Consider the following 131,426-nt stretch of genomic DNA (forward strand, 5'->3'; position numbering starts at 1 on the left):
TATATATATATATATATATATATATATCTAGACCAAAAATAAAAAAGTAAAATAAACCAAAAATTAAAAAATAAAAAATAAAAAGTAATCTGTATGCCACGTATATCCGTACATGGATGATGGGCCACAAGATTTAGGGCAAATCATTTCAGCCTCCCCAATCTCTCCGCCTCTGTCTCCATTCTCGTTCTCAACTCTGAACTTGCCTTTTCTCCTCTGAACTTGCCCCCCCTCTCTCTCTCTCTTCGCACTATAGCCGCTGTCTATCAAGAATCAAAAGTTCAAAACCCATATATTTCAGTTTATCTATCAAGAATCAAAGTTCAAAACCCATATCGGCATATCATTTCAGATTGTTCGAAAAATGAAAACCCATATCTTTCAGTTTCCATCGCCCGCTGTTTTAGTTTGGTTCGCCGTTCGCAAGCTTCAGCCGCTGGCCGCCGCCGTTCGCAAGCTTAAAGTGATAAAAAGAGGGTAAAATTGGCATCACAAATATTACATCAGTCATTGGCTTCCCTTTCCGCCCATTTTTGGGAGGATAAGCATATCACTGTACAAAGCAGACCATAACCCTCCAAACCCTTCCCTCTCCTTTCATTTTCTTCCACCCATTTTACCCAAACACAATTTTTTAATCACCCTCCATCATCTTCCCTTCCCTTTCCTCCCATTTCCACTCTACCAAACTGAGCCTAAGAGTTAAAATATTCACAATGCATGGTCCAACCTTCCAATCTCCCTCCCTCCCTCTTACTCGTACCCAAAATTGAAATTGCAATTCACCAATCTACTTTATTGTCTTTTCTCCTTTTTCCATCTTTTCATCGTGCAATAACATTGTTATTTATAAAATTTCAGTAAAATATTCAAATATGTATGCATTCAAGGAATTCAAATTATAGTTACTTAAAAACTTTAGAGCATGTTTAGTTTAGTTTTCAGAAAATAGTTTAGAATAAAAAATTGTACAAAAATCTATTTAGTTGACAATTTAAAAAAATTATTATTTTTTTATTATTTTTTTAAATGCTTGTTTGTAAAGAAAGTTTTCTCTTTTTTTTAAAATATATATATATATATATATTTTTCATTTTTTTAGTTATTGGGAACTGATTTATGAATAACTAAACAATTTTGTGATTTTTATTAGATGAATAATGATTTTTAACATGGGTTAAGTGCAAAAACAACCATCTATTATCGATATAGTGCATATCAGTCTCTATGTGGTAAAAAATTCCTCTATATTATCTATCTGGTGCGAATAGGCCCATGTGTGGTGTAAAATGACGATAATACCCTCACTCCAGTTTAATAAATTAATGATTATAAATACAGGTGATGTAAAATGATCTTTTTGTCCAAATTTGTATAAAATGGGATTTGTTTGGCAGAAGAATTAAATAAACCTCAAATTATATAAAATAGGAATAACCTAAACCTGAATATAATTAAATTTAAAACCAAACATGTCCTTTCATATTTTAAAATATAAATAAATTTGTCATATATATATATATATATATGTGCACACCATATATCATTAGGCAAATCTATAGGCCCAAAAAACTTGTATTTGTATTTTTTTTTAAGGGTGTGTTTGGATAAATAGGGGAGAAAAGAAAAGAAAGGATAGTATTAATTATGAGAGAAAAGAAAAAAAAGGAAAGGATAGTAATAATTTTTATTCGTGTTTGGATAGATAGGGGAGAAAAGAAAAGAAATGATAACTATTCTTGTTCGGATAAGATAGAGGAGAGAAAATAAAAGAAAGGATAATGACGAAATTACTGTTATACCCTTTCATAACCACTTCATACATTATTCATTTCTAAAATCCTATTTCTTTTTGATAGTTCAATGTCATGGGTAAAAACAAAAGTAAAAAATAAAAATAATGGGTAAAAACAAAATTAGATAAGACTCGTTCAACCTAAACAACCGGGAAGTAGAAATTATATTGTTTGCCTGAAGCCCACAGAAAAAGTAATACATTAAATGATAAAATCACAATTATAAAATTTGGTACTGCCATCTTAAAATTATATGCTATTGACGGGATCATGTACATATCTGTGTACATATTGCATAATCTTTTTTCTGTTAGATTCAATTTCCACCCATAAAAAAATGCTGATGGGACTCTGTGAGATGATCACCAATAAAATATTGTATCTTTTTGTGAATTTATTGCTAGGTCAAACTTCAATCGGCTGAATTACAGTGGTTTCTTAACTGCTATTCTAGAGAGAGTAGGGACATAAATGGAATTACTTTTAAGTATGTTGATTTATAAAAGATATTTTTGGTAACCCATAATTTATAACTTACTATCCTTCCCCCCTCCCCGTCTCTCCCTATCTTCTCAAATTGGGAGAGAAAGCCCACAAGTGATAGGGAGAGATAGCTATCCCTCCCTCCCTTTCTTTCCCTATCCCTCCCTATCTCTCCACTTAACCTACCCAAACACACTCTTACACTTTCCTCTCTTTTCTTTTCTCTCCCTATCCCTCCAAATTAACCCTACCAAACATACCCAAACCGCTCTGCAACTCAACCAATTAAATAAAACAAATAAATAATTACAATTAACCAATTAAATAAAACAAATAAATAATCACAATTAAACAATTAATTTAAATAAGTACAATACACACAATTAGTTAACTAAGTCAAATAAGCACATAAGTCACTTAATTAAATAAAAATACAATAGAAATTAAAATGAAATTCCCATTTTATCCTTTTGAAAACTAGGGGTATTACATTTTTTCCCCCTAACAAAAGGAATTCCGTCCTCGGAATTCACGAAACTCTGAATTAATATATTTTCAAAATTCATTCCCGTTTTCGTGTGGCACAACCTTGTTATACGAGCTCCACAAAATTCCAACACATCTAACAATAACTATGTCTCTATGTTTAAGAAATACCATAACTGTACAACTCCTAAGTTGTATCTATCAACGATCCAAACCCACCAAAAAATTAGTGAAGGGTAACGATCCCTATTTTTCCAAGTTTCATAGAACAGACGCATAAAATTCCTATGCATCCAGCGCCAGCTAAGTGGTAACGCTAAGCAATAGGCTACTGCCTAAATCGATAACCAAAATCCTTGAAAAGTCAGTACCATACGTAAAACTGACCTTCCTCCAAAACACAGTGCTTCCTATACGGAAGTCTTCCCAAATAACCATTTCCTGATATAAAACTCCTATGTACGAGTTCAACTATCTACAGTATCCAAAATCCCAACCTTTATCGCATTAACCTCCTTGGGCCAACAGTAGCACAGAAAATAACTGAAAAGCTGAATAACTCTTTCAATTACCCATGCCAACTTAGGATATACATTCTAAGCATATCTGCCATGATCAAATATTATATCGCGATCATATTTCCTGTCTAGAGATGTGGAGCATAGTTGTTGCTCCAACATCTTCAAAGACTCCGTTGATATAGCAGTGTTTAATTCCTATAAGAGATAACCACATACTATAATTTCGTTATCAGTGTAATGTAGAATTGACATAACCCGCCAACACAAACACCGCTAACAGTGATGTCCACCATCGAACTTGCTTATCCACAACTCTTACTCCATATGGAATTAAAACTCCAACCAATGTCGGTACTTTCTACCAACCATCCCCTCCTGATTAGTCATACTTCCCTGTTGATATAGGATATGGCTAAAACCTCCAATGATATCCAAGCCTCAAATTTCCACCTTGTTAACAGGTGATACACTTGGAGACAGTAATATACATGTCTTTATCCGTACCAGCTCACCAAGACGAACCTGGTAAGTCGTGTTGTAACTCCTATCTATTTGACTGCACCGTAAAATTTATGAATTTTACATCTCAGTCACTCCAACCTTCCTAGAATCAAAGAGACAACTACCAATCATCCTTCAGTACCCTAAACTCATCTGAGTAAGATGCTACCTCTTGTGGGGTCAGCCTAAATATTCCAAGTTAACTGCCTTCATTTCCCTATCAATAGCAAGTGTTATTATTTCCATGTGCTAAAATGCAACGGATTGAGCAATAACCACCGCAGGTTCAATTACCATAGCGGTGGATACAATCATCCTCCTCTCTATTACCTCCACCAGGCAAAACTTAATGCAAAGTGTGAATCACCATATCTATCCATCTAAGCCGTCTCGTGATCCGTGTTATTCGTAGGAATTGATATTTTACTAGTTCCAAATAGACAAAACGAAGCTGATTTAATTTGATCAGTCAAACAAAATCCCAACCAGAATCCTGACCTTTGTGTAGAATCAGCAATCTCTCATCTAGATCCGTGGAAACTACCCTGTCAGTCCCACTCTAGCATAAGAAGTGGCTGCAAGGATCTAATGATTTCTGACGGTCCAACTAGATTATCCATCAGATATCAGACTTTGAGACAAAATCATTATGTCCCTCCTCCTACCTACCTCTAAACATCTACTTCCCTTTGTGAAGCATCATGTTTCCTCCAGTATCAATAAAGAACTAAGAGCGGTGAACCTCAGTCCTTACATCCTCCTTCCATTTTATCTAACGAAAGTATCATTAGTCTGGTAGCACCAGCTTCCATATTTAGATGTTCAGTCTCACCTTCAAGTCTGTGCCATCATACTTCTCCAACTCAAGTAAGTGTCGATTAGACTTCCTGTCTAACTTCAAAAGAATATGGAATATTTCCATCCTCCAAATAGTCAACAATTCCCAGCAACAACTATTTGTTGCTAACTGGGACCTAAAAAAAAAAAAAAATCCCATATTATTTGTGCAAATGAAGAGACTTGCTTCCTCCTCGATATGCAATTCCAGCAACGCCTCCTGATGACACCCCCTCATGAAAGAAAATTATTGATTAAGGATAAACTGATGAATAGTTAATCTGTATACAATCCTCAGTCGGTGGCGTTCCAATAAGTACCTAAATCATTACAAGATCCTCCTGCTGACTTGGGAATACCTTTTAAAATTCCCGAGAAGCTATTCAGCAAAGTCAGTTCCTTTGATAAATCAGCGTGGCTTTAAAGTATATCAAATGAATCTAGATTATTTGACTCATACCGCAGGGTTAATTATCTCATCCTAAACACATACTATAACCACGCATGTCTAGGTTCCTTAGGTTGGCTAAAGTTAGGTATACTTACCAAATCCTATGACCACATGCCCCAAAAATCCTAGCGTAATGAACGCTATTCCTCCAAATCGGTAGTTGACTGATCACTCACTTATGTCCCCAACTAAACCGTATTCCCGATCCTGAACAATTAACAAAAAGGAAACACATAATGCACACGCAATAAAACACAATAAAATCTACGTAAAATATCGTTCCTCCTTGCAAAAAAAATCTCTTTTAGAAATCAACTTTACCTGATTGATTCACAATCTCCTTTTCCAGTTTCGGAGGTAATCAACCAATCTCAAAACATAAGCTCAAACCATAACTTAAAACAGAATCCATTTGCCTCAGCAAATTCCAAAGGCCTAACCTTTATCCTCCTTATACGCGGAATGCAAACCGTATAATGTAGCTTAATAAAACCACCTAGACCATCACAACCTAATCCCCATACTCCCCGGAACGTAATATAAAATTATTGCTTCATTCTGAGAAGAACTCCATCCGATCCTAATCCCCTGAAGTGTGTGTGTGTATATATATATATATATATATTTTTTTTTTTTCCTACCTCTTTTAAAGGTAAAACGAAAGGTTAATTATATGTAGGTCGATCCATACCAACTCTACAAGTATCGTTCACTATACTATTAGCGAATGAGATCACTCTCGCGTGATCCTTGATTTCTAAGATTCAATACCCTATTTCTTGGGTATGTTGAAAACTCCACCATTGGAATTCTCTTTGGACTCCTAATCCTCGTTTGTCTCCTTTATGAGAACAACTGCAATCGTGTTGGTCCCTTCATGCGGTGACCAAAAACACACTCCTAAATCATTCATTGGCTTATACTTCTAATAGTAGCGCCAACCGAAACTAAACCCTCGATCCCAAATTCTGCTTTTGATAAAGAACTCGATAACGTACTCCTTTACTCATTCGGGTCTGAATCGCTGTCGCCTTAGACCCCATCCTCCTCCTAGTGTTAACCATTCCATAATTATGGAATATAATTGACATCAGCTACTCCTCATAACGAACCGTAAAAGAGTAGAACGAATCCTAATATGGCTATAAGTTTTTAAGAGACGCAACGCGGAAGACTTTTAACGAAAGACACTCCTAAGGACACTAGAACCTGGAGTGCTCTGATACCAACTGTGATACCCCTCGATTCTAGAGCCACCGATGATCAAGTCCGAGCACAGATCCGAGGGATACCAGACAATCAATATATAAACAAGCAGAAATAAAAACTGAATTAAGAATAAAATAATAATGCGCTCAAAGAAATCTAAAAATAAAAATCTTCAAACTTTAAATAATAAATTAATATTTTTTAAATCTTTCAAATCCGTACAACTCGGGAATCCATCTAGTGGACCCCTAATAATTCTAACTGATAAATAAATTTACAAAATAAAAACCAAAACTAAAATAACAAAGAAAATCCTATATAGTCGGAAGAGTGAGTGTCTGTATCTGAATCAACACGATCAAACTCTAAGCCCGGTACTATCGAACACCTGAAAAAAAATAAGAGTGGGTCAGGCCCACATGCAAGTTTCATCCTACTACAATCCGTACATAAACTCGATACGCAGATACATCCTAGATAGTTCGGCAATATCTAAAATAGTCCATATAGATATAGATACACACTACGGGATATTCACTAACCTATAGTCATTATACCTAGACCTACTAGGGAACGTCATTAGGTTGAGTTATCCATCCACGCAATATACGCACCTTGACCGTGATCAGGAGACTCAAGCTCGTATCACAGTACCATAAGTATATATATAAATTCCTTCCAACTGCAGAAAGATAAAACAAATATCAATTATGTCGTTCAACTGTTTTAGTTGACAAGACATACATCCATGTATGATTTAACTGTTTTAGTTAATCCATTCCTTATGTATGAAGATGTAGGGCTTAGCTTTTTGATCAATCCATCTCTGATATGCGACCGTCCCATACCGGTACATATAATGCATATGATCCACAGATGATGCACATTCAAATGAATATCAAATATATCCAGAAACCAGCTTAATAGAAAACAGATATTATTAAGATCCCATCATGCATCCAATATATGATTATAATCATAAATCCTCCAAATAAATTGTTAAAGTAATGATAAACAATTTATATTATCCACGTCCATACAATTGACAAAACATAAATTAAACAGTTCATCAATTAACATCCATAGTTTGGTCTAATGATTATCAGAATTATAAACTGAGTACATTATACGAGAAATCCCAAACCATACTCTCATACTAGTTCATTTACATTCCTAAAATGAAGACTAGCATTTAAAACCTTCTCAATCCTTGACGGCATGCAAATTAATCTTTAAATCTCATAACATCCCTTTAATTCCCAATTATAAATCTCGTGCCTGATATAATGACACTCAGAAGTCTAGACAGAGTACACTATATGAATTCCCAATAGTACTTTCATACTAATCCATTTAAATTGGTTAAAACACAACCAGCCAGTAAAACTTCCTCAACTCCTGACAATATGTAACTTAATATCTAAAGCACATGATGTCTATAACCATATCCTAAACCAATCTATCTGGCTCTCATTAAATTATATATATCATTTATATAACATCCCAGAAATAATTTAACACCAGTCCGTTTAAGTTGCTAAAACAAACTAGCGATTTACACCTTCCTCCTTCCTTCCTTAACAATATGCCTATTATTTGTTTATGTTTCATGAAGCCCCTTAGGATTAGCACCCTAGCATAAACCAACTATTTTTAGGCTTTAACCAGTTAATTTTAAACATTTAAAATCCCACAATATTTTCTAAAAATTCCATTTAAGCCCCTGGACTCAGAAAATTACCTGAAAATAATTTCTGGGCAATTACAAAAAGTAGAGCTGGCTCCAATTTTAGGTTGAGCCGGCTCCACTCACCTTGGAGCCACCTCAACACCTTGTAGAGCTGGCTCCACTTCAATGGAGCCGCCTCCATTGAAGGGTGGAACCGTCTTCACACACCCAACCTCCGTTTTCCTTCTCCGCTTCCTCTATTTGCCTTCTACGCTTCCAGCAAAGTTTCAGTCCTCTGTCCCACTTTTGTTAAAGATTTTTAAGGTTCAATTTAAGTCATAACAATGCTAGAAACATCTCCAATTCCAGTATGAATTACTTAACAAAAGCTTAAACCATGATCGCAACAGTTTATACTTCCTCTATTTGTCTTTTTCGCTTCCGGCGAAGTTCCATGTTTCTGTCCCAATTATTTTTAAACTTCTCAGGGTCCAATTGACATCCAAATAGTCCTACAAACTCTTCCCATCCCAATATGAATTAATTTACAAAAGTTTAAAAACATACTTAACACAATTTATACAAGAAACCGATTTCAGTTATTAATTGTAAAACAAATTACAGTCCGATATAACATGCATCAACCATCAGTTTTAAAAGTTGAATTTAATTCCTGGAGACTATAAAGGATGCACAGAACACAAGTTTACAGGAAGGAGATAGAATGAAACTTGCCTTTAAGTTTCGGGTTAAAACCTTTCAACGCCGTCTCTAAGTTCTCCGACGAACTGACAACTACCGGCAACCCTCTTACTGCTCCAGTTCCATCTCACAATCAACCTCTTCCTTCCTCCGTGGTACACCTTCAGTCTATAGCTGAAAGCCTAATTGGCTCTCCCAGTATCCCTCTGGGTTTTCCCCTTAAATCCTCTATGTTTTCTCTCTACTTCCAGTTACGGGGAAAAGGGTTCTAAAACCCTTGCAGACACAACCAATCATATACATATATCTATACAGCTAAACCCTAAGTTGGATTATACAGTATATATATAGGCTTCCACGAAACCCTAATTATAAACCCCAAATAAAAATACAAGTCGGCGACCACAATTACATAAACTAAAACCCTGATATCATTAATAACAAAGCATACTCTAACACACGCCATTTAAACTAATACATCTAATAAGTAAATTTAATCACAATTAAACAATTAACTAAAACCAATAAATAATTACAATTAACCAATTAAATAAAACAAATAAATAATTACAATTAACCAATTAAATAAAACAAATAAATAATCACAATTAACCAATTAATTTAAATAAGTACAATACACACAATTAGTCAACTAAGTCAAATAAGCACATAAGTCACTTAATTAAACAAAAATGCAATACAAATTAAAATGAAATTCCCATTTTATCCTTTTGAAAACTAGGGGTATTATATTCTCCTTCCTCGTCGAGCGGCCCAACACCTTTTTTTTCTCTCATATATATATATATTCTTTTGCTGCTCAGAGGAAAAAAAAAAAAAAAGATTCAAACCAAATTGATTGAAGAAAAACAAATTTACCCTTTTGTGGCGATGGTTTTTTAATTTTAATTTTTGATTTTTTTTTTTTTTTTTTTTTTTTTTTTTTGCGTTTTGATTGTGGTGATCGTCGGGGTGGAGATTGTGGCGGTGGTTTGGGGTGACGGGGTGAGGATAGTGGTGGTTGGTGGCTGTTCATAGATAGAGGAAAAGGGAGGCCAAAAATATTATCAATTTGAGAAATACATATGGTAACAAAGAAAGATTTTTATTTTTTATTTTTTTTCCCCACCTAAAGAGGGAGATGATTGATTAAAACAAAAAGCAAAACAAAGAGAAAGAGAGAGAAAAAAGAAAGAAATTGTTTTCCTGCACCGAACGATGGCGGTAACGGGAAGGGCAAATTGGGTTGGGAAGAATCGAGATTGGAAGTGGGTTTTGAACCCAGAAGTGCCATTAATCGAGCACCACCCGAATTAGGGTTTTGGTGGGGAAGATTAGGAATGGGATAAAGATGATGGTCCTATGGTGATGGTCTGATAAGTTTGTTGGCGATGGTGGGGAAAGTTTGAGGAGAAAAAGAAAAGAAGAGAGAGAAACGCGAAGAGAGAGAAAGGAGAAAAAGAAATAAAAAATATTTTTTTATTCCTAATCAAGCATGTTCAATCTGGACGGTCTGGATGTTTTTGCACGAATGGATGAGCGGCAAAATGGGAAATAAAAGGGTAAAGTGGGGTTTTTAGTTTTACTTTTTGTAAAAAGGTGGTTAGAGGGACTAGTTTTGCACTTTTTAAAAATTTTGTGGACTTACATGCACATTTTCAAAAAGTATGAACTAATTTTGCACAAAGTTTGTATTTCAGGGTTTTTTTTTGTACTTAACCCTTTTTAACATACTCCTAAATATTACATTTGAGATCGAAAAATTTAAGCCATTTATACTCATTTCACTTCTCGTCTAGATCTGATGTGGGACAGGTTCCCCCCCCCCCCCCCCCCCGAACTCATAACTTTATTCTTACGGTCGGGTCACCCTGTTTACCCGGGGTGGAGCACTTAAACACATTTGAGCCAGATACTTAGCACGACATCGAATCAAGGAGTACGTCTGACTTTGATACCAATTGCAACGGTGGGCTACCTAATCCATTTATACTCAATTTACTTTCCATCTCATTACACTTTTCATCCAGATTCGATGTGAAACAACTGAACAAGTTTCCATTGTAACGGTATATTACAAGCAATTGTATGGTATTGCATATAACTCCCAAAGGGTACATTTAGTTAGATGAAGGTAGTAGGAAAGGAAAATAAGTAGAAAAGATTTTAATATTTTTTGCGTTTGTTTATGATGAAAAGGAAAAATTTCAGGAAACTAGGATTCCCTGATCCGTTTGGTTAAATAGAATTATTTCCCGTAAGTTATTGATTTTCCACAAAATGTTTTCCGCATAAAACAATAGAAAATTTCAATTTATGGTGAAAGTTGACTTTATGTTTTAACTTCATATTATACCTCTTATCATTTGGTGATTTGTGTATATGACTTCTAATATATTTGTATATGGTAATAACTTAAAACACCAATTATGGAAATAAACTAGTCACGTAATTTTTCAAATATTTGTGGTACTATGCATTTTTGAAGTAAGCCTCTAAAATTAACTGCTAAAACTTTACTCATGTATAAATAATTTAAAAATTAATATAAATAATTATATAACAATTCTTAATAATTTAATAATTTATCATTATTTATTTATTTTGTTTTAAAAAATGAATATAAATATTTGGGTAAGGGGAGTAACACAAATTTATTTTATTTTTAATATTTAAAATCACATTGGTAATTTTGGTAAGTACAATAATTTTTTATTTCAGGCTTTCCAAACTAATAAAATAATTTTTTCTCACACATTTCTTGTAAAATTTTCCTCTTAACCAAATGTGTGCTAGAAACTTTATTTTCTTTTCCTTCACTTTCACTTTTACTTTTCATTTTAAATTTTCATCTAACCAAACGGACCTTTAAAAAATTAAAAAATTTTCTTTTTCTTTAACTTTTCCTTTCTTGCTACTTCCAACTATGACAACAACTTGGTTTCCTTTTTTAATTCAATTATAATTACAGTATAAACAACTAGTTAAAATATGGGTATAATAAGAATTTTAAATATAAACATATAACTTTCGTGAGAAACCAATTTTCTTGCGTTTTATGCTGGAATTGTTTTGAGAAAAAATTGACAATAATGGTTATTATAATTGAAACAAACTTGTAGGCTTAGTTTGGTTAGATGGAAATAGCAAAAAATGAAAAGAAAAGGAAATTTTTGTGTGAATTTTTTTTTTCAAAACCACTCAACTTTTCCACAATTTTTTCTTACAAAAAAACATAGGAAATTTGTTATATTGAGAAAACTATATGAAATTCCAATTATACCCCCTTTTCACTTTTCTAAAATAAATTGTGTTTATGCAATAGTATAATAATTACCCCCCTCCTCTACATATCACAAAATTTAATTATTTAGATTCTTGTATTACCTTTTTTTTTTTTTATAAAATAAAAATATATTAAATATAAATTTATTTAGACCAATTGTCATATTTAATTAGAAATTGACAATTTCAGTAAATTACAATATTTTCTATTAACTTTCATGCTATTCAAACTATGAAACGATATTTTTTCACAAATTTCATGAAAAAAATTTATGTCAACCAAATGAATCATAGAAAATTTATTTTCTTTTTCTTCACTTCACTTTGTATTAATTTTCATCCAACCAAATGGACCATGGTGGAACAATCACAATCCTATTTTATTTCATCAAAGTTGTTTCAACCCACAAATCCAGTATATAAATTGTAACTTCCAATAAAAACAAAAAATAAAGAATAAACTCTGATTATAATAACCCCCGTTCTTATCCAACAAAATATATTTTCTTTGATTATTCCGAACTCAGGGATTATTCTTTATTTTTTATTATCACAAGAAGTCAACAATGGCAATATTTGATGCATGCTCTTATCCAACGCAAACTTAATTATTAATTTAATATTTGAAATAATAAGGGTAGTTTGGAAAAGTACAATTATTTTAGTTTTTATTTTCTACTATAACTAACAAAATATATTTTCTCGTAATTTTTTTGAAATATTTTTAAAGCAATTCGAAAAAGAAAATGTGAAAACTCTCCGAATCTGATTTGGCTAACCACGTCATAATTAAAAAAAGAAATAGTCATCTATTTCATGGTATAAATGAAAAGAAAAAAAATGATGCTTTCTCTTTCCTGTCACAAATACGAAACTAAAAACTCTTTAAAATTGAATGGAGTGAGCAAAAAGAAAATAATTACAAACCGAAAATTACTTGTCTCCGTGTTTTATAAATTTAAATTTACAAAGTAAAAATTCATAAAACAATTCAAATACAGATTATTATATTTTGTATAAACCAAATATTTATTATTTTAAAATTTATATAACCAAATATTTATTATTTTAAAATTTATATTAAGTATATATTTTTTTTAATTTATAATTGTTGTATATATCTAATTTTGAAGAGTTTTTAATTTTTAATTTTTTTAAAAAAGAAAATATTATATATATATTTTTATATTTCTTTTTAATACTGACGTGACTTAGCTAAATTATATTCCTAGTGTTTTGATATTTTATCTTTCGCGTTGCATATCAGAATCGTATATATTCTCATATTCGCTGATACAACGCGTTAAGTTGAATTTGATTTACTACTATAAAATACACAGATCATCGAGTGAGTAGAGTAGTGTAAATGGCAAAACCTAGAGAAGCCACTGCGATGGCTTCTTCGCCGTCCTCTCTCTCCCCTCCTGAAATTCCAATGGAGCTCCACGAAATCAATCGATCGAAACTCATCAAGTATCTACGCGAACATCTCTGTCACTCGTCTCGTCCTCTCCAAGGTTTTGTACTTCTCCAGGTAACATTTCGCACTTCAAACTCTCTTCTTATTCATATTACTCTCTCATCTTTTAAGTCATTCTACAATCCATTTCCAGGGCGGCGAGGAACAAAATCGCTATTGCACCGATCATGCCGAACTCTTCAGGTAATCTATCTCACACACATATATTTGTATGTCTGCATGTAGAAGACCTATACAGGTATAGATACGAACATAGTATGAGAGAATTGCTTTCCTTTTGTTGATGTTGCGAGACACTAGGGAATCAAATGTTTTATCCATTTCATTCTTTATCAATTGCTCTACACTGCTAGATTATTTGATCATGCTGGGAGGTTCAATCATTAAGAAGACATCAAAATATTATGGTGTTTGAAAACTTTCATTCATATTCGCAATGTAACTAACTAATATACTAGTTTAACATTGTGAATGGTACTTGGCGCTCTGTTTATATACCATGTGGTTTGGTGTTATCTCTCTGTCCAGGTCTTTCCCAAATGATAGAAGCATTTGGAATTGTTTGTTGACACGGACAAATTTAGGGTAGCCCTTAAAAGATGGTTCATGGTGTCTTTTCTTCATTGGGAACAAATTTTAAGAGAGATGCTCTTTTTTATCATTCAAATAAAATGCTTGCATTTATGATTATAACTCCCTTTTATTTTTTAATTTTTTAATTTTTTTTTTGATAAGTTTTTTATTTTATTTTTTCTGTCTTAATTGGCTTTAAGAGGGACATTTTTCATGAAACATTGCTGTATTTATGACGGATGCTTTCTATTGATCCTTGGCTATTTTTGGTTGGCATCTGCGACTTGTGATTAATATATTACTATTGGTGGCTAACTTGGTTTATAGGCAGGAGAGCTATTTCGCTTATTTGTTTGGAGTAAGAGAGCCCAGTTTTTATGGAGCCATTGTAAGTTTCCTTCATTACATCCTCATGGTTGTTTTTGATATGTAAAGACATGTTTGCCTTTAGGTGTTTTCAAATGTTATCCATTTTAAATTTTTGTGTCAAGCCTTAGCATAGCGAGTGCTAATATGTTATGCTGATGTTTTGTTTGATGACGAAGCAATATAACTATCGAAGTACATACTTCTCTTATATGTGTCAGCACATGGCAAAAATTTGATAGTGTTTCGAAAGAAACATGGTTAATAGTTATAATGATTCTTAAGCTACAAGTTACATATTATCGCCACAGAATATTGCATTTGTTTGTTGTAGATGTGGGGTTTTGTCTTGTTGTCAAATAGGATCTAGGCATTGCTAGCAACATGTTGATGTATGACAAGAGGGTCCAAGGTGGTTGGCCTAGTTGGAAGTCTAGGCAGGTTCGAAGAGAAAAGAAGAAGACAGCAACTAGTGAGACAGTTCCTCAAACTTCCTTGAAGAGAGAGAGAGAGAGGATGGTTCAATCCCCTTTGGGCTTGGTGCGTTTTATATAGTGGTGAAAATGGTCAATAACCATTGGATGTTGTCAGGGGCCCAAATTATATATATAATAGTTGTATATATAATTATATTAATGTGATCATAATGGTGCAATGGGACAAAAGATAGAGAGGGAATAGTAGTAAAAGAAAGGAATGGTCTGTGTGAAATACATAGGGTAACCTCGAGGAATTGAGCTCCTCAGTGTGCTCTTTGGTGTACCTGGTCAAGGAACACTCCTACGGAATGGGCGTTCCTCAACAATTCCTGAACTCCTAGCCAAACGCGTCTAGGGTTCCACGAAGTGACATTATGAGGTATGTGTGAGTTCCCTTAGTTCTGCCACTAACTTAGGTGGCTCGGTCAGGGCGTCACTTTCCGCGAAAATCTCCGCGTGGTTTGTCAGTAGAATAGATTCTCCATACATGTTAAGAGGACGGGGTTTGATAAAGTTCCATTGGATGTCTCGAGACCCATTATCATGTATAGAATTGCCACATAGGATCAATTGGATGCTAATATGTCATGAGTCTCATTGCCATGTGTTTACTGAAGACTAGGTGCCTTCACTTGTCTTATCTGTTACTACTTAATTGTACATGTTATTGTTTTGCACATAATTATACAAGAATATATATATTTTTTTTCCTTAAAAAAGATTTCAGTGTTCTTATTGTGTTTGTGTCTACTCCTTTTAGAATTTATCTTGTCAACGTGTCCTATGCCATGCTTTTGTCCCATTTTTTTTGTGCATACTTCACAGGTTGTAAATAGTTTCTTGAAAATTAATAAACTTGTTAGTTGAATCTAGTACTTACTTCAAGTTGTAGCAAATATAATCTATTATAAAACTTCTGTTATCTTTTTTCTTGAAGGATGTGGCGACAGGGGAATCTATTCTGTTTGCTCCCAGGCTATCTGCTGAATATGCTGTTTGGTTGGGAGAAATAAAGCCATTATCCTATTTTAAGGTGACCCTGCTTTGACAGTGAGTTTACTGTGTCAACATGCAATTCACATTAAATTAATAATTTGCTCCTGTCTGCATCCTCCTTTTGCAGGAAAGATATATGGTTAGCAAGGTTTTCTATACTGATGAAATTGTAAAAGTTTTGCATGATCAGTACCACAGCTCAGAAAAACCTTTATTGTTTCTCTTGCATGGGCTCAACACTGACAGCAATAATTTCTCAAAACCAGCAGAGTTTGAGGTTCTACATCTCTTACTTCCTCTCACTCATACCAATGTGTATGCATTTTTAGTGTTTCCACAGGGATATGATTGCTGCTTAACTCACTTACCAATAAAAAAAATATTACTGCTTAAGGCATTATTCAACTTTCAGGTTCATTACCTGTGCGGTACTACAATAGCTAGAGGTTTATAGACATGATTTTGGATGTTTTTATCATTACCTACTACTGTGTGTGATGACTCAAGAATGAATGAATGAATGAATATATATATATATAATATACAGGATTATATATATCCCTTTAAAGATGACATCGTGGCATTTTTGCATGCACCCACACAACTTATATGAGAAATCTACACTGACTCGGTCAATATATCCCTTTGTAAGTAGGAATATATTTATTTTAAATGTGATTTGATCTATATGATTGGTTTTGGATTAGAAATCTACAATAACTTCTGCATGGTGTGCTCTGTTAACTTGAATGGATGAAGCCTTGGGAAGCAGAACATGTGTAAAAGGCACATCTGTCTATCATGGGTACACATAAGAAATTCCCTTGCATGTGTTAGAAATGTCAAAAGCATGTATTATTATTATTATTATTTTTGAAAAAGGAATAAGGTATACAGATGGCTGATACACGAAGATACACCTGGTGGACAACTTGAGGAATTTTTGAAAAAGTTTGGAAGAAAGGAGGGGCACGGTATAAATTATGAGATTATTTTTAGAATTTTCCAAAGAACATGGGGGACAAAATTTGAAAAATATAAACTTTATTTATTTTTTCGTATTTGGAAAAGAAGAGATGATGGGTCTGTGAATGGTGAAACAAACTTAGAGATTGAAATGGGAAGAGAAAGAGAGAGAGAGAGGACAGGGAAGACTCAAAACTGTATGCTGAGCCCAATTCTTTTTTCTTTTTTCTTTGAGAACATCGTTTACTTTTTTATAAAAATTATTATTACAATTTACAGATTTTAAACCCTTTAGTATTTGGAAATACTAAATTTTAGAACTTCCGATTATGTTTGAAAGAATTCGAGTTTTATGAATTTGAAATTTTGTTATTAGTTAAAAATATTTTGGGCTTTTTAGATTATTTGAATCAATAGGAATTTTTGACTTCACAATTAAGATTATTTAAAAATCAGAATATTTAGGGTTTATGAAACGTAATTGGGTTATATAAAAATTCGAATAGTTTGGTTTTATGAAATCGTAATTGAGGCTTCTTGACTTAGGAATCTACTAATCTAGCCATGTATTTTATATCTATGATTGATCAATTTAAGTTTGCATTTGATCAGATTAAGTTTGGTTATCATAGGCTTTGTTAACTGGACTTGGGTACGTGTCGCGTACGGGTACGCATCCACACGTCAGATGTGCCAAATCACCAAACAGAAGGACACATTGACACTACTAAATATTATTATTATTTAATATTTTTATTTTATTTTGTAGAGTAAAATAATGTCTTTATGTAACATAATGTCTAATATAAGCATTTCATTCTTTTTGAAGCAATAATATAATAAAATTGAATTACTTGATGTGTTTTTTAAAGGTGCATGTCCAACCATAAGTGTCGGACACTCATCCCATACGCATTTCCGAGTATTGTGTTCGACATAGGTACTTCACCTATACTTTTGAAGAGTCCATGTAACATAGAGCAGATGAATTCTAGCAAAAAAAAACTGGGTTGTGCTTTGTGATGACTCGTGTTACTATTTTATCAAGTTGATTATCTAAATGATGATTAAATGGTAGGATTGATGTTATTTTTATGTTTCGTTCTTGCATTTTGATTTTATGACTCTTTGATGATGATTTCTTATCATTAATACGGTGTTACGTTAGTTGAATAATTCTTAAATGATAAGTGAACAGGCCTTTTTAATTACTGGACTTCGTGGCAAGTGGACAGACCATTTTTCATTCGTTTCTCTTTTTTCAGAATCCTGGATTATTGGGTAATGCCGTCTGCAATCACTTATCAGGTGGTTGAGAGTTAAAACGTAGAATGGTTTATGTTTTAGTTGTGAAGATGAAAGGTTTGTATAATGGCTTTAGGATGGAATTGGGTACTTGGGCTAGAATAGTTTTAACTGCTATAAGTTGCCACTTAATGATTATAAATTGCTGCATTCCTAGAACTAGTTTACTGAAATTTCTGGAAAGCTTTAAGAAATTGAAAGAAGACAAGAATTGGTAGAAGAAGGTTGCCAGAGAGAAAATAGAGAAAAAACCGCCAGTGTTAATCAATTAAACTCCATAAATCTACATCTGTTGACTCTACTCTTACTTTGGTACTGTAGACCTCGTCACTTCAAAGAGCTTCCTAGGGGATTGGAGACTTTCAGAAATTTAGGTTAACTGATATTGCAATCAAATAGGACTCAACTTCCACACATATAGATAGTTTTAAGTATATGTAACAGTACATTAGTGTTAGCCTCATAAGATTCTCTGATTCAAAGTAGGAACTGGGGAAAAAGAGCTCCTGGAACATAGAAATTCCAATAGAATAGAAACTTCTACAATAAAAATTTATAAGAAAGAATGACTCCAACAATTAGACTTCGATAAGACCAAAAAGTTTTCATGAGTGGCGTGGAGCTCAAAGCTTTAGTGTCTTTGTCACTCATTTGTCATTGAGTGACATGTGGCTAATATTTGTGACCAATGGCATCCCTTCCATAATCAACCAAACACACAACGCATTAGTGCAATTTGTTTTGATTTGGAACGATTCCATGAATTAATCCCTACAACAATTGATGCTGTTAAATAACTTGCGATTAGAGACACTTGTTCCATCATTGATTTTGCTGATTTTCTTGAGTTATTGAGCATTATCATTTTTTTTTTTTTTTTGTGTTTCCTTCTCTTTTATAATGTCAATACTTAATTTCAGATTGATATATAGATATAGATGCTTAGAGAAGCTTTCTGAATTTTGATGCAAATATATTTAAACTCCATGTTATCTTAATGAAAATATTAGAATAATCCATTTTTAATATTTGTTTAGGGGATTGAGAAGTTTGAGATGGATCTAAATACGTTGCATCCCCTTTTAACTGAATGCCGTGTTTTCAAGTCGGATCTGGAGCTTTCTCTGATCCAGTTTGCCAATGATATAAGTTCCGAAGCTCATGTTCAGGTGAGCATTCTCCTGCTATCTCACCTAAGTGTGCTTGCCATAAAATTTTATTTCTTTGCATTTTGTTCTTGGAAGGTTCCTTCATGATTGCTTGCTCAGGCCATTTAGTTTTCACACTATTGGTAGCTTATGTATCATTATTTGTCTTTTTATACTATGTGAATCTTATTCACAAGTTCACAACTATTGATATACATACATTATTGGTAGCTTGGTATTTATTGAATCTTATTTGTATTGTGTATCATTAGGTTATTTAGTTGAATCTTATTCACAGCTATTGGTAGCTTATATATCATTATTGAATCTTATTCACAACTATTGGTACCTTATATATCATTATTGAATCATATTTGTATTGTGTATCATTAGGTTATTTAGCCTTCACAACTATTGGTAGCTTGTATATCATTATTTGTCTATTTTTACAAAATTATTAGGGTATACATTGATGTACAAAATGTATGTGTATACATGTACATATGTGTGTGAGTGTGTCTGTAAAACCGCGTTCCAAATTTAGCTTTTGTGTTGGGTAGTTTGTTAAGCCTCCTTGATAGTTTTCTGAACAATCAGTTAAAAAGACTTCTTTTAAAGAACAAATTTTTAAAAAGTTCTCTGAATACAGTATTTTATTTTCTGAGCTCTTGGAAACTATTATCAGAAAACTGACCCAAACACACCCTAATTTCTAAAACTGAATTTTGGTTTTCTTGTTAAATTGTTTTTTATTTTCTTTTATGACATATTTTTGACTGAGTATCTTGAAAAATAATATCTTTTGTGTTCTCTCTCTCTCTCTTTCTCTCTCTCCCCTTTGTGAGTAATTATGTACTTGTCTGAGTGCAAGCCATGTAACTGATATATTTTTCTGATTCAACTGTCTTCTGAGTAGGTTATGAGAAAAACAAGAGTGGGCATGAAAGAATATCAGTTGGAAAGCACGTTCCTTCACCACACCTACATGTACGGTGGATGTAGGCATTGCTCATACACATGCATTTGTGCTACTGGTGAAAATAGGTGCGTTTTCTCTTTCTCTCTCTCATGAGACATTTGTAACTTTGTATCGTCATAGATTGTGGAGTAGCTGATCAACATCCTCAGTCCATGAAGAGGAGAATGATATATATTCTTATGCAGGTCAAGATGTATGAGGAAAACATAATAAAAATAGTCTGTAGTCTCTCACTAACTGATAAGTTAGGAAGCACCGACACTATTCTAGTAGTACTGTGGCCGTGTCGTACATGTTTCCAACACGGGCATGCATGGGACAAGGCTGGACAATGTTCGACATGACTAGGAGTGTCCTAAAATTGGAATAAATTTTTTCTTGTTTAGACACGGTTGAGACACAGCGTGGAAATAATTTTTGTTCATGCAGCAATACATTATATTATTCTCTTTTGACGCACCCCTACTGTGTCCGCGCCCTATTTTTATTAGATTCGTTGTATTTAGGTGTCCGTATCTGTAGCCATGCTTCATAGCTGATAAGTTGGACTGGAATTCAACTGGAGGTGAACTACTTAATTTTCTAAATTTATATGATTTCATAGTGTGAGATATAACACATAGGTCAACTTATGTAATTGAGGGAGATGAGCACATCTTTGTAGAAGTGAGAGATGCATGGTCTTGAGAAATTTTAAGTTTCTGCCCGAAGAATGCTTTCTGATCTCAAAGTTCATCAAAATGAAAGAACTATCTCTCTCTCTCTCTCTCTCTCTCTCTCCATCTCCCTCCCTAAACTGTTAGATGTTGCAGTTAATTTACAATTATTAAAAAATGAAGAAACAGTTGATCAACACATATAATTCATTGGTTTCATGAACCACTTTGTTTCTCCCTTGAGCCTTGATACTTCCATTTATTATTTATCTCCGAGTTTGTAACCATCTCTTATTTGGTGGGTTTTAATGGAAATTTTTGACTTGTAATATGGCTGTAGCTTCAGTGATTCTTAATTCCATTGCAAAAATTGACAGCTACAAGTTTTGGTGTTTCATTGAACAGTTCCGTTCTCCACTATGGGCATGCAGCGGCTCCAAATGACAGGGTATGGTAGATTTGATACTTTTATCCTCCAAGGTTTCTGCCCAATTTAGGTTGGATTTATGCATCAGAAATCTGTGGTTTTGTTAGATGGTGTCTGGACTTTATTGTGGCATTAATAGGTGACTTTCATGTTCTTGTTGAATATGTGTTGAAAAGGTAGTGAGAAAGTCTTCTTGTGTTTTTGGTAAAACTAGCTGGTTCATCTCTGTTTTTTTCTATGTTTGAGTGAGCTACGACGGTTTCAGGGACCATAAATTAGATTTGTTTACAAAATCACTATTTTTGGGCGGCAAAAGTTATGTTAATTCCAAATTCACTATTTCTGAGGCAATAAATAAATGATTTAAAAAAAAATTGGCGGGCCAATTAAAATTTTCAATAAGTTTCCTGGGCCATAAATTAGGTTTGTTTACAAAAATCATTTCTGGGGACACAAGTAAGAACTTTGGTGTGTTTACAAACTGTCTCTGGATGGGTGATTGGAGCCGTTGATTGCCTTGGCACTCCGCATAGGGTTCCAAACATCTACTTCACTTCTCTTCTTAGTCATATTATTGGAAAATAATGGCTTCATGCATAAATTATGCTACTCATCACTTGCATTACACAAAAGGGGAAGAAGGAAAAAGATGAGGAAGAAGCTTTTCAATGATGACTTGAGGAGTATATTTTGAAGTCCAGCATACATTACTTCATTTTTTTTGTGACGTATGTTATGGTTACTATTCTTAAATTTTAAGCTTTCAGAGGGGTCAAAATTTATTCCTAGCTAGTGAGATATTGTCTGCAACACCAAGATTATTGCTTGTCTGCAACATGCTGCCTTTGAGAAAATGGGAATTGTATAATCTAATCTGGATCTGGTTCTCACTATGTCTAATAGATTTCAGAGTGATCTTTCATATAATGTGAGAAAAGTTCTGTAGCATGCTCACTCTGTGTTATCTGTTTGCTCTACAGATTTTTCAAGATGGCGATATGGCATTATTAGATATGGGAGCTGAGTATCATTTTTATGGTTCTGACATAACTTGTTCCTTCCCCGTGAGTATTTGTAATTGTACTTTCGATTTCACAAACTTGCATATGAATACATGTTTATATGTATTATTGAAAATTCCCAATGTCTGTCAGTCCATCTAACATGAATTGTATGTTAATATTGTGCGCCGCTTGTGATGGGTCTTAGTACGCCTGATTCTAGTGCAAGAGAACTTACAAAGTAACTTTCAATCTTTAAATTTTGGGGGAAATTATATAAACCTCCCCTTTGGTTTGCCTACAACACATTCATCACCTCATGATGTGTGGAGATTGTACTGATATCCCTTGTGTTGTTTTCGGTGACATTTTCTCTCATCTGGGAGTCAATTGTCAGTGGATCTGATTGATTTTGCTCGTCTCACATGAAAGTCATTAAACTTCCTGTTTTCTGTTGTTGAAATCAATTGCAGGAGTTGAATGTCTATAATGACCTTGGTACTTGTCAATTGAAATGAATTACAAAAATAATATCACCATTGTGATTTAGACACATCAGCATTAGGAAGATTCAACACCACATTTTGTGGACCCCATTAATAAGTCTGTATATTTTAAAATCAAGGAAATTATATATTTAGTTATGATTGTATTCTCTCTACTCTTTCTGAATGACTCCTTGTCTAAAAACAAAGTTTATTACCTATAGTATTTACCAAAAGAGTTATAATCATATTAAACTGAAGTATTGATAAAAAACAATATTTTGAAATTGTTTTACCATAAACAAGTGAACATGAATTTTGATAACCCTTGACTTGCTCTTAGGATCCTCTCTGTTTTCACTTTCACTTATAATTCCCAACAATGGGGCACTGCAACTCACCATCTCCTGTAAGATTGTTATCTCACCTCCTGTTTTCTAAAACTCCAACGCTTCTCACTTCCTGCCACTAGTTTTATCCTACAAGGAGCCATTGTTGGAAGGACTTGCCTGAAATGGAAGGTGTCTGTGAATTGTTATGGTTTTTCTGGGGAGTGGCCCGAGTGGGTGCTATTATAGTGTGTGGCTGGGATTGAGTTCCATTAGAGCAGTCACTTTCTTTATAATATTGCCAAAGCTTATGCTTTGAAAATTGTTTCATGGCCGACCAGACTTTTTGTATTGGAATGATATAGGTGGTTAACAAAGAAGCACATAAAAAAGATGTGGTTGAAATTATAAAGTTGACAGAGGCAAGTTGCAGGAAAAAAACCAATTGCGTATGAGTTCCATTAGTGTGAATTTAAAGCTATATTCTTCAATCATAATTAGATTTTTTGTTTTTGTTTATGATTGTTATTTGCTAATATATGTTTGTTTCAGATACCATATACAAATGCACTTATATTGCAAATAATACGCAATCACGATATCTACTTCAAGTCTTCAACAATTTTTATGTTCATGATGGTTTTTGGTTGTAATATAAGTCATGCAACATTGCCTGTAATGGTTTTCTTTGAAAAAATGAACTTTTTGATTGGTTTATACCCTGATAGAGTCCTAATTTTTCTCCGTATGATATGTTTTTGTTACTCTTTGTCATAGCCCGGAAATTCATGCCAATTCATATCCGTTTGATTTGGAATCTCAGGAGATCATGGACTTCCATTGCATGCCAAACTTGAATAAATTGATTTAAGTTGACAAACACAGGATATTCTGAATATGAGGATCTTTGTGAAAATTAAAGTCTGGGAGTAGTTTAGACACAAACTTAACCTTCGGCATTATTTTACAAACTGGTTGTTCTTAGGCTTGAACTAAAGTGCTCATGCTTATTAGCCTGAGTTTACTGTGCATCAAATCGTGTCCCTAAAAGAGAAAAACTAGAATGAGTATTTTTAATGCAGGTTGTTGCATGAGATATTCTTTTTCGTACATGAATTCGTTACATGTGCTTGTCAAAAAAAAAAGAAAAAAAAAAGTTACACGCAACTTGTGGATTTTAACAGGAGTTCTAATCCCTTCAAAATGATAAGGAACTAAAGTTATTTGTGATTTATAATTTCAAATGATATTTGTATACAGTTTACTTTTATTTTGATATTTTTTTGGCTTTAAAAATGTATATTTTTCTTAAATACTTTTAATTGTGAGTGCAGGTAAATGGAAAATTTACAAGTGACCAATGTCTTGTATATAATGTAAGTTTTTCACTTCTAAAGGAAGTGATCACTTTTTTTTTTGTTGAGGTTTTGTTAATTTCTAGTGACTCAACCAGAACTATTAACAAATGTTATTCTTGCCTCTCTCTCTCTCTGTACTTTAGTGTGCTTGCCAATTTGGTCTCACACGTGCATATCTTTCCGGTCCTATTGACTCATAGGATGTCATTTATCCAGTCTTCGTTTTTCTTGTTTCATTTTGCAGGCTGTCCTTGATGCTCATAATGCTGTCGTATCTTCCATGAAACCTGGAGTAAGCTGGGTGGATATGCACAAGTAAGATTTGACAGTGAAAATTTTCCAATGGGGTTATTGCTAGTACACTTTTCTTTTTGTTTTGATGCTACTGAGTATTTTATTATGGAGTATTTTCAAAGATGCTGCATAGACCAATAGCTGTTATTTGAGTTGATAGTCCTTGATATAACAAGTTATACATTTAATGGAATTTTATATAAAAGCAATCTGTAATTGTTTTAGCCGCCCAAAAAATATACGAAAGGAGAAAGGACAAAGCAGCTGTCACGACCCACCCAACCTGTGTAGATATTGCCCGCCTTGCACACTTTGTGCTCTTGGTTTTTAAAATGCGTCTACACAGTTTGAGAGATGTTCACGGACTCCACACATTAAGTTTCATCAAACCTCTCCCCCGAGGTGATGTGGGAGGTGCTGTCACGCCCCGAACTCAAAAACCCGGGCTCATGACATGAGAGGAGAGAAAAAAATAAAATTTGATGAAAACTATTGTGATATTATTATATTATATTTTATTATTACTATTATAATTTTTTTTATATACATACGTGTACTTTAACGGATTGAACTAATGAAAACCTAGAAAGTATACATGTAGGCACGCATGCACTTAATTGTTTCCTGACCTGGTGGCTGGTACCCCCTTTTTTTTATTTTTATTTTTATTTTTTTTTTAAAAAAACAACAACAGAAGACATGCATCACTCCATGCACAGTGTACATAAGCTGGTGATGGAGAACAAGGCACGATCTAAGAGCTAGAACCACATATGACCCCATGGACTTAATTGTTTCCTGACTTGGTGCCCTTTTTAAAAATAAAAATAAAAATTAGAACATAAGATATGCACCACTCCATGCAAATATTGTATATAAGCTGGTGAGGAGAACAAGGCACGACCCAAGAGCTAGAACCACATATGACCCGCACTTACCATTCGAGAAGGGGAATAGAAAGATAGAATTCGGGATTGTAGTAAATTAGGGTTTTTATTTATGCTTATGGTTACTTCAGTAATGTTTTAATTTTAGGGATAAATTAGTACTTCATTGTTTTAGGGTTTGTTTATGTTTTTCCTACATAATAAAGCAACGATATACTCAACCAAGTTAGTTTTGGATTATTGAATAATATCGTGAGTTTGCGAACTCTCTTCCTTTGTGTTTTCTCCCTCTTTGTTCTTGCTTTTCTTGATCCCTCAGTCTCTCTAACCCACCTCATTCAATCTGTCTTCTAACCTCCTTCATCTATAGTTGGATTAGAATGAGAAGATGAAATCAGGCTAGACAAAGGAGGTGAGAAGACAGATTGAATGAGGTAGGTTAGAGAGATTGACGGATTGAGAAAAGCAAGAACCAAGAGGGAGAAAACACAGAGGAAGAGCAAACTCAAGTTATTGTTTTAATATCTAAAGCTGACTTGGTTGATTACATTGTAGTCTACATAGGCAAAACATAAACAAATCCTAAAAAAATGAAGTACTACAATACTCCTAAAATTAAAACATTACTAAAAGTAACCATAAGCATAAATAAAAACCCTAATTTACTAAAATCCCTAATTATATCTTTCTTTTCCCCTTTGGTAAGTGCGGATCATATGTGGTTCTAGCTCCTGGGTCGTGCCGTGTTTTAAGGATTAAGAGAGCAAGGAGAAGAGACACGAAGGGAGTTCGCAAACTCACAAATATAAATCAATATTCCAAAGCTAAATTCTTTGTTTACAAAGAAGCCTTTATATAGGCAAAACATTAAACAACCCCTAATATACAATACTAAAATAACCCTAAAAATACAACATTGCCAAAAATAACAAGGAACATAATAATTTAGCCCTAATTTACAAAAAATCCTAATGCTCTCTTTTCCTCTTCCCCATCAATTGAATCACATATGACCTGCACTTACGATTGGAGAGGGGGAAAAGAAAGATAGAATTAGGGATTTTAGTAAATTAGGGTATTTATTAATGCTTATGGTTACTTTTAGTAATGTTTCAATTTTTGGAGTATATTAGTACTTCATTTTTTATTTATGTTTTACGTATAGAAAGGCTACGATGTATTCAACCAAGTCCGCTTTGGATTATTGAATAATATTATGACTTTGCGAAGGAGGAATTGCTCCCAGGTGGTTCAAGAACCATATTGTCAACCATTTTGTTTTCTTACTGACCTGTTTTGGTTCTGCTCACTTGTGTCTTGTTGACAAGGAACAGTATAAGATGTCAACAATTATGTTTCGCACTTTCCCTTGTGTTATCTATTATTGAAAGAACGGTTCCCAAAGTTTTTCACTACCTTCAGGGATTGACCATTATGCTACTATAGAAGTCTCTAGACATAAAACATGTGCGAATTATGTGGTTATAATAAGTTTGAGTAGAAATCTTTTTCCACAGGTACTTCATATAATATTATTCATGTTACAAATGCAAGTTTCAAGATACTAATATATCATTTGACTTCATGTGGGTTAAAACCTTCGTGGGAGAGTGTCCCATGGGCATGTCATCAACTTATATATGCAATGCGCATGGAGGGATGCATGTCTTATGTACTGTTTTTTTTTTTTTTTTTCTAAAAATTTATATTAAAAAGGGTACCAAGTTAGGAATCATTTAAGGGCATGACGTGCCTACTTATATACTTTTTAGGTTTTAATTATTTCTATCCACTAAAGTACAAGCCTAAAAAAAATTATAATAGTAATAATAAAATAGAATATAATAATATCAGAGACGTTTTCTTCCAATTTAATGTTCTCTCTCTTCTCATGTCATGTGCCTAGGCTTTTGGGCTTGGGATTGTGATGTCCCACATTGCCTGCCATTTAGGAAAAAAAAGATGTCCCACATTGCCCGCCGGGGGGAGGTTTGATGGCACTTATATGTGCCGACATCTCCTAACTGTGTAGACATATATATATATATATATATATTGATAAGTAATAATTGAATAAAAAAAGGCGTTCAAGAGGGGAACGCATCCCTTATACAAAAGTGGAACCGGGGTTTTAAGGCCCCAAAGAATCCGAAAAAATGATTAAAACATCTTAAGAGGAACATGACTTCCTCTTCATGTAACTGAAAATAGAGCGAATGATGTAAAGTTTCAAAATCGCCGTAGACAACTCTTTCCCTTCGAACATTCTACTATTCCTCTCCTTCCATAAGTACCACCAAACATAATGTGGTACAACTCTCCAAAAATCGTGAACATCACTTCTCACGTGGCATCCTCTCCAAACATGAATCAAATCCTTAGGATAACGAGGCATAACCCAATGCATACCAAACAAGCCAAAGATAAGATTCCAACAGTCTCTCGCCACGGGACAATGCATGAGAATATGATCAATTGACTCACCATCTTGTTTGCACTGGCAACACCAGTTAACTAGTTGGAGCCATAGAGCGCCAGATGGTCTTCCATGGAAAATCAACGATATCAAAATTAGAAAGACATAAGAATAAGGATCGAACTTCAAAGCGACCATGGGAGGAGGGAATCCATGTCAGATCATCACTTCCTCTGCCAACTGCCTCCTGTCGATACTACAAGGATAAACAGCAAAACAATAAAGCCAATCATGGGGTATTAGGATTGAATTTAAACTGAATTTTGTTGGTTGTTGGCTTGACCATAAATATATGAAAGAATTCACATTAAGATTGACAAGATGAACCTACAAGAATAAATGGCAAAACGATAAAGCCAGCCACAGGGTATTAGAATTGAATTTAAACTGCATTTTGTTGGTAGTTGGCTTGACCATAAATAAATGAAAGAAATCACATTACGATCAACAAGATGAAGTTATATAATTTAACAAGAGTTCGGTACCATGAAAAAAATGGAGGTGGTTTCACACTTATATCGTTGCCTAGACTGTAGTATGATGTTTCCTTCATGTCCATTAAATGTGGGTTTTGGAACCTCAAGGGAATTATTCTGCACGTATCACGTCATTGACATTTATCCATAATTTCATTTCCGAATCACAATTATGTGATCCCATTAGAAAATTATTAGTATTTCTGACTGAACAAAGGGTCTTAGTGGCACATGGAATCGTATTTAGGTCTCAGAATTGCAATTTCAAATTCAATTCTTACAGGAACTAGAATTGAAAGAGGGTGTAATTTTTATTTTTTTATTTTTGGTGAAAACTATTAAAATATTAATAAAAGAAGAAAAGAAAACGTAAAAGAAAAGAACAAAGATGAACAAGGAGGAGGAGCGAAGAGGAGTGTGTGGACAGTCGAATTAAGAAAAATCTTATAAAGTACAAAAAACTGAAGACTGTTCAGGGCATTCATCGGTTGCTCATTAGCATGGCACTTTTCTTGCTTTCTCGTGATCTAAGAATATCTTTTCCTAATTTAACTAGTTGATAGTGGAATCAGGAATAGGTAAGAGAAAATTTGAAAAAGGAATAATGAGAGAGAGAGAGTTGCATGCCTTCTCACTGCTAGGGCTTTCTCCTAATTCTAGGCCCCATGGATTGCAACATCCAATCCATACCTTCAAACATTGAGGAAGGCCAGCTCACATTTATGGAATTGTGGTGCAGACTTTAATTTTTTTAGTTCAATTAATAATCATCTGAATTGGAATTTGAGGGCTTAATTCTAGTTGTGTCCCCTCATTCTTGTCCCAATTTCATGATCCAATTGTGCCTAAGGCATTTCACTGAATCAGAAAATAATAATATATTATTTATTTGTTTATTTATTTATTTTTTCCTAGTTGATACTCAACACACATCCCCACAAGTAATTGTTTGCACCCAAGAGGAATCGAACCTTAGACTTGATGCTTCCTGAGGCACCAGGGCCAAGTTCTTGCCCACCTGAGCTAACCCCTTGGGGTTAATAATAATATTTTATTAACTGGTAGATGCTATATTTATGATGTCAGTGGGTCACAAGAACTTTCTCAGGCTGCAGTTGTGCATCTTTTTTTAGTTTCCTCCTTTTATTTTATTTTTATTCTTTTCTTTTGGCACAACATCCTCATTCTGATTTTCTCGCTAATATATATCAGAAAGGCAGAGATAACTATTCTTGAGGCATTGAAGAAAGGGGGCCTCCTTGTTGGGTATTTTCTATTTTCTCAATATTTCTCTACTTGCAACTTTTTTCCCAAATAAGAGGGAATATTATTTTTATTTATTAATTTGTATTTTTGGCTCTAGTGATGTTGATGATATGATGGTGGAGAGATTAGGGGCTGTTTTCATGCCCCATGGTCTGGGTCACTTCTTGGGACTCGATACTCATGATCCTGGGGGCTTCTTAAAGGTCATTGTGATTAAATAATATCTTTCTGTTTTTTCTTGTGTTAGGGAGAATTATGCATGTCAATAACATTAGTATCTTCATATCAATGATGTGACTGGAAATTATAACGATATTCAGGGAGCGAAGAGACCCGGAGAACCTGGGTTAAAGGCTTTACGTACAAGTAGAGAACTCCAGGAGAGAATGGTTTGTAATAGATTTTTTTACTGAAAAACTTGTCTGTTTTATTTGTAAAATTGATCATGTTTTGTTATATTGGAACGAATATTATATTCCTGTGTTTTTTTTCTTATACACTAGTGAAAATACATGTGTTCCATCTCCTATTAATTAATATCCTGAAATTAACATTTAAAACTTTGTGGTTCCTGTTAGATTTTCAACTGCCTCATGCTTGCTGTTCACAATTTGATTGTTTACATCTTCTAAAATAAACTTGAAATGAAGATTTTTTTTTTGGGGGTGGGGCTATGATACTGCTCATATTTTGTAGTTTTTTGAATTGTGTATTGCTGTTTTTTTATTTTTAGGCATGGCAATATTAGGACATTTATATTGAATAAAGCACCTCTGTAGCCTTTTAAATGAATTCATTATTCCTATTATTCTTGAGACCACTCAACTATAGGACATATTTTCCTATAATATGGCCTTAAAATTTTCTGTTAGAAAGCGAATCAGTTGAGAATAATGGAATTTTGGGTTATGAATTGGTGGAATACTAGGCAATCTGAGTTTTTTTTGCTATGCATGTACTAACATAAACACCTCTGCAGACAAATTTTGCTGTGCTTGTTTGGGTGTGTTTAATGCTATTAGTGTGATTTTGGCTGGCAAATCTTTTACAGACAATATATCTATATAGCTTTATGGTCAAATTCTTAAGTAAACATAAAAAATTGATTCTATGAATTAATTTTCTTTTCATATTATTGTTCTTTTATGGACAAAGAAGTTCCATTTAGATATAAAGTAATTGTGTCCTCAATGAGTTATTGATAATGAATATAGTAATATACTGAATTGTAGTTCCATCTGATCCAATGCATAATACTTTGATGCCATCTCACTGATGTTTAAAATAAAAGAAATAAAAAAGAATATTGAGCTGTGCTTGCAGAATTAATCAGTCTTAGAAAGGTAAAAAGTAGCATGACTACCAGTCCTATATGTATATATTTGGAAATTTTCATTTGAAAAATATAAAAATGTCTCCATTAGAGTGTGTTGTATTAAGATTTTCCTGTCACTATTTTAACAAAAGTAAAATAGAGAATGTGGTAGATCTATCGCATACTTGCAAATTTGCAATTAAGGTTTAAGTTGGAAGACATAATGAAATTGATGGCTTTTATTGCAGGTGATAACAGTGGAGCCTGGATGCTACTTCATTGATGCTTTGCTGGTTCCGGCAATGGAAAGTTCAAACACTTCAAAGTTTTTTGTCCCTGAAGAGATTAATAGATTTAAAGGTTTTGGTGGAGTTCGAATCGAAAGTGATTTGGTACTTCTATACTAAACCTCTTTCCATCACCTAACCCTAGATTTCATTCCTTGACATTCATTTTTGCAAAATAATGATGTTCATGTCCATGATCTTGCAATACTATTTATTTGGTGCTTATATACTAAACCTCTTTCCATCACCTAACCCTAGATAAATCTTTTCATTCCTTCACATCCAGTTTTGCAAAATAATGATGGTTCATGTCCATGATCTCGCAATATCATGATATTTTAAGTTTGTTTTGTTATGTCCATTTTGAACTCTGAAATGCTTGGGAAAGCTCACTTAGAAATGTGCTTCTCCAGCTCCTCCTCCATCCAAAAACTCTAGCATGAAATCTATACATAACTTAAGAATAAGACCATGGATTTGGATAGAATTGATATTCTTGCAACCCGCGGTCACTGTTCTCATGCTATTATCTTCATTCAGTTTGTAATACACTGGCGTAATCATGTTCTTGTTCCTCGTTATTGTTTAATGCATATTTTTCTTTTATAACTTGCATTCTGTTTTCCTTTTTCAAAATTTTAGCGTGTTACTGCCAATGGCTGCGTGAACATGACCAAAGTTCCAAGAGAGACAAGTGAAATCGAGGCTGTTATGGCGGGGGGACCATGGTCCATCAAGAACCCTATTATTTGTTCAGAAAATGGCGGAAAGCGCTAGTTTGTCAATGTTAGTTGTGCCTCATAATGTGCATGAAAAAGATGTAAAATCAGAAAACTATTGCCTGGTGTCAGTTTTCGTTATAATGTACAATCAGAAAACTATTACCTGATGTACCTGCCAATAAATTTGTAGCTGTTGAGAAGAATCATAGTTTATAAATGCTAGTAACATTGCTGAAACCGTTGGAGTCCTTTCAGGCATTGTTCTAACCAGGGCCGTCTTGTAGTGATTTTGGATTGATTGGAGGATGGAAAGAAAAATAAAGGAAATGGAGGGGAAGTTTTTCTCATGTTTTCTATTTGTGCTTTGCTTTTAAACCTGCTCTATTTTCTCCTAAATCTCTAACCCAAATACCATGCCTCGATCATTATGATCATTTCTGTTATATTCTCCTATATGCATCGTTGCCGATAATTGGGAAACTATGCTCACTGCATATAGGCACCTATGATTCAGCTGCTACACCATCTTTTTGATTGTTTGTGGGCCGGACTGCATCGGACGAGTTGCTTCATCAATTAGAAAATCAATACTAGTTAAATGGGTTTGCAAATCTTGTTAGACGAGATGATGTTAGAACTAAGAGTCTCTTTTGTTATGATGCAATTCTGTTCAAATCCTTACCATTCAATGAAGGATCTATAGTTGTGATTCATATCTTAATCTATTTTTTGTCTTGAATTTCCCGTATTTTAAAACATTTTATTTTTATTTTTCAAATGAAATATTTTCTTCTTATTTAGGACACCGTGCAAGTGTGTATTTATTTAAGTGTATGCTTCACTTGAAAATTTTAAAATAGTAACAAAAATTTCAACTTTTAATTATACTTAATATTGTCGTAGTTTTTTTAATTATATTTTATTTATTTATTAAAAGATCCACGATCTGACGACATCTTTTTAATGATTAATTGAGAAATTTGAATCATGTCTGCGTGAGGCTGTGCAATTGAATTGACGAGGTTAACGTTGTGCAAATGAATTGAGGATGTAACATTATGTGTTATTAAATTGAGGATGCAAATACCATTCATAAAACATATTGATTACATTGAGTTGTTATATTAATTAAATGTTTTATGTCTTTAAATTAAATACCATTCAGCGAAAGCATTGAAGATCATCCCACACTATTTAATATTTATCCCAATAATTATAATTTTGTAATTCTTTCTCACGCTCCTCAAATTAGAAAAGTAAGGAAGGTAAGTAAATTAATTAGGAATATTGAAAACGATGTCGTTGTGCTAAGGAAGTCGTCGGTTCTGTACAGATTCCTTGTCTGTATTGTCTCTGCATTTAAAAAGAGTACTGTATAAAACACGCAGACAGAGAGAGGGTTGTGATTCGTAACGAAAAACCCTAATTAGAGCCACCCTACCCTAAAACCCTAAACTTTGTATATTGTATAAGCATAAATGGATCTGCAAGACAAAAGCAACTCTATCAGTACCAGCGATAACGACATGAACGACAACAGCTTCCGCCACCGTCGACCCACGAAGACCAGGTTCGATTACGAGGACGAAGACGAAACTCTCGACGAAACAGTAACGGAGAGCTCCAACCTCGACGACGATATCATGTGCGATCCTGACGACTCCATCATCGGCGCTGAGAGAACCAGCGCCGACTATTACTTCGATTCGTACTCTCACTTCGGTATTTCACTTTCTTACCTTTTTGTCTCCGTTGTTTGCAATATGTAGACTTAATCTTTTCATATGTATTTATATATATAGTTTTCACATTTTTTTGGGTCCAAGGTCTAATGTTGAATTCTTTTCTTAAAACGAAGAACTGAAAAAGTCAGCTCAACAAAGTAATGAACAATCAGAGATTGGAACTTCTGTTCTTCAAAATTGTGCTTCCTTCTCTCAGCAGTCAAAAGGAAACATTAATGTGTCCAAAGTTTTGTTTTCCTTTAAGTGGACTTTCCAAATAAATGAAATTTTAATAGAGTTTGCAAAAAATTATAATGTTGTTGCAATAGTTTGTTTTCTTGACATTGGGCGTTTCAAACTCCAAGAGTACAATGTTCTCTAGAGGTCTGAAAATTTTATTATTGATCAAAGAATGAATTTTGACTTTCTTCTTCCATGTTCATTTGGGTTGCCATTAATTTCTCCCCCTCTGCTTCTTTATTTGCAGGTATTCATGAAGTAAGTTTGCTGCATTTGGATATAAAGGACTTCGCTTTTTGGCTGTCCGGTGGTTATTTTTGGTGTTTATTCTTATTGTCTTATAATATTATGTTGTAGTAAATTCTTAAAAACGATGTTTGAATTAGTTTTAGTTTATTGCTCTTAATTGTGTCGTCAATCGGGTTTTGGCAGCTATTTACTATTGCTTATTAATTTATTTGTGGCATAAGTTCATACATTAGGCAGTGGCTTCTGGCTAGATTCATATGTTTTCAAATCAATTCAAGTGTTCTATTGCTCCCAGCAGCACTGCTTCCCATCCCCCCTCTCTCTTGATTCTTTGCCTTCTTCTTTGTAGTGAATGTGCTGTTCTCAACTTGTTTATTGGATTTGATGACTTCCATGTAATGCTTAAAATGTCTGTGGTGATTCTATAAAAAAAAAAATTGTGGTGCCTTTACATATATTTGTTATTTATTTTTTCTGAGATCCTTTTCGTCTTGTTCCATTCATTCTCATATATCTTCAAACAGGCTATTTGATGGCTTCTGTAGGTTTTCATCCTTCTCAATTGCTTTTTCTTTAGTGTTAAACACCTCAAGAATGTCAAAGCTGATTTACTTTATCACTAACTACATTATACTTGTTTAGCCCCTTGTTATGATTTACTCTCTCCAAAATTCCAATACATTATTCTTCTGGCTTCTCTTATATTTCAGGAAATGTTGAAGGATGTAGTGAGAACTAAGACTTACCAAAATGTGATCTATAAGAATTCCTTTCTATTCAAGGACAAAATAGTCCTTGATGTGGGTGCTGGGACTGGAATTTTGTCACTCTTTTGTGCGAAAGCTGGTGCAAAGCATGTTTATGCGGTATGCATTTCACTTTTGGTTCCCCCTTATTACTTTTCTGATAATTTTGTCGCGATTGTGTAGAAATTTCATGCAAAATTAGTCGTTTGTGGTGCTTACTTCTTGTGTCCTTTGTGATTCTAATCAGCTAGATTTTTTAATTTATTTAGTAGTGTATCAATATAACTAAAAGATAGTGAAGTTGGTTACTGCTCGGTGACAAATGTTTTTCATATAAACGAAATAGTAGCTAGCTTTCAAAATGAAGGTTGAACATATATCAACATATGAATAGTGAATCATATATTTTGAAAAGAGAAAATAAGCATGCATGAAATTGAGAGAATGAAATCTTGCCTCAAATTGGTGTCGAGGACAGTGATAGCAAAATCCCCCTTTTGTCCTCTTCTTTTTCTTATTATTTTTTCCCCTGTAGTGGTCTAATGGGTCTCTTTCTATTCCCTGCACACATGCACCTAAATGTTTCTTCTGTTCGCCTCTCTCTCTCTCTTGAAGTTTTTTTCCCCTCCCATGTTACAATCTCTTACTTCATGTATAAATTAATCTTTTCGTAGTCGTATTTGGCCCATAACACTTGCATTGCTTGGACACATGGGATGTTATATATGTCTGGTCTTGCTTGGGCTTGTGTGAGAACACAAGTAAATCCATGGGACACTTGCCTTTCAAATTTTAATGGAACTAGGATTTCTAGTTTAGTACAACAAGGTTACTTTTTATGTGTGTGTGTGTGTATATATATATGAGTACTTAGATGTTTTTTTCCCCCTCTATTTTTAAATATACAATTCAATTTTTAAGTAAATCGTACTCATATTCAATAATACATGGGACTGGTCAGTACAGTAAGAGTTCATCTTACAGTGCTAGATATCCTCAGATAAGCTGCTCTATTACCTTATGATTTCATATAATTCTGTGCCTTGATTTGGATATCTATCAGAAGAATTATCCAGACCAAATGCCATCTGAATGATCCCACAAGATAATATGAAGTTTTTACCCCTGATAGAAAGCTTGGTTGGCCATACCACTGCATGTAAAATTTGTTTTATGCATAATTATATAGCTTCAATTATTGGGTTCGTTTCTTGTTTTTGTCGATGTGTTCACTGTGCTGATAGGATTACATGCTGTATACGGTAGTCTTCTTTGTATTTTAGAAATTGAGAAACGTTCTTTGATGATTAATTTCTTTTTAATTCATTCATGTTTAGAGTTTCTTTTTTCTTTTCCGTCCCCCCACCCCCCGGTGTCCTTTCCCCCCTTTTTTTTAAAAAAAAATTCCATCAGTTTGGTGAGTTTACTTACTTGGTTGTTGCTCAAGAATATTCATGCTAGCATGTATGTCATTCAGAACCTGAATTAAGAATGCAGTTTGCTCTATATGCTGTTTCATGATAATGAATACGGCCTTGGCATACACAAATTAACTATGGAGTTCAGTAATCTCTTGTAGAAGCAGCTGATCTTAAACCTTTTCAATTTCAGGTTGAGTGCTCCCACATGGCAGACATGGCACAAGAAATTGTTAAACTAAACGGGTTTTCAAATGGTAATCCATTCCTAGCCATGAGTTCTGAAAATTTTTGTTTTTCCTTTTTGTTTTACTTCTATACTGAGTCATCCTCTCTGTGTCTGCTCTCTTACTTTAATTATTACAGTTATAACAGTTTTAAAGGGAAAAATTGAAGAAATTGAGCTTCCAGTTCCTCAAGTGGATATCATTATTTCAGAATGGATGGGATATTTTTTACTGTTTGAGAACATGTTAAATACGGTCCTATATGCTCGTGATAAGTGGCTTGTAAGTTGCACATTCCTTTTTAATTTTAATTCCATGCTTTACCTCAGATTACAAGAATAATGGCTCTGGTGCTAGGTTGACACTTTGGGAATTTGAAGCCCAGAATCCTGTCTGTTTGCTGCTCTGAGTCTCTAGCACGCCATACCTGGACTTTTTTTTCCCTCCCTCTCTAGCTTGTCTTGACAAAGTACCTCAATTTATTTGGTTCACCGGGAATTGTCTAAAATTCTAAGGTCTACAAAATTGGGGACAATATAAATTCTGATTCATCACCATCCACATTTCTTCTGTACTTATTGGTACGAGAATTCATATTTTATTGCAATTAAATTCCAAAGGATTTAACAGCTTTCTGAAATGAGAATATTCAATCTTAAATACTCCACTTTAGTTAGGTAGGTTAAAGATGTGTGGTTGGTTGAAATAAAAATAATTTACATTCCTTCATATGTTATATGGGATATTTGATTGTATCTAAATTGTTAGACCAATTGTGGTTGGAGACTTAAGTTCTTCTCACATAGTCCCTGGTCTCTTTTGCTAGTATGCCCAGACTCCTTGTACAGTTGTTGATATTGCATCATTGTGAGTTGGCCATCCTTACAATGCTCTGTATGATGGTTTGTGTTTGAAGTATTGGTACAACTTGGGCAAGCTGGTACTACTATGAAATTTATGGATCTCTTCAATATGTTTGTCTTTTTCAACTATCCCTTGTTGTAATTCAACTTTAAAACTAAAAAATCTAGATTTTTTGTGTGTTGTACCCATATTTGAAGTGCAATGTTATGCATACTCCCTTTCCTCCATAGGTACAACATTAAACCATATTTTCCCGGCCTATTATTTGAGGATTAGACAATTAGATCCCTAAAACATGTCTCTTTACCTCTATTCACGTTACATAGGCTGTTGCACCAATCATTGGCTCATTTTCGGGAGGTGATTTTAACTATGTTGCAATTTGGATTTCATATATTATTTGTGGGTGAAACATATAATCTTCTGTAGAAAGAATCTGTTTTTACTCTGCTATCCCGTGTTTAGTTAAACATGTTCTTGTTAACTTCTACTCCTTGATTGTTTGCAGGTTAACAATGGAGTTGTACTCCCAGACAAAGCATCTCTCTATTTGACAGCTATTGAGGATGCTGAGTACAAAGAAGACAAGATTGAATGTGAGCTTATTTACTTCCTGATATACTGTTGTTGATGAATATTATCTGCCTATGCATTTTGGATAATATGGGTGGGTGTATGCGAGCTCTTTAACTGGCATCATTCTCTTTTCGTGAGTCTGTTATTTTTATTTTTTATTGGCATTCTCATGGTTTTGCAGTTTGGAACAATGTATATGGCTTCGATATGAGCTGCATCAGGAAACAATCCATGATGGAACCTCTTGTTGACACTGTTGACCAGAATCAGATTGTTACAAATTGCCAGTTACTCAAGGTTAGAGAGAAGATTTCCTTCTAGTCTAGCCTTTAATTGTAATAATAATTTCTCTCTTTTTTGTTTTTGTTTTTTGTACGTGATGAATATGTTGTGCTTCTTTGCTGACATGCCTTGGTTTCCTTTCACAGACAATGGACATCTCAAAGATGGCTCCTGGGGACGCTTCATTCACGGCTCCTTTTAAGCTTGTGGCAGAACGTGATGATTACATCCATGCTCTTGTAGCATATTTTGACGTGTCATTCACCAAGTGTCATAAATTGGCAGGCTTCTCTACAGGTTCATTTCTTTGTACTAGAGTTTGATTTGATCATTGTAGTGCCTGGTGATTAGATGGTTAAAAGATTTTGAAAGTCTCATGTTTGAGGTTTGGTCCATTTGGAGCAGACATAAAATTTAATGATTTTCTCTTGCTTTGAATTGATAAGATGTTGTAAATTCTGCTCATCTAATACAAACCAATGTTAATCAGATGCTGCGACCGGTTGTATGGCGGTGGTGTTTTTTTTTCATTTATAATTTTTTCATATTTTACTGGACTGCCAATCCACCATTATTCAACTGGTTGGTCAGTATGGGTCACGTAGTTGACATGGGCTCATATTTATATATATAAAATCTTGACTTTGGAAATTAGCGTCAAACCCATTGACGATCAATGGGTGTATCTGGCATTGTGCCAGGGTTAGCTTGGGTTCTGAATGAGTCAGTCTGTGTGAGTCTGGGGAATGGACCAATACAATGAGGGGACTGTTAGTAAGTGTGTTCTGATCAATACAGGTTTTGGTATGAATGATAGATAATACAAGTAGCTTATTTTACTTATCAAAAAAAAAAAAAATGCTTGTGTTCAATATTCATTACGTTTCCGGTCATTCTAAATCATTATTTGTTTAGGGCCGAGATCACGGGCTACACACTGGAAGCAAACAGTTCTGTACCTGGAAGATATGCTCACCATCTGCTCTGGGGAGGCTATAATTGGGAGCATGACTGTGGCGCAGAACAAGAAGAATCCTCGTGACGTTGACATAATGCTTAAATACTCTTTGAATGGTCGGCGATGCCAGGTCTCAAGAACTCAATGTTACAGGATGCGATAGTTTGGTTGTGCTATTCGTCCATCACTGGAACATTTTGGCTATAACACAGTGTTTGAATTTGCCCTATGGCATCGGAAATTTGTTGCCCAGCCACAAACGGAAAAAGGTGCTGGCATTTGACAAGTGCAGCATTTCTATTCTATTCTATTGGTTTTATTTGTTAAATGTAGCTGGAAGTTTTTCAATGTAACGTTATTGTAATTTTAATTTATTTTTCTTTAAATATACTGAGTTATGTCAATGTAATGCGTTAACTGTTTCATAATTCAATTCATCAGTTGCCTTTGGTGTGTTGATTACTTGCTTTCCTGCTTGCTTTTGTCTCAACTTGACCATCACTTCATTTTCTACCATGTTTACTTAGGTCCGTTCAATGTGTGCGTGCTTGTGTGTGTGTGTGTATATATATATATATTTTCTTCCTTAAATTTGTTTAATGCATATTCAGTATCACATGGCAAATCACTACTAATTTTCTAAATATTTCTACCTTTTCTTATTTAACAGTATGTGTTATCTTATTTAAAGGAGAATTTATCTATAGAGATAATGATGGTTGTTGCCAATAAATTATAGTATTGATAAATTAGGGCAAGGAATAGGTTTGGACTAGAAAAAAGAGATAGTCAATTATAATAGAATAGGAAATAAAGGAGGGGATAGTGTTGATCTATTATTTTTTGTATTGGACAAATAAAGAGAGATGATAAAGAAACAGCTGGTAAAAATTATTGATTATAATTGTTACCAAATATTAGAGAGAGTGAAAAAAAAAAAAAAATTATTTTTATAATTGTTACCAAACATGAGAGAGAGAGAGTGAAAAATGATTTTATTTTTATAGAGAAGTATATTTGTGTGGAGTCACAACATTGCCATTAAACACAACTTGATATTGCAAGTATATTTCTAGTCGCAATGTTGCAACTAACTTGATATTTTTTTTCATTTATGAAATGATAAAGAGAAAACAATATTTAATTAAAAAATATATCTTTCTTTTCTACTTTTTCTGTTTTTTATAAAAAAAAAAAAAATTGTAAATTAAACATATTTTAATACTACTATATTACTAGATGCTATTAGGACTATAGGGAAAAGGCAACTAGCGGAAATCCAAGGTGTGACCCCTCCACATTGAACAAAGAAAATCAAAATGTGTTTTTATAGAATGTGGTATGATACTGTATTTGGTAGCAAAATTTGTTTGGTTTGGGTGTGCCAAGTGTCGGTCACTAACCATGGTTAAATTTTGACCAGAGTCAAAGGTTTACTGCTGTTTTACTACGGAAGATTCGCACACATAGCTTGTGTGAGAAATAGAATAGCGTCGGTGGAGGTAACTGCAGGTTATTTTACAGTTAGATACACAATACATCATACTATATATATATATATATATATAATAAATACATGAAGGAGGGAGGGAGAGAGAGTCGCTTCTTATATAAGCCAAAGCTCGGCCTATATTTCTCGAAGAAGAAAGAAATTTAGAAAGAAAAATAATCAGAGAGAGAGAGGAGAGAGAGAGAGAGGGGCCTTGGCCATGGCAGAGTTCAACGATTCCGTGACTGTTGATGTGGAAACAATCTATCTTGGCGGAAAGGTTGGGTACTGTTTTCATACGCATTTACACACACATATACACATATATTTACGTTCATATATTGATTTTCTTATATATATATACATGATTGATCATTCAAAATGTCATGCATTTCTTGTTCCTTTTTAAGAACGGATATTTCGTCAATACATTTCCGAATGGTTTGTCTGGTTGCGAGAAAATGTTGCTTAAGTGAAAATATACAAGTTTGATTCTTTTGGTGTTCTATTGCTTTGCATTCTTCTCAGTTTCTGAATCTGTTCTTACATAAGTTTTTGAATTAGGAAGTCTTGTAATAAAAGATCTTGCTGACTTCTGTATTTTTTATTTTATATATATACCCATTTAGAACCTCTAATTCTTTCCTTCTTAGAAGCTATTCTCATCTCCAATTTAAAGCAAGTTTTTTTATTTTTATTCATTTTTATTTTTTATTTTTTTATAAAAAAAATAAAATAAAATAAAATTTGTAATCTTACAAATTTTCCATGTTCGACAATCCTTTTCCGTTTAGATTTTCATTGGTATTTTTTTAATTCTCTCTCTAATTTCTCTATCTTGTTGAATATATGTTTTTTTCATTTACTTCTACAATTACTTCTGTGTGTTTGCAACACTGAAGAAATTAAGGTTGCTTTAAATGCTATGTGTTATGTTGTTTTGGTTTCTAAGATAATGAAAAAAACTGACCTGGCTTATGTCAAATTTTTAATTCCTTTCTTTCCCAGCTTTCCTTAGCAACACTCACAGAATCCATATATATGAATTAGCAAATAATATCTTTCATTAACTTTCCAAAAAAAAAAAATTATCTTTCATTCTTTTTTTCCTTTATATATATATATATATATATATATATATATATATTTGGTGGGGTAGGTAAATTCATTCTCTTTTGTTGTTGTCTTCTGATTCCTTATTGTTATTGGTGTAATTTCTCAATCATGAACTGACCTTTACCAATACTTTTTAATTTCGTGTTTCAATTTATTTATAATGAACACAGAGTGGCTGTTACTTTATTGTCCTGGCTTTATTTGTTGTAATCGTTATTTTAGTAGTGCATCTTTCATGGTCACCTTATTTATATCCGATTCCATACTACTCTTTTAAACTTTCTCTCTTTAAGAATTCAATGATTGAAATCTAGAAATCCTTCTTTGTTTGATCATCTTTTACAAATTTATTCTAAATTGATATAGCAAGTTGGCTCAAAAAAGGGTCAGTTCATACTGGTTAGGGTTTGGTTAATTGTGTTCGGGTTGTAATCTTGTCGACCCAAAATGTCATGCTAATTAAGCGTGTTTGTGTTTGACTTGCCAACTCATTTATAACTCGGTTAGACTTGTTTAACTACATGTGTGGTGTTCGTGTTAGAAATGCATAGTTTAACTAAACGGTTCAGGTTAATTTGTGTTCATGTTAAAACTGACCTATTTAACTAAACGTGTCGTGTTCATGTTAGAAATGACCCAAATAATATGAAAGTTTAACTAAACGTGTCGTGTCATGTCGTGTCAGGTCTTGACCCATTTATTAAACCGGTTATGCATATCATATTGTGTTGTGTTTGTATCAGGTTCCTTGACACGAGTAATAATTGTGTCTTCTCTGTGTGTTGATCCATATAACAAGGTATGATCAATATCATGACAAGACATGAATACGACACAGACATCACAAATTCTATCCCTACATATACAACCCTTTTTTTGTTATTTTATTTTGAGCATGGTGATTTCTTCATAATGTTCTTTATTTAATTGCTTTTTGCAGGAACATATTATACGAACTGGCTATGGTTCTGTGTCTGTAATTGTGTATGGAGACCAAAACAAGCCAGCACTGGTTACCTATCCTGATTTAGCTTTAAATCGTAAGTTAAACCTGTTCTTTACCATATAAAATGACTATTTTCTCATTGATGTTTCAATCTAATAAACATCATTGCTCGACTATGTAACCTTTTGAGCAGATATGTCTTGTTTCCAAGGATTGTTCTTTTGTCCTGAAGCAGCTTCTTTGTTGCTCCACAACTTCTGTATTTATCATATCAGTCCTCCCGGCCACGAGGTCTGTAAACCATTTTAATTTCTACATTTGTGTCATACATTTTTTGTTTTTGAACCGTATTATGCATCTTTCTACTGAATGCTATTATTCACATATGTTTTATTCTGGGACTTCCACAAGTGTTCTTGCAGTTGGGAGCTGCAGCAATTTGCCCTGATGACCCTGTGCCTTCTGTCGACGACCTAACAGATCAAATTTTTGAGGTTCTCAACTATTTTCGGTAATAAAAATACAATAGTTTTTATTTATCCCTGGCATCTTCTTCAATTGTTGATGTCTGATGCTTTTATGGATTGGTTTTAAGACCCAAAACAATATACTGTTGGCAAGAACAGGATATGAAAAGACATTTTTTAGTTATTGAATATGTTTTGTCACTCTTTTACTTTCTTTTTATATTAAAAAAAATTAAACGATGAGATTTGTCTATGTATCTGATGGCATGTTTTATGTCACTTGTTCAGGCTTGGTGCAGTGATGTGTATGGGGGTAACCGCGGGTGCTTACATCCTTACCCTTTTTGCTGTACGATTTTTTTTCTGTAATGTTGTCGCTTGATGCTTTAAAATTATATCAATCATTGTTTATTAATCAATGTTTGTGTTACAGATGAAGTATAGGGATAGGGTTCTTGGTTTGATACTGGTATCTCCTCTATGCAGAGCACCCTCTTGGACTGAGTGGTTGTATAATAAGGTGCCTTTTCATTCCTTTTGTCATTTCTATACAGAAAAAAAAAAAAAAAAAAAAAGGTTAATATTATTTATAATCTGTACGTAGGTGATGTCAAACTTGCTATATTTCTATGGCATGTGTGGTTTGCTGAAGGAGTGTTTGCTTCACCGGTACTTCAGCAAGGTGTGCTAGAACTAGCAACTTATTCTTTTTCCGATTTTGTCTCACAATTTTTTTATACATTGATTAGGTTTAGTGATGAGATTGCTATAAGTTGTGGCAGGAAGTTCGCGGTAGTGCAGAAGTCCCAGATTCAGATATAGTTCGAGCATGCAGAAGAGTTAGTTTTTGTTTACTCTTGTTCTTTTAACTGCAATCTCACTAGAATCTAGTTTTTATGTTTTCTTCTTCTTCCCCCCTACCCCCACTAAAAAGTTCAGGTAAGAGACATATGTTCTGATTTTTATGATGATGTTTGTTTCTTCAGTTGCTGGATGAACGGCAGAGCATAAATGTTCTACGGTTTCTTCAAGCAATCAATAGGTAAAGACCGAGTCAGAGAATGCTCCTTGTATCACTTTTTGTATGCATAGTGCATATTTCATAGATGAGTTCCTTGGTTTTGAAGAATGTGAAACAATCTACTTCTTGTAACTTTATTTTGCTAACTTACAGGAGACCTGACATTACTGAAGGATTGAAGAGATTAAAATGTCGGACACTTGTATTTGTTGGAGAGAACTCTCCTTTCCATTCTGAAGCTCTCCACATGACCTCAAATCTGAATAGACGATATAGTGCTTTAGTCGAGGTATGGATACCATAATTATGCAAGGATGTTTTATATTGTCCCGGAAGAAGAACTGCTAACATTGCTACACAGATTGCTTTATCTACACTTGTTTTTGAGATATTTTCCCATTTAATATGTTGAAAATGATTTTTCTTCACAATGTAAAGCGTTACCGTACATCACCAAGAGACACTATGCTAAAATATATGAATGCTTAGTGCGTACTGTATTCGGTATACGTGGATAAATGTGTAGCTTACGGGAGCATGGATTTCTGCAGGTGCAGGGTTGTGGATCAATGGTAACAGAAGAGCAACCACACGCAATGTTGATACCCATGGAGTACTTCCTTATGGGGTATGGATTGCAGAAGCCATGTAAGTTCAGTGGCAGCCCTAGGAGTCCCCTCAGCCCATCTTGTGTTTCCCCGGATCTACTCTCTCCAGAAAGCATGGGGTTGAAGCTAAAGCCCATAAGAACCCGAGTTTCGCCTCACATTTCAGTCCACAGTGATAATACTGGATACAGTATTTAAGTTTGTGATTCGATGAGTTCATACTCTTTTTCTTCTTCCTTTTTTTTTTTTTTTTTTTTGGAGATTGGTTAAGTAGGTTAGGTTTAGTTGTAAAAAAAGGGTTGGAATTTTTAAATGGATATAGGGAGGGAGACTTGAATTTATTCATTTGTTGTCAGTCATAAGTCATTGAGTTGTAGTTGTATATCTTAGAAGATACATATGATTTATGATGATGGTGACTTGTAATAATATAACAGAGGTGTTGACCCTGAATCATGTAATAAGATGGAGCTTCCCAAATTTAATATATCTCTTTACTGTCATTATATTTGATTATTCATTATATTTGATTATTTGTTACAGTTGTAGTCCATGAGAGGAACCCCAAATATTTGGGGTGGAACTTTTTCATATGGTGAAGCCAGCAGCATGTTTAATAGTTGTACATGATGAAGATACAGTGCATAGGAACACTGTAATTGAAGTTAATGGCATTATAAATTTTATATCTCCACTTTCAATGACAATTAAGCTACAACATTATCTGATAGGTAGATGAAGAAACCCTCCTAAAACAACAAACTACAAAATATACAAACAAATGCCTCAGCTGATAAAAGGAAACAAACCAATGCCTTAATATGTTTACACAAACATTCTGCTCTTTCTGGCACTTTTCCCGCTAGAAATAATAGCTAGGAGCGGCTCTCATACCCTTATGTTGCTGACACCTTTTCCTTCCATGAACTGGCATTCTCCTACAGACGGAACCATTCTGTAATGCAGCACCACATATATGTGATAAAAATTCTTGAGTGTCATAAGTTGAAATGAAACTGTTTGACGCGGAACTATTCACCTTCATGCCCTTATGCTGCCAACACCTTTTTGCCCCTTCAGCTGGTTGCCTTCTACAAAAGGATCCATTGACTAAGGTTGCACCGCAAGTAGCAGTCCTACACGAGACTGATTGGGGAGAGGCATTGTTATACTTGCAGTCATTGGAAGCACTGATTCCTGAACTTGTTGCGTACATGCCAATTTTATCTTCCACTTCCTTAGAGGAACCATTAACCTTCATGCCTTTATGTTGCCAACACCTTTTTCTATCTTCAACTGGTTGCCTTTTGCAAAAGGAACCATTGGCTAAGGGTGCTCCACAAGTGGAAGAGTCCCCATTGAGAGCATTTCTAGATGAGACTGATCCAGGAGAGATATTATCGTACTTCTGGTCATTATAAGCACTGATACCTGAACCATCATACACGCTGGATATACCTGTTGCTGATGATTTAGGCATGGAATCCTTAACCCTCATCCCTTTGTGTTCCTCACACCTCTTGCGTCCTGCAACAGGTTGTCTTGTGCAGAAAGTTCCATTTTCTAAGTCCACACCACAAATAGTACCATACTCCTTGTTGGCAACTGACTTCTCTAAGAAAACATCAGGCCGCCGTGTGCCCGTTTTATGTGTTTCAGGGGAGACCTGCTCATTTTCATTAGGACAAGTGCTGGATTCCAAAACCGGGCCACGTACATAATGCTGTTTCACTTCTGTAATCAGCTTTGACATGGAACCATTAATTTTCATACCTTTGTGCTCAGCACACCTTTTTCTTCCTTCAACTGGTGGCCTTCCACAAACAGATCCATGACCCAAGGCCACCCCACAAATATTAGCATGGTCATCATTAACATGAAATCTCATCGAAACTAGTTTAGGATGAGATCTGCCAAATTTGAAAATTTGAGGAAAGAGATCATTGTTCTCTGAATTAGTATATATTGTGGATCCATTCTCCAAAACAAGGGGCTCGCATGCTTTGATTCTAACACCCACTTGCTTTTGAAAGAAAGTTTGAAGCTTCCTAGTAATAGCAGGAAGCTGGATAGTGCCCAAACTACTTCGATTAAGCTTTTGGAGGATATCATCATGGCGACGTGCACCATTACTGCCTTTGTTCCATGCATAATCAAATTTGTCAAGCAGCTGAGTTTCTGTTTTCTCAGCATCCCTTTTATTGTTCATCTGTTCAACATTGGCGAAAAGGAATGAAAACAATAATCGAGGACTTCCAAAATATAAGCCAAAAATTATTTGCAAGCCAGCTTGCATGCATAAATACTGGGAAGCGCATAACCCCAGGACAGGCAAGCATCAGCAGTAAGTTTTACATCATATGTAGTAATACCCAAATGAATACAATGATCTCTTCAGCCAACTCATTACACCTGAATTTTTAGAAGACAGTAGGAACTACATATATATGATATGCCGAATTCATGAATAATATCTGTTTCCAATAGCATTACTGTGACTGCTCATTTGCCACTGTAATGAAAATTTTGTTTAAAATAAAACTAAAAAGAAAAAAATAAAATAAACAATTGAACCCTTAAAATTTTCAACATCAAAGGAGTTGGTTTACTTTCCCTTTAAAGGATTTTTGGGGGTGGGGAAGGGGGGTTTTTGTCCCTATGGTGACTTGAAGCTTCAACTTTTCACTTTGAAAGGTGAGAAAATACCAAAGCATTTGGTGGTGGTAACTATAGCATGTATGAAGAAAAGGCTGTCACAATTGTATGTCCCCAAATCAGTTTTCTCATATATAATGTTGTTTGTCTCTTAATCTTGAAAAGAAAATTTCTAATTTAGCAAAAGAATCAACATTCAGCAACAACTAATTAAGTCATATGCAATTGGACAGCAAGCCATTAGAAGTCTAAATGCAGAGAGCAATCACAAAGAATTAAGAAAGAGAATAGAATAAAAAACAGAACAGTGTTAATGTGGACATGAAATCATCACTGCGGCATTAAAAAAGAAAAAAATAAAAAGATAGAAGATAAAAAGCCTTAATCTGAACATGACATCATCAGTGTCCTTGGATCCTAGAAGATTCATCTGTCCTATTTCTAATATTTTATCTAGCTTTGTGAACTCATAGTTTACATGAATTAACTCTATTCTTAGATAAAATTTAAATCACCTACTAAAAGTGATAAATAAAACCGGAGCAGTCCAACAAATTAAAGCAATACAAAAATGGAAAATAAAATACTCACGGGGGCCCATCTATACACAATGGGGAAGCCTCTTGAGAATATTTCAGTGAACAACCCAGGCCCTTTCCGGACAGAATCTCTCAGCTCACCAGTTGAGCTGCCATTCTCCAAATGAGCACCTGCTTGGCCATAACACTGGAGTCTAGTCCTAACATTCTCAGCTTGTCCAACGTAAACGGTAATTATACGGTTTTGGTCAAGCTTGCTAATCGTACGCCCTGAGCGACTGTGTGATACAGCTATCCCGAGCTCATAGATTCCTGGACAAGAAGCACAATTTGGGAGGTTGTGAACCCTGTATCTCGCCGCTCCTTCCTTCCCCAGTTTATGGTCTTCCCAATCAGAAGGCCCAATGAGAATCTGAACAAAGCAACGCAAAAAAAGTGCCCCAATGAATCACATTGTACCATATGGAATGTATCAATTTATGATCCAAAAGTACTTCCCAATTGCAGATGTTAGTCTGTGTAAATGCTTTGCACACTCATTATAAACCAGTAAGTTAAGAGAGAAGGTGCACAGGCAATAAAGTGATGAAGTCAACTGCCAAGGGCCACAACTTCTTTCTAAAGGTAGTCCTAACATCTACAGACTAATTACAGCGTCAAATCTAATTACAAAACTACGTTCTCATATATATACAGAGTTGATCTCTTGCTCCCTGCCCTACAAGAAGCTTTATCCGCGACTTAATTTATGGCCCTCGGATTCATCTATTGGCTATATTCCAATACCACATAAATGTGTCTGTGTATGTGTGTGTATATACACACATCACCTATGTAAAATTGCATATGTAAGATGCTAAGTTAAAAAGGTATAAACCCCCAAATTGCATTTTCAAGTGGTGCATTGCTCCTAAAGTAGTATGCAACAAAGAAATAATCTTCCTGGATAAGACCAGTTTGCAAAATTTTTATTGAATCCAACTCAAGAACTTGTCTTACTCAGTTAGGTTACCCAACACCTTCCCTTTTACTCAGAGAAAAATTTCAGTTCAATTTCCATAAATTACAAAAAGTACACTTAATCAATCATTCCAACAATTTCCAAATCAACCGATTCAAAGGTTCAGATCATTCTCAGACAATAGGGCAAGAAAAAACAGCAACCATATTCAACTTAAAAGATAGAAAAGAAGGCATACCTTCCAATCGGAGAAAGCAGAGTCGTGTTTGGTGCGCTTATACTTTTCCCTCTTCAATCTGGTGGAGACGACGACAGTCGCCATTGCTGCGACTCCCCTGATAGAAAACGACCGTTACTTGCGCCGTTTATATCTGGCCCTCGTTAACTTTTTTGAAAAGACTAATTTACCCTGGTTTCGGTAGCTTGACTCCGAGTATGGCCCTACTAAAGTAAAATTATTGATGTTGGGGTGGTGAGTGCGTGGACTCCAACTCATCACTGTTTTGTTTTGGTTGTTTTTTTTTTTTTTTTTTTTTTTTTTCAAGTAGGAAAGTTTTTTTTTTTTGGATTGTAAAGCAAACCCACACACTTTTTTACCTACATAGGGGTTCGAATCCCTCCCCTCTTCTTTGAAGATGGGGAGGAAAGTTAGTGGGTGCAAAGGCTGGACCTTTTTAAAATGACAACAGGTAACAACTCAATTGTTCAGTTACGAAGGTGTTTGCTTTAAACCTGTAGGTTGAGTCACAGTTTTAAATGTAAGAATCTATTTTTTATTTTTTATTTTTTTAAAAAAATTACTTTTCTTAACAAGCTAACTTTTTGATAAAATTTTCTTTAAAAAGAACACAGGAATTTTCTCTCTCTTTTTTTTTAAAAGAAAGTTTTATAATTTATAATAATACCCTTTTTATATAAAAATTATTTTTTCCTTTTATTCACTTCCTGTATTTTTACTTTCTACTATTACTTTTCATTTGCTAAAAACAATTGTTTTTACTTTTTAGTTAGCAATTTACTCTCAGAATTGTAAAGAATGAGATAGTACTACACATAATAACAACTTTAAGTATAATTTAAATAAAGGATACAACACATTACAACGAAGACCTGAAACTCTTATAACAACAACGTAAATACTTATGAAACCATAATGTAGATAAATACTCACACAACATATTTATTTTAATAACACAAAACTTTTAAATCGAGAATATAATACATTCTCGATTTAATATTGCATTCTTAATTTAATTGCACTAAAATAATACTAGACCTAAATGTGTAATAGAAGATGGCAAGGAATCTATCTGATCATTAAAGAAAAAGGGCAGGGCGGCAAAAGCTTATATATTTTGTCAATGTGATGTTAAAGTGACCTCTAAAGCTTTATTCATTACCCATCAATTTTATGTACTTCAACTTGGCCATTGCATGCAAAAAAAGCTTGTATGTTCTTATCATATCTTTATCCCAAAATTTAATTCCCAAATGAATTTTTTATTTTATTTTATATCAAATGATTATGGAGTAAATTGACTAAACTGAACATAGATATAAATGCTCTGAATTAGGACAAACACAAAAGTTTGCCATGAAATGAGTGACACAAAGACTAGACTCCAAAGTAATTCCATGATTTAGATTCCCACCTATCAGATTATACCAATGTTGCACACATAGCTACAAAGTTGAGGAAGGCCCACTTGTAATCTCGGCCCCATCTATTGGGCTTTTACATGCACTAACTTCAATAATGAATATTTATGGCCCTAAAAAGCACAAATACGATGCAAAATATGGACACATATATGAAATATGAATCTGATATGATTCAAAATATCGGTACAAAAAATGAATCTGATACGATAATATGATAATTTTTTAAAAAAAAAACAAAAAAAAAGAAAAAGAAATACGACAATAAAAAATAATTAGGCAAATTTTATTGACACCCTGTGTTTGGATTAAAAACAGTCATCTACAACTTAAGAATTTTTGGGACATAAATGAACAAAGACACCTCAATCATAATAAAAGTACATACTTAACCTTTGACTTTTGAATTGACCCACGTGAATTATTAAATTACCTTTATAACCTCCTATTTATTGATCAACATGGCCCACAAGAAGAAAAAAATAAATATGATTTTATTGTGACATGTTTTTTTTTATTTTGTGAAAGAAAAATGTGACATGTTGTATAAGTAATGTTTCAGTAAACACTAAGAAATAAAAAGATTAATTTGTTGTGATTACTTGAAGGTGATATTTAATATATTACTACGAAATAATAAAAAAAAAATATTTAAAAAACATATTTCTTACTTTTTGATGTGGAAAGTAAGAGTTTTGTATTCCCCCATTAAAAATTATTGGCTTCGCCCCTGTTTGTATGCATATGGCATTGGCAGCTACAGTGGTTGAGTTTTTTTTTTTCGCTTAGGGTCATTTTGGTCAAATAAAAGGACTTATAAATATTACTATTATACTTTAATGATTTAAATGGGTCAATTCAGAGGTCAAATGTCAATTACATACTCTTATCATGGTTGAGGTAGTGTTGTTTAAGTTTGCAAAGTTAGAGTCAATTGGATTACACTTTTTCTAAGTTGCATTTACCTATCTTTATTGCAAACGGTATGAATGCAAAAAATATTATGAATCTAAATACAGTCAGTAATATAACATAAAAACTCATTTCACAATACATAAAACAAGCATCACTAATTATCACATAATAAAATTTAAATTTTTTCTTAACAATTATATTATGTTATTATTATTAAAAAAGTTGCATTTTAATATTCAAATTTGTTAAAATGTATCATAAAACGTATGAGAAATATCGAATATATCTAAAAAAAATATATAAGAAGTATCTAACACATATTCACAAATATCGTAAAATATTGATCATGTATTGATTGTGGATACCAGCGTAACCAATACATGATCGGCTGTTTATCAAACGAGGACACCCTTATTTAGAGTTGCTTTTAATATTATGGTTGAAATTAAGTTTTGAAGCTTCTCACTAATGGTGGGTGTACCATGCCCAAATGGCACTTGAAATGTTGCAGAGGACGAAAAGAAAAGTAGTTTATTGAAGATGGGCAATATTCTATTCTCAGAACTAGACAATTGAATGAACACAACAATTATTATGAAAATATATGTATGACATTGACTCATGGTGGTGGCCTTGACCAGACAGACTGCCATTATTAAGTGCATGTTGCAGTTATTAAATGCAACAATCAATTAATCATTAACATTAAATATAAGATCAAACAGCATTAAATAAATAATAAAAATTCAAATTAAATTTATGTTGTGTACATGAAGTAAATTCTTCCTTGTGACTTGTGACAACTTAAGACTGAAATTGACCGCACCAACAAGAGATCGAACATTGACATTATTGCACAGAAATAAAATGAAAATTGGTGAAAATTGATTATCGAACAATTTGATTTTTTTATTTTTTTAAAAAATAATATTATATTTTGAGTGATTGAAAAACAAAGAGAGCCACCATACTTATGAATTTTGAGACGCAATGCGTTCAAAATCATATACCTATGAATTTTGAGACGCAATGCGTTCAAAATCATACTTCTAAAAATCGAAAAATTAAAATGTAAAGTGATCTGAAAAAAGAATTGCCTAGTTTGATGAAAATAATATTAAACTTTGATTGATTTAGATGCAATACTTAAAAACCAAAATCATATAATTTGAAAACAGAAAAAACAAAGTGGAGAGTGAGAGAAGAGAGAATGGGATTGACATTGCTACGAGGGAAAGAATTGCGTCCACCATTAAAAAAAAAAAAAAAAAAAAAACCGCACAAAATGGAGCCATATTTCAAGGAAAATAAAAGGTGGGGGTTGAGGGCAATAGGTCCACGTTTCCCCATTATGAATATGATAAACAGATTATATAATAGATTATATATATATATAAAGAGTGAAATTGACCACACCAACAATTCAGAAATAAAATGAGTCCTTTTTTTTGTTTTTTTTTTTTTTTTTGCAGTCCTTGGTTGGTTGGTCATGGCAGTGAAAAAGACTGGATAAAATGTGGCGGGGTCATGCGTAACACAAATGTTTTCCTGAACATTTTGGGATTTGATTCCTATTTATTTGGAGTTTAAGTCTTAATTATTAATTTTTTATTAAATAATGTAGGAGAGTGGCCCACTTGACTAGTAAAAGTTCTTAAACAACTGTAGTTATTTTAATAAATTTTTGTAAATTATACTCGAAAAATAATACTTAGGTCCTTACTATCTCATTACTTATGTAAATTGATAATAAATAAACATATTATTTTTAATTATAAATTTAAATAAAATTAAAGAATAGTATAAAAAAAATTCCCGAATAGAACTCGTACCTTTTATGGGATTTTGAGTTACAAAAGAATGAATCAAATTACTTACAAATGAATGAATCAAATTACTTACGCCAAAAAAGAATGAGTCTAATTTGAAATAAACTTTGACCAATTTATTTGCATTCCCTTTGTTACACAAGTAAAAGATTATACATTGAATGAATTAACTTTAAAAATTTCCTAGAATAAGGTAATAAACATAATAATGAATATAAAAGAATAAATAAAATAAAAGAATTAGAAATAATATAATGTGTATTTCACAAGTCTAGTTGAGCTAAATTGAATTTGAGCTCATATTTCTTAATTTAAACACGTTCATCTACAGATAAATAAATTTGAAGTCTGAATAATTTTAAATTGAAGTTGGCCTAATTTTATTTTTTTATTTTTTGTCTCATTCAAAACTGTAGAAGAATTCACCACAATTTAATACGGTATACATTACTCATTAGATACTTTAATTAAATCATATTGGATATGAGGAAGATAGATTCACCTTTGTTAGTTAGTGGGATTAAAACAAAGTTGTTAATTAACTTTGCAAGAGTTAGTCAATCAAGTGGCCAGCATTTGTGTGAGTTTATTTTATATATATATATATATTAATATACCCCAAAGTTTAGAAGCTAAAAAATACTCCGTAGTTGTCACTCCAATGACAAGAATACCCCCGTAATTGAAAAAAATGACTATGTTAAATTTCAAAACAAATTGTTTTGTCCAAGTAAAATCCAAAAATAGATATTTTGGAAATTGAATTCGTGTATGTACTTTTTCGTAAAAAGCGCTTTGTGGGATCCAGCAACTGTCGGTACTCAAAACCGTATGTCCCCCTCAAGCTTATTGCTTTGGCTTTCTTCCTCTCTGTTTTCTCTTGATACCTTTCTCTCTCCTCTCTCTCTCTCTCTCTCTCTCTCACACACACACACACACACACACACACAAACACGCACTCATTAATTCATTACACCCAAGCAGTCTCTCTCTCCCCTCTTTTGGCTCTTCTCTTTTGTATGTACATCTCCGTCTTTTAACAGTGAAACCCCCACGCTCCATGAAACAATAATACGTACGCTCGTGCAGGCCATTTTGATATCTCTTCGTTTTGAGTCCTACCCTTTTGCTCATCCCAATCTCTATCTCTTGGGTCACGCATTTCACATGACTACTTTAAATTAGTACTCAATTTTCTTGAAGATTGAGAGAGAAAGAGAGATATATAGAGGAATATAGTACATTTGATTTGTCTGAAACTAGTAAATTCACGTGATGAGCATTTTGAAGAGTTGTTGTGCGATTGGATGAGGGTTTGAGTTCGTTGGAGGTGGGATGAATCAGCGACAGAAGAGTGGTCAAGAGAAGGGGTCGGATGGGGTTGAAGATGTTATTGTTGCTGTTAAAGCATCTAAGGAGATCCCAAGAACCGCTTTGGTTTGGGCTTTAACTCATATTGTTCAATCTGGAGCTTGTGTTAAGCTTCTTGTTGTCATCCCTGCTCACACCTCGAGTAATTTTCCTTAGCTTTACAAGTATATATGTATATATATATATGTATATCTCTATATGCATACACAAGTGTATAGGTTTTGCTCAATTTATCTTTTAATTTTGATGTGACAATGACAGTTTGGATGTTCATTGCTCGCATTAATACATTTATCTGTTTGCTGTGCTGCTTGAATTTATTTGAGTATAAGGTATTTTACTAAAGAAATTGCTCAAGGGTTTGTAGTTACAATGCCCTGTCAAATATGACAGAGTGGCTAGGTCTTATGTCCAATTTTGTTCTTTAAATGGTTGCTGTCCCCAGTAGTTAGTTTTTGTGATAGTCATACGGCACCAACCACAATGGCATCAATACTCCCTGTGTGTGTGTGTGTGTAAAATATATGTGTAATACTTATTTAATTGGGTTTATTAAAACATATTTGCTGGAAGAGATCACTCTGTTATGAGTAGTTTGAGTTTGACTATGTGATTATTTTTATGGAATTTAAATATGCCACTCCTTGTTGGTGTTGAGTTTGTTGACATAAAATTTTCCCATACAGGTCATTGTAAACATCAAAGAACACATTGTTAGGTTGAGTTTGATGTGTGTGTGTTTGTCCACAAGCATGTTTACTAAAGTTTACTAAATATACATATATGACTCCTACTTTGTTGAGTTTATCATCACAAATTAATGAATGAATCAATCAAGAAGTTAATGTGCTTGTTTCTTAGCCCCATGATGATTCTTTCTTATTTATTTGTTATTTTTTATGTTTTACAACTTCAGAGTGATTCAAACTTAAAAAATTTCAGGTAAAAAACTATGGGGTTTTCCAGGATTTACTAGTGATTGCAGTGCTGGTCACTGGAAATCTTTCTCAGGAACAATTTTAGATCAGAAGGATGAGATTACAGATTCATGCTCCCAAATGATGCGTGAACTCCATGATGTTTATGATCCAGATAAGGTAAGGGCTTTATTTGTTTTCAAAATTTAACTCTTAGATGCTCTATGTCAAGTACTGAGTGTCATACAAATTCCATCCTATTCACAGATAAAGGTCAAGTTAAAAGTTGTTTCTGGCTCGCCATGTGGAGTGGTGGCTGCTGAATCTAAAAGAGCTCAAACAAACTGGGTTGTATTGGATAAGTAATATATATAGTATGAATTCCTTTCTAGTTCTAGAGAGCATTTTTATATATGAAAGTATATGATGCAAATGGCTTTTGATTCCACTAAATGTGTTTCTTATAGTCAAAGTTTTCTGCATGCTCAATTTTTGCCTACAATTCAGTTTCATTCTGCTTTAATTTATGTTTGAAGTGATTGTTATTTGCATTTCTGGACAGACACCTCAAAAAAGAGGCAAAATCCTGCATGGAACAGCTGGAATGCAATGTTGTGGTGATGAAACGCTCTCGGCCAAAGGTGCTTCGTTTGAATTTGGTTGGATCACCTAATATGGAAATTGAAGTGCCTTGTCCTTTGCCAACTGGGTCAGGATCATTTCACGAAAATCTGAAAAATGACAATGATTTTTGGAATGCTAGTCGGGTGCCAAATGTAACTCCAGCAAGTAGCCCAGAGCAAGAGATGTCATTCACTACAACTGATGTTGGAACATTGTCAATATCAAGCGTAGATCTAGGGGCTTCTCCATTTTTCATCTCTGAAATTAACTGGGATCCAAAGAAAGAAGGTTTGTTAACTACTGAAGGAAACCTCAACCTTGATGAATTTGATTCTGACACTGATAGTGAAAAGCCGAGTTCCCCTTCAACAAGTTTATGTTCCCAGTCATGGATGGTAGAAGTTCTCAGCTCTGGCAGTGAATTTTCGCAGAATTTGATGGATAGGTCACAAAGACCAAGTGGTAAATCTCTGACTCCCATGTCCGAATTATTACTGGGGAAATTCTCTGAACTTGGTCGAAACTCAGAGATTGGAATGCTGAATTACAGGCTTGATTTGGACTTGGGTAAGAATGTGAGAGAAGTGATATCATTATCAAGAAATGCGCCTCCTGACCCACCCCCATTGTGTTCAATATGTCAGCATAAAGCACCTGTCTTTGGAAAACCTCCTAGGTGGTTCACCTATGCCGAGCTTGAACATGCTACAGGTGGATTCTCTCAAGCTAATTTCTTGGCTGAAGGTGGATTCGGTTCTGTATACCGAGGGGTCTTACCAGATGGCCGGGTCATTGCTGTCAAACAATATAAACTGGCTAGTTCTCAGGGTGACCTTGAATTTTGCTCAGAAGTGGAAGTCCTAAGCTGTGCACAGCATCGAAATGTTGTAATGTTGATCGGATTCTGTGTGGAGGACAGTAGAAGGTTACTAGTTTATGAATATATTTGCAATGGGTCTTTGGATTCTCACCTGTATGGTAATTTCCTTTCTGAATCTATTTGTTTTATAATTTATAGTGCTGCAATAATTGATAATATTTTGTAGTTCGATAAGCACCTCTATCCTATATGGCCTGGCTCTTTAAAATAGTATTTGTTTTCTGTTGCAGTTTCTTAGTATTTTCATCTTAAACCTTGACATATTATAATAGTTCAGTTTACAGTGGTGATCCCCATTAATCAAGTGTATTATAATAGTTCAGTTTACAGTGGTGATCCCCATTAATCAAGTGTGTTGAGAGGCTCAAAGCTTTGACATTCTCAAAATGACTGCCAGGGAGTTGAACCAGTGTTCTGACACTTGTAGTCTGAGTTCTTATTACTGCACAAGCCATGGTTCCCTAATCTTGTTATTTAATAAGGTTAAATTGTAAATTTATAAATACCTGACATATCATATGTTTATAAATTTTAACCTTCTTAGAATCCCATGTTTAAGCTGACCTAAAATGACCAGACTGGCAGAATGTAATGAAAGGTCACTGCCTTTATATTCTTTTATGGTATTATTTTATTAATTCATATTTATTTAAATTTCAGGATTAAAATCATCACCTTCTTCTTTCAAGTCTTGTCCACTTACTGCATAGGCAATCCATTCCATTCTGAGAACCATAATCTTTGCTTAGCACTGGGGAACTTATAAGTAAAACTTTTTCTGTCAAAAATTGATGGGAATGGTTTATGTGATCCTGTTAGGGAACATAATCCGGAATGTGTACATCAAAGCTATTCTCATAAGTTATTGATGCAATCACTTCTGCAGGCAATTAATTGCAATTTTGGGTTTGCAGGACATAGTCAGGATCCACTGGAATGGTCTGCACGACAAAAGATTGCAGTTGGAGCTGCTCGAGGGTTGAGATACCTCCATGAAGAATGTAGGGTCGGTTGTATTGTCCATCGTGATATGAGGCCAAACAATATTCTCTTAACTCATGATTTTGAACCATTAGTACGTCATTCTCTCTTACTTCTCTTTACTAAATTTCTATGACTTTATTTATTTATTTATTTATTATTGTTATAATTTTACATTATAAATTGTTGGGCTAAATCAATTTTCTATCAGTCGATTCTCTTGTAAAATGTAGGGAAACTCTTTCTTTGAAAGCCTAGCACTAAGTAATTTGGTTGAAACCAAACACGTGAAAAGCAAAATGCAAAGAGTAATCAAATTCAACACCCAGAGAGCAATTTAACTAGGATGGTAAGAATGGTCCTCATATAAATAAAGAAAAGTCCCTTGCTTTATCAAGTAATCTGTACTCTCATTGGCCTACCTAGGGATCCATGTAATATCTGCCTTTAAAAGAAGGCAAATCCAAATCTCTCTCCAAAGGTGACTATAGTTTCAGGGGTCAATAGAAAGAGATCAAGCCCATCCCATCATTTTAAAATCACCCTCAATCAAACAATGCTGCAACGTCAACATAGAAGCTTCTGTAAAACCTTCTGAAAGGGCTTGGATCTCAGTGTTAATAATATATCCTCTGCCTGCTGGTCTAAAGAACATAGAAATGGTAGCCCAACACCATTACTGGTGATACTCCTAATTTCTAACAGCCATAAATTACTAAAGCCTTTGCCGGTATAGGATTAGGAGTCCAGTCATGGACTGCAGACTTAAATTACTGACATGGGTCGCTCCTTTCTCTCCAATAGCTCAAAATCAAGGATGAGATACGCCTTCGAAGTTTTTAGTAATCGAAGCACAATGGGAAGCCAAGAACTGAAATTTGCCCCAGATTTCCTCAATGGAAAATTTTAAATTCCTTTCAATCCAAGTAGCTCAGACAATTTCCATAGCTGCGCAATGCCACAAGGTCCCTACTTTATTGAAGCCCTTGAAAGTAGTTTCAAAGAAGAACTAATATTTGGAGGGGCACCACAAGAAATGCATGTCAGTCAAAAAGTCTATGCCAAAGAGCACTAGAGATAGGGCCAATGGAAGAAAAGATCATTGGAGATGTCATCATGTAAAACAAGGAGTTTGGAATTATATTATTATTCATGGACCCACATATTGGTCTGCCAAGACACTTTTTCCTTATGAAGTCTATTAAACCCACGCCTTCCCTTGCTTATTTCTATTGAAAAGCAAGTGATATATGAGAGCAGTTCTTTATTTCATCACCTTCTTACTCTAATTTTTACTTTCTTAATAGGTTGGAGATTTTGGTCTAGCAAGGTGGCAGCCAGATGGTGACCTGGGTGTAGAAACAAGAATAATTGGAACATTTGGGTAAATCTAAGTATAAACTTTTGCTTCGTGTTTATTCTATCTGCAAGTAGTATATATTAAATGAGCCACCCTGACTTTATGCAGGTACTTGGCTCCAGAATATGCTCAAAGTGGCCAAATAACTGAAAAAGCTGATGTGTATTCCTTTGGGGTAGTATTGGTGGAGCTCATCACTGGACGGAAAGCTATCGACATAAACCGGCCCAAGGGACAGCAGTGCCTCACTGAATGGGTATGAGTTAAACAACTCCACCTATATTAGCCATTATTATAATAGGGATGGAAATTAAATGGGTCCTCTGAATATGTAAAATAGGAAATTGTCTAATTCTTTAAGGAGCAATGAATTGTCTTCATCTTTTCCTTTTCATGGTAAATAGTACATGTGTGTGTTCTTTTGTCTTTCTTTGGTTTTCCATTCAAAGCGAAGTTAAATATTAAAATTTGACCTTGTTGTGCTCATGTTTGAAATTGGATCAGGCACGCCCTTTGCTAGAAAAACAAGTCATTGATGAACTGATTGATCCATGCTTGGGGAACTGTTATTCAAAGCGAGAGGTTTATTGCATGCTGCACTGTGCTTCCTTGTGCATCCGTCGAGATCCTCATTTGAGGCCTCGCATGTCACAGGTTAGCGAATTCGAACTATTTCCATCTCATTTTTTGCTTTATGGACAAAAATTGCTTCTGCTTATCGTCGCTAGATATTGAGAAGAGATTGATGGGGATGAGTCGATGTGCTTTGCCCTATATCTCACTTTTTGTCAGCATGTTGGGATTTGAATGTAAATTTTACCCACAATGCACCTCATAGCTTATTGGCATCATATGCTCTAAAAATGTGTTGATGTGAAGAATTTTGATTAAAAAAGAAATACTTTTGCATCATTCTTCATCCATTTAATGTAACGACTCAAAACTAATACTTTTTAAACAAAAAAAAATTCGGTATGACCTCCCCTAAAAATAGGCCTATCACAACCTGTTTAATTGCATTTTTAACCTGTCATGGCTCAAATTCCGAATTCACGGCAACAAAAGATAATGATACAACCAACTAATCTAGACAATGCTTCAAACTAGGATTATCCCTCCATTCATCAACAAGTTGCATACTATCAAATCCCCATCCAAAACATCATCAATACTTTAGTTATATTACATGACAAAGTTCCACAAAATAATTATACATCTTTGCACTTCTAGTGTTTTACAAAATAATGGGGAATATACAAAGATACAAAAGTGGACTTCTAACGCCGTTCAAGCTTGAGGTGGGTTGTCATCCACCAGTTCCTTTCCAAGACCTGAAAAAAATATATATAGATATAGGGGTGAGCATATAGCTCAGCAGGTGACACTTAAGACACAATTCTTGTGTCCTAGTGAATCCAAATAAAGCATAGGCCAATGGGAGATTGGGGACATGCATTGAAGGGGAAAAATAATTACAAGTACAAGTCAAATTCAATCACACACAAATGCAAATGGAGTGAGATGCAATGCATGCTAAAGTCACTCCCCGTTTTCATTCTCAAAACCATCACGTTCAAAGTTAATGTAACCCCCTTTGGTAACCCCGCCGCGACGAGAGGAGGATTGGCTACCGTCCCTAGGCCCTTGGTGACCCCGTGGCGCCGTCGAGGGGCCCGAATAGCTCAACCACGCTAGGGTACTCTCCCTAGTCCTCCCTAGGCTACATTAACCTCCGGCCCGTTGGTAACCCCGCAGCGACCGGGTTTGTCAAAACCAATTTTTTTTCCAAAACATTCATTCCCAAATCCCCATTTTCATTTCAAGACAACCACTTCCCCTTTTCATGCAACCCAATGAGATGTAGGCTCATGTCATGATCTCAATATAATGACAAATGGGAACTTAGCACAATAATAAATAAGCATGTTCTCATGGCATCATTATAGCATGTTAGTAACCTCAAAAAAAAAAAAATGTAAACAACCATCATATAGACATACTTTTCATTCAACCATGTTATACACATTTACATAACTAGCATGTTGTCAATTAAATCATTTTAATCAAAATCAACAACAATTAAACATGCTATAACACACAGAGGAGCATGATTCATTATAGAGCAAGATTCCATGGCTTAAGATGTCCCTACCTCACAATCCAAGCCGAAATCCCTAGAATCCAAATTCGAGCTCCAAGGAAGACTCAAATCTGGAAATTGATAGTATGGATGCGTAGAGCTCGCTACAAGCTTCGTTTTGCCTCAAACGGCACCTCAATCCGACAAAAGATGAAGGAGCAATCAACAATGGAAGTTGAAGTGAAAAGAAAAGAAAAAAGAAAAAAGGAGAAGCCGAGAGCAGTCGGGAGAGAGAGAGAGCAGCAGAGACCAATTTTGGTCTCACAAATCACTTAAAAAGTGATGTGGGTCCCACTTTATTTTATATTTCTTTTCTCTTTTTCTTTTTCATTTAAATCACACACCACACACACACAATTATGTACACAGACTTCACATTTAAAGAATGCCATATGAAAGCAACCTCATGGACCTTAAGTGTGCGTCTGGAAGGAACATTGATTTCTTCGTTCTCTAGATTACATATGTGATATTGTGGCCCGAATTTGTTGCCGGGTCGCATTGCGACCCGCTTATAACCCGACGACACGTTGGAAGAGCTTTGTGTGGGCCCAAGCCGACCAAAATTTGACCCCTTTTTTGCTCATGGGTCGTGGTAATTAGTCTCTTGTAGCCCAATATATAAGGGCATTTAGGGTTTGGAGTGGTGTAAGACTTTGAAATTCGTACAGAAACAGAGCGAGGGCTGAAAACTTGTAATTTCCGATTTGACACATAGTGAAAACTTTCGCCGGATCTCAACCGTGGACGTAGGCTGTTGCCGAACCACGTATAAATCTTTTTGTTCTTTGTGTAGTGTGTTTACTTTTCTGTCGTGATTCTTGATTCAACTTGGGTTCGTTGTGTTTGTCATAACAACATATGTTTACTGTTTGGTGATCATGAGACCCATTTAATGTACTCTTTAATTATTAACTTTACAATTTCCATGGACAGCATTCTGATAATTCTAAAACTTATATGTGCAAACTCTTTTTTTACATTGAATGATCTACTTTGGAGAAAATCCCGAAAAAGTTATGCTGCTAAGGTTATTCAGATATTCTCTGCAAACACTTCACTAGCAAAATTTTGCTATTGGATTACATTTTTAACACAATTACATGTGTATTGTGGAAGAAATTAACTGGTCCCACATAATTTAACTGTTATGCGTGTGTATTACGGGTTATGTTGTCTTCTTTCAATCTTCAGCAGAAATAATCGATCATACATTCCCCAAAGTTGGCTCCAATCACACCCTAAGACTTTCGGAATAGATTGTTTAAACTAGCAAGATTACAGACCTTCTGCCAGAAAAGTAGTGGCTTTTCCCCCTTCTGTAAAACATGTAAAATCAGCATTAAAAGCAAGATTATATCAGATGGAGAGAGAATTCTTAGACCCATTTTGTATTATGCATAAGAAAGTAGATTCCTAGTGGACCCTTTAACATCAATCTAAATTTTAAAGCATTGTGCCTTTTACTGTTTCACTAGTCTATTACTTCTTTGCATTTTCAACCGAACCCAACTCACTGTTCTTCCTTGTGAATTTGGTGAAATCCTCGTTCTAGGCCTCTTATTTATCGGGTTGGGGATATAGACTCTTTTTTTTTTTAATCCTTTTTTCTATCTTCTCTCTATCAATCTTGAAACCTTGACCTAGGACTTGCGAGTTAAGACCCAAAGCCACTAGAACAAAGATAGACCAGTAGACTCATATTTCATCTTCTTACCTTGACAAAAAATACTTTTGCTAATCATCACTAAATCATTGAGAAGGCATTGATGGAGCTGAGTGGACATACTTCGCCCTTCATCTCACTTCTTGTCAGCATATTGGTATTTAAATGTATGTTCACCCACTTAATCTTAGATTCTTAGTAGCATCATATCATCCGAAACTGTGTTGGTGTGAAGAATTTTGATTAAAGAACACCATATCATAGCAATTGTGTGGACCTAAAGGTTGAGATTGGAAGGAAGAATGATTTCTGAGTGTCGATAGATACAAATTTACATTTTGCATGCTGTATGGTGATTGTGGGACCCATATATCATACTTTTAGTGTCAGCTTTACAGTTTTTATGAACACATTGCTGATAATTCTTTTTATAACTTGCATGTTAAGATATATTTTTCTCTTGAATGATTTATATATGGATCAAATTCCTAAAAAGAAATGTAGCTTCTCTCTTCAAACACTTTCGTTTGCAAAATATTGCTAGTCGAGCATTATATCCATATTTTTTTTTAACAAAACTACCTGTGTATTGTGGAAAACAATTATTGGGTTCCAAATAATTGAGAATAATGATAGTCTGTTTTAGATCATTTAGGCAGCCATTTATGGTCTTCTTTCAATCTTTAAAAGAAAAAATTCATCAAACAATCCTATGAGCTGGCTCCAATCATGCCCTGCAACATTTGTTGTACATTATTCAAACTAGCAAGATCTTTGCCCTTCTACCAGAAAAGTAGTGGCTTAGTCCCCCCTTTTGAACTGAGTTGTGTATAATCAGCATCAATGACAAAACTATCATGCATTATCTCACTTTTACTAGCTGGGCACTCGAAAAAACTAGGGATTCCTCAGCCGGTTGATATCAGTTGGAGACAAAGGAATTTTTAGCCCCTTTTTGCATTATTCACTAAAAATAGATTTCTAGGAGCATTTTAACATCATTTAAATTTTGAAGCACTGATGACTGTTCCTTTACACTTTTTACTTTTTGCTTGCAATTTTCCAAAACAGGTCCTTCGGATGTTGGAAGGTGACATTTTGATGAACTAGACTAAATATGTGTCAACCGTATGATGCGGGAATCGGCTGTAGATAGAAGAATGTAAGCAGAACAAGAGCAGGAGCTAGATCGATGTTGAAGTGATTAAATATCGACATTGGCAGCAGAAGGGTCAAGTAGGAAGCTTTTCTTGTTCATTAGCAAGCAGCTTACATGTAGAGAAAAAGTAAAAAACAGAGTACTTCATGTGAGGACAACACTTGTACACTCCACATGATGTGCGACGGCTAAATTTCTGTCTATTTTGGACTAAACCCAATGCGTTTGGCTTCTCAGCTGTATAGTTGTGAGAAGTTACAGGTACAAATGTTTATATTTTGCTATTTTGGGTGAAAAAAGGGAGCAAGGGGTTTAAGCAAGTACATAGCATCTTGTAGTCTTGTGGCTTAAGTTTTCATAATCTACCGTTTTGCTTACATTGTCAGCCTCTATCCATTTAGATTATTTTATCGATCTCACGTCGACTCATATGACACAGATAAATGTCTAACCAATGTGGAATTATAACTAACGTATTTAAATGTGCTAAGTGAGGTGGATGTTGTTCAGTGAAAAAATAAATTTTAGAATCCAAAGAGAGTGATGGAAGGTAACTAATTCTAAGAGTTCGGAGTCTTAAACCCTCATTTTTACACTTCTACCATTCCATCATAATGCCATTACTTGGTGCAATGTTATGTATATTTATCAAAACATAACTAGTGTAAGTAAGCATATTTCCAGAGTCCAGACAGTTGCTTGTAACAGTTGAGGAACTTCTTAGCTTTGAAGCATATCCAATGTAAGAGGGACCTCCAGGATCATTTCAATTACAGTTATTGTACTCAACACTTGGCTACTAAGCCTGGTACACTGGAGAAACTATATTATATTAAATTGTTCGGACTGCATGGTTCCGACCAATCACCACCTAACACGCAACCAAAAAACTGAGACCATATGACCCCGGACCATGTGAAAATTTCTCAGGTGGCTTTGTACTTCAAAACAATGTGAGTTCATTCATTTAGAATGTGCTGCACATTAGTGAATGCAGAGCTAATTGCTTTCCTGGAGCTGAATCAAACCTTAGAATTTGCTTTCTACCTCAGAAGGAAGTTGGTGCATTTTGGGTATGTATGTCATTTTCTATGAGAAAGAATGGTTTATTCAGTCAATATCATAATATCAAGTTTGATATAAATTTGACAGATCATTCTCTAAGCTACTTAAAGGTCCTTTTTGATGAAAAGCTATTTTCACCTCCAGTGTATTGAGGTTTCATGAACTAATAAAACCTTACCTAAAAATGATTTGGAATTTTACCTTTATCAATTGATCAATAATCTAGTAATTTTCCCTCAATGGGCATAAATAAAAACAAACACCTGTTTGTTTTCAATTGAAAACAATAGAACAAAAGCATATACATTTCATTTTCAAGGCATGTGATAGATAAACAATACCAAGCACTTTGTGATATTAGTATATTACAATAAGTCAAAAAAGATTAAAAAGGCCTTCCCCAACAAACATTTTTTTGTTCAATTATTCACTGTGGAAAGATTCCTTTATATATATAAATATATAATGCCAAAGTGGGACTAAATTCTAAAACCAATGAGCATATGAAAATCATGTTTTGTAGTTCAATAGAAATATTTACATTAAAAAAAGTTCATTGTTTATTAAAAGCATTAACTACTAATCCTTAACAAGATGTCTCAAACTCAAAGTATAATAATAATATTTTTTTAAGACGATTGAAACTAGCAGTAGGTAAAGATATTATATCCAATATGTTACATTTAGTCCACATATATGCATAGACATACAAGTATTATATGGGAAAGGGAATATCCTGTTTTTCTCCTTTTATTCAGTCCAAGATTTTGTTCATGTCATTAAGATGTCAAAACATTATTTTCTCTCTCCTTTCAATGCTTAAGAGGAGGACAGACAATAAAAAATGATAAAAAGTATTCTACTAATTTGTAAATATTATAAAATTATAACATTAGTTTTTATATTTATAACATATTATATATTGTATTATATTAGATTGGCTAATTATCGGATTGGATCAATCATAATTCATATTCTGTTTGTTTAATTAGCGGATTTTTGAATTTGGATTGCTAATAAGTTATCGGACCGAATGTTTTAATCTATATTCGAATTATCAGATCAGACTTGAATCGAATTCGGATCAAAATTTGATCTATTGATAAGGTCTAACAAAAACAAGAGAAAGAGAAGAAAAAAAAAATTGGAATTTTTCCTTTATAATGTTGGCTAGAGAAAGTGAAGAAGAAAGAAAAAGAAGAAGAATAAAGAAGATAAGGATCATTTGTTTTGTACAGAAGGAAAAAAGTGAAGGGATTTAAAAGATTTTGTTTTTCTCTTCTTCTCTTGTTTGGTAGTATTAAAGAAGAAGAATGAAGAACAAAGAAGGAAAAGTTGAAGAAGAGGAAAAAGAATGGAAAAGAGAATGTAATTGTATTTTCTATCCCCTCTTGTGGTTTCACCAATCTGAAAAATGGAAGCCAAGAGGGCCCAGACAACCACCAATTTTGTTGAATATTTTGGTCAAGTTGGTGATAATTATCTAATCTTATCTTTTAGAGCATTAAATTATTCCAAAAATTCGGCTGTTTGGATTGATAGGACTAGCAATACCAAAAGGGTTTGTTTTCAGAAAATTATTTGTCTTCTGCTTGAAAATCTGTACCATTTTCATTGACCCTTTTTTAATAATACAACTTCCAGAGTTTTTGGTGGAACTAACTCAGAAATTGAAACCTTCATGAATTTCCTATGAAACTGGTGTTGGTTGATCAACACCAACTTTCAAAGTCGTTTTTCTAAGATACCTTTTAACAACCATCATCCTTTAGACCATTGGAGGATCAAGTCTACTCACTCTCTCTCCCTGCATATATATATATATATATATATATATATATATATATGCTTATATGTAAATGTTCTAGTATCTATGTGTGTGCATATTTTCAAGTTTTGACTAAACAAAAGCAATATAAATTCCATGACTAATTTAAATTCCATTGACGCCTTAGAATTGGAGTTAGACTAAAATTAGTTCAAAAGACTAAAATTAGTTCAGAACACATGCAACCGCGAAAGAACACAATTTTCACCTGTTCACATAAAAACTATAATGGCTTGGTTCAATTTTTTGAGAATAATTTTTAATTTTTAAAAATTAAAAAAAAAAAAAAAAACTGTATATAAATCTGCTTAGTTGATCATTTTTGAAAATTTAGTTAAAAATAGTGTATATAGAGGAACTGTCTTTTATACATATCTCAAAAATAGTTTTCTATTTTTTGAATTCTTGAAAATTGAGTAACAAACCATGCTTGCCCTAACATTTTTTTTTCTTTTTTTTTTTCTCTTTATTTTATTTTAATACGGAATATCATGTTTGGTTGAAAAGAGGGATTGAAAAAGGATGAACAAGAAGAGGGATAGAAGAAACCTTCCTTATTTCATTGAGAAAAAGGAAGAGAGGAAGTAGTAAATAAGGAAATAATTCATTTTTTTTTTTTTAGTAATGATAAGGGAATCGAAAAGGAATCACCGAATTAGTATCGAATTTGACGTGGTTGGTCATTCTTATAATGTGTTAAACAATTATTTTTGGAAATTATTTAAATAAATGAGGTGGACAAAAACACATCAGATTCGATACTTATTCAGAATTAATTACTGGTCTCCCTATCATTATTCTTTATTTATTTATTTATATCTTTTGAACATTGGGTGGAAGATAGGTTTGAAGAAAAGAAAGATATGTAATACCAATTTTAAACTTTAATTATTTTTTTTACTTATGAGGGTATATTAAAAAAAAAAAGAAAAAAAGAAAAGCAAAAAAGAAGAAGGTGTTATCTTCTCCATCTTCTCTACTATTTCTTCCATTCAACTAAACAAAAAGCGAAGAGATACATTCCCTTCCCTTAATGATACCTCATTCGTCCCCCATCTTTCCTTTCCATCCAATTTTTCTATCATGAGAGAGAAGTGTACCAATATCTTGTCCATTCTGTTCTCAATACCAATATTTCTTCACAAGTATCCAAAATTTGATTTTTTTTTTCTTTTTATTTATTTATTTAATTTTTAACATTTATTGATACTTTTAAATCTAATACTTCTAAAATACGGAGTATATAAAGACAAACATTTAACAATAATTGTTAAGAAAACTTAGAATTTCAAATCTTGAACATCGTGACAAATATTTTAGTCAAAAATTTATGCATGAAATATATATAACTTTTCAAGCAAATTTTATATATATGTTGAATTTGTTGACACCTATTTTGGCAAAATTATGTAGCAGTGACATGGCAAGTGATGGGTTTAAAGTGCAGAACAATTTTAGCAATGAGTGATGAATATTTTGGTGGACGGTAAGATTGTTACCAAGGTTTATTAATGACAAGGGCTAATTCTGGGGATAAGGCTTTGGTTATCTCAATTTAGTTGTGATGGATAATGATAGTATTATCGTGTGATAAAAGCTTATAGAGTTATATTGTGATCCAACTACTTAGTTTTAGGAATTAGTTAAATTATAGAGTCTATAAATTACACTGATGGTGGTTTGCATAAGAGGCCCGGCACCTTCAGAATTATAGTTTAATTAGTATTCCTTTTGTTTCAAAAAAAATGTTCTATTTGTGAGTCACGGTTTCCCAAATAGGACATCTAATTTGAGACGAATGTAGTATAATTTTGCTTTCTCAAGTTCTCCCTTTCTAATTCAAGTTCTCCCTTTCTAATTCAACTTTCTTTATTTAGCAATCTTGCTATTCTCAATCTTTTTTTTATCTTAATCTTCTGTCTCTCTCTTTCCCACCTTTCCTCTTCTATATCTTTCTTTCTATTTCTTTTCTTATTTTAGTATTTCGACTGTTACAATTCATTTATTGTTAAAGTCCTTTTACTAAGGCAAATAGGACTCACAGAGGAGTTTTATATTTTCTTTCTCCTCCAATTGCCTGATAGTCAATTTTTTCAAAAAAAAACTAAGATTGACTACCCCTTTCGAATTACATTGCTGGTTCTAATACGCCTGTATATACAAATTTCTGAATCGACTTAGCCAACCGATTTTAGAGTCAACGAAATTTACCCTCTCTTTTCTTTGGCCCCTGTGGATGATTGACCTAATTGAAAGAGAAAAAAATGACTTTTGTGAATGAACGTAAACAAGACTGAGTCTTTGACAATGAATGGCGGATTTTTGTCTTGTAATTTTAAATATCAACGTGTATTTTAAAATAAAATAACACCTGACCTTCAAAAAAAATCATAAACAATTAAAAATCAAATGATTCCTTCTCCTCGTTCAACTTTATTAAATTATTATAACTATCCTTACAAAATTAAGAATTAAAAAAATGATCTTCAATAAAAACTTATCCATAATTGAGTTAAGGTACTAGCCTCCTAGGATCTACTATTTAAATAGCTTAACTCATTTTTCCTATTCCAACCCCAAAATGGACGGCTCCTTATATTATTGAAGTAAATTGGTTATGTGAAGAAAAAGGGTTCAAAATATGACCCATTTCTTTCATTTTAAACAATTAAATAACAACATAGAGCAATTTATAAGTTTTGCATTTATAAATAGAGTTATTTGTTCCTTAAAAACTCGTAAAAAATAACTTGTATAAGTAGTTAGCTTTAAAAATAATTTAAGAAAAACCGTCAGATAAGATAGATGTTTAGTTATTAAAATGAGAGGAAATAGTAGATATTTTTAAAATTTTTTTTTAATCTAGTGCAAATGTAATACGTTTATTATGCGTATTGTATGGTTTAACTTAAAAGTGATGTTGACTCCAAGCCAGTGCAAAATGGAGACAATAAGTTATTTGTAATTTGTATGCAGTCAGGTACTCTTTGACGTGTATATATAGTATAAATACGTGCAACTATTTATATATATAAACCCCACATGTACGTACTTCACACATCATATATATATATATATATATGTATGTACGTATGTATATATATTAACCAACTAACCTCTCTCTCTCACTATATGGATGTGGTTATTGTGGTGTGTGTGTGTGTATATATATATATATATCTCGATTATAAGCTAGTGTATGTGAAGTTGAGCTAATTCTTAGTTGTGGGTAAGAATAGAATGGGCAGAAAGTGCTCACATTGTGGAAATACAGGTCACAATTCAAGGACCTGCACCAATTACAGATCAGCTGGTACTAGTAGTAGTAGTGTTGTTGGTGGAATGAAGCTTTTTGGAGTTCAACTTGACATGTTGATATTTTCTTCTTCTTCTTATAATAATAATATTAATAATAATAATAATAATATGATATATAATATTAATGCCATCAAGAAGAGTTTGAGCATGGATTGCCTATCTTCTTCATTAGCTGCAGCCTCGTCTACATCTTCTCCAGCATCTTCATCAGTACTGTCCTCACCACCACTTTCCATCAATGAAAATTCTGAACTTCATCATCATCATAACAAGGCTTCTTCTATTAATGGTTATCTCTCTGATGGTCTCTTCGTCGGCCGAACCGCCCTAGAGAGGAAGAAGGGTATGCATATATATATATATATATCTTAATTTGTGTGTGTGTGTGAATTCTCTTTTATTAATTGTTTCTCTAATTGAGTTTTTACATGCATGGGTTATTTCCCAGATTTAGAGGAGACCAGTTTCTATTAACATATAGATTGTTTTCATGATATATATTCTCATGAATCTCTACATATTTGTGTATATGTTTATCTATATATTTTTGCAACCTTTTAATTTGCTCACCAAGGCCAAAATAAAAAATTATCCTTAGGTATTTATTTTTTCTTCTTCTTCTTCTTCTTTCCCTTTGTTTTCCTTTTTGGTTAGTATATATTGTACAACTCAATATAAATTGTGTGCTGCATTAATTGGTTCATAATTGGCAGAACACATTTTCTCGAATTTGATTTTCAGCTATAGAATTTTCATGTAAAATTAATTATGAAAAAGAGAGCTTATACTTTTTGCTTCATGTATCTTTAATTTAGACCTTAATTTTTTCCCTTTTCTTTCAAATATATTATTTTTCTCTTTTGGGTATTATTAATTTCATGGTTCTGAATATTTTCATGACTGGATATATATATTTGATTTAGGAGTTCCATGGACTGAGGAAGAGCACCGGACATTTCTAGCCGGACTTGAAAAGCTCGGCAAGGGCGATTGGAGGGGGATTTCAAGAAACTTTGTGACCACAAGGACTCCAACCCAAGTTGCCAGTCATGCTCAGAAGTACTTTCTCCGGCAGACCAGCCTCGACAAGAAGAAGCGACGGTCAAGCCTCTTTGACATGGTATATAAATTAGTCCACCCTAGCCTTATTAGTTTCTAGTTTCAATTAATTCTCACATTTCCTGTTATCAAACACTTTAATGGATTTTTTATTTATTTATTATCAAACACTTAGTTGGACTGATTGTTTTTCTTCCTCCAATCTATATATATATATATATGTATATATGACAGGTTAGGAGCAGCAACAAGGCATATGATCAACCTCGTGTTAACATTTCTAATCCCAAGCCACCAAGCGATCAAGTTCATGCTCAATTTCTTAGCACAAAAAGCTCATATCATGATACCACTATGCCTCTAATGGACCTCAATTGCTCTGGATCACAAGATGTTGAATCAAATATTAATCAAGAAAGTGGTCACTCTCAACTGTCTTGGCGCGGTCATGGCATGCCTGTTTGGCTACATGGATCAATTGATTCACAACCGGAATTGAAATCTTCTACCACAACAATGTCAAGAAAGTCCATTTCTCCAAATGCAGCTCCTGACCTAGAGCTCACACTTGCTGCTCCAAGGCCAACTGATCAAAGTAAATCATCTTCCAATCGCCTCCTAATCGGTCCCATTAGTGTCGTCTGACTCATTGTTGGAAGAGGAACCACATAAATTAAGCCTAGCTTCATGACCAGATTAGAAAAAAAAGTAGTAGTATTATTCAGGTATTAGTAGTACAGTCAGTATGTTGTCTAGTGGATTATAAAAAATAAAAAAAAAATGAATGAACAAATATGTTGATAAATCTTAATGGATCGAAGTAGCAATCAGTATTTTTATAAATTTGATCACCGGTTTCTTTTATGGTTCACTGGTTCCTTAATGAAGTGCATGCTTAGGGGTTCATTTACTTGCACTAATATGCATCTGCAATTTTTATATTATGTGAGATATAAAGCTTGTGGATATATATATATATATATATATATATATATATATATATTGAAGATTCAAGAATTCCATCTTACTGTAATTGTGATGGCAACAATGCTAGCTAGCTATCTTCACCACCACAGGTAAAACACCACCATCAATATATATCACATATCTAACTATTTTTGTCTAGCTTGTTTCACTAGTTCAAATTAAGCAATTTTTAGGTAAGCTTTCACTTCCATCAAAGTTTATGCATGCCATGTTAACAGCAATTACAGTGGAATTTTTTTTTTTTATGAGGAATAATGATTCTTTCTTCTTATCCCTCCCTCTTGTAGTGTTCTGTTTGTTTGTCTAGAAAGCAAGGAATAGCAAAGGAAAACTTAGCAACCACAATTTAGGTCAGATGGTTGTAATATGCTCTCATTCCTTGATGCCCAAAGGCACCATTTTTTTCTTTCATTGCTATTTTTAGTATCTGATAGCAGCCTTTCCACAAAATCTAGGTCTTTGGTCCATTCTGGTCTTGGTAAACAATGAAATTTTGAACTAACATCATAAATTTCATTCCCAATTGTGTCCACATTACTTAATTTACACCCTTAAGAAATCAACTTGCTTGGATGATTGCAGGTAGCTATAGCCTATATGGTCCTTTCAACTCTAATCAGATTCTTTAGACAATAGCAAACATGTGATGATGCATGGGGGAAAACAAGAAGTTATCGTAATGTTAAAACTATTAAGGAGTTAGTCAAGTTCGTTAGATTTTTGTCATTTCAAAATTCGGTGAAAGGTAAGATGAGATGTACGCTACTTTACTTTTGCACGCGAAGAAATTGTTTGTCGGGAACACCAAGTCTCTAGGACACACGAAAGTAGCTTTGTAATGGTAAAATCATTCAACTTCGAAATTTGATTTAAGGAAACCGTAATTAAGTTGGTCCAAGATAGTCCTTATGATGCTAAATATGCCCCAATCAAAATGAGAATGCATGTGCCTCCAATTCAATGAGGACCATGACATCTTTAGTAGAATGCTAAGATTTTATATATATGCTTTACCTTTCCTTTTTTCCCTACTTGTCCACTCCAAATTACTAATTAAGGAGGAGCAATGTTATTGAAGAAACAAAAGACTGGATTGTTCCGTGAAAAGCATATACAATGAATGCAATTGATAATGTGCCCGAATAAGTCCAAGGATGCAGACAAGACTAGGCTTTATTTGTCATGACTCCAACCATGGACCACTATAATGGCTGTCCTACAACTAACACATCTATGGCTCAACCATGCCCTTTGGACCTACCCATTCAAGGAAATAGATTATTCACCCATTAGTGTGTGTTTGTGTGTTTCAATCACAATCTTTTTTTATTAAATTACCTCCATCGAATCCTCTGTTATATTATACTACAGTCTACACGAGTATAATACAACAGTGAATGTTGTGATTAACGTGTATTTTAATCACAACCTTCCATTATTGTACTACATTCGTATAGTACAGCAGAGCATCTCAACTCATTCAATTAAGCATGATGCAAGCAAGTAGGCTGGCTCTAGAAGGCCAAAAAAATCTTGACCTCTGTAGTAAACACATTGAATTGACTAGGATTAGGAATTCAAATTTCCAATGAGATATTTTATACATATGAAAGCAGTACATACATGCAAGTAAAAGAAATAGTTTTTAACAAAATTTTCAAAATTTGATTTTCTCAAGTTTGAAACTTCTGGAAGTCCAATGAACTGAGCATTTCAAACTCAATTTCTACTGCAAAGACCAAAATGTAAGTCAATTAAGGAATAATTACAAAGATATGGAGTTTGGGAGGGTAACTTTCAAATTTATAGAATTAAAGTCAACACTTTTCAAAATTTTGTAATTTTTTAAAAATTTAACGTGAGCATGAAAAAATACTGTTCGTTTGTCAAAACTATCCTTCATAAAATATTGTATAAGTTTATCTTAGTATGCAAGTAACATTTGGAAGTAATACAGAGTTTAGTACTAAAGAAAAATGGGAAGTCTGTGACTGAAAAACAAACAATGAACCAATCAATTGTGACAATTATTGTATTATATGAGGACATTGAAAAGTCAAGATTGTCCATAAACTATAGGAAAAGCACACCATCACCTTCTGGCACTTCGTCTCTTTATATGGCATTTCAGTTCCTTTAATATTTATCGTGACATGGAAAACAACTATTCAAAGGGTAGGACAGGGAGGTTTAATGGGTAACAAACACGTTTTGGGATTTTATACTAGTAAAGAAATTTAAGTATTACCTTAACAGACACACACACACACACACACAAAAACACACACACACACATTCTCTCTCTCTCTCTCTCTCTCTCTCTCTCTCAATCCGTATGCTAAAATACAGATCACTTGTCACATTCTGTGATCACTTTTAAGAAATAGTGACTGATGAACCAACAAACATGTCTCCTTTAATACCTGTAACCATCAAAGAGGTGTGAAATAAATTCGATTCTCTTCTTATCTATATTCATATTCACATGTTTTTCTGTGGATAGAACTTTGTGGCAACGTCTCCAGAAAACCGCACAAATTTACCAATTTGCACCTATAAATCCCATTTATTTTCTTTCATTGCATATGTTCATGTGTGTGTGTGTGTGTGACTGTGTGTTTGTGTGTGTACTTCAAATCACATTGTCCACTAGTGTCATAATCATTGTCATCCAAGACTCATGCAATTTCCCAGTCGGAATTATTGATTGCTTCTTATTGCATTCCATCGTTGTCCAAATTGCTCATTTCACACAAGTTGGTCGGTCAATTATGCATACTATATGGTGTGAAAAACAGAACTTCTATGTTTAAGTAGACATAATATTTTTTTTATATGGTCTTGAAGACAAATTTAATAATTCATTTCATTGAATTGATTCAATCACTTGCTTTTTTCTCATGGATCATTAAACAACAATCAATTTATATAAGGAAACAAGGATTGACTTATTATATATTAGTTGATGAAATTTCATTAAACAATATATATCAATATATATAAGAATGACTTACAATTTTCCTTAAAAGACTCAAGAAAATGGTGTTTGACTTGTGGTTGTTTTTATATTGCAACTATTAGTACTAAATACACCGATTGATATAGGGATTTTGTAATTTGTACGAAAAAAGTGATGGTGTATATATTATATATTATGGTTCACCGTATCAATTTATACACGTCGTATCGCCTGATTCGTAATCCTTTTTCAAGAATTCGATACATTTACACATCTTCATGAACCGGTCGGTTTACACCGATATTCACCTAAATTTATTACACCGCAACTGTAAACCATAATATATATGGGTCGAGTGTTATGCTTAAATTTTTAGGTGAAATACCCGACTTGTTACAATTGATATTAGAGTTAGAACCAATTTTTTATTAGGTGCGTCATGCCAAGCGCCCTCCTAAGTGCAGCCACTAGGATCTAGGTCGGGTAGGCACTCTGCCTACCCCAACCACACGAATTGGATGTCGTTCGCAATCTGTTACGCCAATCCACAATGAAGTTTATGTTAATCAAGTGAAATTCAAGACTACAGAATGAGAAAAAAGTAATGAGGACTTATTATTCATAGATATAGTATTTTCCTTTAAATAATTAAGCAATTGTTGAATCATACCAACAGAACTATACCCAATGGAGATTATATAGAATTATGCCATCTATTCTGTCTTTGTTTTTTTGTAGATTGGACCATTGAAAATTTGAAGTAGGACCATGAAGATACACAAAGCTTTTATGGAGAATATGAATTGTGTGACTATGAAACTGACACATACTTAAGCTTTCTAACCATCAATTTACTGATGAACAAAGAGTCAGAAATCTTTACAAGCTCTCGAAAGAACACAATATTCATCTTCAGGACAGTTTTGCCCCACTTTTGTCAGCCAATTACTGCATTGCAGTTTGCTTACACAACTACTTGAACATTGGAGGACCACTCCTCAAGGATATTTTATCAGTTTTTTGAACTATTTCGAGTTCAAAATAAGGAAATAGTCATTCTGCACCTAAATGTAAAGTTACATGCATCTGACTATCTTTAAATTTTGTAATGATAAAAATCTCGAACATTTAGACTAGATGGTCCTTTCATCTATCAAGCTTATTGTTGAATTTCTTCAAAATATTGATGAATTTCTGTTTGAAGAAATATGTGGCACCCATGACATTTTGAGCTTTGACACCCATGTTAAACATGAGTTCATTTACATATATAAAAAATACTTACTATTCTAAAGAATTTTAATCTATTTTAAGAGGGAAAATGGCCCTGGCATAATTAATTTTGTTCTTTTAGTGAATGTGACAAAATTGTATACAGTAAATAAATTGAACACATGACTTGTCACATTTAAGGATCACTTGACACAGTGACCTTTGAACTACCAAGCATGCCTTCTTTACGACCTATATCCATCAATGTGGTGTCAATTATTTGTTTTCATGTCCTAATGTTCACATGTTCCATTTGGAGGATTAACCCAGACCTGTATATAAATACTCTATAGCAATAACAATCTCAACTATGGCACAGTGTAATGAACTCGAATGAATATCGGTGTAAACTGATTGAATCAGACGGTTCATAGAGGTATGTAACGATATCGAATATGTAAAAAAAAGGTTACGTACTGGCCGATATGACGAAATGTAATCCCACATAATCAGATTTTTATTGATTTCATTTCTCTCCATTTATGTGGCGACCTTGTGGGCGGGTGTGTGTGAGCGTGCGCAGGGGGCACCAGTAGGCTACCACACTGGGCGAGCTATAGGTGCACAATCCCACATCGTCTGGGTGTGGATGGGGCAAGTGCTATATGTAGATTCAATACCCTTATATGACACAACGCATTTTAAAGCCGTGATGGCCGTGAACTCATCAGAACTCTGTAATTAAGCGTGTTTAACTTGGAGTAGTACTAGGATGGGTGACCCCCTGAAAAGTCTCTGGTCTGGGTGAGCTAAAAGCGGACAATATATGTCTGGTCAGGGTGAGGGTCGTTAGCTAAAAGCGGATAATATATGTCTGGTCAGGATGAGGGTCGTTACAATTTACATCCGGTCCAAAATATAATGATTGTCTCATTATCAAAACATTCATTTGAAAAAGAATGCTAGTCTAGTTGCACAGATACTTTATATGACGTTTTGCTGCATCAACTATATCCACAACTTTTTTGTATGGATGGTTTAATGGCTTATCCAATCCAAGGCAAAGGTCCACCCATTGATATGTTTGGATGGATGAATTGGTAGGAACATGCAAGGAACTAAATCACCACTTGTATGTCCACTCACTTGCATAGTTCATACTCCTCTATTTCAAAATAATTAGACACTTTGAAAATTATAACTTACAATCTTGTGAGTTACAGTTCTCACTCAACTATTTTAGAACGGAAAGAATAGTTTATTGAATTATTTAAGGTCAAGCGTTTTAAAAAATAAAAAATAAATAAATAAATAAATAAATAAATTGTTATATACAGAATATACAAATACTCATTAAAAAAAAACTTCCTACATTTTTTGATTGAGCAAGTAAGGATTTTTGTCACTAAATTTTATCTCTCTTTTTAGTTTTATTTTGTCCAACCGTTTGCATATGGTAAATGCTTATGAATCATTCATACAAATATCTAATGGAAACGTGAATTGTGTGACCAAGAAGTTGACACACCTCTAGGCTGCTTTGTGCCAATGCAAAAAGAGGGAAACAAAGATTGTCCTTGTGTGTGTGTGCAAGAAACAAACTACAATCAATATACCTTGTGCACAATTCTTGTCTATTTATCCTCCAACTGTAGCCCAACTGGAAACCATTGAAAAGTGGAGACCACAATTCTCTCTCACACACACACATAGGTACGGGGCGCAAATTCCCTGTTGTACGGTTTTCGTGCTGTCTCTTGCAATGAGCGTCAAGTGATCTTAGTTTGGCCACGTTTTATTCTACTCAATAGATACTAAGATTGTGTTTGGCAATTACACCACTATTTATAAGTAACATTTCACCACCATTTATAAGTAAAATCACAGAAGTCTAAAAAGTAACATCACCATTTATAAGAGGATAACATCACTACTTAAAAAGTAAAGGGTTGTTGATAGTCAAATACCTCATAATCTCCTTCAAATTCCTCTTTAAATTAACATGTGACTATTTTTTTTGAATGTTCCATTTTTATGATAAAATTTAACTTAAAAAATATATAAATAATATGTAGAATTGAGTTAGATTTATGTGTGACTATTAATTTTTCAGCACTGTGTGAATACATTTTTTTGATGGTGAAGGTGGTGAGTGTGGCAATTAATATTAAACTTTGCCAAATTTTTTCTTTTGATGGTGAAGGTGGTGTGTGTGACAATTAATATTAAATTTTGCTAAATAATGTTCAAAGATATGTTAAATAATTTAAAACTAAGTGCATGTTTTTTTAATATTTTGAAGGAAAAAAAAAAAAAAAAAAAAAAAAAAAAAGATGTGGTTCTTTTCGTTATTTTTGGAAACAACGAGTATTTTGTTTGTTGTCTAAAGTTTATCCAAATGATTTTAATTTTGGTTTAAATTCACATGTTAAAGTGTTTTTAGAATACTTTAATTTCAAATTATAACATAAATGATATGTTGAATTGAGTTACGTTTGTACGTGACATTACTTAATCTGCATTATGTGCATACTTTATTTTGAGAGTGAAGATACTTATAAATGATGGTAAAATGTTATTTATAAATGGTGGTGAATTGAGTTACGTTTGTATGTGACATTACTTAATTTGTATTGTGTGAATACCTTATTTTGAGGGTGAAAATACTTATAAATGGTAGTGAAATGTTACTAATAAATGATTGTATAATTGCCAAATACAGTCCTAGTGTATATTGAGTAGAATAAAGCGTGACCAAACCAAAACCACTTAACGCTCACTACAGGAGACCGCATGAAAACCGAACGGCAGATGATTTGCGCCCCATAGATACATCCCATCAGCCCTAACATGTCTTTTTTCGGAGATACATAAATAAACAAATTGTCCTAAACCCTGTATTTCAAATTAATGAAAACATTCAGCCAGCAGCGACTACCACAGTCGATATATTTGTAAAGTAGTACAGTACCTGATAATCATTCATTTAGTTATATAAATCATGATTTTAGGAATTAATTTTTCCACACAGACTACAAAGACAGTACCCGTAATTATATGAACAGAAACATGAATCGATGTATTTATAGTTACTCAATAATCAATGGCTGTTTTCACTAGTCAAAACACAAAGGAAAAAATGGAACCCCAAAAAAAAAAAAAAAAAAAAAAAAACCCAAAAATTTTTTTTACAGGAAAAGGCAGAAAAGATAAAAGATTTACATTACAAAATGGACAGTATTTTACACAAGATAGGCCATGTGAGAACACTACGACCTCAAACAAAACTGTAAAGGATATGTAAGCAAGCGGATTGCGCTACATTCTCTCAATTTGAGTCCCAGATGGCATTTTGGGTCCCTTGCTTTCTCAAACACGTAGGTAATGCAGGTAACACAGGATGTGCTCCGTAAAAGAATAGAATTGTTCACTCAATCAACCTCCTTTGCACTTTTAAACACCTGTCCTCCCAGAGTATAAGAACCCCCATCAGGTAAAGCCCAAAATTTGCATTTTCTGATTCATGTTTTTATTTAATATCATGAATCACGAGAGCCATGGACCATCAAGGTAATACGCTTAGCACTGTCTGCGCGAAGACTATCTCCTTTAAGTCCAATCTGGGATGAGAAATCATATTCAAGACACCTCAAAATTTTTACTCCAGCAAGGATTAGGCAAAACCAAAAAAGTTCGGACACCCTTGGCCTGGTGAATTTTTTTATAGAATATGGAAAATGTTTCAAGGCAGAAGATTACCTCAGTTGGAATATCAGGGGAGAACCACCGCAACAGTACTCCAAGATGTACAACGGCAGGAATTAGCTTGAAAAGCAGTGGTGTTGTCACCTGCATAATTGCTTTGTGAGCATGCTTCAACATCTTGAGTCAAGTGAAAGAAATTTCAAGTAATATGAGTACAACAAAAAGTTGGCTAACATTTCAACTTTAACTGATATCTGATGTTTACATTTAAAAAGATCTATTTTGATTCAAACATGATAATTTTAGTAGAGAGTATTGTTCCACTCAAGAATGAAGAAGAAAAGAAAATTTCTTGGACCAGTGGGTTGTTTAATCATAAACCAAATAATATGATTTAAAAAAAAAAAAAAAGAACAGGAAAAAGAAGAAAGATCATGCAAAATAAACTACTGAATTGATATATACTGCACAGCTAATTCACTCATATAAGCTTACCTTATGCTCTCTATGTTATTCCCTCAGGCTTTGGTTACACAATCTTGTTACCCCAGAGAATACTTCAAAAAAATTACTAAACAAGGATGATTCTCATGGTTTTTATGTATTAATTAGAAATTATTCATGGGCAAATGCCTGCTTGCCACAGATTTGATACTTTACAGAAATTTTCTGCATGATGCTTCATTAAAATTACATAAATATTTGACTATTTGACTGGTACAAAAGTGGTTCAGAACAAATTGTGTGATATATACACTAGACTATTGAGCTACATAGCCATTAATCTTCTAGCCATTTCCCTATCCACTGGTTAACACATTTGAAAGTAAAGCTATCACTATTTGCCGCACGTTCCATTCAAGCCAGCTGACGATCAATTTCAACTCTACATATTTCACACAGCTGGTCCCAAGCCCAAGAAAAAGGAAGAGGTGTTACTTGAGTCAGACAAAAAAGCTTGCGCAACACTATACTGTAGTTGAGTTTCCAGTTAATATTTGCATAAAAACTCGTACAAAAAGACAACACGTACACATTTTCATCAACTCCTTCATTTGGGCTCACAAGCAGGATTTCTCTTAAAAAAAAAAAAAATGTTTCCCAAAATTATCTTTGGCACTCAAAAGACGTTGATCAGTTTCTTCCCAGGACTGGTTATCACAATGTATACACACCTACAAGCATTAACATAGAATAAAAAGGAACGCTGAACCATGAAATCAGTTGCACCACAATTGAAAAACGCAGGCTTACCAGGCTGAGAGCTGTTGTGCCAAGCAGCAGCAGATATAATTTGCCCTGAGACAGTGACAAAACTCTCGAGAGTTTAATTAACCACCACAGAGGAAACCTTGCAACCATGCACGTGTCAATCACGTATAAACCTTCTAGAAAATAAGTTACATGAATGATTGAATCTTATTCAATTTCTTTATCACAATAATCATTCAAGGTTCTTACTTTTTTTCCCTGCAAATATTTCTTAAAAGGATCAATAGCTCTGACCCCACACTCTTGAATCATGAACGTTTTTTGGAAAGAAGGAATTTTAAACTAAACACAGTAAATCAAAAACAGCATCACAATCAAAGCACTACCTCAACCAGATGAAGGTTAGAAGCACGACTTAGAAGAACAAAAGCAAATTCCCCAATTTGTGCTAAAGACATTCCAACCTATACATAAGAGAATAACCCGAGGCCCGTGTCAATACTGAAATGTAGATTGGAAAAATCATGATTACAATTTACACACATCCATAAATATACAAGTAGGCTAGTAAATTCTTACAAGAAGCGAAGTTCTGTTATTGTATCCAAATCCTTTGACAACTGAAGCAACCACGACAGTTTTTATAACTATCACCAATATAACGGCTGCTAGCAAAATATCAATGTGATTCCAAAGGAAATGAACATGTATAAGCATCCCAATGCTGGCAAGAAAAAGAGCAGCAAAGAAGTTGCGAATGGGCTCAACCTAAGAAAATGAATTCAGAATCAACAACAAAAACTGGCACTTCGATAGTGAAGGACAGAATAACAAAGAGAGAAAAGAACAGAAAGATTCACATAGTTCATAAAAGTTTAATACCAACTTCCAGTAGTTCCAGAAAGACTACCAAGTACGATAAATCCCATCGAGACATTCCGAACCAAATATAACAGAGATATATATGTTTCAGTATAGAAATAAGACATGAGTTGGCTTGCAATTATTCATAGCAGCCATGTTTGGGTTGCTACTGGTGTTGCTCATGGAGATGCAACAGGTAGGTTTGCATTCAAAAAATAAATCATGAGTTCCTCAAACATGGGCGCCTTGTAGTATCCAAAAAGAAGGTAGAAAAACTTGGTCAAATCTACTACATATATAGTTGAAAGTTGAAACTGTACCTCTCTGATAAAATGGCATTAAATGCTTCAAACTGCTGTGAATTTTAAACTTAATTTTCACTAAAGAACTTCATGCTATACAGAAATTCCTAAATAAACTGCATTGGAGTAGATTTGCATTTATCTTTTCTGTTTTTACATTTTCAAAAAGGTCAGTGCTCAGTGTTGATCCTTGTTATCAACGGGTGTTGGGAGAGGGAGACTAGATATAGAGCTAATCTTTGGTGTGACTACCCAAGAATTTCATGCTTGGCTGTTTGAACTTTAACCACTGCTCCAAACAGTGGCCCGTTATATTTACTCATTTTTTTTTTCATAAAAAGAAAATATCTTTTTCTATTTACACGAGATGTTTTAGATTTATCACTGGCTATCTTTAACATTTCCATTGACAAAAAACTTTTAGCCTTATTCAGAATTTCTCCCTCAACAACTACAAGTGGAACATTTAAACCGTAAATAAGCTCCTCCACAAATCACAAACATTTAACTGAAGTAAGAAGAAACAGCAGAATGAAAGAAATTAGGCACGTTTGCAAATTTCATATACAAATGAAATAGAAATTTTACTTGTTCAAGTGTATGCTGAGCAAGATCAGTTGTTGATATCATCACTCCAGCAGCAAAGGAACCCAGTTCAAGGCTTAGACCCAGCTTATCACTACACTGAAATACAGTAATCCATATCATATAAACATATTTGCTAATTAAGCTCAACTCAAGTGTGTGGAGAGTTGATAAGGTTTTTTTGGTGATAAACATGGAATGAATTAAAAACTATTCTCTTTTATCATATTTTTACATCATATGGAAAACTCGTCGCAGCTAAAAAGAGCAAAAAAGAATTTAGGAAATAGGATATATCAATTCGAATCCAAGAAATGATACTATTTAGGAAATCAGAGAGAAGACAAACCCAAGCAACTAGCAAGCAGAAAGCGACTGATGCCAATTGATAAAGTTCATTGCTCTGCACATATAAGATTTTAAGCAAGACTGCATCAAATTATAGCAAATAGCATTGAAGTGGTGAATCAATCATGTCATCAGATCTTCAAAAAGAAATTTACCTGTGATGATAGGCTTATCATTAGTTTAAGACACCAAGGTACACAAGTACGGGATAATATTGACAAAATGGCCAAAAATGTGATCAAAATCACCAGCCTGGAAAAGAAAATCAATAGTGAAATGGAAGACATGATGGGTAAGAGATAGAAGTGTGCACTACTAATCCAACAAATAAAAAGTACTCCATTCATGCCAATGAAAATTGTGCAACTGCAAACGGATATGTGCGCTTTCATATTCGTAATTGTTGATGGTGCCAGCTCACCAAAGAGTCTGTTTTCCTCCATCCATTTTATTTCATTGTTTTATTTGCGCCATCAGATACAGACTTCCAAAAGTGGTTAACCACAATGGTCCAAATAATTGTAATTTTCTTTATACAATATGAAATTTCACTTGCAAGATAGTAAAGACTCTAATGGCATGTTTAGGGTTGTTTTTCAGCAACTTTAATGTGCTTACTATTTGAAAAATTGCTAAAACATGTGTCTGGTAACCAAAAAAGAAGAAGAAGAAGAAGAAGAAGAAGAATTGCTTTTAAATGGTAGAGATTTTTTGGCACAATAAAGCTTATGCCAAAGACACATTTGTAGCTTTTAAAACTGCATTAGATGCAGAGGTTCCACACTTTTAGGTAACTTTTTTCCCACGGACAAGTTTATCCTACTCTTTTTCAGAAAGAGAAAAAACCCTCATTTTCTTGTAAGCACTCAGATGTATTTACTATAGACAAATGTATAGGATTTGAGAGGGGCATTCCCTTTATACACACACACACACACACACACACATATATATCATTCAGAGTATTCTATTATCAAGCACCATATGTTATTACTTGTATTATGTGATTTGAATTTTTTTTTATATTATGTGATTAGAAAATTCAATAAGCATCTCTGAATATCAAATTCATTGAGAATATATATAATAGAAGTCCTAATATAAGCAATTAAATAATAAATTTTTCATAAAGAAAAAAAAACTCAAAATGTCTCGTCCTCATATAATTATCTAAATCAACTAAATGTTGTAAAAAAAAAATTGTATTTGGGCACTGCACATGTTCCAATCATTTCATGAGAAAACTTAAGTTTTGTAGTAGCAACTAAAATTTTTGTTGGTAGAATAAATTATTGTAAAGTTGCCATTAGAAGTGCTTTAAGCAGTATTATTTCCAAACACATAAAAAAGTACTTCTAACAAGAAAAGTGTTGTACCTAATGTATCACCAAACATTATTTCTCTTTTAAACATACAACACTTTTTGATAGCTCTAAACATATAAGCGCTTAAACATGTAGTCACAGCAATGCCAAACAGGCACTAAAGCTGATGAGCTCCAACATAAACTGACATTGTCAGTAATAAGTTTGAAACTAAAGATGCTGCATAGTTCCAAAACCATGCAGCTTAAGTTCATAGAGTTTTCATTCAATATGAACATTTCAAGGCATATATCCAACAGAATATCATTCTCGAAAAAATAAAAAATAGTAAAAGGGATCTGCATATCAAAGAAAAAGGCAGAGAGAAAAGGGATAAAAGGCAGAGAGAAAACCTCAACATCCTAGCATCAGCTGTATTGATGCTCATTTGACTAGGATATTAGTGAAGGGGAAACAAAATTTCCTACTTCAACGATTTTTTGGCGCTACGTATAGACAGAATGTAGTATTGAAGAGTGTATCTGTTTAGCTTCCACTGCAAAACTGATTTTAGGGAACCAAAGCCGGCTGTATATCTGATGCTAGGAAACCACATCCAACTGCACTTTGAAGAAGATTGATACTAACTTTCCCCTATACAATCAATTGTTCCCCAAAATGTTATTGTTAACTACCATCTACTCCAAAAGCTTGAGACGTTAGAAAGGGTGTAACTTAAATATATAAATCCTTCAACACGCCCCCTCACATGTGGCCTTCTTTTGGTCCAACGCGTGTTTTTCAGTTTTTTTTTAATTAGGCTGACGGTGAGGTTTGAACTTGAGACCTTTGGCTCCGATACCATGTTAACTACCATCTACTCCAAAAGCTTAAGCTGTTAGAGAGGGTGTAACTTAAATATATAAACCATTTGACAGTTATTAACCTAAATTTCACAATTCTTAAAACTATCTATACACGGCACACGTCCCTATATGTCTTCACATTCTCAAAACAAAAAAAAAAAAACAGATAAGAGGGAAAACCGACTTCTGAATAATCCCTTGCTTGCACAATAGAAGTACACACAGAATCATGATCATCAAAGTCATTATCTGGAACCAAAAGTGGCAACAATTTTACAGGGAAAATTACCATGAATATTACTAGAGGAATGTCTTGGCATATAGGCACCCAAACAACTAAAATCTTGTACTTTTATTTTAATATTAGTCCTTCCAATAATGAAATAAATAAGCCAAGTCCTTGATTTCATGTGTTTCCATCAACAATTGATCCTTTAGACACAGAACTGACAGGCAAGTTCAACTATTTTAGATATAAAAGATGTAGTATAACGAAGAAAAAAAAGTGCTGACAATTAACCACCAGAAAATAAAAAAGTACTGTTGATATCAATAAATCACTAATTCAAATAGAGTTCCTAAAATCATTTGCATATTGTTAAATGTAAGTGGGAAAAAGTTCCATATATTTTAATTACTTCACTTACGATTTTGTCATGGATATCACTCCTTGAAGAACACCAGAAGTACCCCCCAGTACTGGAAGAAGTGCAAAAAGCAAGCCCACTGCACAATCCTGGCAGGCAAAGATAGATCAAAACTTCTAAGCAAAAACTCTATGTAAAAGTAAAGCAAGAGAAACATCATAAGCAAAAAAGATTTACGGTCTTCACACAAATACTATTATTAGCAGCATAGCAAGGGACTGATCAAACCTGCAGAATAAGGATGCCAACTGTGACCTGTCCGTGAAGAGCACTAATACTATTTCTTTCCATCAAGAATTTCAAAACCTGTCGCAAAAACAAGGAAAATTGTTTTAGCACCATTAAAAATTGAAAATAGCTTTAACAACTCCATAACTAAGGTAGGCTAAACTCACATACTGTTGCCCAAGGAAACTACTATTCCAGCAGAAATAAACTTATAGAAACTAGTTAATCAACAAAAGGGCCTTTGTCTTTTTTTATGCCACAAAATTTGGACATGTGCTAAGGACCAGTAAATGCACCAGTTAGGAAAAGTGGCAGTGTACAGTAAGAATAATGCTAGGGGAAGAGAGAGACAAAAGTTAACGTGGGTAGAGTAAGGAAGGAAGGATATGATAACATGTGGTTTGATTGAGGTTATAAGCTTAGATAAAGCGAAATAGAAAAATATGATTCATATAGCCAACCCTATGTAGTTGGGAAAAAAAATGTTGAGTTGAGTTGAAAATTTAAGCAAAACTTTTAAGTAGGTAGAATGTTGAGGCAGACTCCAAGAAAAGAGTCGCCTGCAGAGATGAGCGTATGAGCCATTACTCAATCACGACAGAGATTGAGCCCTGCTTTCTGAGCTCATCAAGCTAAATTTCAGGATGAACGAGACGAGCCCAAACAATCTTAAGCTCAAGTCGGTTCAGTTCATTTTCACCTCTATCCTCCAACCTTTATTTATTTTCTTACTTTAACAGACCTTAGCACAAAGTTACAAAAATCTACCAATTCATTAAGAATTCTTTCGTACTTATTGATAAAAGAGAGGTAAAGTGGTAGGATTTGATAACCAGTATAATGATATAAAATAGTAAAATTAAAGAAAATCCCGGAAGTAGAAACAAGGTTCAGCATTCATGTGTTATCTACTGCTCTTCTATACTTCTCCAATTCATCTTCTTTCCTCCTTTTTTTTTTCTTTCCTTTTTCTACTAACTATTCTTCTTCTCACGCATCTCTTTCTATAGTGCGGTTGTTTGGAAGCTCAGAAGTCTTCACCAAACAACTTATTTTGCATTCCTTTGCTCTTGAAAGTCGACACTGGGATTATAGTGACACCTTTCCTTTATATTGCACATTTCACTCCTTTTCCTCTTCTACCTATTTCCTGTCCTTCTTTCTCCAATGAGTCCTTGGTTGCCTTCATGCTTCGGTGTTCACTCAATATGTTACATACTTTGGATCCAAGTAATGAATTGTTCATAATGTCCTTAAAAAGCGTGGTTTCACAAAGTTACCACAAGTAAAAAAAATTGCCTACGAAAGAACTTCTATATATTGTCCTAGGATTACAGTAGGGGAAAAGTTTTGTTGAGTTGAGTATATTGTCCTTGGATTATAATTAATCAACCTTTTTTCCCCAGTTGTTTGGTGATTATGGTTCACATGTTAAGTGATAGTTCCAAAATATACACATAAAAAATCCAAATAAAAATAAGAGATCTCTTGGTGACCCTAGGGCTAAATTAAAGCATAATTCACATTTTCAGAAAATAAAAATATATAATCTATGCAAAGAGAGCTACCACTGCTGTTGATGACATAGACAGGAATGCACCAACAAATATCCCCTCGGATACTTCACCTCCGCATAACTGCAAAAAGCATAAGGCTGCACATATCAGAAACTAACGGCCAAAATCAATGGATAAAAAATGTATGATCAGTGTTGTTAAAGGCACGCCTAGGCTCCAGGCTCATACAGGCGCAACACTTGCGCCTCTTGTTTGCCCAGGTGCGCCTTTGACAACATTTGCACCTTTATATGGAATATGAATATGCTTTAATAGTAATTTAATTTTTCAATTTTGCACCTCACTTCACTCAAGCGCGCGCCTAGGCTCCAAAAGACCTCTAGCACCTTGGTTGATGACATTGTGTATGATGCATTGATGCTAACTTTTTCTTTCTTTTTTTCTTGACCGTAGAAAAGGTGCTAACATAGTTTTTTAATAAACCTGTTCAGGCGTTGACAAAGCCCAACCTCCAATCTTGAGAAGTGATTAATCCCTAAAATTGGCATGCAATCCCTATTAAAAAAACTCATTTCCAAGGGTAACTTTTGTCACATCAAATCCCTAACAGAGTTCTGACCACAGAGGGAGAAAAAATAGACCGTATTGGAAGTGTCCAAACCCACATTGTATTGCATTGACTGGTTTCACACTCATTTTCTCCCCAATGCTTTTAAATAATGAGAAACTAGAAAGCTTCTTTGATAAGAGACTGTACATTCCACTGTTCAGGTACTAAGAATATATATAAATAAAAAATTAAATTAAATTAAGAAAAGGACTGTATAAAACTGGCAGAAAGAGTCACAGTCTCAACTGAATATTTCAAGTCGAACTACTTTTGATCCTTAACCCCCATATAGTTTTGAATCCACAGGGCAGCCATAGACTGGACTTAATCCGGCAAGGAACTGGATATAGTGGTGCTATGCAGGCCCATCATTGGCCTGACATTGGACCTAGGATGAATAGCCTGGGCCAACTAAAGAAAACAGTGTTCAGTTCACATTATAATTTATAAACATAAAAAAACTAATAAAACAAGAACTATGACCACTTGCACATAGTTTTATTAAGGCCCAAAAGTTAAACTTGTTTTCTTAAGGCTCAAAAGTTGAACACACCTAGAAATTCAAGCTAGATCTAGCTCTTCATAACCAATATTCCACTGTTCAGTTCTAAGAGTCAAAGAAAGGAATGCATAAAGCTGGCATAAAGAGTTGCAGCCTCAACTCAATATATCAAATCTAATTACTTTTGATCCTTAACCCCCATATAGTTTTGAATCCACAGGGTGACCGTAGAGTGGACTTAATCTGGGCAAAGAACAGGATATAGTGGCACTATGCAGGCCCATCATAAGCCTAACACTGCACCTTAGGATAGACAGCCTGGGCCAACTGAAGAAAACAGTGTTGAGTTCAGATTGAATTTTATAAGCATCAAGTACTAATATAACAAGAACTATGACTACTTGGACATAGTTATTTTATGGCCCAAAAGTTAAACAGCACTATAAAGCTAAGCTAGGCCCAGCTCTCATAACCAATATTGTTTTGTTCAAGCCTGCCCAGAGGATGGCACCTGATCAGGAACCAGCCCCATTATAGATGAGGGCTCTGTGATAGCATGATACCACAGCCCCTTAAGTTTTAAAATGTAAAGAAGTTTTTATGTGTTATTAGACAAGAGAAGCACTCTGCAACTGATGCATAATTCAATTTCTACTGTACATTGTTGGGGAAAAGCAAAAATCAACGAAAAAAATTAGTAAAAGTCATGAAATTATTTTCTTTAAGCAACTGTTAATTTTGACTCGCAAACGATCAGCAAGTGAAGGACCGTTCCTTTTGCGCCAATACAGTCTCGAGACTAGTATTTGACGGCTTATGGGCATTTCAGTACTCTTACTCTTTTTTGAAGGCTCTCTATTCTCTTTCTATTAGGGTTCCCCCATAAAGGAGCAGTTGCTCATTGACTTGGTGACATAAGTTTCAAATAATCCTCCACAAGACTCTTGATCCTTTTTCAGGGCTTGTATACAAGAACATAACTGGCCAGGATCTGGTAATCTAAGCCGCCGCCTTCTGGTCGGCTTGAATTAGCCTGAATTGTATTTTTTGAAAAACAATGCTTTCTAACGGCATAAACTTCAAGAATGGTTGATTGTTAAACCCTAAACCCGTTCATACTAATTAAAAGCATAACTACATAGATAAAAGTGAGAAATCCAAACTTTATCTATGAAGGGAGAAGGTCATAAAAACACAACCAGAAAGAGTATCATCCACTTAATATGAAGAGGATCGTATAACTAATGAACATAATGGTGACTATTTCTTATGGAAAATTAGCAAGTAAACATCAACTTATACATCTTTGAAAGTTTGAATACTTGTCACCCATTTCTCGAAGGAAACCACGTATATAATCAAGTGGAAGGAATGGGACCCAATATATGTCGCACCCTGACGAATTCTATATCATTTTTGCTTTTCCCCAAATATGCTTCAGAAAAATTCTACATACTACTTGGCACTTGGCAGGTTACAATTCCCTTCTTTAGGCTGTAAAGAGACAACAGAGGTTCATTTGTACTAGATATCCTCACTTCCCTTTAACTGCAGTGAAATTTGTTGAAGAAATTTAATTGCTTATGTGAGATATCCAAAACATCAAACCCTTCCCAGACCCCGTAATGGCAGAAACCTCGTGCACTGGACTAGCCTTTTTTTTTTTACGTGAAATATCCAAAACATGCACACCATATTGAACTTCAAGCTTGATTCGCCTCCCGTAACTAAAAGGGTTTGAAGAATTTTTGGAATCTTTAAGTCATAATATTAAGCCTATGAATATTTATTTCCCTATGTAGAGAAATTTTAGTCTATTAGAAATATGACAATTATTTCTTTACAATTGTTAAAACTACAAATCCCAATTAACGGGAAAGTGATTTCAAGCATATAAATCAACCTGTGAATTATTTCTGTCCTTTAACAAATAAATATATATGCATACTTAAATTTGGAGATTATGATGAAAATACTAGACATACCGAGGCTGTTATTCCACACAAGCACATAAATAGAAATATCTGCAGCAGTCCTCCTAAAACAGCTACTGCTCGAACAACTCGAAGCTGCAATCATAAGATAAAAGAATTTGACCACAGTGTCTAACAGGAATCAACAAACCTCTTAGCTTCAATAAGAAAAAAAGCAAGCCAACCTTAGTTGCAGAGAACTCCAGGCCCAATGCAAAAAGAAGAAAAATAACACCAAACTGAGCTACTGTTTCGACCTGTATGCGAATACCAATGAGAAAACATCGAAGTGCAATGCTACATGAAGTTCCATAAGATGATAAAAGAACATGCAAGTATTACTCTTAAGAAACAAGGAACCTTACGCAAAGACTCTACCATGATCATATGACAGTGATCACATATTCAGAGAGTTTATCAATTTCATTGTCCTAATATTTATATGAAGTATACTAACAGAAAAATGACTGATTAACCTTTGCTAATAAAGTGATAATATGTATATAAAGACTTGACTACATGACGTAGAAGACAACTTGGGATGGCTACCTGTACTCATTTGGCATGGGTTACTAGTTTCAGTTTTACACTTGCGCACATATCTCTGTCCAAATTCCTTAGTAACACAGTACACAATATGAGCAACTGGAGACCACAACGCTGTAACTTTTGCTAAACATATTCGGACAAAAGATGAAACCCACTCCCCACATTAAAAATAATGAGATTCTCAAAACTACAATAAATTTACAACATCACGAGAGATTGAAATTAAAAAATAAATATTGTGAGCCATAGCAGAAGTAAAAGCAACATACTTGCACCATTTCACTGACAAAACTAAGTCCCCCAGGTCCAATAGCAGATCCAGCTAGAAGATATCCGGTAATAACCTGCAAAATTTTAAAGTGTATAGAGGACGCTCCTTTGGTGATGAGGTAATCAGACTCAATTAAGAAAAGCATACACTAAAGCCTAAACAGAAGGTCACACATAATTGGCATCAATAACTTTTTGGTGGAAAAGACAAAAACAATAAAATATGTTCATTCTTCATAACTGCATCTCATCACCAACAAAAGCATAAAACAATGATAATGGTCTGACCGGTTGTCCAGCACAAGCAAAGGCAATGCCACCACAAGTTGCAGAGACAATGACAACCACTAGATCTGATATCAATCTGCCAAACAGTAATTTAAACATTTTGGATTAGCTAACAAGTTACAGGAAGCATTTATCTACAAGCAGTAGGGGTCAAAGAGAGAGAGAGAGAGGGGAAGACCTCAAGTCTAACTGTAGCACAGGAAACTTTGACTTTGTATTGGATATAATGAAGACATTGTCCTGAGCAAAAAATTCAAATAATTGAACTAAAACTAATTCGGCAATAAAGATGGCAAATTTTTAAAAAAGGCATTATTACAACCTAATAGCACCAAAAATAAACTTCAAACCAAGAAAGGAACTTCCAATGACACAACATAAGACGTACCTTTCGATCTATTAGTGTTGGTGTTTCTTCTGCTCTATTCTCGTTGTCCAAATTAAAAACATCATGAAACTGAAACGACCTAAGATGAGACATATCATGGTATCAGCAATACTCGATTTTATGACGGCAGAGTACAACTTATTATGTTAAGTAGAAAATTATCTCCTTTGCACTACCAACTGCTTCCATTTAACATAAGTTTAAATGTTCTGACATTCTATTTACAGGATAGAAACACATACTTCTCCTCTTTGGTGTCATTTTTCTTGGTCTTAACTCTAGCAACTGTTTCCAAAACTGCCTGATGAAATCAAACATATGAAATGTGAACTCAGCAAACACAGTTGACCAAGAGTTTGTCCAAGGGGTTTAAGAAACAAAAACTAATAATTGCATATAAATGTATTCTAGCAAAAAAGCCTCAAAAACACATTATTTTAAAAAATAAGGCCCATAGAATTCTTCATCTTCCCCTTCACCTCTCTCTATGGGGTTGGGGGGCTAAATAAGCATGCTACCTAGCCTCAACCATAATTCTTTCTCCAAAGGTCAACCTTCACTGATCTTTGCTTCATATAAACAACTACAATGCATGGACTTGGCTACATGTGTAGGATATGGGTAATGTATCACATTGGTAACTAGCAATTAGCAAACAGTCCTGCCAGCTGTCAGTATCAGATGCCTCCTAGCTAAAAAATAAAATATATTGGTTTTAGAGCATGTCATGTTAGATTTAAGTCAAATTTTAAGAAGCCTCATTTTTGTATCAATGAGGAATGATGCATTCTGTTATTGGCACAAGGGAAGAATACCATAGGGTTGCTGAAACCAAGCCCTAGCCAACAAACTAACCCAACTCCATTAGCAACCCTTCTTCACCAATCCAATAAGACATTGCATACGAGGAAGTGTACACAGAGTTAGAGGGCTTCAAATGCCATAAGGGCGACTGTGCATACTTGATATCAAATAACAGGTATATAGTAAACGTCCCAAAAAATGAGTTTTATTAAAATGAGGATAAGTAGCAATATAAGAAAAGATAAAACAAAAATTGTTCTATAAATTATTTTAGATTCTTTTTTTTAAAAAAAATTATACGAGGATCATCGTGCAATATTGATCAAGTTGAATGTATTCTTTGTGGTTTCTCTTTCAATTTAAAATCTTTTTCACTAAAGTTTCAGTTTCTCATTATTCATGTACAGAACCAAAAAAAAGGGAGTACATAAATAAAAACACAAACAAACACAATGAGCAACAGATCATTAAACCCCCTCAATTTTGAGTGGGTTGTCATAAATAGTATTTTTAAACACATATTAAGTATTTAAGAACTATACGCCTAAAGCCAAAAATTTGTGGAAAATCAAGCTAAAAGCCAATATGAATAGCCCTAAACCTTAGGCAATCAACAAATCTTAAACATGCTACACCTCTGCAATAGATATTTTAGAAAACCTTGGACCTCTTCAGCACCTATGAATCTCAGTTTGTCCCAGAAGTTTGACTAAACACAGACAAATGCAACCCTAAAGGCACCAAATAGAGTAAGTATATCATGTGGTCATTGTGAGCCCGTGCTCTCATCCGCGCACAGTCACAGCCTGTTGATTTGATGGCTGATTGCTTGAGCTCAAAATCAAGTCATTCAATCACACGATTTCAACAATTTAAAAGAATATGACTACTGACCTGCTGTTCGTTCACACTGTTGTTGAAGCTCCCAGGATCAGTGGCTGCACCAGAGATTGACAGAGAGGAAAAGAGAGAATTAAACAAGTAGAAAAGTAATTGAGACCCCAATGTGCATTATTACTTTATAATTTCCCTTCTGAATGTAAAAAATAGAGATACCAAATTTCGTAAAAGCCAAGGAACTATCACTAGTATAATTATCACTTAATGAACTCGGAGAAGGAAGCAAATCTATATATCTATATATATATATATATGAAGAAAGTGGGAGAGGCAAAAACTAATTCCAATCCAATCAAATATGAAAGATTATTTTCCGAATTAGGAATACTTTCCAATAAATTGCAACAGTCAAAATTTAGTGCTCTCTCTTTCTCTCTCTCACACACACACACACTACTGTCTATTGACCATCAAATTGCAACTCAAGCTCAAAGCAGTGAAATTCCTACAAAATTCAAAACCCTAGGTAATCGACCACATAAAAAGAACCCTAAAAAGAAAAGCACAAGAATCGAAACAAGATCAGCGACGGCTCGGATCTAACTACTAAGTACCTTTTGACTGTTCGTCGTCGTTCTCGTGGAACTCCTTCTCGAGCGCACGATCGATCATGTCAGCGAAGCTATCTTCCTTAGATCCCGATAGTGAAGTGTTCAATTCGGTGCCATTAACCACCTCCAAGAGGTTCGAATCAGTGGCAAGGAGAGAGAGAGAGTGAGAGGGCAGAGTGGTAAAGCAGAGAAGATCGAGAATAAGGAAAGATAGAATGGTTGCGGAAGAGAGTTTCCGCATTGTAGATTTAGAGAGAGAAAGTAAGAAGGTGTATAGAGAGAGAAGGGACCGGGGAGTGACACCGGTCGCCTTGTATTGCCTCTCTGATTACGCGGACGGAGGGAAAAAAAGTTTTGGAGTAGTTAGCTTAGGAACGGAGTTACAGAGGTGGAGTGAAAGTACAAAAAGGTCTTCATTTTCTTCAATTAAGGCTTGCGACCCAAGTCACAAAATCGTCCTAAAAAGTTTTGCCCTTGGCACTAGGATAATATGGGAACAGATCATTATTTATTTCGCGAATATGGTTTTGTAATCTTTCAATTTCTTGATTTTGTTAATCTTTCAATTTCTTAAACAATAACTAAGTAGTTTATTATTTACATGTGACATTTATTATATAAAAGGGTTAAGTGTAAAAAACCTTCTAATATATAGACTTAGGGATGGCAACGGGCGGGATGGGGCAGGAATTCCATTCCTCATCCTCATCCCCATCCCCGATGCATTTTTCATTCTCCATCCCTGCCCCTATTCCTGCTTAAAATTTTGCCAAAATTTCCATACCCGCCTCTGCCCCCGCCCCCGCCACCTTATCTCCATCCCCGCCCCCGCCCCAGGCCTCATAACTTTTTTTATTAAAAAAAAACATATTTTTTCTTATTTATATATATATAATAAATCTAATTTGGTAATAAATTATTATATGTAAGGGTATATCAGTAACTTCACACTTAGTCGGGCGCGGGACGGGTTTATCCCGGCCCCTGTGGGGATTCATAAATTGACCTGATCCCCATCCCCATTTAGCTAAAAGGAACCCCATCTCTGTTATAAACGTGGCAGGGCGGGGCGGGGCGGGGCGGGGACCGGGCGGGGATGGGGAATTTGCCATCCCTATATAGACTTTGTGTAAAATCAGTTCCTATTTTTTTAAAATGTGCATGTTAGTCCACAAAATTCAAAAAAAGTGCAAATAAGCCCCTCTGACCATCTTTTTACAAAAAGTAAAACTGAAAACCCTATTTTACCCTTTTGTTTCCCATTTTGCCCCTCACCCATTTGTGCATGGGAAATGCTAATTTTGACCGGCAAACACATGTCAAATGTAGATTGGCACAACTCAGCGGCCCCTTTCTTCACATAACTTTACCCAATAGCAACCACCAACGGCGGCGAGCTTGGCTTCGAATGATGGAGGTTGTGAAGGAGGTGGGCTGGCGTAGCGGTGAGCGAGGTTATGTGGTGATGGTGGCCGGCGAGCAAGGATGGAGACAAGTTGCTTATTTTGGTGTCGGCGGTTGCTATTGGGCCTTCAATTAGTTCGCAGTTTTGTCGCCATCTCCGTCTGATGGTGAGTTAAAAGGGTTGCGTGTGGTTGGACCATCACGTGAGTGATCGGATTGCGATAGGGTGGAATTCCTCAGCCGATCATCGTCGGCAGCGGTGGAGTCGGGTTACAGAGTGGGCAGAGGGCGACACCGTTTTGGGAAAGAGTAGGGGGCATGGCGGTAGAGGTTTGGGGAGCCAAGGCAAGGGTTGGAGGCAGCGGCAATTGTGGTGAAGAAATCGACTGAGATCTGCTCGGCAACGATTGAAGAATTCGCTCTAAAACGACTGAAGCTTGAGAAAGACATCGATCTGCTCAGCGACGGTTGGAGAATCCGGCTGAGATCGCGAACCCGTTCTGATGATAAACAGTGGGCCCGCGACTGAAGTTTGAGAGTTGAGAGACAGCGGGCCGAATTAGAACAACGGGCTATGGAAAACTAAAAGATATGGGTTTTGAATTTTTTTGTTCTTACAGACTTTGTAGTTTGCAGTTGTAGAGAAAGAGAGGACAACGCCGATCATGCAATTGCAAGGATTTCCGATGGTGTGCACTAGAGGTGTGGATCTCTTTATTTTCTTTTCTATTCGATGAAAGGTTGAGAGCGATTTGGTTATGAACTGGGGTGGAGCTGGGCGATGGGTGATGGAACTGGCCGATGGATGAGTAGTGTTCATGGTGGTAGGGGAGGTGGCAGCGGCTTGTTTGACTGAGATGATGAAGGTCACGAATGTTCGCCGGAAAGATAGGTTCGTTGCTGATTGTTAGACAGAGAAAGAGAGTAAGGAGATTGTTAGAGAAAAAAAAAAAAATTACACAAATTTGGGCAAAATGATCATTTTACATGGCCGATATTTATAATCATTAATTTATTCAATTGAAGTGAGGGTATTATTGTCATTTTACACCACATAGGGACCTATTTGCACCAAATTGATAGTATAGGAATTTTTTTTTACCACACAGAGACTGATATGCATAATAGAGGAGTGCTTTTTTGCACTTAACCCTATATACAACAATAAACAAAAATATATCTAAAAGAGAATAAAAAAATATTTGAAATGTGCAAACTAAAAATGAAATTACAATACCTAAACAAAGAGCAAATGTTTGTCATGTCCTTGTTAGATTTATGTTGGTAATTGTTTAACATTTTTATTAACCATAGCAAATGTCCTAATTATATAGCTTTTAAAAACATATAATAGGCTTAAAAGTACTAAATTTGTACATATGCATGTATATTTGTTAACAAATTATCTATACAGTGGTTAGTTTTATTTTATTTAGCTAAGATGTGGATATTACATTTACTTCTGGTGTTTAGTTCTACTTATAATGTGTGTTTAAGTTCCGTGTAAAATATTTTTTATGTTTGGTTGTCATAAAATATTTACGATGAAAAAAAAAAATTGAATCTGACAAAAATAACTTATTTATCAATTTTCAGTAAGCTATTTTACACGTCCCACCTGATAGACTCGATATCAATATCGACCTAGACATTTGCCAAACTCCGAAAAATAAATAAATAAATACTTTACCTGAAAATATTTTACATCCAAACAAATAGAGCTAAATGTCAAAATGATTAATGTTAATATAAGTCTTTTAATATGAAAAATATGCCCTTTAAATTGTTGCCGAGACACTTTGTTAAAATGCTTGTGCAAAATAGATGTACAATTTTAGGGGTGTTGTTGTCTTTTTGCACAAAAGTAATGGACAAAAGTGTCTTTATAGCATTTTGAAGAACATGTTTATCACATGAAGCTACAAAAAAAAAAAAAAAAAAAAAAAAAAAAAAAAAAAAACTTGCGTCACAATAAAATACTCTTTTGTATAAAATATACACTGCTACTTATGATGTGTAAATTTTTTTCATTTTCAGCAATCTGTTAAGATATATTGCCATATTACCAATGTGTAAAAGGATTGTATATTTTATACAATATTTTTACACCACCATATTAACATATTTCATTTCTCATCCATCTTTCTCGTTCTATTAAAAAATTAACCATATATTAAGTAGGTTTGTAAAAGTTTTGTGGAGTCTTGGTATGACACATGGTTGATGGTCATTGGGAGATATATTTTTACACAAAAGGAATAAAACAACCGTTGGAGTTAAAATTAAATAATCCAAAATTTTTGTGTAAATTAATCAGGACAAATCAGATTTACACAAAAATAAAAAATAAAAAATATATACACAAAGATTAAAAATGCTCTAATATTAGATTGGTGTGACATATCCATAGAAGTAAATATAAACATCGAATTACATCCTCTCCAATACACCAGAGGTATAAGAAAGTACTGATCATATGACCCAATAAGTAAAACTCAAAACATTAAAAAATTATAACATAAATATGAGAAGGATATGCCAAAATTAATAATATAATATATTACTTATAGAAAATAGTTTTTACTCATTTTGTCTACATTCTCAATAATTAAATTATTAATTAGAACTTGGAAGTAGATGTTTCTTGTTTTTAAGAACTTTATAATATTTTTTAATCAGCTCATATTATATATTTTAATATTGAATTGGAATCACGTTGTCTAAATTAAAAAAATTAATTACAAAATCACATCATTGTGACATGAAAGTGTCTCAAAACGAGTTCTAACTAGATTAAAGTACTTCAAATTTTAAGGCATTTTTAATTGTGTTTTTCTTATATGAACGTCCACCGCCATAACACCTCTTGAAACAGTATATGTGCTCCCTAGGTTGAGATAACTTCACTGTCTTGAATGTACTAGAAAGCAAATGAAAATGATTTTTTAAACCATATAAGCAGATTGCATAAACCAACCTAAGCAAATTAAAATTTTCATAGTGTAATGATAAAAAAATAAATAAAAAATGTATAAAAGAAAAAAAAAAAGCATCAATTGCAAAAAATCTCTTAAACTATAAAATTTTTGCACATTGCTCCTTGAACTTGAATCGGAACCATTGAAAGTTTACAAAGAAGACCAATATCCTAGCTATAGTATGTAGTCATTAAATGTGCCAAAAATTACTTAATTTTTCTCAAGTTTAGTTGCAAAATCTAAACTTGAGAAAAATAGAATAATATGCAAATTGTTATGATTCAGCGAGTGTTGTGGATGGAGTAATATATATATATATATATATATATATATATATATTTTTCAGTACAAGAATTATTAGAAGTTAGAAAATGCCAAGGCTTGAAGTTTACAACCAATCACTGGGCAAAAAAGGCGGGTTAAAAAAGAAAATTTAACCGAATATCTTGCAAAATTTTACTCCCTCCCTCCTTTTCAAAATAAATGTTTACCTTTTTTATTTTTATTGGTCCCAAAATAAGTATCCCATTAAAAAGTCAATGTACTAATTTTTTTTGATAATATTACCTAGTTCGCACCTATGCGATAGTGCAAACCATGCTAGAACTTATAAAAAATAAACAATTACTCCGTACATAATTATGGGATCACTAAATGTAAATTTGATAATTTAATATAATAATAAAAAATTATTCTTTTAAAAAATTAGATTTTTAAAAATGGACACTTATGTTTTAGACAATGAAATAGAGTATTAGTTTAGACTAGTTATTTGATAAAAAATTGGTGCAAAGATTAAAGTAATATATATATGGGGAAAAATCACATAACTCCCATATACTAATTTTTTAGATCAAAATGCTCCCACTAAAATTAAACACCCCCTTGAACTAACAAAACCCATCAAGTTGCCCCGAAATGACAAAACTGCCCTTCTAAGTTAATTATAAATTTAAAACTTATAATATTATTGTAAGATTACAAAAATACCCCTGAGTTGGTGGGTCTACTGTTCATCTCCATCTTCCTTTAATTTCACCATGGCTAGAGTTGTTTCAATAGCGTCCGTCTAAATCAACGTCATGATGATCCAATGAGAAAGGCAGGTAGGACAGTCCATGAATGGCAATTCTGTTGTTGCAGATAACATCAGGAGTCTCAATGTTGACGTTGTTGATCTTAAGTGGGGCTAACGCATGCACCACCAGATTCTTCCCCTCTTTTATGGTGGGCAACTCTGTCAACGGCGGCAACCTCTCCAAATCAGAGGCGGTGAGCAACATGTTGGGCATGATGTGGAACCTCAAATTGCGAAAGTAGATATTGAAATTACCAAAATTATGGAGGGAAGCATCACCAAGAGCGAACAACATCATGTTGTGAAGGCCCTTTAGTTGATAGTACTCCACCTGTAGCACTACACTCAGCCTGCCATAACCGCCCGCCTGCAGACGCACCATCGCATCAGTTAGTTTCATTGCCATGGAAAGGAATGTCTCTGGGTACTGCTCAATATTCGGTAGCGGCTACGGATAATCTACCAAAAACTACAAGCACTGTGGGATAATGAATCCTTCTGTGATTGAGATTGAGATCATGAAGAAAAAGACGGACGCTATTGAAACAGCTCTATCCACCTACCATCTCACCACCACTCATCTTCCATCTCATCGGTACAGTCGGTACAATTGACGGTGATTACGTGGGGCTCACCTTGTTTCTTCCCTTTCTGGACCAATATGACATCGTCCTCTATCGGCGAACCCATTTTGGAAACGCCGGCGGTAAGAATTGACGGAATTTCAACCGGAATCGATGAGTTGGGGTGTCATTCGGCGGCTGATATTCAGGCGAAGACAGAGTCCGATCAATTTAGAGTGTTTCTAGCTACTTGCAAGAGCAGCAAACAGAGCAAAAATGTTGCCGAAGTCACACAAGGAGGTCCAAATCAAAATTTTAACTTGACTAGGTTGGTGATTGTGGCAACGCCGCCGCAGAAGGAAGTGTTCACAACAATACTTTGGTTCTTACCTTGCTGGCGGTGAAATTGTCAAATTCGTCCTCGAGCTTCTGTTGCAACTCATCGGAGTTGATGTTGACGGAGAGGACAATGGCGCCCCAATCGGCGCCGTAAAGGACGAAGGTAGGGCGGACGTGGAGGAGGATCACATCGTCCCTGGGGCGGAGGTAGTTCTGTACCTCCCTCTTGACAGTAAAAGCACTCTTGTTGCTAAGGTCGATGATGATGGTGATGCGGCGGTGGGCTCCGACGGTGGAGAGGGGGAATTTAGGGGAAGATGGCTGGTGTTTGAAATCAAAAGGAATATGGAGATGAATAGTAGACCCACCAACTCAGGGGTATTTTTGTAATCTTACAATAATATTATAAGTTTTAAATTTACAATTAACTTAGAAGGGCAATTTTGTCATTTCGGGGTAACTTGATGGATTTTGTTAGTTCAAGGGGGTGTTTAATTTTAGTGGGGACATTTTGATCGAAAAAATTAATACAGGAGAATTATGTATTTTTTCCCTATATATATTTAGTTGAGACTTGAGAGGGATATAGTCAGCAATTAACCAAAAAAAAGAAAGAAAAAAAGAAAAGAAAAGCAAAAGCCTTTCCTCCCTCCCGTACCCACAGTCCCTATATAATCACCACCGGCCCCGCATCTGTTCTCTTCTCTCTAGAATTCACGCACACAAATTTCCTCTCTCTCTCTCTCCCTCCTAAAAATAGAAAAAGCATGGCAGTGAGCAACAACATAACATCAGTCCTAAACTTCATAGCCTTCCTCTGCTCAGTCCCCATAATCGCCTCCGGCATATGGCTGGCCTCCAAGCCCGACAACGAGTGCATCCGCTGGCTCCGGTGGCCCATCGTCTCCATCGGCATCCTCATCCTCCTCGTCTCCCTCCTCGGCTTCGTCGGAGCCTACTGGAACAAGCAGACACTCCTCAGTCTCTACCTCTGCTTCATGGCCATCCTCATCGTCCTCCTCCTCACCCTCCTCATCCTCGCCTTCGTCGTCACTCGCCCCGGCGGCTCCTACCACGTCCCCGGACGCGCCTTCGACGAGTACCGCCTCTCCCGGTTCTCGTCGTGGCTGAGGAACCACATCACCGATTCGGACAGTTGGCGCAAGCTCAGGGCATGTCTTGCTGAGTCTGATACCTGTTCTAAGCTCACTCAGGAATTTGTCTCTGCTGATCAGTTCTTTGCAGCTCATATCTCTCCTCTTCAAGTAAGTACTCTGTTCTATTTTAAATTTGAATTGCAAAATATCCATGTGTGTATTCATTCTGTAATCCAAACGCGGTTTTAATCTCTCACTTCAATAATGATTCTGTTTATCACCAACCCTACAATCAATTGTGGTACTCAATTATCAGTGGTTGACCGTTGATGCAAAGACTTCTTTTAGACTCTGATTTTCTAATGTTATGATTTATGCCACTGACTTAGACAGTAAAGAACTGTAATTGTCAGCTGTTGGATCATTTGGATCTTACGATAACAACCATTACATCCAACGGCTTCAAGCAGTTTAAGAATTTATATTTGGTGACAAGAATGTTACAGTAGAAGTTTGTGATGGTGTGAACCGTGTTCCAGACTTGCACATGGAACAAACACAGGACTTTATGATAGTCAAATAAGGACCCACCTTCAGACATTTAAAAATGAAAGGGTTGGACTCCACTGTGAGAATTTGTTACTTCATAGTAGTTGTAAGGCTAGCGCCAAATCGAAATCAATTGTTGCGGCCGAATATTTCACGGTCTTGATTTAAAAGTTTGAGTTGTTAGGTAGTATTAACATTCAATTTATATATGCATTCAAATCTCTTTTCTATATTAGTCGAGGACAAATGTTATCAGCACCTATAGACTTAAATGTCGTAGTTCATTCAACATTCGTTCAAGACTCCAAATGGCTGCATTGGATCAAAATGCAGCTAATGAATTTTAATTATTAGGTCATTTTTTATTGAGAATGGATTTACGATCTGATCAAACTGTTTCAAAGAGTCGGATAACATATCCTACATCAGTAGCACACCCTTTTACATAGATCATGTAATTTCAACTATTTGGGTCATATCACATGGATTATATGATGTGATTTTGCTTTATCTAAAGTTAAGTCAAACCGGTACTTAATTTGTCTGTGTGGTTTCTATATATGCCCTAATGGTAGGGCATGTAGGGGGCAATTCCACATTTAGTCTTATGTGATATCAAAGTCATTTCCACTTTGCTCACAAAAGTTAGCACATTGCACAATCAAACTAGAATAATTGAGATCATACTCTGTCTTTATTACAGAAGATAAAAAGCATTATAGTTGCCAGCTTTGGCATAATCATACTTTGATGACACCATGTTTGGTGGGGGTGTGTTATTCTTTTGCCTTTTTGTTCTCTTCCTTTTGAAAATATACGACCATAATAGTAATACTCCAATGTTCTGATGTTTACAGTCAGGATGTTGTAAGCCACCAACTGTGTGTGGGTACCAGTATGTGAATCCAACAATGTGGATTAATCCGGTGAACCAGATGGCTGAATTAGACTGCACCTTATGGAACAATGACCCGAGCCAACTGTGCTACGGATGTGACTCTTGCAAGGCTGGTCTGTTGGGGAACCTGAGAAAGGAATGGAGGAGAGCGAATGTGATCCTAATAGTGGCTGTGGTGGTGCTCATATGGGTGTATCTGATCGCCTGCAGCGCGCTTAAGAACGCGCAAACTGAAGAGCTTTTTCAACGATACAAGCAGGGTTGGGTTTGATTTGATTCGATTCCGAAACATGGTTCACTTTTTGAACTAATGGTTTTGGTTTGTTTGCTTTTTATCCAGCTAGTAGTGCAAGTTTGGTTGTCATTATTGTATGTATATGTATTCCTAGCTCTGTAGTCTCTACTTTTCTATGCAGACTATAAAATATTGAAGACAAGTTGGGGAATTGGCTTTCAGGCACCTATCAAAATATTCTTCATTTTCCAACAATTAGCTTTTCAATAGAGTAATAGATTATTCTGATTTCAGTGGATGTAGTATTCAGCTTCTTGGATACCATTTTAAAATTTTTTTATTATTTTTTATTGTAGTACAATTTTAAATTGAGAGTGTTTTTTTAGTGTTCTGTACAGTTGTTTTGAATTGTGCATTTCAAACATTCATTCAAGGTTTAGAGGATTCATAAACAGAGGCCTAAAACACACACACAACTGTGCATTGGGTATATTAAAGTTACAGAGAGTCGGCACCGACTAGGAGTGGGAAAGACACTTAAATGTGTACTTGATGGTGTTTCTTTTTAGGTGATTATAATCAACGAAACAAGAATTGTAACGACCCACTCCACCATATGGTATGATATTGTTCGCTTTGGGCCTGAACCCGCACGGTTTTGTTCTTGGGCTTTACCCCAAAAGGCCTCATACCAATTGGAGGTGACACACTTACATATAAGTATATCACATTTCCTTTACCCAGGCGATGTGGGACTGTGCACCCGTAGCTCGCCAGTGTGGTAGCCTGACAATGTCTCTCGCACCCGCCCACGGCACACCCGCCCACAGGGTCATCACAATCCACCCCCCTTGGAGGCCCGACGTCCCCGTCGGCACACTTCCGGCTGGGTCAGGCTCTGATACCATTTGTAACGACCCACTCCACCATATGGTATGATATTGTCCGCTTTGGGCCTGAACCCGCACGGTTTTGTTCTTGGGCTTTACCCCAAAAGGCCTCATACCAATTGGAGGTGACACACTTACATATAAGTACTTCACCTTTCCTTTACCCAGGCGATGTGGGACTGTGCACCCGTAGCTCGCCAGTGTGGTAGCCTGACAGTGTCTCTCGCACCCGCCCACGGCACACCCGTCCACAGAGTCATCACAATAATGTAATACCCCGATAATTTTAAAAGATTTATTAATTAGGATTAATTATTTTATTTTATTTTTCAATGATTTATTTTATTTTATTGAGTGCTAGATTAATTATCTTATTTTAATTAAGTTATATTTCGTGATTATGTATGATGATTGATTGTTTGTGTGGTTGATTATTGATTGAATTATTGGTGTGTTGATTTTATTGGTATTATATGACTTAGTTGTAAATTCTTGTTTGTTTATGTGCTTCATGTAATTAGTTATTTTAATTTCTGTATTTAATTAATTATCTTATTTATTTAAATTAATTGGATTGGGCTTAAGGAAAGTTGGACCAAAAGATGTGGTCTTGGGCTTGTATGAAACCTTATTGAGTTAATTAATGAAGGTCCGTGGTTATTTAATTATTTAAATGATCACTTTTGTATCAATTATATATATATAATTAATTAATAATTGTTATGGAAAGATATATATATAGATATATATTTATTGATATTTATAAGTATATATGATTTAATTAACTAATGAGTTAATTATGGAAGGAATATATATTTATATATATATATATATGTTTATAGATATAAATTATTTAAAGATTATTATTTTAATTCATAATACTAGTTGGAATAGGATTTGGAATTTAAGGTGTATAAAAATACACATAAGGCTTTAGGGTTAAAGGTTTTACACGTTAGAAAAATAAAACAGACAGAGAGAGAGGAAGAAGAAGGGCTGACAAGGAGGAGGTCGGAATTGGAAGAGATAATTAAAGCTTAAAGCGTCGGTTTCGTTTCGAAACTTTCAGGCGAGTTTTCTCTAACTTTCCTCTTAGAACTCATAAGGATTTCACCTTGAGTATCAAGGCTTTAATTAAATTTATTTGTTTAAAAATTATGGTTAGATCGGAATAATTAAAAAGTATAAACTATTATATTTGATTTTTAGATTATTGGATTTTAATTGATATATATAGGTGTTATGTATATTTTAAAATCAATCTATAGGTGGATTTGTGACCCAAGAGAGTTAATTATGGTTTCTTTATTTTCTAGAATTGTTCTGTAATTTTCGGGAATTTTTCTGATATTTTTAGGAATTTATTAGGATTTATTTTCCTATTATTTGTTAGGAAAATAATTATATATATATATACTAGGTAACTGGCGCATGTGGAGCGGCGACACAATAAAGAATTGATCCAGTGCGGTGCGGTGTAGGATAATAGGGTGTATACGCCAATTAGGGCCATTTGATTAATTAAACTTATGTGAATTGATATGGTGCATCGCGGCGCATAAAACTTTGGTGCGCATGTGTATCTGGACCATAGAAGTGGTCTGGTCAACTATGGGATTATTTGGTGTATTGCAGACCATGAGAAGATGGTGCACTCGCTGATCTGGACCTTAGATATATTATAGTTAATAGAAAATAATCTAGTGTGAGCGTGTTCATTTGCGCACTCATTTATGACCATTGGATGCGGCATAAAGGAAGTGATGGATTCAGTGTGGTGAGCTCACGGTAGCTGAAAGAGCTTAGCCAATACCAGCACACAAGGAGGCTTGAATCCAGCGCGTGCAAGTGCATAGTAAGCACGTGGGCGCGCGTGGGAAACTATGTTGGCCTAATTCGACACTAGAAATTAAAACGGTCATAACTTAGTCATTTTAAATCGAAATCGGGTCATTCTTGAGCTCAAATTCAAGGATTTTTCGTCTTCTTTCCAATGGTACCAATTTCATTATCAGATTCCCATCCTACTAGGAGATATTTATGTTTTAGTGAGAAAGTGTCGGAAAACTATTTAAACCAATATGGAGTATTTAAAGGAAACTATTTCTGACATATTTAGTTGCACTAATTTGTGTAAATATAATAAATTAATAATTTGTTATGGAAGGAAGTGTATATATATATATATATATATATATATATATAATTATTTATATATGTGTATATATAGTTTAATTTGTCTATGAGTTGTATGGAAGGATGAATATATATATATGTATGTATGTATGTATGTATATTGATTTTAAATAATCAAGGATTATTAAAGAAGGTGTTAAACACATAAATACATTAAATAACATATGTGTAGGTATATATATATATAAATCATTTAAGATGATTAATATTATCATTCTTATTTGGCATATCTTAATAGGCTGGTTGTTAAATTAATGATATGCGTATAATATGCATGTGATGGCTATGCATGATTTAGCGTATTGTTAATTTTAAAGTTAATTCATGGTTAAAGTGTGGGCATGGATGAATTGTCAAATGATTAAATATATTACCTAAATATTTGTATGAATAGAATACATATATGGAAAGCATGGATGAATTGCTAATTAAATGTATGAATAAATATACCTGTGGAGGCATGGTTGAATTGCCAATGTATAAATATACATACACGGAGGCATGGTTGAATTGCCAATGTATAAATAAATATACTTATGGAGGCATGGTTGAATTGCCAATATATAAATAAAAATATTTACAATGGCATGGTTGATTTGCCAAAGCATAATTACGTTGTTATGTGTTAGATGATTAAAATATCATCTATAGTTGTTGTATGTATGGATTGGATTAGGGTTAGATATTCTTAAATGAGAATAGTTTAGTACTTACTGGTTAGTGTATTATTTTACATTAATAAAATAATATTGGGGAAGACGTGGATGATTTGTCAAAACTTGGATTTTGGATATGTGATTTAAACAATTAAAATCATTGTCGGGTTGGGATTAAATAGAGTATTTCTTTTATTATAATTTGTTGTTTAAATGATTAAACAACTGACTAGGATGGGATTAAGGTCAAAGGAGTTTTTATAAAATGAAATGGTAGATTGGTCTAGGTATGAATATTATTTTAATAATTATTTAATAGGTATGGAAATTTAATAAACCTATTAATGGATGTGATTAGTATAGTATATATAATTATATATAGACATGTATATAGTGCTTTATTAAAGTTAAAACTTTATTAGGTTTGGTTTTGATCAGAGATGATCTGCTTATTGGTTTTCAGAGGCCTGGTAGAGTGAACTTGCTCGTAGGGTTTAACCCACGATTTGTTTTTCAGGTTATTAGAGGTTCCAGTCTCGAGGTTGAGGATCCGCAGCTGGGAGACTGTCATTCGTCTATTCATCTTGTGTACTTTTAAATAGTATTGGATTATTGGATAATGTTTAAGGGGTCCTTGAGTTATGGGATTTCCGAATTGTAATTGTTGGAGAATCATTAAGTAATATTTATTTATTAGTTTTCTTCAGCGGTTTATTTATTCTTTATTATTCATCTTTGTATTCTGTGCTTGTTAAATACTTAAATTGTTTTGATATCCCTTGATTTTGTGCGCGGACTTGATCAATCCGTGTTCCAAAATTAGGGGGTATCACAGTTGGTATCAGAGCACTCCAGGTTCAAGTGTCCCTAGGGTGTCTTTCGTTGTGTGACTTCCGCGTTGTGTACTCTTTTACTTAGAGCTTAAGTTTAGGATTCATTGTATTCTATATTCGGTCCGTTAGTGTGTCCTAATGGTAAATCATTGAGTCTTATCAGGAAAATGGTAAGACACCGATTTAGAAGGTATTGGTAAATCGTTGAGTCTTCCCCTAATTTTGAAGTATGGGTTTTATGGATTTATGCACCAATAAAATAATATGGAGGTATTTTAGGGACGGATTAACGGAATAGTTAAGTCCTACCTATTTATTTATGAATTGTATGGTTTAATACACCGGTATGGGACGGTGGCATTTCAGGGACGGATTAACCAAAGAAGTTAAGTCCTACCTATATATTTATAAGAGAACGGATTAACCATAGCGTTAAGTCCTACTTATTCGTGTCAGGTCAACGGAATAGTTGGATGGTATGCCATTGAAATAATATGGTTGGATAGTTTATTTTTATGTGGATATAATGGATTATATATATATATATATATATATATATATATATACATACACACACACATATATGGGCCATGATATAAGCTTGAGTCTCAGGATCAGTGGTTAGGATGGAGGCGTATATTGCCGATTGAGATAGGTAGCTGGGTTTAAGGATGTGTGGGCTCTGGTAGAAGGAGGACTCGTAACCACCTTTGTGTGCGTTTTACATGAGATACCCACTATCCGGTTGAAACTGCTTTAGTCCAGTGAGAGTCTCTAGTGTGTACTTATATTTATCAATTATATAAATATGGAATTAGCTAATTACGTGATGTGTCTGCTAATAATGAATATGTGTGGATGGGTTAATTTCCACACGGATAAAAGGAATAATGAAATTTGAAATTAAATAATCAAAGTTTTTATTTCATGGATTTGTGAATTCCGAGGACGGAATTCCGTTTGTTAGGGGGGAAGAATGTAATACCCCGATAATTTTAAAAGATTTATTAATTAGGATTAATTATTTTATTTTATTTTTCAATGATTTATTTTATTTTATTGAGTGCTAGATTAATTATCTTATTTTAATTAAGTTATATTTCGTGATTATGTATGATGATTGATTGTTTGTGTGGTTGATTATTGATTGAATTATTGGTGTGTTGATTTTATTGGTATTATATGACTTAGTTGTAAATTCTTGTTTGTTTATGTGCTTCATGTAATTAGTTATTTTAATTTCTGTATTTAATTAATTATCTTATTTATTTAAATTAATTGGATTGGGCTTAAGGAAAGTTGGACCAAAAGATGTGGTCTTGGGCTTGTATGAAACCTTATTGGGTTAATTAATGAAGGTCCGTGGTTATTTAATTATTTAAATGATCACTTTTGTATCAATTATATATATATATATATATGTAATTAGTTATTTTAATTTCTGTATTTAATTAATTATCTTATTTATTTAAATTAATTGGATTGGGCTTAAGGAAAGTTGGACCAAAAGATGTGGTCTTGGGCTTGTATGAAACCTTATTGGGTTAATTAATGAAGGTCCGTGGTTATTTAATTATTTAAATGATCACTTTTGTATCAATTATATATATATATATATATATATATATATATATATATATATATGAAGATGCAAGAAATTCCATCTCCACTTTCTCTCTCTAGAATTCTTACACCTCAACTCAAAAAGATCCCCCTCCATTTCATTCCATCTCCTATTTATAGATATTTACAAGATATTTACAAGATATTTACTGATTGCTGGATCTGGGCCTATTCCTTCGTAAGCCTTGGTCACCTTTGATGGGCTTACTCTCGTTCGGCCCATATGGCAGTGTCCTTCTATGGGCTGGCCCAGCTGTACGGACTGAATGCTATGTTTGCGAGTCGGATCTGGCCCATGTCATCCGGGGCCTCCTCAACTGCCCCCATAATTGCCCCTTATTTAATAAGGGGTAATTATTGATGGCGTCTCATCATGATGTTGACGGCTCGAGATAACCACGTGGGGGAGCGGACGGTCAGATCCAGAATCAATGTTCCGGGGCTCGAGGGATTTCTCGCCTTCCCGACGCTTCGGCCCTCGGGCCCCCTCGCCTTTATAATGCTCTAGAATTCCACTTCACTTCCCTTTACCGTCTCCATCATCAGCCAAGTCTCTCTCTTTTCTAGTACAGTGCTAAGCTTTCTCTGGTGAAATCCTTCAAGAGTCATTCTTCCAGCGATCTTGCAGTCCTCCGAGGTTAGTTTCGTTCTTTTTACTTTCGGCAGGCTTCCATTTACCCTCTTGTAGATTCTTCTAGCACTTCCACCATGGTTGTAGATCTGGATGTTCTTCGTATGAGACTTAGACTTCCTGACAACATCGAAGTTAGGGTTTGCCCCCAAGACGTTAACATTACGACCGGCGCCGGCCTCCTGCCCGGCGAAGTCTTATTCACGAACCTTCAATTGAATGTTGTTAGGTTCCCTCTGCACCCTTTCTTTAGTTATGTCTTCAATAGATTGGGGATATCCCCTCTGCAGGTCAACCCCAACTTCTTTAGAATCATATCTGTTATGCTCTTGTTGATGCGTGACAGAAATCTGGACCTCGACCTCATAGACCTCCTTCTGTGCTATAAGGTGAGTAAGATCCGTACTAACGAGCCCTTCTACCACCTCTACCCGTTCGAGAAGATGTCCATATGTACTGACACAATAAAATCTGAAAAGGGTTGGAGGGATAGCATAGTGGGCATTAGTGGGGCTTGGTCTTCGCCAGCTGCAGAGGATTACCCAATCCCGAGCGCCTTTGGTGTCTGCTCTGTCTCCTCCTATAAAAAATTCAAATCCCATAAACATGACTGCCCCTGTGAAACATGCGTTCCTCGTTTTTGCACTTTCTTATGCCGCTCCTTGGGAATACTTTGTGATGACTTGAGCTATAGTGTTTGCAGGGATATGAGTAACTACTTGAAGAGATACGTTCTGAACGATATTCCTTCCTGCTCAGATCTCCTCACTTCAGACAACCTCTTAGCGCTCTCATCACTCGGCTACAACATGAGCAGACTTCAGATTCCCTCTTTTGGCAGGAGGAAAAATACTCCCCCAGCCACTCCTGCTGCTGGGGCGACCTCCTCTCCAGCGTCAGCTTCTTCTTCAGCCACCATATCTGACACTGTCCCGAGCGCAGTGGCTACTAACCCTGTTGCCAGCGCCCCTGCTGCCAACCAGAACGCGTCCTCCCCAGCTACCATAGCTCCTGCTGCTGCGGGGGGCGATCGGGACAAAGAACGAGGCAAAAGGCCTCATCCTGACAGTGAAATCGATCCTGAGGAGGAGCCTCTCATTAGAAGGACCCGGGTCTCTGGGCCGGGTGCTCTCTTGCACCGAGCGATCAGAGCTCCTTCTCCCTCTGGGCCTCCTGCAGCTGGTGGCTCTGCTTCTGCTTCAGACCCCCCTTCTATCCCCAGCTTACCGCCATGGGCCCCTCGGTACACCCGAACGGATGGGACGTTCGTGAAACCGAACGAGACCATGCTGAAGGATGGCCAGACCGCTATGGCCTATTACAGGAGCATGTGGACTCCAAAGGACCTTGAGGCGGCAAAGGGCCTTTCCCAGAAGGATGTGTTCAGCCGCTTTCCCCAATCTGCTATGAAGGTGACTTTTATTTTCTAACTCATGAATTCTCTAATATTACTTGGTCATGCCTTCGCCCGTTCTGACTATTGGTTTAACCGTTTTTATTGTGCACCTATGCAGACATTGTTCGGGATGATGGCCATGCAGAAGCAGGTGGAGATGGGGAACGCCAGGGCCCGAAAGTATTCTGACAGCCTGGAGGTGGCTAATAAAGAAAACGACCTCCTTGCCATGAAGAATACCGAGGTGCTGGTTCGGCTTGACAAAACCGAGCAAGAGAGAGATGTCCTGAAGAAGGAGAATGATTCCCTTCAGGATGAGAAGGACGCCCTCCAGCTTGAGAAGAGCGTCTGGCAGACCGAGCGGGAATCAATTAGAGAAGAGAAGGCAGAACTCCAGCGCCTTCTAGCTGATGAACAGTCTGCTCGGATGGCTTTTGAAAAAAGAGCTCTGGACGAGCGTACCGCTCTGATCGACGCGATCAGCAGAGTGGGTGGTGGGATGCTGGCCCTTCACGCTCGGTTCTCAAGGGTCGGTGCTCTTAGGTATGCTCAAGGATTCCGGGAAGGTTTCGCCGACCGGGTTCCGGATGAGGGACAGACCAGCTCCACTCCGGATGAGGTAGACAAGGATCTGGGGATCGAACCTCTGGGGGTCTATGTCGACCCAGAACCCACCGAAGCGGAGCGTATATTTGATGAGTGCCAGGACATCGCATCCTCAAGGATCATCACAGCTCCTCCTACCGCTCTGCCACTGACCGCTCCTCAATCGTCAACCGTGGTTCCTTCCATAGCCACTGCTGACGCTGAACCCCAGCCGAACGATTCAGTCATTCACCTTGATTCCCCACCTCATGAAGGTGAGGCGGCTGATGGGGCCGAGGAGGCGAGTCGGCACGACCAGGATGCTGTTGGTACTGAGGCGTCTAGCTAGGGCTCCTTCGAATTCTTCCATTTTATATCTTCTTGTAATGATGGACATCTCTCTTTTGTAAACTCAATGTTCAATATTAATAAAACGACAGAACTCTTTTTCCCTATGTGTTGTGTTCTATTCAACTCATCTTCAGTACATACATATCTTTTCTCTCTTTTTCTTTTTATATTAGCTTTGCCGTGTGTTTGTTTATGGCACGTGCCACTTGGCTTTAAGTTTTTAGTAAGTGCCTGGCGCTCGGCTAGGATGCCACTTGCCACTTGGCTTTAAGTTTTTAGCAAGTGTCTGGCGTTCGGCTTATAGTGCCAGCTGCCACTTATCTTGCTTAAGTGCCTGGCGCTCGGCTAGAATGCCACTTGCCACTTGGCTTTAAGTTTTTAGCAAGTGTCTGGCGTTCGGCTTATAGTGCCAGCTGCCACTTATCTTGCTTAACTGCCTGGCGCTCGGCTAGAATGCCACTTGCCACTTGGCTCTAAGTTTTTAGCAAGTGTCTGGCGTTCGGCTTATAGTGCCAGCTGCCACTTATCTTGCTTAAGTGCCTGGCGCTCGGCTAGAATGCCACTTGCCACTTGGCTTTAAGTTTTTAGCAAGTGTCTGGCGTTCGGCTTATAGTGCCAGCTGCCACTTATCTTGCTTAAGTGCCTGGCGCTCGGCTAGAATGCCACTTGCCACTTGGCTCTAAGTTTTTAGCAAGTGTCTGGCGTTCGGCTTATAGTGCCAGCTGCCACTTATCTTGCTTAAGTGCCTGGCGCTCGGCTAGAATGCCACTTGCCACTTGGCTTTAAGTTTTTAGCAAGTGTCTGGCGTTCGGCTTATAGTGCCAGCTGCCACTTATCTTGCTTAAGTGCCTGGCGCTTGGCTAGAATGCCACTTGCCACTTGGCTCTAAGTTTTTAGCAAGTGTCTGGCGTTCGGCTTATAGTGCCAGCTGCCACTTATCTTGCTTAAGTGCCTGGCGCTCGGCTAGAATGCCACTTGCCACTTGGCTTTAAGTTTTTAGCAAGTGTCTGGCGTTCGGCTTATAGTGCCAGCTGCCACTTATCTTGCTTAAGTGCCTGGCGCTCGGCTAGAATGCCACTTGCCACTTGGCTTTAAGTTTTTAGCAAGTGTCTGGCGTTCGGCTTATAGTGTCAGCTGCCACTTATCTTGCTTAAGTGCCTGGCGCTCGGCTAGAATGCCACTTGCCACTTGGCTTTAAGTTTTTAGCAAGTGTCTGGCGTTCGGCTTATAGTGCCAGCTGCTACTTATCTTGCTTAAGTGCCTGGCGCTCGGCTAGAATGCCACTTGCCACTTGGCTCTAAGTTTTTAGCAAGTGTCTGGCGTTCGGCTTATAGTGCCAGCTGCCACTTATCTTGCTTAAGTGCCTGGCGCTCGGCTAGAATGCCACTTGCCACTTGGCTTTAAGTTTTTAGCAAGTGTCTGGCGTTCGGCTTATAGTGCCAGCTGCCACTTATCTTGCTCATTCATACGTATTTGATTGACAACAAACAACATCCAATTAAAGCCGGAACTTAGCTTTTATTGGTAGTACCTCTTCAGAGACGTGGCGTTCCAGGGCTTGCTGACCAACCTTCCCGCCATGGTTTCCAACGTATATGCCCCCTTGCCAATGACTTCTGCAATTCTGTATGGGCCTTCCCAGGGTGGCATCATTTTTTTGACCATCCCCACCTTTCTTTTCAGAACCAGATCGCCAGGGACAAAATCCCTGTGTTTTACTCTCTTGTTGTGACTATTCGCCAGCACTTGCTGATACGATGCTAGCCTTATAGCCGCTGCGTCCCTCCTTTCGTCTATCATGTCGAGGTTCAATCTTAACATCTTGTCGTTCTGATCTCGACTCCATGCTAAGCTTCTGATAGTGGGGACTAAATGTTCAACCGGTATAACTGCCTCGGTACCATACGCCATTGCGAACGGGCTCTCCCCAGTCGGCCGCCTTGGGGTGGTTCTGTAAGCCCATAGAACGTTCGGGAGTTCATCCAACCACTTCCCCTTATAATCTTCCAGCTTCTTCTTAATGCAGGCGAAAATGGTTCTGTTTGTGATTTCTGCTTGTCCGTTGGCCTGAGGATGACTTACTGCAGCCAACTTCTGGTTGATTCCATACTCCTCCAGCAGCTTTCTTACTTGCCTGCTGTCGAGGTTTGTGCCATTGTCCATGACTATTGATCTGGGAACACCGAAACGGCAGATAATGTTGTTCCAAATAAATCGTCTCACCTGAGTCTGAGTCACGCTAGGATACGGTTCTGCCTCCACCCATTTAGTGAAGTAATCCGTGGCCAGTAACACATACTTGTTCTGAGCTCTTGCAGTTGGCAGAGGACCGACCACATCCATCCCCCATTGCGCGAAAGGCCACGGCGAGGCCATTACGTGCAATTCCTCAGGTGGTTGGTGGATCAATGGTCCATATCGTTGGCATTTATCGCACCTTCGAGAGAACTCCTCCGCATCTCTTGACATGTTTGGCCAGAAATATCCTTGTGTCATTGCTTTATGCGCTAACGATCGCCCGCCAGAATGATTGCCACACACACCCTCATGAATAGCTCGCAATACCTGCTGCGACTCCGCGGGGGTGACACATTTCAAGTACGGCCCAGAATAGGACCTTCTGTACAGCTGGTTCCGCACGATGGCGTACTTGGCAGCATTCTTTTTGAGTCTCCTAGCTTCATCCCTTTGCATAGGCAAAACGTCATCTCGAATATAGGTAATGATTGGGTCAATCCAACTTGGTTCATACGGTATGACGTTGACTTGCCAAGGGTTAGAGTCCAACGGTTCTTCGAAAATAGATGGCTGGGTCACTATTCCTACTGGAATCACCCTCGCCAATGTTTCACCGCAACTCGAAGCACTGCATGCTAAACGGTCTGCATCTGCATTCTGTTCCCTCGGCAACTGTATGAATTCAATCTTTGCAAAGTCCTTGGCTCTATGCAGAACGGCAGAACGATATGCCCCCATCGTGTCATCCTTGGTCGCGTACTCACCATTTACCTGCCGAACAATCAGCTGCGAGTCACTATACACTGTCAAACTTTTGATCTGTAGCTCTCTGGCCAACTTTAATCCATTTAGCAACGCCTCGTATTCCACTTCATTATTGGTGGCTCGGAACTCAAGTCTGAGTGCTTGGCTCAAGGAAGTACCATCTGGGGTTTGCAGTTTGATCCCAATCCCAGCCCCCATCTGGTTAGAGGAGCCATCCACAAAAAGTTTCCAAGAGCCGCTTCTAAGGTCCTCTTCCGTATCTTCGGCGTCACATTCTAGTAGGAAATCGGCTACCGCTTGCCCTTTAACAGCTGTTCTCGGCTCATACGTTATGTCAAATGAACTCAACTCTATGGCCCACTTTGTCATTCTGCCCGAGAGCTCTGGCTTGTGCATAAGCGTTCTGATTGGGAAAGTTGTTAGAACAGCTATGGGGTGGGATTCGAAATAATGCCTCAACTTTCTTTTTGCATTTACAAGTGCAAGTACCACCCGTTCGGCCTTTGAGTATCTTTTTTCTGCCTCCATCAGTGTTTTGCTTACATAAAATACCGGGTATTGCACCCCTTCCTTGCAACGAATCAGAACGGCACTCGTCGCGACACCAGATACTCCAAGATATAGAAATAACTTTTCTTCCGGTTCTGGGGCTGACAGGACTGGTGGATTCTGCATATATTGCTTCAAATGAGTCAATGCCTGTCGTTGCTCATCCCCCCAGACCTGCCTTCCATGGCTCCGAATCGTGTCAAAGAATGGTTTGCAGTGATTTGACAATTTTGAAATAAATCGACTTAATGCAGCTATTCGTCCTGTTAGGGCTTGCACCTCTCTGATCGTCTTTGGCTCGGCATTCTTAATCAAAGCCTCTGCTTGAGCGGGGCTAACTTCGATGCCCCTGCGGTTGACCAGGTGTCCCAGAAACTGTCCGGAACTCACACCGAACGAGCACTTGGTCGGATTGAGCCTCATCCCATATCGCTTTAGTACATCAAATACCTCTTGCAGATGCTTCAGATGATCATCCTTTTTCCTACTCTTTACCACCATATCATCAATATAGGCTTCGACAATCTTACCCATTTGATTCTTAAAAACTTTGCTAACAAGTCGTTGATAAGTTGCTCCCGCATTCTTTAGCCCGAAAGGCATAACTTTGTAGCAGTATGTTCCTCGCTCGGTGACAAAAGAAGTTTTTTCTTCATCTGCGGGGTCCATAGGAATCTGATTATAACCTGAATATGCGTCCAGAAAGGTTAAACGCTCATACCCAGTGGTGGCATCCACCATTTGATCAATCTTAGGCAACGGGAAGCTGTCCTTCGGACAGGCTTTGTTCAAATTGGTGAAATCAATGCATACTCGCCATTTCCCATTTTTCTTCTGCACCACAACGACGTTGGACAACCACTCAGGGTAGTGCACTTCTCTGATAAATCCCGCATCAAGCAGCCTATCGACTTCTTCCGCTATGATCTGATTACGTTCTAGAGCAAATCTTCGCTGCTTCTGTTTCACTGGTTTGAAATTAGGATTGACATTCAGGGAATGACAGGATACGGAAGGACTAATTCCAGGCATGTCTAGGTGACTCCATGCAAATACGTCGACATTGTGGGACAAGAAATCCACTAGCTCTTGCTGCTCTTCTCTGGTCAGTCTTATACCTACTCTGGTAGTTCGTTCTGGCCTGGACTGATCGATCTGCACATCCAGAAGGGGCTCCTCGGTCAAGTCGACTGACTCCTCCACCCTATTCTGCTCGAGCGGAGGTTCCTGTAATTGCTATCTGGGGCTTGTCGAACGGACGGGCGCCTTTCCTTTCCCAGCATGCTTCAGTGTGACGGAATAACACTCTTTGGCTGCGACCTGATCCCCCCGAATGTCTATTACTTTATCTCCATCGGGCCCGAGGCACCTCATGACCTGATGCAGAGTTGAGGGTACACCTCGGACTCTGTGAATCCATCCTCTTCCCATCAGGAGATTATACGAGGGGTGAATTTCCACAACCACAAAAGTTTCCATAAGAGCTCGTTCTGCAACTTGAACTTCCACTTCCACCATCCCGACGGGTTCCACCCTCTTCCCAACGAACCCTAATAAGGGATTTCCGGTGGGCTTGAGCCTCTCTGGTTTAATGTCGAGCCTGTCAAATGTGTCCCTCGGCATGACATTCACTGCTCCCAGGATCGATCAGAACTCTGCGCACCAAGCAATCTGCCACTGTCAAACTGACTACCAACGGGTCGTCATGAGGCAGTTGAACACGCTGCAGGTCTGTCCAGTCGAATTTTATCTGCATTGACGGGCTCTGCTGGTGTAGAGTAGTCACATTGCCGACCCTTTTCTTCATCTGCGCCTGCCGCAGGCGCACCCGGAGCAGCTCATCTGACTCTTCACTAGGCTCGGGTCGACCATGGATAGCATTGATTATACGAACTGGTTGCGAATTGTGGGAGCTTTGTTTATGACTCCTTTTTATTTGTTCCACCGGTCGATTCTGTTCCATCGCCGAACCTTGAACATAACTCGCAAACTCCCCTCTAGCTATCAACATCTCCACTTGCCTCCTCAGGTTCCTGCATTCGTTAGTCTGATGACCGAAATCAGAATGAAAAGCACAATGTTTAGTTTGATCCCTCTGTTCGAGGGGGTTGCCTAATTGGCAGTGGTGGATGAAACTTGTCTTTGTTCTCCTGATACAGCCTCGCCAGAGTGACCTTCAGCGGAGTAATCAACTCTTCCTCCCTGGACCTTTTTTCGGCCTTCCAAGTGGTCTGACGTTGCGGCTGAGCCTGCTTCTGCCTGATCTTGGCCTTGGACTTTTCCTCGGTCGACACAAGCGACGTTGTCCGAGCATTAGCTGCCTCCTCTTCTTCTAGGCGCACAAAGCCATCGGCTCTCTCATTGAGTTCATCCATAGTAGTCGGCGTGTTCACTACCAGACTGGTGTGAAATGGAGTTCCGCGTGTCATGGCTAACTTGAAGGCTTGAACTGCCGTAGAAGGGTGGCATTCGATCACCATACTCTTAGTGAGATTAAACCTGGTAAGAAAGGCCTGGAGACGTTCATCCTTGTGCTGCCGCATCGTGAATAGGCTCGAGATGTCCTTCGGCGGGCGTTTGTTCCCATAGTACTGGCTTATGAACCGATCGCACAGGTCCCTGAAACTACCAATGGAGCTCCTAGGCAAGTTTTTGAACCAGCTGAGCGCCGGTCCGGCCAGGCTTGTAGGGAAACATTTGCACATTAAAGAGTCGTTTTCCGTATTCAGGGCCATTTTCAACTGGATATGATACACATGATCGATCGGATCGGTCGTTCCGTCAAACAGAATAAAGAGTGGCATAGCAAACTTCCTTGGATGCGGCGCGTTCAAGATCTCGTCGGTGAATGGTGAATCCACCGTCCGAGCTGCGGATCGGAGAGCTTCATTCTCTCTCTGGAGTCCAGCGGTAGCTCTGTGAGTTACGGTTCTGCCCTCCGAACCGTGATGAGTGACAGTAACCATGGAGGGCCGGTAAGACGGATCGAACGACCATTCCTCTATGAACTCTCTTTGCCAAGGCGACGCTACTCGACGGCGATCAACCTCCATCACTTCCTCTCGGTCAAACCTTTCCCGCTGCGGATCAACGTGAGTCGATCCTTCGTGATCTTCAACTCGACGAACATTTGGCGGCAAATTGTCCATCATCCTTTCATCACGGTGGTGAGCTGACTGATTGTTCTCGTCCTGATCGCCTTGATGCGCGATATTAGATTGAACACCTCCTTCTCCGACCGGAAGTGGATGCGAAACCGCAGGTATCTGCCGATGCTGCAGTCCAGCTTTCAATTCTGCATTTTCTTTTTTGAGAGCTTCAATCAAGTTCATCAACTCTTCAAGCTTTGTTTGCTGGACAGCCTCCATCGGATTGGAGCTTTCACCTATCATTATTCCCGAACGGAGTAAAGGCATTAATCTCAAGTTCGCGAGTAGATCTGAGCTTCGTGAGTAGGAATTTTTAGATCTGGCTTCTAATTCTCCGAATTATGCTCACTGTTTACGAGATCTGAATTGTCTGAACTCTAAATCCGTCAGATCCTGCCACAATCGAACAACTCGTAGATCTGAAGTCACTCCAAAGCTTCAAGAATTGTAATTCCTCCAGAGTAGGTCACAATCGCTCAGCTCTGGATTCAAATCCCAAAGATCGAGTCTCGATCAACTGAATTGGTTTGAATCCATTCGATATTCCTCATTGATCAACCAAACTTCCATGCGCTTCCCACAGACGGCGCCAATTGAAGATGCAAGAAATTCCTTCTCCACTTTCTCTCTCTAGAATTCTTACACCTCAACCCAAAAAGATCCCCCTCCATTTCATTCCATCTCCTATTTATAGATATTTACAAGATATTTACAAGATATTTACAAGATATTTACTGATTGCTGGATCTGGGCCTATTCCTTCGTAAGCCTTGGTCACCTTTGATGGGCTTACTCTCGTTCGGCCCATATGGCAGTGTCCTTCTATGGGCTGGCCCAGCTGTACGGACTGAATGCTATGTTTGCGAGTCGGATCTGGCCCATGTCATCCGGGGCCTCCTCAATATATATATATATATATATATATATATATATATATATATATATATATATATAACTATATATAAATATAATTAATTAATAATTGCTATGGAAAGATATATATATAGATATATATTTATTGATATTTATAAGTATATATGATTTAATTAACTAATGAGTTAATTATGGAAGGAATATATATTTATATATATATATATATATATATATATGTTTATAGATATAAATTATTTAAAGATTATTATTTTAATTCATAATACTAGTTGGAATAGGATTTGGAATTTAAGGTGTATAAAAATACACATAAGGCTTTAGGGTTAAAGGTTTTACACGTTAGAAAAATAAAACAGACAGAGAGAGAGGAAGAAGAAGGGCTGACAAGGAGGAGGTCGGAATTGGAAGAGATAATTAAAGCTTAAAGCGTCGGTTTCGTTTCGAAACTTTCAGGCGAGTTTTCTCTAACTTTCCTCTTAGAACTCATAAGGATTTCACCTTGAGTATCAAGGCTTTAATTAAATTTATTTGTTTAAAAATTATGGTTAGATCGGAATAATTAAAAAGTATAAACTATTATATTTGATTTTTAGATTATTGGATTTTAATTGATATATATAGGTGTTATGTATATTTTAAAATCAATCTATAGGTGGATTTGTGACCCAAGAGAGTTAATTATGGTTTCTTTATTTTCTAGAATTGTTCTGTAATTTTCGGGAATTTTTCTGATATTTTTAGGAATTTATTAGGATTTATTTTCCTATTATTTGTTAGGAAAATAATTATATATATATATACTAGGTAACTGGCGCATGTGGAGCGGCGACACAATAAAGAATTGATCCAGTGCGGTGCGGTGTAGGATAATAGGGTGTATACGCCAATTAGGGCCATTTGATTAATTAAACTTATGTGAATTGATATGGTGCATCGCGGCGCATAAAACTTTGGTGCGCATGTGTATCTGGACCATAGAAGTGGTCTGGTCAACTATGGGATTATTTGGTGTATTGCAGACCATGAGAAGATGGTGCACTCGCTGATCTGGACCTTAGATATATTATAGTTAATAGAAAATAATCTAGTGTGAGCGTGTTCATTTGCGCACTCATTTATGACCATTGGATGCGGCATAAAGGAAGTGATGGATTCAGTGTGGTGAGCTCACGGTAGCTGAAAGAGCTTAGCCAATACCAGCACACAAGGAGGCTTGAATCCAGCGCGTGCAAGTGCATAGTAAGCACGTGGGCGCGCGTGGGAAACTATGTTGGCCTAATTCGACACTAGAAATTAAAACGGTCATAACTTAGTCATTTTAAATCGAAATCGGGTCATTCTTGAGCTCAAATTCAAGGATTTTTCGTCTTCTTTCCAATGGTACCAATTTCATTATCAGATTCCCATCCTACTAGGAGATATTTATGTTTTAGTGAGAAAGTGTCGGAAAACTATTTAAACCAATATGGAGTATTTAAAGGAAACTATTTCTGACATATTTAGTTGCACTAATTTGTGTAAATATAATAAATTAATAATTTGTTATGGAAGGAAGTGTATATATATATATATATATATATATATAATTATTTATATATGTGTATATATAGTTTAATTTGTCTATGAGTTGTATGGAAGGATGAATATATATATATGTATGTATGTATGTATGTATATTGATTTTAAATAATCAAGGATTATTAAAGAAGGTGTTAAACACATAAATACATTAAATAACATATGTGTAGGTATATATATATAAAAATCATTTAAGATGATTAATATTATCATTCTTATTTGGCATATCTTAATAGGCTGGTTGTTAAATTAATGATATGCGTATAATATGCATGTGATGGCTATGCATGATTTAGCGTATTGTTAATTTTAAAGTTAATTCATGGTTAAAGTGTGGGCATGGATGAATTGTCAAATGATTAAATATATTACCTAAATATTTGTATGAATAGAATACATATATGGAAAGCATGGATGAATTGCTAATTAAATGTATGAATAAATATACCTGTGGAGGCATGGTTGAATTGCCAATGTATAAATATACATACACGGAGGCATGGTTGAATTGCCAATGTATAAATAAATATACTTATGGAGGCATGGTTGAATTGCCAATATATAAATAAAAATATTTACACTGGCATGGTTGATTTGCCAAAGCATAATTACGTTGTTATGTGTTAGATGATTAAAATATCATCTATAGTTGTTGTATGTATGGATTGGATTAGGGTTAGATATTCTTAAATGAGAATAGTTTAGTACTTACTGGTTAGTGTATTATTTTACATTAATAAAATAATATTGGGGAAGACGTGGATGATTTGTCAAAACTTGGATTTTGGATATGTGATTTAAACAATTAAAATCATTGTCGGGTTGGGATTAAATAGAGTATTTCTTTTATTATAATTTGTTGTTTAAATGATTAAACAACTGACTAGGATGGGATTAAGGTCAAAGGAGTTTTTATAAAATGAAATGGTAGATTGGTCTAGGTATGAATATTATTTTAATAATTATTTAATAGGTATGGAAATTTAATAAACCTATTAATGGATGTGATTAGTATAGTATATATAATTATATATAGACATGTATATAGTGCTTTATTAAAGTTAAAACTTTATTAGGTTTGGTTTTGATCAGAGATGATCTGCTTATTGGTTTTCAGAGGCCTGGTAGAGTGAACTTGCTCGTAGGGTTTAACCCACGATTTGTTTTTCAGGTTATTAGAGGTTCCAGTCTCGAGGTTGAGGATCCGCAGCTGGGAGACTGTCATTCGTCTATTCATCTTGTGTACTTTTAAATAGTATTGGATTATTGGATAATGTTTAAGGGGTCCTTGAGTTATGGGATTTCCGAATTGTAATTGTTGGAGAATCATTAAGTAATATTTATTTATTAGTTTTCTTCAGCGGTTTATTTATTCTTTATTATTCATCTTTGTATTCTGTGCTTGTTAAATACTTAAATTGTTTTGATATCCCTTGATTTTGTGCGCGGACTTGATCAATCCGTGTTCCAAAATTAGGGGGTATCACAAGAATGGTGATTATTCCTTGGTTGCACATAAAAGTGCTTCCCTACTTGGACACTTGGGCCAGTTCTGTGTGTTCAACATATATATATATATATATATATATATATATATATATATATATATATATATATATATATATATTTTAATTGAGGAGTGCTACGGGCGGTGGTTTGCTGCTGTTCTTCCGCTAGTTTTTTTGATTGGATGAAAAATTAATCATTAAAGTTATAATTAATAATTTTTTTTTTTAATGAAATTTTACCATTGAACTTTTTATGACCAAATTACCTCTCCTATTATCACTTAACTTTTTATGCCCAAGCAATTAGCCCTAACACTCATCCTAATTTTATGTGATTTGAGGGTGATGTTATCATAACTTTAAAGATATTAATAATATCATGATAATTACATAAGGGAAAATGATTGTTTTTAATTGATTATTTATGTAACAAATAAAGAAGTGTAATGCTCCATTTACTTTTATTTAGCCTTAAATAACCAATTAAAATCATTGTAGTTAGACTATTCATTGCAAGCATTCGGTATGACTATCACTACTCTTGCGTAAATCCGTCCAAATTTTATTATTATTATTATTTAACGCACTACAATAATCAGTTGCTCTTGTGATGATTTGAACATTCAACTTTTTATTAGAGAAATTATCATAACAGCTTTGATGTTCAACATAATGCGTCTATGCTTTCGACATAAATACACACACAGATATGTGAACATGTTTCGGCATTAACTCATTATTTCACAATGGGCAAATAGAAATACAGATTAATTCTCAAAAGGGTAAATGATAGAAACCCTAATAGTTGGTTGTTATCGGATCTATAATGACCCGGTCATTTTCCTTCTTTTCTTTTTCTCAGATTTTACAGCTAAATTTTTTTCGTTGACTTTTCTTTTCCGAGTTTGGTTTCTGGTAACTTAGTGTCGTCTCGAGTGCTTAGGAATAGTTTCCGAGACTCTTTCCTTTGGATTGATAACTGTGATACCCCTCGGATCCGAGACACGGGTTGATCAGGCCCAGACCCAAACCCGAGGGAATATCAAACAATTAAAGTATTTTAAAGCTAACACAGATGACAAAAAGAAACAATAAAGATGGAATAAAACTGAAAGAAATAATAATAACAAAACCCTCCATGTATGACTGAAATAATAAAACTCCAACCCTCCAAAACTTCAAGGTTACAACTTGGGAATCCACTGATGGACCCCTAACCAACGGTTCAACTGAAACTGAAAACTGAAAACTGAAAATAGATAATACTAGAAACATCGAGAGAATTCCTACGTAATCAGATAAAGGCGAGACTATCCTCGACAAGCACGATCAAGCTCTAAGGCTGGAACCATCCTGTACCTGAAAAGAATAATGAAGGAGTGGGTCAGACCCACGAGCAAGTTCTAATCTAACTGCAATCCATACAGTGACCCGATACGCAGATACACCGTAAACACCTCACAATATCTATCTAGTCCATACGTATAAATATATCCACACTAAGGGACATTCACTAGTCTATAATAGGGGTCTCAACCTGAATAGAAAGCAACATGCGAATACGCACCCAAAGGTAGGCATGAGTACCTAGACCTAACAGGGTACACCTCTACCTATTATGACCAGCTACACATCCACTGCATATACGCACCCTAACCAACGAGTCTGAGACTCAAGCTCAACTCGTGGTACCATAAACATATATATAAAGTCCGTCCAAATCCAGGGTATGTAATTCAACTATTTATTAAACTGACATACAATAAACCAACTAGTTAGTCACTTAACTTATTCAGTTGATATGACTTAACTACCATCCGTTAATCCAGGAAGTCATCCAACTTGGTTACAGCTGATCTGACTTAGTCACAATTAGGATTCGATATCTTTCAATCCATTCCATTAATCCATTAGGTTAGGTTTATGCGTTTTGAACTAAACCGTCCCTAGTATGTCACCGTCCCATACCGGTACATACAATCCTCCATATCCATGTAAATTACAACATATATAACAGTTCAATAATTTACAGACCCAAAAACCACCATCCAAATAATTGCAGAAAAATATTTAAAGCTTCAGCAATTTAAATCCAAGTATTTAACCATATAGTTGTAGGAGATGATTTAATAAATCAACAACTAACATCCAGAGCATGCATATACCAAATTTAATATGTCAGGGACTCCACCATGCATGTGAATAGGTTAAATAATCCTATTATTATCCAATAAATTGCTAAAACAATTTCAGAAGATTGTTTAATATTTCAGCAATTTAAATCCAAGCATTAACCATATAGTTGCAGGAAACGATTTAATAATTCAGCAACTAGCCTCCTAAACATGCATAGATCAAAATTAGTAATTAAATGACCTTATCATGCACTTGAATGCATTCTAAAACAAGTTTTATAAACACATTATATTCCATCAAATTGCTGAAATTTAATTCAACAATTAATTTATCTTCCATTTGTTAACAACATAGGGAGTGTCTTAATTTTTACACTGTTTGTCCCGACAATTTAGAATTAAACCCTAATCAATTTAAGGTCCTAATAACACCCAAATTCAGCCTTCTAAACTCTCTGTGGAACCCCAGACCCAACAGATTAAATCCCATGCTCCAATAGTAAACACAGTACGTAGAAAATTAAAAAAAAAAAATTAAAACAAAACATAAAATAAAAAGGGAGCCTGCTCCAAATTTTGGGAGCAGGCTCTTTCAGCCTAGAGCCGGCTCTAGGATTCCTTAGAGCTGGCTCTACTTGTTGTGGGAGCCGGCTCCCACTTCTATGGAGCCGATTCTCACCTCCTTTGAGAGCCTTCAGTCCCCGGTGCTTCGTTTCAGCTTTTGTGCTCCTTCTCCGGCTTATTCCTATCACTCTATTAGTTTTTAAAACCAATCTTAGGTGTCATATTAATACCTAGTAGCATCCCAATGGCTTGATAGCAACAATTAAAATCAATTACAGAGATTAAATTTGCTACCGAACTAACCTGCGTTAGGAACAAAACTGAAACTATAATTCTATTCCAACCTCTCTGTTTCTCTTCACAAACTGATCTTAGGAGTCTTATATCATCCCATTAACATCCCCAGGGTTTGTTTACAAAAGATAAAAGCAAGAATCGTAACTAAAATCTCAATAGATTTTAATATGCTTTAATGAACAGAACTGGGAGCCACAATACACGAACTGTAAACAGATTTGAATTCAATGCAAACAGATCATCAACAAGCATACATTAAACACATAAGTTTCAATTACTAATTAGTTAATCCCTAGAGACTATCTAGGTGCACAGAACACGAGCCAAAGAGAAGGAGAAAGAGAAGAACTTGCCTGTGATTTCAGTTATGAAATCTCGGCGTCGTCTTTAAGTTTTTCGGCAATTACTGCAACACTGTCTAGCCTTCTATAACTCCGTTTCTAAACCTTACTCAACCTCCTTGATCTTTTCTGTAAAATTCCCCTCAAGCCTTGCTCTGTTTCTCTCACAACTGCTTACTATTTCTCCCTCTGTATCTTGGTACGTGACAATGCTTTTGTATTCTAGAACCCTAAATCCATACACTGTTCTATTTATATATAGAGACGTAAAATAACCCTATTGCCTGTACGTGTAGAGATAGAGCCCTAATTATAATCCTCGTTGGCCCATAACAAAACCTACGTTGTAAAACAGTGTCGGCTACATACGAACTCCATTATACAATTAACACTATAACCTAATGCAATAAATAAAACCTTAAACTTAATCCAATTAAAATAACCCATGAAATTGAAATAATTAAACAAAAATAATTAACTAAAACAACCAACCAAACTAACACAAAACAAATAACAAATAATTAAACAACCAATCAAAATACAATAATTAAAATCATTAAATAAAACAAACAAAACAAAACAATTAACAAATAATTCAAATTCTAATTAACACAATTAAACAAATAATCAAATAAAATGCAACCAATAATAAAATAAATTCCAGGAATATCCTTTAAAAATTAAGGGTATTACAATAACTTACTTAAAGGACCGAGTCATTTCCACATTTTCGTTTTTTCGACACTATTCACTTTTCGTCATTTCCCTCGTTTGTCACTTTGTTAGCATAACCTCACTTTTCGTGTTCGGAGTTGAGTTTGAACTTCATAAGTTTTCATTCCAGTTGCTTTTCTCGAAAGGCGTAACTTTACTTTTGGAGAAAAGCTCACTGGTTGCTTCATTTTCCTGCAGGGGCGTGAATGAAAGGATTCTTCAGAAACATTGATGTTTCTTGGGGTGTTTTTCATAAATATCTTTTGAAGATATTTATTTCAGGGATTTTTAAGAAAATATCTTTTGGAAGATATTTTCATTCTGGACCAGTTTTGCAATTATCCCTTTTTGTAAGGACCATTGTGTAATTAACGATAGTTATTACAAAATACCTCGTTTTGAGCCTAGATCCTCGTACGGGATTTATTTTTACTTTTCATCGAGTTGTGTACTCTTAGGATAGTCTGCTGGTCATTCTTTGCAGTTTTTGGGTTTCTAACCCCAGTTGTCACCAAACTTGTTCGGGGTATATCTTTCTGCACGGGACTCGATTTTCGATGCTGTTTCTTCCGTTATTCATTTTTTTTTCATTTCGGTTCTTTTTTGTTCACGGTGTTTTACTGTTTGAGTGCGTCTGCGCAATATTCACTTTTTACTTTTCCAGACCCAACAGGGCCCGTTCGGGGCACTTTTAGGATTTTCCTATAAATAGGGGGTTCCAAAATGAAAAGTCAAAATTTGCTCTCTCTTTCCCCTCTTGACCGACAACCATGGCATCCCAAGGGGTTCCCACCCTTCTTCTTCTTTTCCACCTTCTTCCCTCTTGAATTTTGCCGTAACGCTTTAGCGTTTATCGTAGGCTTTGGCGAAACAGTCATTTCCCCCTTATTAGAATCCATTTTCAACCATTTTTGAGTTTGGGTTTGGATTTTGGTGGTGCCTCAAGGGTGGAAGTTGTTTCCCTCATTGTGCCTGACAAAACCCCTAAGTATCGTAGGATTCGAAGCGGTTCCGTTTCGGTGGGGATTTGAGATTTCATCTCAAAGTGAGGTAGGGAATATCTTAGGTTTATATATGTGTTGTATTGATTGTTTTCTAAGCATATACAACTTGTAAGCATGCCTTTGTATTAATTCTAGAATTTAATTTAATTATTTTCTATGTATAAGATTTAATTCATACGATTGTATATAGTTTGGAATTAAATTGTGGCATGCTATTAAATTAGGCTTTGATATGTTCATTAATATATATTAAATTGAAAATATTTGAATAAGTATTGGAACTTTTATTTAATTATTTTCTTGAATGAAAATTTAATTCACATGGTTGTAACTTACATGGAATCAACTTATAATGTGATATTAAAATAGGCCTTGGTATGTTCTTTAACCTATGTTAAATTGAAAATATTTAAAGTTGTTTTAAAATCTAGAGATTAATTAATTTTACTTTAAGTATTCTAATCACTTAATTGGATTTTTGACTTAATATTGTTGATGAGCTTGGCATGTTTTATCATATATATTAAATTGAGAATATTTGAATAAGTTTTGAGAACTCTAATTATTTATTTTCTTGGCATTGAATTTAATTTACTTAATTGTAACTAGTATATAATTAACTTGTAAATGATTTTAAATTAGGCCTTAATATGTTCATTAACATACCTTGAATTGAGAATATTTGAATGAGCCTTGAATACTTTATTAATTATTTTTCTTGTATGAAATTTAATTCACCTAGTGATGTCTAGTGTAGAATTAATTTGTATAGTGAAATTAAATTAGGCCTTGATATGACTTTTGACATATATGATTTGTAAAATTTTTGGAGTTACATTGTAATCTTGTGAATTTAATTATTTAAGTTGATTAAATTCCTTTTTATGCTTCCATTGAGGTAATAAGGCATTGATGTTGTATACTTGCTTAATTTGTAATTTGGAACTTGTTATATGATTATTTGATAGTATTCCATGAATTAAAGTTATGAATTAACTTGTTAGTATCCACATTTTACTTATATGACATTTAAAATGCCATTGTACGTAGCTTGTATGCCTAGAGCATATCTTATGTGTATTCCATGACTTGGTTGTGCATGGTAATTGATATTGTGCATTGTGTATATGTGATATACTTGTTGCACAACTTGATGATTTTAGAAAAACTTGTCTGGACATTGGAATATGTTATGGCTAGGGCATGACTCTAGTATGGGGGATAAGAGTTCCGTCTATAACATATAGTGCGCACTAGGTAGTACCTTGCGAGTTAGTAATCCGGAATCACTTGCATGGTCATTGAGACCTTATGTCCTTTGTCTTTCTGTCATTGGTTGATTTCGCATTCAATTCCTAGTTGTAATCGTGGATTACTTTTAACTTGTGCTTGGGTACATGATATTTCATTTTTGCTCAGTATACTTGGATTTGTATACTTGTACCCCTTATACATAAAAAATGCTTAGTATACTTGGATTTGTATACTTGTATACCATGTATGTCAACCTTGTTTAGTATATTTAGGAATGTATGATTGTATATATATGTTGCATTTCTATTTCAATATTGCTTAGCGTACTTAGTATATACACTTGTATATTGATGATTTACTTTCTAGATAACCTAGTATACTTGTGTCTTGTATACTTGTCTTAAGTGTATTTCAATATTGATTGTATACTTGTGTACGTATACTTGTATATTGAATATCTTGTTGCGTGTACCGCATGCTTCTATATTGTTTAAATTG

General features: G+C 35.2%; 8 protein-coding genes across 14 annotated transcripts; 6 read left to right on the forward strand and 2 right to left on the reverse strand.

Moving 5' to 3' along the window:
• Positions 1 to 13,233: 13,233 nt before the first annotated feature.
• LOC132275902 (uncharacterized) lies at positions 13,234 to 32,559 on the forward strand. Its single transcript, XM_059777095.1, has 16 exons — positions 13,234 to 13,474; positions 13,554 to 13,603; positions 14,321 to 14,381; positions 15,776 to 15,871; positions 15,962 to 16,111; positions 19,143 to 19,274; positions 20,170 to 20,297; positions 21,294 to 21,336; positions 22,296 to 22,379; positions 24,465 to 24,506; positions 24,733 to 24,803; positions 29,834 to 29,887; positions 29,985 to 30,090; positions 30,208 to 30,276; positions 31,451 to 31,594; positions 32,132 to 32,559. Exons 1-16 carry the CDS (start codon positions 13,307 to 13,309, stop codon positions 32,264 to 32,266), a joined length of 1,533 nt encoding a protein of 510 aa, XP_059633078.1. The 5' UTR covers positions 13,234 to 13,306; the 3' UTR covers positions 32,267 to 32,559.
• A 1,024-nt stretch (positions 32,560 to 33,583) lies between these two features.
• Positions 33,584 to 39,957, forward strand: LOC132275903 (probable protein arginine N-methyltransferase 1). Its single transcript, XM_059777096.1, has 9 exons — positions 33,584 to 33,933; positions 34,423 to 34,433; positions 35,135 to 35,290; positions 36,782 to 36,845; positions 36,955 to 37,097; positions 38,188 to 38,275; positions 38,437 to 38,552; positions 38,684 to 38,834; positions 39,453 to 39,957. Exons 1-9 carry the CDS (start codon positions 33,690 to 33,692, stop codon positions 39,656 to 39,658), a joined length of 1,179 nt encoding a protein of 392 aa, XP_059633079.1. The 5' UTR covers positions 33,584 to 33,689; the 3' UTR covers positions 39,659 to 39,957.
• A 1,100-nt stretch (positions 39,958 to 41,057) lies between these two features.
• LOC132275906 (protein NDL1-like) lies at positions 41,058 to 45,399 on the forward strand. Of its 3 annotated transcripts, none has more exons than XM_059777098.1 (11): positions 41,058 to 41,264; positions 43,041 to 43,140; positions 43,240 to 43,337; positions 43,469 to 43,557; positions 43,802 to 43,862; positions 43,947 to 44,033; positions 44,118 to 44,195; positions 44,287 to 44,352; positions 44,500 to 44,555; positions 44,688 to 44,823; positions 45,086 to 45,399. In XM_059777098.1, the coding sequence occupies exons 1-11, from the start codon at positions 41,205 to 41,207 to the stop codon at positions 45,338 to 45,340; spliced, it is 1,086 nt and encodes a 361-aa protein (XP_059633081.1). In that variant the 5' UTR covers positions 41,058 to 41,204; the 3' UTR covers positions 45,341 to 45,399. The 3 variants fall into 3 exon arrangements, with proteins under 3 accessions (XP_059633081.1, XP_059633083.1, XP_059633082.1); XM_059777100.1 differs by having other exon boundaries at positions 41,059 to 41,264; positions 42,844 to 43,140; XM_059777099.1 differs by having other exon boundaries at positions 41,059 to 41,264; positions 44,296 to 44,352.
• A 370-nt stretch (positions 45,400 to 45,769) lies between these two features.
• Positions 45,770 to 49,814, reverse strand: LOC132275904 (protein EFFECTOR OF TRANSCRIPTION 2). The gene is made up of 3 exons (XM_059777097.1): positions 49,536 to 49,814; positions 48,389 to 48,748; positions 45,770 to 47,351 (listed from the first exon to the last, which is right to left on the reverse strand). Exons 1-3 carry the CDS (start codon positions 49,617 to 49,619, stop codon positions 46,005 to 46,007), a joined length of 1,791 nt encoding a protein of 596 aa, XP_059633080.1. The 5' UTR covers positions 49,620 to 49,814; the 3' UTR covers positions 45,770 to 46,004.
• Positions 49,815 to 54,605: 4,791 nt separating this feature from the next.
• LOC132275907 (inactive protein kinase SELMODRAFT_444075-like) lies at positions 54,606 to 65,183 on the forward strand. The gene is made up of 9 exons (XM_059777101.1): positions 54,606 to 55,213; positions 56,014 to 56,168; positions 56,256 to 56,350; positions 56,551 to 57,590; positions 58,407 to 58,567; positions 59,781 to 59,857; positions 59,942 to 60,089; positions 60,338 to 60,487; positions 64,711 to 65,183. Exons 1-9 carry the CDS (start codon positions 55,036 to 55,038, stop codon positions 64,747 to 64,749), a joined length of 2,043 nt encoding a protein of 680 aa, XP_059633084.1. The 5' UTR covers positions 54,606 to 55,035; the 3' UTR covers positions 64,750 to 65,183.
• Positions 65,184 to 70,818: 5,635 nt separating this feature from the next.
• Positions 70,819 to 72,939, forward strand: LOC132275908 (transcription factor MYBS3-like). Its single transcript, XM_059777103.1, has 3 exons — positions 70,819 to 71,352; positions 71,933 to 72,129; positions 72,303 to 72,939. The coding sequence occupies exons 1-3, from the start codon at positions 70,932 to 70,934 to the stop codon at positions 72,711 to 72,713; spliced, it is 1,029 nt and encodes a 342-aa protein (XP_059633086.1). The 5' UTR covers positions 70,819 to 70,931; the 3' UTR covers positions 72,714 to 72,939.
• A 7,490-nt stretch (positions 72,940 to 80,429) lies between these two features.
• Positions 80,430 to 96,290, reverse strand: LOC132275909 (K(+) efflux antiporter 4-like). 5 transcript variants are annotated; one of them, XM_059777105.1, is made up of 20 exons: positions 95,643 to 96,235; positions 95,083 to 95,126; positions 93,627 to 93,685; positions 93,385 to 93,463; positions 93,175 to 93,236; positions 92,997 to 93,072; positions 92,708 to 92,782; positions 92,075 to 92,146; positions 91,902 to 91,985; positions 88,856 to 88,924; positions 87,288 to 87,365; positions 87,060 to 87,148; positions 84,398 to 84,494; positions 84,244 to 84,297; positions 83,898 to 83,993; positions 82,723 to 82,911; positions 82,530 to 82,607; positions 82,186 to 82,230; positions 80,986 to 81,075; positions 80,430 to 80,687 (listed from the first exon to the last, which is right to left on the reverse strand). In XM_059777105.1, exons 1-20 carry the CDS (start codon positions 95,878 to 95,880, stop codon positions 80,658 to 80,660), a joined length of 1,704 nt encoding a protein of 567 aa, XP_059633088.1. In that variant the 5' UTR covers positions 95,881 to 96,235; the 3' UTR covers positions 80,430 to 80,657. The 5 variants fall into 5 exon arrangements, with proteins under 5 accessions (XP_059633088.1, XP_059633087.1, XP_059633089.1 ...); XM_059777104.1 differs by having other exon boundaries at positions 80,430 to 80,846; positions 95,643 to 96,224; XM_059777106.1 differs by lacking the exons at positions 80,430 to 80,687; positions 80,986 to 81,075 and adding exons at positions 81,091 to 81,834; positions 81,965 to 82,106 and having other exon boundaries at positions 95,643 to 96,290.
• A 6,263-nt stretch (positions 96,291 to 102,553) lies between these two features.
• LOC132275910 (tetraspanin-2-like) lies at positions 102,554 to 105,171 on the forward strand. The gene is made up of 2 exons (XM_059777109.1): positions 102,554 to 103,266; positions 104,505 to 105,171. The coding sequence occupies exons 1-2, from the start codon at positions 102,769 to 102,771 to the stop codon at positions 104,814 to 104,816; spliced, it is 810 nt and encodes a 269-aa protein (XP_059633092.1). The 5' UTR covers positions 102,554 to 102,768; the 3' UTR covers positions 104,817 to 105,171.
• The last annotated feature ends 26,255 nt before the right edge of the window (positions 105,172 to 131,426 follow it).

This window comes from Cornus florida, unplaced genomic scaffold (assembly GCF_030987335.1).
Source record: "Cornus florida cultivar Cherokee Brave unplaced genomic scaffold, ASM3098733v1 CherokeeBrave_3.0.0_Hap2_Chr10, whole genome shotgun sequence".
NCBI lineage: Eukaryota > Viridiplantae > Streptophyta > Magnoliopsida > Cornales > Cornaceae > Cornus > Cornus florida.

What these genes read in the sequence shown, in the direction of transcription:
- LOC132275903 (XM_059777096.1), top strand. Translation starts at nt 33,690, where the DNA reads ATGGATCTGCAAGACAAAAGCAACTCTATCAGTACCAGCGATAACGAC. An exon ending in GTGCAAAGCATGTTTATGCG is followed by an intron (nt 35,291 to 36,781) that starts GTATGCATTTCA and finishes TTTCAATTTCAG; the next exon opens with GTTGAGTGCTCCCACATGGC. An exon ending in ACTAAACGGGTTTTCAAATG is followed by an intron (nt 36,846 to 36,954) that starts GTAATCCATTCC and finishes TAATTATTACAG; the next exon opens with TTATAACAGTTTTAAAGGGA.
- LOC132275904 (XM_059777097.1), bottom strand. Translation starts at nt 49,619, where the DNA reads ATGGCGACTGTCGTCGTCTCCACCAGATTGAAGAGGGAAAAGTATAAG. An exon ending in CTGCTTTCTCCGATTGGAAG is followed by an intron (nt 48,749 to 49,535) that starts GTATGCCTTCTT and finishes TGCTTTGTTCAG; the next exon opens with ATTCTCATTGGGCCTTCTGA. An exon ending in TTGTGTATAGATGGGCCCCC is followed by an intron (nt 47,352 to 48,388) that starts GTGAGTATTTTA and finishes AATGTTGAACAG; the next exon opens with ATGAACAATAAAAGGGATGC.
- LOC132275910 (XM_059777109.1), top strand. Translation starts at nt 102,769, where the DNA reads ATGGCAGTGAGCAACAACATAACATCAGTCCTAAACTTCATAGCCTTC. An exon ending in CTCATATCTCTCCTCTTCAA is followed by an intron (nt 103,267 to 104,504) that starts GTAAGTACTCTG and finishes TGATGTTTACAG; the next exon opens with TCAGGATGTTGTAAGCCACC.
- LOC132275906 (XM_059777098.1), top strand. Translation starts at nt 41,205, where the DNA reads ATGGCAGAGTTCAACGATTCCGTGACTGTTGATGTGGAAACAATCTAT. An exon ending in CTGAGTGGTTGTATAATAAG is followed by an intron (nt 44,034 to 44,117) that starts GTGCCTTTTCAT and finishes ATCTGTACGTAG; the next exon opens with GTGATGTCAAACTTGCTATA. An exon ending in GATATAGTGCTTTAGTCGAG is followed by an intron (nt 44,824 to 45,085) that starts GTATGGATACCA and finishes GGATTTCTGCAG; the next exon opens with GTGCAGGGTTGTGGATCAAT.
- LOC132275909 (XM_059777104.1), bottom strand. Translation starts at nt 95,880, where the DNA reads ATGCGGAAACTCTCTTCCGCAACCATTCTATCTTTCCTTATTCTCGAT. An exon ending in CAACACTAATAGATCGAAAG is followed by an intron (nt 93,237 to 93,384) that starts GTACGTCTTATG and finishes TTTTTTGCTCAG; the next exon opens with GACAATGTCTTCATTATATC. An exon ending in CTATGTCATCAACAGCAGTG is followed by an intron (nt 87,366 to 88,855) that starts GTAGCTCTCTTT and finishes TTTTTGCGACAG; the next exon opens with GTTTTGAAATTCTTGATGGA.
- LOC132275902 (XM_059777095.1), top strand. Translation starts at nt 13,307, where the DNA reads ATGGCAAAACCTAGAGAAGCCACTGCGATGGCTTCTTCGCCGTCCTCT. An exon ending in CAGCGGCTCCAAATGACAGG is followed by an intron (nt 21,337 to 22,295) that starts GTATGGTAGATT and finishes TTTGCTCTACAG; the next exon opens with ATTTTTCAAGATGGCGATAT. An exon ending in ATCCTGGGGGCTTCTTAAAG is followed by an intron (nt 30,091 to 30,207) that starts GTCATTGTGATT and finishes AACGATATTCAG; the next exon opens with GGAGCGAAGAGACCCGGAGA.
- LOC132275908 (XM_059777103.1), top strand. Translation starts at nt 70,932, where the DNA reads ATGGGCAGAAAGTGCTCACATTGTGGAAATACAGGTCACAATTCAAGG. An exon ending in CGCCCTAGAGAGGAAGAAGG is followed by an intron (nt 71,353 to 71,932) that starts GTATGCATATAT and finishes TATTTGATTTAG; the next exon opens with GAGTTCCATGGACTGAGGAA. An exon ending in GGTCAAGCCTCTTTGACATG is followed by an intron (nt 72,130 to 72,302) that starts GTATATAAATTA and finishes TATATATGACAG; the next exon opens with GTTAGGAGCAGCAACAAGGC.
- LOC132275907 (XM_059777101.1), top strand. Translation starts at nt 55,036, where the DNA reads ATGAATCAGCGACAGAAGAGTGGTCAAGAGAAGGGGTCGGATGGGGTT. An exon ending in TTTGGATTCTCACCTGTATG is followed by an intron (nt 57,591 to 58,406) that starts GTAATTTCCTTT and finishes TTGGGTTTGCAG; the next exon opens with GACATAGTCAGGATCCACTG. An exon ending in AGCAGTGCCTCACTGAATGG is followed by an intron (nt 60,090 to 60,337) that starts GTATGAGTTAAA and finishes AAATTGGATCAG; the next exon opens with GCACGCCCTTTGCTAGAAAA.